General features: G+C 36.3%; 4 protein-coding genes across 13 annotated transcripts; 2 read left to right on the top strand and 2 right to left on the bottom strand.

The window, feature by feature from the left end:
* The first annotated feature begins 33,692 nt into the window (after positions 1 to 33,692).
* On the top strand, positions 33,693 to 47,066 carry LOC131160160 (uncharacterized). The gene is made up of 4 exons (XM_058115541.1): positions 33,693 to 33,869; positions 45,472 to 45,904; positions 46,197 to 46,403; positions 46,628 to 47,066. Exons 2-4 carry the CDS (start codon positions 45,647 to 45,649, stop codon positions 46,922 to 46,924), a joined length of 762 nt encoding a protein of 253 aa, XP_057971524.1. The 5' UTR covers positions 33,693 to 33,869; positions 45,472 to 45,646; the 3' UTR covers positions 46,925 to 47,066.
* Positions 47,067 to 75,489: 28,423 nt separating this feature from the next.
* On the bottom strand, positions 75,490 to 107,342 carry LOC131160157 (pentatricopeptide repeat-containing protein At4g20090). Of its 10 annotated transcripts, none has more exons than XM_058115530.1 (6): positions 105,007 to 107,315; positions 104,313 to 104,422; positions 85,436 to 85,657; positions 84,741 to 84,876; positions 76,744 to 77,521; positions 75,490 to 76,393 (listed from the first exon to the last, which is right to left on the bottom strand). In XM_058115530.1, the coding sequence occupies exon 1, from the start codon at positions 106,962 to 106,964 to the stop codon at positions 105,012 to 105,014; it is 1,953 nt and encodes a 650-aa protein (XP_057971513.1). In that variant the 5' UTR covers positions 106,965 to 107,315; the 3' UTR covers positions 75,490 to 76,393; positions 76,744 to 77,521; positions 84,741 to 84,876; positions 85,436 to 85,657; positions 104,313 to 104,422; positions 105,007 to 105,011. The 10 variants fall into 10 exon arrangements, with proteins under 10 accessions (XP_057971513.1, XP_057971521.1, XP_057971511.1 ...); XM_058115538.1 differs by lacking the exons at positions 104,313 to 104,422; positions 105,007 to 107,315 and adding exons at positions 90,076 to 90,151; positions 90,270 to 90,406; positions 90,509 to 91,096 and having other exon boundaries at positions 84,741 to 89,957; XM_058115528.1 differs by having other exon boundaries at positions 75,490 to 76,336; positions 84,741 to 85,657.
* Positions 75,688 to 77,637, top strand: LOC131160158 (cationic amino acid transporter 5-like). The gene has a single exon (XM_058115539.1). The coding sequence runs from the start codon at positions 75,688 to 75,690 to the stop codon at positions 77,464 to 77,466; it is 1,779 nt and encodes a 592-aa protein (XP_057971522.1). The 3' UTR covers positions 77,467 to 77,637.
* On the bottom strand, positions 91,251 to 101,158 carry LOC131160159 (uncharacterized). The gene is made up of 2 exons (XM_058115540.1): positions 93,783 to 101,158; positions 91,251 to 92,327 (listed from the first exon to the last, which is right to left on the bottom strand). The coding sequence occupies exon 2, from the start codon at positions 92,300 to 92,302 to the stop codon at positions 91,283 to 91,285; it is 1,020 nt and encodes a 339-aa protein (XP_057971523.1). The 5' UTR covers positions 92,303 to 92,327; positions 93,783 to 101,158; the 3' UTR covers positions 91,251 to 91,282.
* Positions 107,343 to 144,179: the final 36,837 nt, after the last annotated feature.

Below are 144,179 nucleotides of genomic sequence, written 5' to 3'. Positions count from 1 at the left end.
TAAACTTTGGAGGAAGGACTACATTAGGCACTAGGCAGTAATCTGAGGGTCTGGTGGTATTGGCGGTTCGAGTCCCCTTTATGGCCCTTAGCCGCTCTTCTAGCTTGTCACAACGGTATTCCGTCGCGGTCTTGCTTGTCCCTACACCCGCAATTGCTGATGAGGGCATCCCCATTCCTGTCACTATCGAGATAAAAGGTGGCGTGTCATGCGGCGGTTTCTCCGAGGTGAATAGGGGCGGACCAGAAGATTGCCCATGAATTGGCATAAAACCGGGTGGGTGGATAGGGTCATTTTCTTCTTCATGATCTTGATCTTGGACTGTCTTCCCTTTGTTCAGTAGTAGGTCCAATATCTTCTTCAGGTGATTGCTCAGCTCTTCCTGCCCTTGCTCGATCCCCAGAACATGACTTTCCAACTGTTCTACCATAGATTTGCTTTTTTGCGAGTGTTGTAAGGGTGTGTAGTAGTGGGCTCAATGTTGGGATTCTGGATTTAACTTTGCCCGATCGGAAGTCAAAGAGTGATTACCGGCCCCTTGGAGAAGAACATGTATGCATGTATGCATGGAATGCAACCTAACTAATCATTTGGCCAAGGTTCCGGAAAAAAAAAACCTCAATGATCTCAAGGATGATCCATTTTCCCCTGGGTAGGGTACTTTAAGAGATAAAGTTTGACTTTTAAGTGAATGAGGCTTTTTTCGAAACATTGGTCAAGTGATATGGATGTCTGACATGGAGGCAGGATGTACAAAACACAAGACATTTCATATATACAACTGACATGGATTACATCATGTGGAGAAGGATGTGGGCTTCTGTCCTGACCCTGAGGAAGGTATGTACATAGGTTCCTCTGAGGCTCTAACCTAGGCTAGGGATTATGGACGACCACGTGTGGTTAAGCCCTATCTTATAGACAAAAGGTTCCCAGATTGAAACTTTATCCTCCCTCATAGAGGTCTGGAAAAAGCTCGCACTGAGCGGAGTGGTTCGCGGGTCCCTATAGGCCATGCCACATGGGAACTGGCACTATTACACTCCTTTCTAATCCTAGCTAGGAAAGCCCGAGTGTAGAGCTGTGAGAGTGTGTGAGTTTAACCATTTCAACCTACACCCCCTACCCCACATCCATCCATTATTCAGAACACATGCTTAATAAAATAGCAAGGGAAATAAAACATCATGCTTATCCAAGGTACTACTAATCACATGCTTAGCAAAAACAAAGAAAACCAAACACATGCTTATTCACGAATCAAAGTAAGCAAGGCATTTACAATTATTTATGTATATGTAACCAAATTTGTACAAAAATGAAAGGGAGCAATTAAAGAGGCTTATTTAGATTTGAGATCGGGATAATTCTTAATTAATCATTGGCTCAACTCTCAATATCCCCAATGGAGTCGCCAAGCTGTCGCGACGTCCCGGACCCAACCCAGAGAATCAATCTCTGGTTAAAAAAGGGTTTGGCTTGCGAACTAGGAAAAATAAATGTGTATTTTGAAAATGTGAATTTTCGTGGAAAACGATATGTGGTGGAGTCCCCGCTAACCTTTTGAAGTGTGGTTAGAACACTTGATTGCTACCCCATTAGGGGTAGAATCGGTCTGTGTCACCAAAGTCGAGCTCTGGAGTATGGTTACGCAAGGAGAAGGTATTAGCACCCCCTACACGCCCGTTCTTACGAACGGTACCAGATTAATAAAGAGTTTTCCCGAAATAAATGTAATAAGCCTTTAAAGATAACTCCCTTTCAAAGTCAAAAAAATGAAAATACTATATAGGTATTCCCTCAGAACCGGGGCAATCCAATTCCCCAAAGAGCCAATGCTCTTGGTCGCAATCATCAGGAAGGAAAATTGAAAATAGGATACAAAAAACGCTCCCGGGGATTTTGAAATCTGTAGGTTTTTTTTTTTAAAGTATCAAATATATTATTTCGGGAGGTTTTTGAAATTTGTTCGGGATTGGAATGATTTTTTTCTTGTGCCTAAAAAGATATTTTTGTGATTTTTCCTAAGTGTGAAAATGATTTTTGTGATTTTTCCCGAACTTTCAAAATAACACAAATGAAATCAGTTGAAATCAAAATGTGAAAATATTTTTGGAATTTTTGAAAATTTCATGATTTTTGTGAATTTTATGGATACAACAATAATATACAAGCGAAATGGAGAAAATCGAGGTGAACCAGTTCGGGAATGGTGAGCCGGTCAAACGTTGACCAGTTTAGGGGAAAACCAGTTTAAGGTCTTGGTCGAGACCATTGATTTTTCGGGGTTTTCCAATATTCTTCCAAATACAACAGAGTTTTAGACAACAATCATGAAAGTCATAATTTTAAAGACATGACTTTAGAATGTATTTTTGAAAATTTTGAATGTAAGGAAACAGATCTAACCTTTGCCAAACATGTTGGAAACTTTCTTGGATTTTCTTCAAAAATTTTCAAATGTAAATAAGTTTTAAAGCATTAAAAATTTTTGAATTTTCTTTGACAATTTTTTTTTTGAATTTTTGTGTCTTTTATGAAATTTCTTTTTTTATTTTTTATGAGTTAAAAAGAAGCCATTTAAAATAAAATGAGAAATGAAATAGAATCAAATAAACCAGCAAAGGTCGGTTCGGGAAAGGGGGGCGGAGATGTAACATAGGAAGAGAAAGTTCATTGGTTTTAGCTATCGTCTTTTTCTCCTCCGGTTTGTGAATTTGCAGGGGTTAGTCTACAACGCCTTCCCGAGGGTTGTTCTTGAGCTTCGACTCGAGGCACTAGGGAGTACCTTCTTCAAATGGAGTGACCCAGCACCAGCAGGAAACGGGATCAGTCGACTGCTTGATCTTCTTTCGTTTTCCTCTGCTTCGGTCTTCTTTTCCTGTTGGTGAGTCTACTAGGGCCGTTCTACAGCGTCTTCCCGAGAGTTGTTCTTGAGTTCTGACTCGAGGCACTACGGAGTGCCTTCTTCAAATGGGGTGACTCAGCACCGATAGGAAACAGGATCAGTTGACCTCTTGATCTTTACTAAAAAAAAACTAGTTTCACAAACTTATAATAGAAAACTTCAATATTTTTAATCTTTTCCTTACCACCACCAAGAACTCTCCTCCCTTTGTGCTTGGAATGAGAGGGCTATTTATAGACTTAGCTTTGGGGCAAGAATAGGAAAGAAGACATAAGGGAGTGATGATGGGGGGAACGAAGTATGGGGGGAAGAATGATGAAGGGAAATTAGTATGGGAAGAATGATAAAAGGAGATAACATGACATGTGGTGAGTGATGATGGAGGGAACAAAGTATGGGATGAAGAATGATGAGAGGAATATAGTATGGGAAGAATGATAAAGGGAGGAAACATGACATGTGGTGAGTGATGATGGGGGGACAAAGTATGGGATGAAGAATAATGAAGGGAATATAGTATGGGAAGAATGATAAAGGGAGGAAACATGACATGTAGTGAGTGATGATGGGGGGACAAAGTATGGGATGAAGAATGATGAAGGGAAATTAGTATGGGAAGAATGATAAAGGGAGGAAACATGACATGTGGTGAGTGATGATGGGGGGACAAAGTATGGGATGAAGAATTATGAAGGGAATATAGTATGGGAAGAATGATAAAGGGAGGAAACATGACATGTGGTGAGTGATGATCGAGGGACAAAGTACGGGATGAAGAATGATGAAGGGAATATAGCATGGGAAGAATGATAAAGGAAGAAAACATGACATGTGGTGAATGATGATGGGGGGAACAAAGTATGCTTGCATTTGGCAAATTAAAATAAATAATAATAATAATAATAATCATAATAATAATAATAATAATAATAATAATAATAATAATAATATGAGGGTTCTAGAAGCTGTGCGGAGCCCATCGAAGATGTGTGAGGCCCACGCGCTATGTGGGGTCCACAAGCCGTTTGAGTGTTACAGGAACCCGAGCTAGCAAGGCACCGGATATGTGGATCTGAGTTAGCATACCAGAGGAGGTAACATGCACCGGATGTAGGAATCCGAACTAGAGTACCAGGAGAAGTGGGGCCCATAAACTGTGTGGGGCCCCAAAGCAATGTGGGGTCCATGAGTCATTTAAGGGTTATAGGAACCCGAGCCAGTAGGCACAAGCATGCCAAAGGAGGTAACGTGCGTCCGATGTAGGAATCCGAGCTAGCGTACCAGAGCGGGTAACGTGCACCTGACATAGGAACCCGAGCTAGCGTACCAAATGGGGTAACGTGCATCGGATGTAGGAATCCGAGTTAGCGTACCAGGGAGTAACGTGCATCGGATGTAGGAATCTGAGCTAGCGTACCAAATGGGGTAATGTGCATCGGATGTAGGAATCCGAGTTAGCGTACCATGAGATGTGAGGCCCACAAACCGTGTGGGGCCCAATGGATATATATGGGGCTCACAAGCAATGTGGGGGCCACGAGCCATTTAAGGGTTATAGGAACCCGAGCGAGCAGATACAAGCATGCCGAAGGAGGTAACGTGCATCGGATGTAGGAATCCGAACTAGCGTACCAGGGGGTAACGTGCATTGGATGTAGGAATCCGAGCTAGCGTACAAGATGGGGTAACGTGCATCAAATGTAAGAATCCGAGCTAGCGTACCAGGATATGTGGGGCCCACAACACATGTGGGGCCCAATGGAGATATGTGGGTCCCACAAGCAATGTGGGACCTACAAAAATGTGTGGGTCCACAAGTAGTATGGGACCTACAAGGATGTGTGGGGTCCACAAGCAGTGTGGGACCTACAAGAATGTGTGGGGTCCACAGCCAGTGTGGAACTTACAAAGATGTGTGGGGTCCACAACCAGTGTGGGACCTACAAAGATGTGTGGGGTCCAGAACCAGTGTGGGAAGGTTTTGACATGAGGTCTCCTTGGAAAGGCCTGGTTAAAATTGGGGTGTATATATATATATATATAATATACATATAATGCTAAATATATTTATAAAATATATATTATATGATATATATATATAATAATATAGAAAATAATAACATTAAAATATTCAATTAGGCTCGAAACTCAACTTAAGTACTATTACTGAGCTCAAACTCGATTTGTTAAAATATTCAAGTAGCTCAAACTTGGCTTAAACTTTAGTAGAATCGAGTCGATTCAAGTTAAGGGATGAGTCGAGTCTGAGTAACTCACAAGTAAGCTTGACTCACTTACACCCCCTACTATAATCTTGGGCCACTCTTCTTATTGTCATTTGTCATTGTGGATCAAATGCTTGAATATGCACAAGACAAACAAAGGCACTAAGGCTTGTTAGCCCCACTTTAAAAATTTGAGACATCCTTTTAAATTTTAAATGGTTTGTAACTTTTAATATCAATGAACAAACCCAAAAATAAAGCCCATATTTTAGGTTATTGCCTTTTCCTCTTATCCATCATTTCTCCTCTTTTGTGTAGATAGGGTTCATTACATTAAATTATTCCTAAAAGACTAAAGTAATAAAAATTTTGGTAGCCCTCAAAGTAATAAAAATCATAATAACAATTTTATCCTTCATTATATATTCATAAAGAAAAAATGAAATTCTGCATGTGTCCCCAAACTTGAAATTAAATGTCTAACCCTTTCAACTTCACTCATTGCCTATTCGATCTATAGTTCTCCCTATAAGTACACCCTTGTCTTCACATATATCACAAACACCATATGCCCCCATGGTCCATCCTAGTCGCTACTTCCATCTTTGCCTGGCATACTTGTATGAGACCCCTATACTAGATGAGGCATTGTTAGCCTCTGTGGCTCAATCCATTGCAACTTGGACCATCATCATGTGAAATCAAGCTTTGACTAAGAGTGCATCAGGAGAAGTGTCCATGAAGCATTTGCAAAGTTAGGGTAGTGCTTAGTGTAGCACTATGAGCATATGTCATGCAAGGGAGAGATATCGTAGAGGAAAGAGAGATATGTGAATAATAATATGAATAAAGTAATTTTGTGGTTGTTATTAACCAATAAAGGACGTTTCAATGTTCCGAGGAGTCATATTTGAGGAATAGAGCGTCTTATATTTAAAAAGTTGAGTTGGTTTTTGGTTATTTATATGTTGGATTGTTTGGAATATGAAGATTAGTGACAAGGTTAAGGTGAAGGTGAAGAAACTCATATGCAAATTTACTTTAAAAAATAGAAATAAAAAGATTGTATCTACTCTTTTTCCTTGATTTATTGATATTTATGCATACTTTGTTGTAATTTATGGCACAAATGTTTCACTTGAAGAGTTTTTTTTAGCAATTGATTATATTAGAAGATGACACCTATTTTTTTAGCCATTTATTTATGAAAAAAAAATTATCTAATTATATGATGGAGATTATGAACAATTTTTTAGATCATGTAATTAGCTTTCGTTGATTATAAAATTTGATACTTGCTAGAAAATCTATTATGGAAAGTATAAATGATTGTATGTCATTGAACTACTCCAAAAAGACAAAACTAAATTTTATTGTAATTTTCTAACAAATTTTATAATGACAAAAATATCCTTGCATTTATATTCACTTAACATTTAATTCCAACAATGTCCTAACTCCTAATAATGTTGAAGCATTTATTTAGTTATTTATTATTTGTTTGCCTATAATAAGATTCATTTTGTATTAGACTTCAATCACCATAACCTTGTGTCTTCCCAATTGCATTTTTTTTTGTCTATAATAACATTCATTTGGTATTAGATTTCAATTGTCATACTCCTCAATTTTCTTAATAGCACTTTTTTTTTTTCTTTTCCCAATATTGACATTCATTTGTAGTAGATTTCAATTGCCATACCCTTTTGTTTTCCCAATAGATTTTTTTTTCTGTATACTAACATTCATTTTGTATTAATTTCAATTGTCATACCCCTTCATGTTCCCAATAACATTTTTATTTACATATTATATTCATTTGTATTATATTTCAACTACAATACCCTTTCATCTTCCCAATAGCATCTTATTTATCTCATGTATAGTTAAGTTCTTAAGCTCGCTTGCATATGTCATTATCCTTTTGTTTTCTCATTGTCATGCTGCCTCCTTGGTTGAAATTTCAAATAAGACCAAACTCAATCCCCAAGTGTCACGGGTCGAGTATTTCACACTTTTGTGAAGGACAGTGTGGGACTAGTTAAAGCACTCTTACTTAAACTAGTCAGCTGAAAGTTTACCGTGGTTTACCAACAAAGTACTTTCATTGTCATTGAAATAAATGTAAGTGGGAGCAGTAAACAATTTATGAAAGCAATGACAAGTAAGTGGTAAACATTGGAGCAACATAATTCATTAAAATAACTCCTACGATAACAATGTGTGTTTAGCAAGAGAAGCAAGTAAGCTAAACATGTTTACAATGATTTGTGTGCTTTGCAGATTGATGAACCCTCACTTTCTCTAAAGAGCTTTCTATGCAAATCCTCCTTTGGCACTAAGGAAACATCAACTTATTTAAGGAGTCATACTCCCATTTTTAGCCTAGGACCAAACTATCTTTGAAAAATAAACCTACACTAGAAAAACTAAGCATTTTTTTAGAAAACCTTGTGAAAAACTTGAAAGCTTTTGAAGAACTTGAATGAATTTACTTAAATAATGAGAAACTTGGTTTTTTTTTTTTAATGGAAAAAACCACAAAACCTTCACAATATAAGTAAAATACTTGACCAACTACACTTTGATGACTATAGAGACTAAAAACCATGCAAAATCCTAAAAGAAAACATAGAAAATTTTCAAAAATGCATAAGATTTGGCAATTGACTGCTTTTAGAGAGCCACTCGACCGCCTAGTAGCCAACAACTATTTTTTCGAAGAGAAAAAGGCTAGTGACTACCTACGTGGGCTGGTCAACCACCACAAATTCAATTTCTTCCATAAATGTCATTTTTGACATTTTTTGCATGCTTCTTCTTATGAATTGGAAACACAAACATCCTAACAATTCTATAGCATGAATTACAACATAAAAAAATTTTGAAAACATGGTAGATCACATCAAAACAATGAAAATGCATCTAAGCACTATACATTCTAAATTCATGAAAACGAATGGCACTTGAAAGGAGGATCCCTTTCTTTTAAAATCACACCCTAAAAGCTTTTTGCACAATGAAAGAAAGAGATTTCCTTTGTTTTCTTTTCCAAAGTAAAACCCTTTTTTATATCCCTTTTTTCCTTAGAAAAATACAATCTTGCCCTCACTTGGATATGCCTTAAAGTCTTTGACAAGAGGTCCTTTTATAGACCTCCCATAGAATGGAGGGAATCCACTTTGAATTTGAATTTCAAAAATTTAAATTTAGAAATAACTACAAAAAATTACCATCTACAAACTACCATTGTCAGAAGTTGACAAGTGACATAAAATGGGCACGTGGGAACTCCAAAATCCTTAGCCAATTAGAGGAAAATAACTCAAATTTTTTGAATTTTAGTGGGATTGTTTGACCACATACGAAGGCCTAACCTATTATGGTTGGTGCTAAGCATTGTATTTAAAGGGAAGGCTGGTTTGTCTCCCAAAGTGGTCGGTTGACCAGCTTAAGTGTTAATCAACCTCTTTACTTTCTTTGCCTTAACTTTTCATACATTTAATTTGATATTTATTTTGTGGGATAAAAAATGACTATTGATAGGAAGAATAAGATTAGGGCCTCTTTATTTTTTATTTTTCTTATGTTGTATTTCTCTAGCTACGTCCCAAGCACTGGCCAAATTTAAATAATCCTAAATAAAACCTTGTATTCACCTCAATTCATTTTCATCCTTGCCTAGACGATGCTTGTAATGCATATAGTTTGGCGTTTTTTTTTTTTTTGTGAATAACTTGCCTTACCTCAAACTAATCTGCCTCATGCAAATCAAGGTTAGCTTAGGCAATGCTCATCATGCAATTTGCTTGGTGATTTTCATGTAAGCCTCTAGGAAAATGTTGAGATTTGGTAATCATGGCTATTTCCAAGAGCACTGCTTCATCAAGTGACACTTATAATTTGCTAATGAGTAAGTAAGCCTTTTTTTTTTTGTTTTTTTTTTTTCATCATTTCAGCTATGAAGAATGTATTACCCTTCCTAGGTCAAATAGTGGTTTGTCAAATTATTGTTAAGTGATACTTCTAGAATGTTGAACCTAGAACAGGTTTTGACATACTAAGAGTGGAGGATGGAAGATGATTAACCGATACCGGATTTAGGCTAGGCCAAGGAATGATCCTCGCTTGGCTCAAAGTTTTTACTAGTGAACTTGCCAACCTATAAATCGATCTTGAACTTATCTTTATTCACAAGATCATCTTGGCCTTCATTATAGACAAGGTTTAAGTCTTTAGCAAAACACGTGTTATGGTATTCATCATATTTGGCTAAATAAGAATCCTTCTCCTCCATATTGTAATCAATCATTAAGGAGTCCTCATGATATTGGCCAATGGTGGGTTTGATCTCTTCATATTCTTCTGTATAATCGGCTAATAAATCATTTGCATGATCTTCATAGCCAATAATCTTTGGGAAAATATTTTGTTGCCCCTATCCTACTAAATCTATCTGAAGTTATCATAAATTATACGACACTGTGGTTATTGTCGGGAAAATGGTGTTTCCCCCCTAGCGATCTCCTACAAAGAATATGTCAGTTGAATTTATCATTGTAGATATCCGTGTTTTAAAAGGTAAAAGGCGAGGCGTTTTACCCCTCGCGAGGCGAGGCGTAAACCTCAAGGCATTGAGGCGTAAGCATTTTGGGGTTGTATTTTTTAAAATAATTAATAAATTTAAAAAGTATATATAGTATAAAAATGAGAAAAATATTAGAATAATGGAGAAAAAAATAAAAATATAATTCTTAAGTATTAAAAATAAGCGATAAGTTTTCAAATAGAAGAGAAAAAGCCAAATTACAAATTTCTCTAGCCTGTTAGGGGTTGTTTGGGAGATGCTTGAAACTTCTCTAGCTTTGAACCCAACTTTCATGAGAAAATGGGAATAATTTTAATATTCATTTAGTCAACTCTTGGTTGATTGTAAAAATAATATGGTCAGACCGACAGAGACTTCGAGAGAGAGCAGAGGCTTCAAGCTTCGAGCAAAGGCTCCGTCGAGGCGTAAGAGAGAGCAGAGGTTTCGATTTTCGAGTAAAGGCTTCATCGAGAGAGAGCAGAGGCTTCGAGCTTCGAGCAAAGGCTTCATCAAGGCATAAGAGAGAGCAGAGGCTTCGTCGAGCTTCGTCTAGGCTTTGAAAGAAAGAGCAGAGGCTTTGCTGAGCTTCATCGAGCTTCGTTGAGTCTTTGAAAAGAGAGTAGAGACTTCGTCAAGGCTTCAAAAGAGAGTAGACGCCTCATTGAGCTTTGTCCAGGCTTTGAAAAGAGAGCGAAGACTTTGTTAGGCTTCGGTGACAGAGTAGAGGAGAAGAAGCATCGTAGGAGAGAGAGGGAGGGTAGGGTTTCAGTGTGTTTAGGTTATGGACTTTTGAATACCGAAAGGAGTACGACTTGCATATGAGGCATAAAAAAGCATGGTTTTTTGGTTGAGGTGTACGCTTTTTTGGATTTACGCCTTTACACATACGCCTTGAGGCATTTTTGTCCCAAAACGCAGCGCGTGTAAAGACTCGAAAATTTAAAAAGATTAAAATAATTAAAAAATATATAAATAAAATAACAGATAAATAAATAAAAGGAATGGCGTGAGAAAAAGAAAAAAAATTAAAATTAAAGAAATTAAATTAAATTAAGATGAATTAAATAATTAAATAATTAGTTATTAAATTAAATATTTTTACATTGGATTTAAAAAAAAAACCTAATTGAAATAAGAGAAATATATATATACGCTTATATATTAGGTTAATATAATATATAAATATATATATATATATATATATATATATATATATATATATATATATATATATATAAAGTAACTGAGACACAAGAAACTAAAAGAAGAAGAAAGAAGAAGAAGAAAAAAGAAGAAAGAAGAAACAGGAGAACAACAGAGCTGCACGCAACCCCCCCCCCCCCTTCAAATTTATATTTCCCTGCGTGTTCGTTTCCGTCTCTCTCCTTCTCTCAATTTCTCGACGAGTTTGTGACAGATCGGGAAACAGAAGGTGCTGTTGGAATTCTGGTTCTGCTGCCTACATTTCTACTGGAGCAGATTTTTCATGGGAATGACTTAGGCACTGCTCCTGGGGAAAGGTCATTTTTTCCTATTTTCTCAATTTCGCTATTAATATGTGGTTAAATCGACGATCGGATACTACCACAGGGTCCTAGTCGTCGTCATCGTCATTTTGGCGTAGGTAATTTTTCAATTGGGGTTTTCTAGGCCCTACTTCAAAGTGAGAGTGGGATCTGGGAATTTGGCTATATTTATGGGTATTATTATTTATTTAGGAATTATGGCCCTAGGAAATATTTAAATAATATTTTATTCAGGAATAATTTATTGGAATTAGGAATTTAATTTCAAGGTCCGGGTGAGCGCCGCAGGTATTTTTCGGAGTCCCTGTTGGCGAAGTTCAAGAAACCAAGTAAGGGGAAAAATATATATTAAATCAGAATTTTTATAAATTTAATAGAAAAATAAATTGTGTTATATGTTTCAGTATGGGTAAAATGCTAACCATTTAAATTATGTTTTTCTGAGTTTAAGGCTGTTTATTAGAAACGTATATGCGAAAATGAACTGATGAAAGTGGGAAATATTTTCAAGGTAATTGTATAAGAAATGAAAAGTATTTTTAGTATATAAACAGTAAATGTTGGTTGGATTATTTTACAGGCAGTGTATGAATTTTATTACTAAATTGTGTGGCATGAGTAAATAGAATGTTGTGTGCAAATATATGTTAAATGTATGAGATGCAGGCTAAGTAAGTAAAGCAATGAGAATAAAATATGATATGGACAATGTTGCCTGTGTATGTTAAATGCAACCATGTAAAGGTACGACAGCTGAAAGCGGAGTTAGCAGATTCTAACACATTTCTATGTGGACTAATTGATGACAGCTAAAAGGAACCGTGTTAGCAAATTCTAGCGCATTTCTATGTGGACTAACAAATGACGGCTAAAGAGCGGCTGTAGTACAAAGGAATGAAATGAAAAAGTTATGAAATGAAATGACAAGGAATGATAATACAATGAAATGAAATGTGAAATGTGAATGATACAAATGGGAAAGAGTCACTTAAAGTGAAACGAAATGTAAAGTTAAGTTATGAACATAAATGAATGTGCATGAATGTATAATGACAGAAAAGAATGATGTATTATGATATTAGAAGTATGTGTGTACGTAGAACATGTTATGATTGGACGAGGCGTACCTTTCGCCTGAGGGCTTGCTGAGTAAGACGAGTGCACTAGTAGCTACATATGTGGCAGTTGCCGCATAACATATTAGGGCAAAGGAAACCTACTTGTATGGGCGAGTAGAATTCCCTATCCTCAGGACCTTTGCCGGTAAACTATTGTTGAATGCGTGAGTACGAGATCAATTTAACACTTGAGGGCTTACTAAGTAAGGTGAGTGCCCTGGTATGCTTAAATTGTGACCTTTGGGTTGCCAAATGTATCAGAGTAGAGGGGTACTACTTGTATGGGCGGGTAATCACCCCTATCCTTAGGTAATCTCGTGGGTAAAATATCTCGCATGTGTTTGAATAGGATCAGAAAATGATTTCGGAAATTATGTTAAGAATTTGCAAATGTTAAATATTATGTTGATTATAAACTCATGTTGGCCACACACTGCTTTAATATATTGTTTCTTGCCTTACTGAGATGTGTCTCACCCGAATACGAATTTATCTTTTTCAGGATTTTCTCGAGATTGAGCTTTGAGAGCTCGAGGTTTTTATAGCATTGTTAGGAAATAGAAAAAGAAAATGGTATATTTCTATATTAATTTTGGGGAATGTAAATATTTATGTTTTATGCCTTTATGTTTTAAGGCTATTGAGTAAGGAATAATTGTGAAAATATTGAATTGTTTTGGAAGTTATGTAGATTTATGGAAATGCAGGTGATGGATGATTTATATGGATTATAGTTAGAATTAGTAAACTCTGGTGTTATGTTATATGGAGATTATGATTATGTTTTCCGCTGCGTATGTTATGGATTATCAGAGATTTTATCAGGTATAACGCGCCGGACCCAGATTTAAGGGTTCGGGGCGTTACACGCGCCTCAAAAATGCCTTTCAAAACACTAGTAGATATAGGCAATGGTTTGGCCATGCCTATAGGAGAACCATAGGTGAATGGTAATAAAGGCTTTCATAGGTGTTTCAATTATGAATCTTGAATTGACGAACATAACTCTTCGCATGCTTTTTTCGACTTTAGGCTTAGGTAACAATTTTGGTTGCCAATAAGTTTGGTGAATATTTAAAAATCAAGTAAATATAAATAACGAAACCATTGATTATCTAACTTACCCTTTTTTGGTTTTAGAGAATGGAGTTGCGAATTTATTTTTCTTTTGAAAATTGAAAATAAGGGAATACATTTTTTGAAAAGAGATTTACATTCGAGGGTGCTATTGTAAATAAGGAAGGTAATTTGTTGGCCCTAGAGTCGAGTCTAAAGGAGAGGAGGGGTAAATGAACTCTTTTGTGTATTTTTTACTTTTCTCTACAAAATATAAATCTTGGTAAGATGCAAGCAATTATATCACAATATAAATAATTTAAAACATGCACAAGATATAAATTAAAGCGTATAAGGAAGAAAAGGTCGACAAGCAATTTTAATGTGGTTTAACCCCTTGCCTATGGCCACGCCTTGAGACACACTGAAGGATTCTAGATCTATTATCATGAACTCCTTTATCGGCGGAGAAGCCTTTACACATGGGATCAAATCTCTTTCGCTCACCAAGAGCCTTTCCAAGGGAACCAATCCTTTAACGCTCACCCTGAGCCTTTCATGAGTAAGGTTCACCAAGAACCCTTGCAATTTGTCTCACCAAGAACCTTCACATGGGAGCCAATTCCTATTGCTCACAAAGAGCCCAAGCAAGGGAACCAATCCCTTTAACACTTGGTTCACAAAGAACCCTTACAAGGTGAAAAAGAACTACAAACAAAGCTCCTTGAATGAACGGATATTTGATACAACACAAAGGCATATCAAACCTTATGGATAGCTTACAAAGAGACACTAAAGGTGATCGAGAAGGAGGTAATTGCAGAAGTATCCAGTACAAATGCAGGAACATTCATAGTTCCGTTACTCACCACACAAGAGGTTCAGAGAGCAATGGATAAGAAGGCAAGATATGTCCACTATGGAATCATCCAGGTTGGGATTGATCCATTAGTAAGAAAAGGGCAAGATCTTCCCATCCTTGTTGTAGTAATGGACGGAAGCATCGGTAATTTTGGTAGGTCCTTGCTAGGAGGAGAAAGAACTAACTTACATTCAGGAGCAGCCTAGATAAAAGTAATACCAGATTTACATATTGATCTTCAAGATAGAAGTATGGAGAAAACTCTACAGATCAGATTTAACACGAGGGACTGGCAGAATAAGTTAAAATGTAGCCCAGATAGGAGGTGCATTAGACTTATTGGCAGACTATATTTAAACTTCTACAACACGGGGAAGTCAGCTCTCAGAAGGGGAGTTAGTAGATTCATTCAATTCTTCGAGACAAATCAGACCAACTCAGTCAGAGGATTGCAACTAGAAGTGGTAAATCTAAGAGCACTAAGTTGGCCACAGATATGCGTAACCCTAAGAACAGAAGAGAAATTAAAAAATCTATTGCCAGAGTCAGTACGACAGGAGGCAAATAGACTGATAATAACAAAACCTCTAAGTGATTACACTCCTAGCAGAGTGAGTGTATCCAGAGATAAAGAAATTAATTCGGAAGTAAGGTCAGAAGAATCAGGACCATCTAAATTAAGACCATCAAGAAGTAGGAGGATAGTTGGTCAGAGAACAATAAGAATTCCTATCTATGCAGATGAGGAAGAAGACCAATCCCATGTAGCATATATTGGAACATCCTTTTTAAGTGCCAAAATCAAACAATGGGCAACATTTATAAACATTTCTATCAATAGGATAGAATGTACAACCCTTATAGATACTGGATGTATTTGGTCATGTACACGAATCAAATTTCCAAAAGGGAATTGGGAATAAGAAAATCTTCAAGTTACAGTAGGCAATAGTGCTTTACTCCAGATTGGAGAAATAACAAAAAACGTTCAGATAACTCTAAATGGAAGGGTATTTGAGGAGCAAATACTTTACTTAATTCCAGAGTTTCCAGATGATTTTCTTCTAGGAAATTTAATCTTTAAGAGATACCAGTCGTTTACGGTATTTTCAGAAGGGATTATATTAGACAATCATTTTATTCCTACTTTATGTTCTATCAGAAGTGCAGGAGCTGAGTAATGATAGAAAAAGAAAAGAAAAAGGAAATTCAAGTTTATCAAGAGAAGCTTGATGAATGGAGAAATTTGATTGAAGGAGAAATATTGAGTGTGAGTAGATCAATAGAAGGTAATAGCCAGATTGAGGAAGTCAAGGCTATGCTTTCAGAAATTTGGTCAGATAATCCTCAAAGCTTTATGGCAGAAGGTCATGCCTGAGGATGATATTATTCTTAAATATCTAGGCATGATTATTCGTAGTAGAGGGATCGCTTATCCTAAGTTAACGATAGAAGAGTTTGAGAAGCAAATTCCAGAATTATTAAAATTAGGACTTATTCGACATAGCCAAAGTCAGCACAAGAGTGCTGCATGTATGGTTATGAATCATGCTAAAAAGGTTAGAGGCAAGCCCATGATGGTGATTGATTATAGGGAGTTAAACAAAGCCACAAAGGATGATGGTTATAATCTCCAAAATCAAGAATTCTTAAGGAACAGGATTTGAAGAGAGCAACCAACGGTATATTCTAAGTTTGATCTTAAGTCAGGATACTGGCAGATTAAGGTCAAAGAAGAAGCCATTGGTCTCACAGCCTTTACAACCCCAGTAGGATTGTATGAGTGGATAGTTATGCCATTCAGATTAAAGAACGCTCCAGGAATTTTCCAAAGAAGAATGGATAGAGTATTCAAAGGGATGTTACAGTTTGTGGCAATCTATATCGAAGGTGTCCTTGTCTTGAGCAGAAATTAAGAGGAACATTATAAACATCTTAAGCAGGTGGCTGAGGTGTTCATAAGAGAAGGAATGGTTCTTTCAAAAAGAAAGACCATATGGGCTAAATCCCAGATTGACTTCTTAGGATTAAAAATCCAAGGAAGTGGAGAGAAGCTCCAACCGCATATAGCAGAAAAGCTATTGCAATTTCCTGATGAACTTATAGATACGAACAGTGCCAGAGCTTTTTGGGAGTTCTAAATTATGCAAGAAGGTTTATCCAGAACCTTGTAGAAAAATCGTATCCCATACAAGAAAAGGTTTCTAGTAAGAAGCCATGGAAATGGGAGAAGGAGGACACTGAAGTAATCAGAACCCTCAAAAAAGAGATTCAGGGTCTTCTAAGATTGGAATACCTAGATGGGACTGAATCATAAATAATTTTAGAAATGGATGCATCCAATATAACATGAAGATGTGTTTTAAAAATCAGAAAGATTGATAACACATAATATCTCAGTACATATTGGAGGGGATGTTTTAGTAGTGCAGAACTAAATTATCCAGTACACGAGAAAGAACTTCTTGTTGTAGTCAAAGGCATTCTTTGCATTGAATTATTTCTAGGAAAGCATTTTATCGTCAGGACGGATAGTTCCTATGTTAAGAATTTCATGGGAATTAAATTGAGACGATTTACTCAAGCTAGATTAGTTAGTAGGAGGAATAAATTACAACATTATTATTTTTCAATAGAATACTTAAAGGGTAAAGAAAATATTATTGTAGACTATCTAACAAGATGTCTCAATGCTTGCAGACTCAATGCCCAGTAGTGGTAGGCAGTTTAGATGCATTCTCTGTCAAAAAATCCACAAACTAGCAAATTGTTCGGTTGTAAAGTTTGCTGAAGAAAAGAAGTATCTTCCTTTATCTTCTAGGAGGGAAGAAAGGAGAAGGGGAAGTGGCAGTAAGCCAATCCTAGTTCGTGATGCAGAATGCAGAACTGCAGGAAGTAGTAAATCAATTCACAAAGTTGCAGAAAGCAGCAAGGACGTGAAGAAAGATAAAAGTTATATTCAGCGTTTTATTTGCAGCCAGTATGAGCATTACAATACGCAATGTTCCAGGAACCCTAAAGTTAGAAAAACTAAAAGGGAGGAAGTCGTGGCAATCAAAGAAAAACTTGAATATAATTTAATTAGTGAAGATGAAGACTACTTAGAAACCACTAAGGTTAAAGAAGTGGATCTGTGTATTGAAGATTTTCTGGGAAGGACTCCAGAAATTTCAAACGATAAGAGAAGATCATTAGAAGGATTACTAAAGGAACATGTAACTCCAGCAAACGATGAATTCTTTATCAAATTTAAGTAGGTAGTTGAAATGATTAAGGAATTTGAGACAATTGTTTCAAATAACTATAGAGTAATTAATAGAGAAAATAATGCTGCTCTTATTCACCAACAAATTAAGGTAAAGGTAGAAATGAATATAACGCTAAAAAAATATAAGTTTACTACCAGAGCAAGAATAGGAATTTCGGAGTACCCGAAATTAAAGAAGTAGTGGATGAAAAGTGGATTGTGTATTCCAAAATTACACATTCCTAGAAACATCAACCATGAGAAGCTAATGATAGTACATAAAGCTCTTAAAATCAGAGAAGTCCAATTTTTTGGGTTTAGTAAAACAGGACAAGCCTTTAATTTTCTTCCAGCATTGGTAAAGCATACACTTAACTTCACTAATCCAGGAAGGTTATGGTGGACAGGGTACATAGAACCAATAGAATTAAAGACAGGGGAAAGTTCTGTTTTGGAACTTACTTTTAGAGGATTGGAAAAATAAACAGGTATTAGACTTCAATGAAGAGGAACCAGATTGGGAAGATTTCTTAAAGCACACAAAGTTTTATGAATTAGTTCAAAATTTGTGGGGAATTTATTTTCTTGAAGCGAGATCTACACTAGATTGTGTTATGTTTGGAGATTATGAAACCCTTATTGCAGTTGAAGGAAAGTATCTCTAACCTTCTAAAGAGGCCAATTTATCAGACTTTGTTATTAAAGCAAACAAAGTATTCAATCATATCAGAAATTGGGAGTGTCATCTTGCATCAACATAAGCCATGAAAAGTGTTCTCCAGTTAGTGTAAGCAGAGCTTGCTAGAAAATATGATGATATCATCGGAGCCTTAAAAGATCTTTGAAGATAGTTAGGATCTTTTCCAGATGTACAATCCAGATGATAATCCAGAATTTCATCATATCCCAGGCCAAACTAATCGGTAGGGTTATATCAGACACTTATCCAGCATTGTGTCATATCCCAAACTTCGTTGAAAGGATGATCCGACAAGTTATATCAGATTTATTAAAAGAGATTCCTGTTGTTTTATCTTTTTGCAAAATGAGTCAGCAAAATTTGATGTGTTATCCTTTTGCTTTTCTTTTTCAGTAAGAGATTCCTTGTGCTTATCCCTTAAAGTAGTCTATATAATGGGATCTCCGACCCATTGTTCGGGGAGGAAAAATAGAGAGTTAATAAAAGTTATCAGTTCCTTCATAAACATCTCTGTCTTTAAATATTTTCCTTTCTAAGTAAAACACTGTTGTATGGGTTGAAGTCCTATCTCACCTGAAAGAACTTGACGAAGAGGCGTAGAGGCACCACATATGTGATGACCTGCTTAATTTACACATTTTTTTTTTAAATATAGTAAATCAACATCACAAATCTCAGCAGATTATAATCAACCTGGACCCGTGGGTACCAGGAAAACATCAGAAACACATCACAGAAGCCTATGTAGCAGGAAACATAAATCATAAACACCTCATTATACCATACATCACAATACTAAAGTTACTACAATCACTGTATACAAATATACACAACACTCGTCCCAAAAAGAAGTCTTAGAGACATTTCCACAAAATACATCCGACCTTATCAAAATACTTATCCTTTTAGAAGGGCATATCTACCGTACTAGATCAGCGGGGCTTTACCCGCTCTTCTATCAAGGGCTCCTGAAAAGTTTATAAAATTCGGGGTGAGACACCTCTCAGTAAGGGAAACAAACTAATACTAGTGTGTGACAACATGGGTATTCCGTGTTATACATATACCAAACAGAACATATTCAGTAACTATTTTGTCAATCTGGGAAAACATATATATATATATATATTATCAAATCATGGCAGAACATACTGCATTTTCATAAACATATTTCATCTCATATAATAATAATAATAATAATACAAAAACATTCCTCGTAGGTTAGTTGGCTGATGTCATGTATTACCTCCACATGACTGGGTTGTGTGGCCCGAAGGCGGGACCTGACAATGGTTAGCCGACCACTGCCAAGTCAAAAGTACAGTCTGTAAGTCTGATGGGTCTGCCAGACCTGGTCCGTACACCAGGGGCGCTCACACACTTCTTAAAAACCACATTGACCATCCAATCTCACATCACTCCGTATAGCGGCGTTAACAACATTAACATGATCATGATGACCATGGACATATAGCAACGGTACCGTGCAAGTGCTAACCTAGACCAAGTCACCAGGTTCTGGTACCATATAACATATAATGAAACTGTGATACATGGATATTTCATATCATTATTTATCAAATCAATTATATCATTTTGTATATAGATGTATATTATGAAAATCATTGGCCCGTACGCCGGTATTTCACATTTTATCATAGCTCGGCCCGTACGCTGGCAAATCATACACATAGCTCACCCCATACACCGGTAAATCATATAAAAATCTCGGCCTATACGCCAGTTTTCTGTTATAAAAATCCTTATCATTTACACATTCCCAGAAACAGTATTTCATATTAATTTCCACTTATGCCACACTAAACAAGTTTTTCATATATTCAACATACCATCATTTTCAACAGTGTTTTCTCAAATATAAATTATATATATATATATATATATATAAACATATTTACTTTACTGAAATCAAATGCTACATATTCATACCTTTTCTTAAAATAACTAGCTTAGTTTATCCACTTACCTGATTCCTGAAAAGCCCCTAAGAAAATTTGTCCCGCACCCGCAAGGTTCCCAACTCAACCTGGAAACAACATTCCTTAAAACTAAAGTTCAGTATTTCTATGCGTATAACACTTTCTACAACTGTCAAAAATCCAAATATTGAGTAGAAAGCCTTACCCTGAATTTGGGATGGTTTCCATTTCAGCCCCACTGACGATCCGCTCCGGCAGACTTGCAGAGAACTTTCCCAGGAGCATCGTGGTGGCTTCAGATCGTCGATCTGGCTTGAAATTGAAGAGAGAAGGGGGAAGGACCGAAGGGTAGGAGAGAGAGAAGCTCTACACAAAAAATTTCGTTCGAAAATGAACTTTGGGCCTATTTAAACGGTGGCCTTCGTCGACGAGCCACGTCACCTCGTCGATGAGGTCAGCACAAAATTCATCGACGAACTCTCCCCTTCGTCGACGAAATTTAGAAACCCCAAAATCGTCCGCTCGGTATTTCCTCATCGACGAACTCCAACCCTCGACGACGAGCTCCTGTTATACTCTCGTCGACGAGAAGCTAAAAAATTCCTGGGATATATCCTTTCGAAAATGCTTGTTCGTCGACGAAGTTGACTGCCTCCTTCTGTTTTCGGTTTCCATTTCCCTTTCTTTTATATTTAAATACCATTATTTTTCGGGTCGTTACAACATAGGCTCCAGCATAACAGTGGTATTAGAAGATTACCTTCTACAGCTTCGTGGAGGTTCAGAGAAGAGAAGAAGGAAGAACATGTATTGATCTTTTATTTAGTTCCTCCTCCCCCTTTCTTAAACAATCTAATTAGTTGAGTTCTTTTAATTTAGTAGAAATTAAAAGCCTCGAGATAAATTGATATAGTTTGGGTTATAACACACGCCCATGCGAGCTAGTAAAAGTTCTACAACTCCAAGCTATCAGGTCAAACTAATTAACAAATCAAAAATTATTTTCGCTTAAAAAATTATGATCAAATGACTAAAATATGTTGATAATAAAGTTTTGATATTATTCTTGTAAGAAATTTGATATTGTATAAAATTGCTGGACTTTTATTTAATAATATAAAAAATTGACTGTCAAATTCCATTTAATTCACATCCCAATCTAGCTACAAATAAGAAAAATAATAAAATAATTTAATTTTAACTAAATTCAAAAATTAAAATACTACAATACTGCATATTAATAAAATCATATTTTTACTTAATGCAAATAATATACACAATGGATACACACTTTCTATATAATTCTATTATAAACCAAGAGCTTTGTCACTTAATGTATTGTTTGGTATCACTTTTATTTTCTAATTTTTTTTATTTTTTTCGACGTTGTATAGCGAAAAAATATGTTATGACCATACGATCTCTTATGTTACTCATTTATATTTTTTGTTGCTTTTTCATAAAAATTAAAAAAATTAAAATACTACAATACTGCATATTAATAAAATCATATTTTTACTTAATGCAAATAATATACACAATGGATACACACTTTCTATATAATTCTATTATAAACCAAGAGCTTTGTCACTTAATGTATTGTTTGGTATCACTTTTATTTTCTAATTTATTATTTTTTTGATGTTGTATAGAGAAAAAATATGTTATGACCATACGATCTCTTATGTTACTCATTTATATTTTTTGTTGCTTTTTCATAAAAATTAAAAAATCACATATATATATATATATATATAAAATTAAAAAATCCTTTTTGTGTGTTTCTACCCATGGCTCTCTAAGTTCCCTTTTCCCTTAAAGATTATTTGTCCAAAGGATTTCTATTTTCCACTTCTATGAGCTTGTAATACCTCCATGATATTATGAGGGAATACTTTACAGTGGATACCCGTAACCTGCTAAGTCACGGTGCTGGCGTAAGGCAAACCTTAAGTTTAACAAAACTGTAATGGGTTCCTCTGATGATCATGACATAGCACTTAGTATGCTCTGTGCTTGCCTCTTAGGAGGATCCTGCACATCAGAAAGGTTGTACGGTCCCCATTGACATCCTCTAGTAAAGCTTTGGTTGAAAGACCCGAGTTCTCCGTTTGAGTGGCCATAGGAAGGCCTGTGTTGGAGATGTGGTCTTAGATTGATTGCTTTCCTAAGGAAGGTCAAAGGGGCTCCCGACTCTCGTGTGGTATCAGAGCCATGTTCTTTCCTGGAGACTAGGAGAGTTAAGATCATAGAAGTGATTTTTAGAAGAACGAGGTACAAATAGTTTAAGGGGAAACTTGCAAACCATGGATACACCTTCTATTGACAATCGTCTTTCTTCTTCCATCTCACTTCCTCCATCCATTAAAAGAACTACTTCTTCCAAGATTACCAACCTAGTAGAATATTCTTATATTCCTGATTCTGCTCATATCCAAGAAATCTCCCTTCCTCTTGTAAATCCTTACAATATTTTCAGAAGAAAGAAATCCTTAGCCAACCAAGTCCATACTCTTCTTATATCTCATAACAGACCACAAGTCAAGGAGTTCATTCAGACTACAGCCCTTGATAAGTGTCTTATCCCATCCTCTTCCAGAGAACAGTATATTTATCTTGAGCTTGATCAAGATTTGATCAACCAATGGATTAGAGAAGGTTATACTCACCTTTACTTCGGTGCTGTTCTACTTCTCCTCACCTTGCATGGCAGAAAAGGACTTCCTGTCAGCAAGAATCACTCTTCTCAATACCACTTATACTTAGTATGAGCATGCTGCAATCGGAACTTCTCTCACTACACTTCAAGCTGGAAGTGTCTGCCTCACCTTTTTCCTGAATTTCAATATTCCTTTAAGGGATAAGAATCTGAAGAACTGCATAAAAGTTCAGCTTCAAATCACTGGTACTCCTTAGATATCATCTGCTTACATGGCTACTCTTCACCATCAACTTATGTACAGACTACAAGATCATGTTGTTGATCTTCCCCTTCCGGGACAGTCTGACAACACCATTCTAATCACTACTGAAAGAGAAGATGAAGTGCCAACCATTCTGCAGATTCCATGACAAATCTCCAGAGACGAATTGAAGCAGCTGATCCCTTTGGAGTGGATTACCAGCTATCAACTGCTCCACTAGCAGTCAATACCTATTCATCTTTCAGATCCAAAGTTCCAGAGACTACCAGATGAAACCGTGAAGATGGTGTTTGACCCAAAAAATGGTGCTTCTTCCAGCACTCCACCAGTCTTCCAGTCCTTGATGATAAAGCTTGTTACTTTTGAGGATGACATTCCCATTGACAGTATCAATCCAGATGGACCTCCCAATTATACTGACAAGGTTAATGGGCACTTTATCTGGGATGTCGACCCGATGATATGTGATCTAGATTGTGACTGCCACAAATCACACCCCAAAGAAACCAAACCATCCTGTAAACCTCTTACTCCTCAAAGAAAGCCTGATGATCCAAGCAGCCCATGGATAGGAATTTGATGTATAGATCCTAAACCAAAGCCTTTATGGATCTATGACAGAGCACTTGAAATTCTTTGTCAAGAAGGATTACTTCCTCCAGAAGAACCTAACCCAGTTCCTTACCAGAACCCAGTACCTACCCAAATCCAGACCCAACCTATTTCTTGTTTTATGGCTTCTCCATATGAAAAAAATTTTCCACCCTTGGAACCCAGAGCACATCCAGAATTAAACATTCATTCTAGAACTTTTGTTCAAAACACTGAAGTTCAACCAGATGGCTCCAGAAAGCCTCCCACTCAAGCAGAGCAAGTTCTAAACTGGCAAACTCTGAATGCCAGATCTCAGAATTCAACTTTATCTTCTATCGATCATAAAGTTGACAGACTTATTTCTCATGGCACTCAAATAAATCAAAGGCTTGATCATTTTGATTCTCAACTCAATGAGATGTACACTACCCTGAAAAGAAGGATTTCTAGTCTTGATACTGAGCTTAGACGATACATTGATGAAGGATATTTTGGACCTATGTTCAATCAAAAGGCGTTTGAAATTAACAGACTCAAAGATCAATTATCTCAAATGGAACGAGATCTCCATCATCCTCCTCTAGTATCCTATGTCCCTAAATCCTTTCCATATTCACCATCCTATTCCTCTTTCTCATCTCATTCACCACCGTCTCCCTCTTACATGCCAGACTATTCCAAACATTTCAAACCCATAGCTAAAATGCTTAGAATAAATTCTCTCATACCACCCTTCAAACCTTCCTCTTCGAGATCCTCAGCTCTGCCCAAAACAGAATCCTCCAATCCCACTTTTGTTGACCAAAAGTTCAAACAACCTTTTCCATCCCAGGATCAGCCACCATCAATGCTTGCTGACAATATTTCGACTATCCCTGAAGCATCCTCTAAAGAAAATGATACTGACGTTGTAATGACCTCAATTTCTTAATATGAAATGTAACATAGTAAATGGAAAAGTCGACCCGAACCTGTGGGTAACGAGGACACCTGTCAATCACAATGGAAACCTAAGCAGCAGCAAACATAAAATCTAAATCATCCATCCATAAGCATAATAGCAGAGTTTACTACAATATCATAATACTGTATTTTATATACATCCTCATAAACGTCAAAATGACTCTAGGATCAAACACAAAATAATTCTGATCCTAGTACAAAATCTCACCCTCTTAGCAGGGTAATACCACTGACTCCATGGCGGCTACGACCCGTTGGTCACTCAGGGTCTCCAAAAAAATATATTTAGTTCGGGGGTGAGACACATCTTAGTAAGGGAAAATAAACTAAATACAGTTGTGAAGCAACATGAACATTTAATGCAATTATAAATATACAGTACATTTCATATATCGGTAAACATTTATCATAACATACTAAATTCTCATATACTTTCATATTTATTAATAAATCATAATGTACATAAAACATTTGTTATAACTGATAATACTGAAAACATACCCAGGATGAATAGCAAGCTAATGTCATGTACCCCCCATGACAGGTTGTGCAGCCCGAAGGCGGGACCCAACAATGGCTGGCCGATCACTGCCGAGTCAAATATATCTGTAAGTATGATGGGCCCGCCACACCTTGGTCCGGACTTCCAAGTAGACGTCCACACTCTACTGAAAGCCACATCGACTATCCATCTCCCACCTCTTCGTGGAGTGGTTAGCACTAATCTAAACTACCGTACCGAGCTCCTGATCTGAACTAAACTAACATTCGGGTTATGATAACATATAGTACATGATTACATAGCATCTTTCATAATTACGGCCTTATGCCGAACATTTCATAATTACGGCCTCGTGCCGAACATATAACAATTACGGCCTCGTGCCGAACATATCATAATTACGGCCTCGCGCAGAACATATCATACATATTGTTCTGAAATTAAATCAATTACCATGCATTTCAAAATCATCATAATATATTGTACTCTTTCATAATTTCACAAAACATATTTCATTCGTATCATCTCGTATCATGATATTCTTCCATGGAAAATAATATTCATGCCACACATTTGCTGTATAAAACCATACATTATATTTTAAAAATCATAATTTCTGGCATCTCATACATATATATACGGTTCATCACATTAGCAGTATTTTTCTCAAACATACATTTATTCCATAATATTCAAATATCGTAAATACTTTCAGGAAATCAAGTTACTCATAAATAATAATAATTTGCGTGAAAAGTAACTGCTTTAGTTTATTCCCTTAATTGGCTACTGAGAAAGCCTTAAAATATCCTAGCCTAACACCTCGTAGGATTTCCTGATCAAGACCCTGAAAATGAAAACTCACAGTACTAAATTTCAATATTTCTACGTGTACATCATTTCCTATAACTACCGTAAGGTCAAATTTGGCTTAAAAAGCCTTACCTCAACTTAGGGATGATTTCCAACTTGCTTTCACCAATGATCCGCTCTAGCAGATTTGGAGAGAACTTCCCTAAGAGCGTCATGGTGACTTCGGATTGTCGATCTATCGTAAATCTGGCCCAAAATCATTGAGAGAGAGAGAGAGAGGACCGAAGGGGAGAGAGAGAAAATGAAAATGGCTTAACTGTGAAGTAAAATCCGGATTTTTCTATATTTATAGAACTAGATTCATCGACGAGCCACGTCATTCGTTGACGAATTCTCTTAAACCCTCATTAACGAATCCCCTATATTCTTCAACGAAACCCTAATGATTCCCCTTGGTTATTCCTTCCAAAGTGCAATGTCGTCAACTTCCTCCTTCTGTTACTGTTTCCATTTCCCTTCCTCTTTATTATTTAAATTCCATTTTTATTCGGATTGTCACAAATGTTTCCACTAAAGCATCATCAATAGCCTTGACCACATCAGATGACGAGATTACAGATCTCTCACATATGCTTATGGCAACACCAACTGACCCAGGATCATCTAGAACCCAGGAATTCAATGAATTGATTAAGACTACAACTCCCATTGTAGAAGAACCCATTGAAGTTGAATCAGCCCCGGTTGATTCAGTCCCAAAGCAATCTGTTCCCTAGAATGGTCCTTGGTTTTCATTTGAAGGTCTACCACTAAATAAATGAAGAGATAGAATTGGAGAATTTGGTGCTTGGATTGACCTCCAACTATCTAAACCAGGAAACAATCTTGAGATTGTTATATTTGAATTTGTTTCTAGATTCACTGGAACATTAAGAGATTGGTTTCAAAGTCTTGGTGAATATAGACAACTGACGTTCATTAGATCACAGTCTCCTTCACAAACCCTTGGTGTTCTTTATCATGAATTTATTGGAGACCCTGATACTCATGCTAATGAAGTCAGACAAAAATTCTTTGAAATGAGATGTTGTTCGTTAAAACGGAAAGACCTTGATTTTCATTATCAAAGAATGTCCAGACATTATTATCTTCTTGGCGGAATGAATGATGAGAACCTCAGACAGGTCTATATTAATTCTCTCATAGAAGACATTCAACCTGAACTACAAAGAAAGCTCTCTGCTCTTCAAAGATCTTTGAGAGACATTTCTCTTGGAGAAATTCACCAGATTGCTTTAGCCTCTTTTGAGAAACTATGCGACACTCATGAACTATTCTCAAAGATGATGAAATAGAACCACAAGTTCAATAAATAGTACAAGAAGTCGTATCTTCAAATCAAATGCAAAGAAAAGGATTGCATTTGTAGTGCTAAAAAGAAGAAACATTTTAAGGATTATGGTTCTGACAAACGACTCAGGAAAAATTCTAGGAAAAGAAAGAAATTCATATTTTTCAAGAAAAAGGATCAACGAGGCCATGATAAATCTCCTCGATGTTTCATTTGTAAAAGGAAATGACACTATGCCAAACAGTGCCCGATGAACAGAACAAAGTCTGCAAAACTCGCCCAATAGTTACAAGCAGAAAATCTTGATGCAAACGCTGAATCTATCCTATCAGAACAAGAAGAAATGACTGAAGAAACATTCCTTGTCCTTACTGATTCATAAATTTCTGATTCAGAAGATGATTCCCAGTCGGAGGAAATATTCAATATCCAACCTGTTCTATCATTTGAAAACTCTCAGATAAGTCCTCATATTCAGATCCAGCTTCTTCCTGAAAAGTATGGTAAACCCATACCTATTGTTGCATTCATTGATACGGGATCCCATAAGACCATGGTAAATCCAAAAGTCCTACTATCAGATTATTGGTCTTCCCATACTCAATTCTTCAGAGCTACGAATAACCAGATTTTCACTACCACCTTGATTTCCAAAAGAAAGATTGGGATTAAACTTCTTCCTAATTGCATCATTTGGACTCATGTCATTGGAAGTCCACTTCCTCAAAAAGATGTTTTATTAGGATGGGATGTCTACTGTCTTTCAAAATCCTTAAGGATCCTTCCCACATGAATTCGGTGCAAAAGAGAATTCAAAGCCTTTACCCCGATCAACAAGATTTATTCTCTTTCCCATTCCTCTTCTGATTTCCAACCCATACAAAAACAGTTGTTGAAACTTTGTGCTGAAAGTCATGATCAGTTCATCCATAATCATCCCCTCTAGAAAAACCCAGATTTCTTCATTCACATTCCCTTCAAACTCAATGAAGATATAAGTCCAACCAAAGCCACCCATCCGGGTATGACTCCATCAAATCTTAAGCTTGCCAGGGAAGAATGTCATTCATTATTACAGCAAGGTTTAATTGAACCAACCAATTCCTCTTGGGCATGCCAAACATTTTACGTTGAAAAAAGATCAGAGAAGATCAGGGGAAAGAAAAGATTCGTTATGATTACAAGCCATTAAATGTGTTCATTAAGGATGATAAGTTCCCTATCCCTAAAGCCAGAACTCAGTTCATCCGTCTTGCTAAAGCCATGATATTTTCTAAGTTTGATCTAAAAGGAGCATTTTGGCAACTTGGAATTCATCTGGATGACAGGTTCAAGACAACTTTCTGTATTCCAAATGAACAGTTCCAATGGACTGTTTTATCCTTCGGATTAAAGATTGCGCCGTCACTATTTCAAAAGGCGATGACTAAGATTTTCAATCCTATTCTGCACAGTACTTTGATCTATATTGATGATATTCTATTATTTTCTAAGAATCTTGCAGATTATCATCACCTTCTTGAACATTTCCACTAGCTGGCATCACAGTACGGGATAATGCTATCAAAAAAGAAAAGCATGATTGGACAACACTAAATTGATTTTCTGGGAATGAAAATATCCCATGGAACCATTTGCCCAGGTCCTCATCTTGCTGAGCAATTATTACAATTTCCTGACGATAATCTTTCTGTCAAAGAAATACAATAATTTCTTGGCATCATTAATTACACAGAGACTTTATCCCGCATGCAATTCAATTCACCAGTTCACTGTCACAATTGTTGAAAAAGAAACCACCCCCATGGGGCCCTGATCAGACACAAGCTGTCAGACACCTCAAAAAAGCTGCAAAGGATCCACCGCCTTTGACTATTCCATCCATCGGAAATCTTATCCTCCAGTCAGATGCTAGTGACCATTATTGGGATGCTTTATTGCTTGAAGATAAGGACAACAAAAGATCCTACTGTGGACACGCAAGTGGAGAATTCAAAGAATCCCAGAAGCATTATCACACTGTGTTCAAAGAAATTATTGCAGTGAAAAATGGAATTCAGAAATTTGACTTCTATGTCAGATCAAAGCACTTCATAATCGAGATGGACAACTCATCTTTCCCAAAGATGCTTGAATTCTGAAACAAGATTCTTCCTGATCCACAAATTCTCAGACTAAAAGATTGGTTTTCTAGATATGACTTCTCTGTGAAGCATATAAAAGGCGACCACAATGTTCTTGCCGACATGTTATCTCGCCCTCGAAAAACTTCCTTCCTCATATCCAGACACCGAGCCATTCCACTTATCCTCATGGCCTCATCATCCTCTTCACCCCCGGATATCATTTATCTTGGTGCCTCTACCCAGATACATTTCCCTCCGGAAATGCTTCTTGAGACCAATGATCCATCCAAAATCAAATCCTATGCAAAGACCTTTTATGGCTACTATGCTAGCTTGATAGACCATCACCTAACCTTCCCATCATACCCTTTCTTCAATCCTTACATCATCAAGCCATCATCCTTTAATACTCATGTATTATGGCCTATATGGTATGTCTCTATTTTGCAAGTACATGTTGTATTCCTCCCACTTCAAGAGACGTATACCCATCTTGATGATCCAGCCAATTAGAAATCCCTGTTTTGGACTTTCCTCCAACTGCTTGATCCACTGTTCACTTGGAGAAAAAAATTGACTACCCTCATGGCTAATCACAATCTTTGGAAGATGGACCCAGTTGAAGCAGCCTCAGTACACAATATCTTCATTATACATAGACCATATTTCTACAATTCAAACAGAAACCTCTTATGGTCCCAGAATCAAGTCTACGAATGTGATACGCTGTACAACTTCCCTAGTACATGGCCGAGCTACAAGTCTTCACTATTAAAACACCTCTGTGAAATGAACGATCTCCAGTTCTGTTCTGAACTCGTCCAAGTTGTTCTAGATGAGATTCCAGCTCCTAAGCCACCTGACAAGGACCACCCTGATCATGATCCTATGGACACTGATGAAGATTATCCGTGGGATTCGCCAACTTATTACCATCCAATCTATGGAGAGATCACGGATGAGGATTACATCAACCTCAACCTCTCACCGTCTCATCGCATCTAGCCCCACATATTGTTTACTTTATATATTATTGTCACCAAAGTCCACAATAGTGGGCCACTTATGTTTGCGTATGTATTAAGTTTGTGTATAAGTCAAAAGTTATTGACATGATTAAAGGTGGTGGGTCACTCCCACACAAATGCAGCTGCCCATGTGCCATCACCTTTGTTGTGTCAGTTGTTAGGTTGTCTTTGTTAGTAGTCAGTCGTTGCCATAAAAGTCTTCACCTACTTTAGCTTTATGTCTCCGTCTACTTTATGTCCCTCTCAATGTTTGCTTTGCGTGTAAGCTTTGAAGGTCTCAGACCTCTATATAAGAGACTGCCTTCCCGTTTGTAAGCCAGGGCAGAATTAGAAATAAAAAATCCTTTTTGTGTGTTTCTACCCATGGCTCTTTAAGTTCCCTTTTCCCCTAAAGACTATTTGTTCAAAGGGCTTCTATCTTCTACTTCTATGAGCTTGTAATACCTCCATGATATTATGAGGGAATTCTTTACAGTGGATACCTGTAACCTGCCGAGTCACAGTGCTGGCGCAAGGCAAACCTCAAGTTTAACGAAACTGTAATAGGTTCCTCTGATGATCATGACATGGCGTCTAATATGCTCTATGCTTGCCTCTTAGGAGGATCTTGCACATCAGAGAAGTTGTACGGTCCCCATTGACATCCTCTGGTAAAGCATTGGTTGAAAGACCTGAGTTTTCCATTTGAGTGGCCATGGGAAGGCCTGTGTTGGAGATGTGGTCATAATAGACTTTTTATGAATTAAACCATTCATTCTATATAATTTCTTTTAATTAAATGTAAATAAAACTACCATGTGAATTTAAAAATATAATTAAAATAAAAAATTCATGTAAAAATTTGAAAAAGTAACAATTATTCGTACCTATAATCATTTTTACTATTTTCATATGTTGTGAACAAGATAACATTGTTTTTGCAACTCTAAAAGGTAAATTAAAAAAAAAAAAAAAAGGACAGTCTGGTGCACAACGCTCCCGCGTATGCAGGTCTGTGAAAGGGACATATTACAATGGATCTACAGTACGCAAGCGTACTTTATCTTTTTATAAGGGACTGTTTTCACGTCTCGAATTTGTGACCTCCAGGTCACATAGCGACAACCTTAATAATTAAATAATTTCTATGTTTGTTATTTTAAGATTATATTCTTTTGCATTTTCATTATTTCGATTAATTTTTAATTTTTATCTAACATGAATTGATTGGGTTATTATTCCACAGCACCTTATTATATAAATTGAATTGCCATAATATAGAATTATTATTATTTTTTTAAAAATGGTATAATTTACGCAAAAAATAGTTTAAACATAACATTTATTTTAATTACTCAATACATTTATTTTTGTATAAAACAAAAATATAATAAATAATTTAAATATATTTTAGGAATGAGTACCTTTCAAGTGGAAAGGTGGGAAGAACAAAAGTGGAAACCAAACTCAGTAGTACGAAAATGCTTCCCTTACCCCCAGGTTGTGGTTTAGGTGATAGTACGAGTTGCGGGAGTGCCTCTCATGAGATTAAGTGTTCAAACCCTCTTGGGTTAGTTTCTATCCCTGGATTTCTGAAATTTATCTCCCTTTGGAGTTGTAGGGTTCGCTTCAAGGGACGCGGGATTAGTCACGTAGACTCTAAAACGAACACGTAAAAATCCGGTGCATAATCCAAAAAAAAAAAAAATGCTCCCCTTTGGCAAGGTGCAGGCTGCCATCACGTGCTGCGCATGTGCCACTCCCCTTCCACCCACCACTCCCCCACCAAAAATTTAAAGTAAAACCAGACACCATTCCCAATACTTATAAAACAAAACAGGCACCGGGCCATGGTTTTCTCTTGGCCTTCTTTCTCAGCTATCTTTTCTTACGCACCCCTACACAGTCTACATTTTCACTTTTGCCTCAAAACATGCCAGTTTCTCCGCATTATCATCCCTGTACCATGGTGCATTAATTAAACAAAGTAATGCTTTTCTCCCTCCCTATATTACTCATTTCTAAGTAATGTTTTGCTCACAATTACTCACATATATTTGCTTATCGTATATTATATTTTATATTCGGATCATTAATTTCTACTGTTAATAAAGAGAATGATAGTTTTCGATTAGCTTTTTATTAAAATCATTCAACATCTAACTTATGTTTTAATTTCAAATTACAAAACATGAATACATAAATAATTAAAAAAATAATTTAATTTATAAAATTAATAATCTATTCATAACTTCTCTATTTTTTCTTACAAAAATAATAAAATTTTTCTATAATTTTGTAAAATTAGTAACTTTGGAGGGCTATGGACACATCAGATGATGTGTCCACAACCAGTTTGTAGAACATGATGCAGAAATGGATGAAATTATATAAAAATGTCATAATTTATAATTGAGAAAATTACTTGCACAAAAATTTAAATTATTTTATCAAATATAAAATAAGATAAGAATGCACATTTTATATTAAAATTCAAGAGTAATGATTACTTACCTATTTCATATTATTATTGAATAAAATTTTTACTTTCTCATTTATCTAAAAGTAAATATTTAACTAATCAAATATAATATAGAATTTTTTTTTAAAGTGCTAATATGTAACATTGTATTTTACATTTTGAAAAAATGATTTGACTTATGCTTTGTTTCTAATACTTTTAATAAGAAAAAAAAAAATACTTGTGCAACACTTCATATAACTTGAATGTTTTGTAGGGATCGGACTGCAGGTTTTTCGAGAACAATTTAATTCAAATTTTGGTCAAAGAAAAAAGTCCTAAATTTCTAAATTATTTCAAAATTTCAGAACTAAATACAAAATTAAATTACTATACTTATTGATTAGACTTGTGAATTCAAGAATTTAGTGTCACCCTAATATTCATTTTTTAAGACCTAATATCTATTTTTTGTACCAATCTTATATTTCAGAAGTTGAGGTTTGAATTTTATATTTATATTTATTTATTTCTATGGGAATTTAAATAAAATTATATTAAGTTTTAATTAATTATAAATTTAAATGTAAAATTTCAAATTCATGATCTCAAATAAATCTCATTATTTTTGGGATTTTAATAATTTATTGTATCTCAAAGCGGCGGGCATGGATGAGATGATTTTAAACAGTAAGCGAGGAAACTAGCCGGATAAACTAAAATAGAAGGACTGAAATGCAAATTCGGTACAAATATTTAGTAAGACTTGCGAGGGACAGAAGATTAAAAAATGGTTTCTCTCTCTCGAAGTTATTATATTAAGGCGACTTTCGTTGCAAATCCAATGTGCGGGCAGCAGCTGAAGCTAACCACAACAAACGGCGATTTAGCCGGAGCAACTGAGGTTCCCGTCGATTTCTGCTCCTGGGCATGCCTTAAATCCCTTTTTCGTCAATGGGTACTTGTTTTTTCCCCCCCTCCTAAAATCCTGTGATTTGAGCAAAATTCAGCGAGAATGTGATAACATAGTCTCTATTTCTCATCATATTTTGTTTGATAGATTTTGTATCAGCTACAGATTACCTTGTGGGTTGCTATTTCCTTTTCATATGAACATTATATTTCTCATTCACTTTTTTTAAAAAGAAACTACACGCAAGTCCTGCTAAACCAGAAAAGGTGCATGGATGGGTCTAAATTGGTTAGGAAGCTGCTGCTTGTTGAATAATTGATCAGATTTTTACAGTTGATTGCTGATTTGAGCATCTGTAAAGTAAAAAAAAATGATACTTTTTACTTCTTTATTGAAGTAGGTTAGGCATTTCATGAGTATTTTCACTGTCGATTGATTTTGTTTTTGTGTTTGTTTGTTTTTTTTTTTCCTTATGAAATTCAGTGATTTGAGCTAAATTAAGCGAGAATGTGATAACATATCCTCAATTTCCCACCATATTTTTGTTTGATAGATTTTGTGTATGCTACAGATTAGTTTGTGGGTTACTATTTTCTTTTCAAATGATCATTATATTTCTCATTCGTTTTTTAAAAAAAAAAAAAAATTATATGCGCAATTCCTGCTAAACCAAAGAAGGTGAATGGATGGGTCTAAGTTGGTTAGGAAGCTGCTACTTGTTGAATAATTGATCAAACTTTTATAGTTGATTGCTGTTTTGAGCATCTGTAAAGTTTTTTTTAAAAAAAAGTGATACTTTTGCTTTTTTATTGAAGTAGATTTGGCATTTCATGAGTATTTTCATTGTTGATTGATTTTGTTTTTGTGTTTGTTTGTTTTTTTTTTTGAAATATTTTTTATTTTTGTTTTTTGTTGAAATAGTATTGATTATGTTTTATTCAGTTCTTCTTATTTTTATTTTAATTATGTTCTTTTATTTTATTTTTATTTAGTTGTACTTTTAATTTTCTGTGGTTCCCTGCGTGAAGAATGTTTATGATGTAATGTGGGTACTTCCATTCCCAAAACTCAGGTTTACTGTACATGTTAGATTAGTAGTGTTCTTGAATTTCTTTGATAGTCTTTGTAGCAAATATATCTAATAGAAATAAGCATCTCGTGGAGCCATTAGTTCTGCAAATGTAAGCGAGGGCATACTCAATACACTATTACCAACCTCAGTTCAAAGACAAATGGAGCAAAATTTTTAAGCATAAGCAGGTGAATAAGTCAATATAAAAATGGGCTTCGTTTTTGTAATTTGTCACCTGTATGTTAAGACCGAAGGAGCTTATGGGTGGACTTCATACACATGGGTGAATACCAACTTGACCCAAAAGGTTAAGCCTATTGGGTCGTGGGTCCAACCATGTATATAAGCACCCATCATCCACTCTAATTTTCTAACGTGGGACAAACTACAAGTGGAATTCTCAACAATCTCCCCCTCACTTGTGAGTTCCAACTACTCCCCCTTGAATGAAAACCGTTTCCCTTATGGAAGCAAGCTCAATTCCCTAACAGTTGCTCAAGTAGGCCTTACCACTGGCGCCTTACGTGCCTCAGATTGTATTCCACGTGCCTCCGAACCAATCTTACCTCTCACATCTTGACCCTATTTGGATCCATCCCCAGCCTAGATGATCTTTATTGGTTTCGGCCACACACTTGATCCTCCAACTATTAGCACGTCAGGAGAATTAGCTTCCCGTCTCGACTTTTACAAAGTCGCTCACCTAGAGTTACGAACCGTTGGTTCTGATACCATTTGTTAGGACCTTGTGAGCAACCAGAAAAATTGAGACACCAAAAATTTACGTGGTTTGGCCAAAATTGACTTACGTCAACGGAGCACACCACAATTCACTTAAACCGTTGGGAAAGAAAATACAATCTCTCAAGCCTCTCTTCTCTCTTCCTCACACTCTCTTCCTCCTCTCTATTTTTCTCTGTACATACTATCTCTCAACAGCTCCTTTATTTATAGGTAGCTGGTAATCAATCACAATAAATTACAATAAATCAAATTTGAGGAATTACATTCATCTAAATTAAATGGTCGCAGATTACAGCTTGCAGACGTGTCTCTAGCTTGCAGCTCACACGTCTCCAGCTCTGCTCACGCGTCTCCTGGTTCCAGCACAACAATCTCCCACTTGAAAACGGAGACGCCTCCTCAACCACAGTATATGAATAAATGATGTACTCAAAATATGTCTTTAGGCATGAAGACGAACTGAAGTTGAACACAACTTCAGCTTCTCTGTAGTCACCACCTTAGTTAACATATCTGTCGGATTTCTGCTACCTTGGATATTTTCAAGTATCAACATGCTGTCCTCTATGAGAGATCTAACGAAGGGATAATGCAATCCAATATGTTTAGTTTTGGGATGAAATGCGTAGTTCTTTGCCAGATGTATCGCACTCTGACTGTCATTGTACAAAACATTCCTCTCCTGCTTTAATCCAAGCTTCGTTAACAAACTCTGAGGTCAAATCATCTCTTTACTGACTTCTATCATTGCTATATACTCAGCTTCTGTAGTAGATAGAACAACAATTTTTTGTATCTATGACATTCAACTAACAGTTGTTGTGCCAACAGTGAATATATACCCGATGGTGCTTCTGTGATATTCAATTTCACTTGCAAAATTAGCATCTACAAACCCTTGGATTTTCAAATCACTTTTGCTGAAACATAGGCACTTATCAATAGTGCCACGTAGATATCTCAAAATCCACTTCACTATTTTCCAGTATGTCTTCCCTGGATTTGACATATACCTGCTGACAGCTCCCACTGCTTGGCCAATATCTAGTCTGGTACCAACCATAGCATACAAGAGACTTCCAACGGCCGAGGCGTATGGTACCTTAGCCATGAAGTCTTTTTCTTCATCTATCTGGGGAGACTGCTAATGGTGTATTTACAATTTTGACGCTGCTCATGTTAAACTTTTGTAAAACACGGATGATGTACTTTGACTAAGATAACCGCAACGTTTCTTGTTGCTTATCTCTAGAGATCCGCATCTCAAGAATTTGCTTTGCAGGACCCAAGTCTTTCATATCAAATTCCTCTGACAATTGCTCTTTCAATTTTCTGATTGCTTCTATATTTGATCTTGCGACTAGCATATCATTAACATATAACAGTAGGATAATATAGCTAGTATAATACCCTTCTGAAGTAGCAACAGTGGTCGGCATTGCACTTTTGAAAATTGTTCCTTTGTATACAGCTGTCAGATTTCTTGTGCCACTGCCTAGGAGCTTGTTTGAGATCATACAAACTCTTCTTCAATTTGCATACAAGATTCTCTTTGCCTTTAACTGAGAAACCTTCTGGCTATTGCATATAAATTTCCTCATCAAGATCATCGTGAAGAAATGCCGTCTTCACGTCCAATTGCTCAAGATGTAAGCCCTCTGAGACAACAATACTGAAGACAAATCTGATGGTTGTCAGCTTCACAATCGGTGCAAAAATATCAGTGTAGTCAATTTCTTCTTTTTGTTTGAAACTTTTGACTACTAATTGGGATTTATACCTCTTTGATCCATCATGCTCTTCTTTGATCCTGTACGCCCATTTGTTGTGAAGAACCTTCTTACCATTGGGCAACTTAGTTATTTCCCATGTTTTGTTGGAGTTAAGGGACTTCATCTCGTCTTTCATTGCAAGCTCCTACCTGCTCGAATCTCCTGCCTGACATGTTTTAACATAGCATTCAGGTTCTCCTCCATCTATAAGAAGTAAATGATTCACATACCTCCTATTTGGTACATGCTGTTGAGAAGATCTCCTAAGCTCTAGTGCTGGAGTAGGAGGTGGTGGTGCAACAATCTGCTCCATAGGTTCCTCTACTTGAGGATTTTCAGTATTTTGTTGAGGATTCTCAGTGTTCCGCTGACGTATCCTTACACCTAGAACATCATCCACATCTACAAAGGTTGTTTTAGACTCTGTAGATTCTGTTGTGTGTCTATCTTTGTACATCACCTTTTTATCAAAAATTACATCTCTGCTTCTGATCACCTTTTTGTTTTCATCATCCCAAATGCGATACCCATATTCATCTCCACCATAACCGATGAAGGTGCATTTTCGGGATTTTGGATTTAGCTTATTCTTGACATGATCATTGATATGTACATATGCAATACAACTAAAAACTCTCAAATGTGAAAGTCTTACCTCTTTATTGCTCCGTACTTCTTTTGGTAGACTATAGTCTAATGGTATTGATGGACTCCTGTTAATCAAATAAGCTGTTGTGTTGACTACTTCTGCCCAAAACATCTTTGGCAAGCCTGACTGCATACGCATGCTTCTGGCTTTTTCTGTCAACGTTTTGTTCATCTGCTTGGCTACACCGTTGTGTTGAGGCGTACCTGACACAGTTTCTTCCATTCTGATACCATGCTTATAACAGAATTTCTTGAACTCGGTGTCAACATACTCACCACCGTTATCTGTTCTTCGCTTCTTGATTTTCAAACCAGTTTCATTTTCTATCATTGCTTTCCAAATTTTAAAAGCATAAAAAATGTCAGATTTATATTTTAGGAAGTAAACCCATACCTTCCGTGAATGATCGTCAATAAATGTTACGAAGTAATGCTTCCCACCTGTGGATGAAATGGTTGTTGGTCCCCATACATATGAATGAACTAGCTCAAGTCTCTCCTTCTTTGGGGTACTAATGTTCGTTTGGAAACTGACCCTCTTCTGTTTCCCAAATATGCAATCCTTACATGTGTCAATCTTCACCGACTGTAAATCACTCAACTTACCCTTTGAGTGCATCATCCTGAGTCTCTTTTCACTCATGTGTCTGAGTCGTTGATGTCATATGTTACTATCATCATTTCCTGTAGCAACTACAATAGACATGCATGCATTAGGAGTTACATAAAGAGCCCCACTTTTCTTACCTCGTGTAATCGTCAGTGCACCCTTCGAAATCTTCCATTCATCACCAATGAAAGTTGTGTTATGTCCTTCATTTGCCAATTGACCAACTGAGATCAAGTTCTTCCTCAGGTCTGGAATATATCTGACATCTCCCAGCTTCCACACTGACCCATTCATATTGATCTTCACTGTCCCCTTGCCGGCAATGTCGCAAGGTTGATCATTGCCAAGATATACTTTACCGAAATTACCTGATGTATACTCCTCTAGGCAATCTCTGCTGCAAGTGGCATGGAATGAAGTTTCAGAGTCTTAACACCCAAGACTCTTTTTTACTCTCCAAAGAGCAGATCAACATATCATCATTTTCTGAAGCAACATTTGATTCTGTCTTTGACTTTGTCTCATATTCTTTCTTTAGACTTTTGCACTAGTTCTTGTATTCCACGTGCCTCCGAACTAATCCTACCTCTCATATCTTGACCCTATTCGGATCCATCCCCAGTCTAGATGATCCTTATTGGCCTCGGCCCCACACTTGGTCTTCTAACTGTTAGCACGTTAGGAGAATTAGCTTCCCGTCTCGACTTTTACGATGTCGCTCACCCAGAGTTATGAACTGTCGGCTCTGATACCACTTGTTAGGACCCTGTGAGCAATCAGAAAAATTGAGACACCAGAAATTTACATGGTTCGGTCAAGATCGACCTACGTCCACGGAGCACACCACAATTCACTTAAACCGCCGGTAAAGAAAATACAATCTCTCAGGCCTCTCTTCTCTCTTCCTCACACTCTCTTCCTCCTCTCTGTTTTTCTCTGTACATACTATCTCTCAATAGCTCCTCTATTTATAGATAACTGGTAATCAATCATAATAAATTACAATAAATTAAATTTGAGGAATTACATTCGTCTAAATTAAATGGCCGCGGATTACAGCTTGCAGATGCGTCTCCAGCTTGTAGCTCACGCATCTCCTGGCTCCAGCACAATACTGTACCTATTGAAAGTGCAGATGATCTGTTTCTTCGCTCCTCCAACAGTAAAGAAAATATTGTTGTTAGAATTTGATGTTTTGTTATTATTATTTTTTAAAATACGTTTGTTTCCTTGCTACATTTTGTTGAAATATTTTCTAAAATATATGCTATGTGGGCTTGTCTCACATTGGAAAAAGTGAAAAAGAAAAAGTCATTAATAAATGATAAGGTAAAATATTCTCTTAAAATTGGTTAAGAGATAGTGTTAGTGTGTACCCTACGACGGAGCTTTGCACCATCCGCACATGCACGCGTGCGTCGCTTGGGCTGTAGGGCGCTAGTGGCACATTTAGATGACGCACAAGTACTTAGCACTTTTTATAAGATTATGTGGTGCGACCAAGGAGACACAAAGGGCGACTAGGTCGAACTATTCCAGAGTACTAAATAATAGCAGGTTCACAGAATGGTTCGACTAGGACGCGACCAAGAAATCTTGGAAGTGCGACCCGGTCGACTGTGCTATAAGTTGTACACAGAAATCTTCTAGAATGTGTCGACCAGGGCGCGACTAGGAAATTATGGAGGTGCGACCAGGTCAACGCATGTAACGCTTTGAACAAGTGTAACTATTCAGACCTTTGTAACTTTTGGGAAAAGGCATAATTCTATCTATTTAAAGACAGAATTAATTCCACGAAATATATAGAAATTTCATTGTTCTCTCATTCTCTTTCTCACATAAAATTTCCACAACTTGTATCTTCTTCAAATCTGGGTTTTGTTTTCTGTAAAAATAGAATACCAGAAATTTATTTCAGATTCTTCTAAGGGTGTTTGTGATCAGTTTTTGTTTGTGTATAATGCAAATTGATATCAAAATAATATTCTGGGCTTCATTGTATCCTGGAATTGTTTTTGCTGACTCAATACACACCGATCTAGTGGGGGTAAATAACGTTTTAAGGAAAATGACATTATAATGTGCCTTGAAGCATTTTCTATTCTACAGCTAATTTCTCCATCTTATTTCTACACATTTTGGGGAAAATAATGCTGTTATCTATTCTTTGTTATTTCACAACTTCTTATGCCAATGAAAAATGGGTTTATTTAGAACTATTAAGTAGTGTAATTATTTTTTTGTTTGGAGTCTTTGGATGGACTACTAGTAGAGAATCTAAGATTACCTACTTGCAGAGAATTGTATTTTCTCTTCTTCTACCCTTATATGTTTTGAGGCTGCTTGCATTTTCATCCATTTTTGTAACATTTTTGTTGGTTTAATAATTTAATAACTTTAACGGCATGGGAGTAGATCCTAGCATATTTATGCTATTTTTGGCAAACTCCTTACAAAGATATGCCTTTTCAACTGGCTATGCTACTAAGTTTTATTTGAAGCTTTTGACTGGAAATTTTCCTTATTCTGTGAATTCATTCCAGTTCACCATCAAAAAACAAAAAATAATTCATTCTAGTAAACTTCTTCATAGTCCTCTAAGACTCACTTGTTCAGACCAACTGTACAATTTTGGGGATTTGCTACTTAAAAGTCCTTGCATTGACTGAAAAATTTATTAATGAAGAGCCTTTTGCAGTGGTAGGGAGATGGGAATTGTATACAAAGGTTATGCCTTACTAAAAGCAATTGTAGTGTCTAAAAGAGATACTGTTCCTATGGTTCACTGGACTGCCATCCCTCATTTTTGTAGGTGTCAAAGCTGCCTGAGAATTAACCTTAAGAGTATGCGAGTACTTAAAAATTTGAAACTTTCAAATACTCCATCTGTGTGTGTTACTATTCATATTTTTTATTTTTCTTTGGGGGACGCCGGGGGGTGGGGGGGGGGGGCAGGGGTAGAGAAGGCCTTAGGGTTTGTTTAGTTGCAAAAAGCAATTTTCATTTTTTTAGTCATAGTTTTTAAAATAATTAAAAAATACTTCTTTGTTTTGTGAATTCATTCTGGTACACCACCAAAAAAAAAAAAAAACAGGTTTGGCCCATTATTTATTTATTTTTCAAGGTTTGCAAAATGCCACTTTATTTTCTAGGTTTACAAAATTTATATTGAAAAATTGGGAAATATCATTTTGTTGTTTTCTAAGTAGTTTTTTTTTTTTATAATATATAAATGTTGAAAACAAGGTAGCATTTTGTAATTTTTGGAAAGATGAAAATGGAAGATAATAAGGTAGAAGCTAAGGGTCTCTTTAGTTGTGGAACACAGTTTTTTATTTTCCGTTTTCTAGTTTTCCGAAGTATTACAGAAAAGTCAGCTTATTTTTCATTTTTGAAAAATAAAAACGTTTTTCACCACTGCCCCTTGATTTTCTACCTTTTTCTTATTACAAATCCTGGAAACTGAAAAATAAGTTAGTATTTATTATAATTCTTTGGAAAACTAAACTAGAAAATGAAAATTATTTTCTACAACTAAAATGCAATGTAAGGTTGTGTCCTATAAACCCATCGTGGTCTGCCCCTTCCTTGGACCCCACATACCCGAGAGTTTCGTACACCAGGCTGCCTTTTTTTTTTTTTTTTTTCCTACTTAGTTACAAACCCTAAATGTTGGGAATCTACAAAGCGACTATTTTATTTAGATGAATTGAGAAAAAGAGGGGAAACATTTTTCAACCTGATTATCTAGTAGCCAAACATTTGGAATCTAGCTGGACATCTTGAAACTGTGGTTTAACACCATTTTGTGATCATTAGATCCTACAACTCTAGAAGAAACTAGCAGGGTAAGATTTGGTTAAAGATATCCTGAATTGAAATTTGATTATCATGGTGCATTCCTTTCTTTAAGTATATGCTGCTCAGTTTGACTATAATGAATAGGCTAATAGAGATTGTTAAAAAGTTATAGAGTTGGAATGTATCTTTGGAGGAATGTGGAACCAGTTGATAAGAAAATGAGATTAGGAAAACACTGCTCCCTGGCATTTAATACTACTTGAAATTAGGAATAGCTTCCCAAGAGGGGGAGTAAATTGGCTTTTAAAACTTTCTTTTAACTTCTTTTAAGAATCCTTAACTTCTTTAAACACTTAACCAATTCTTTAACTTATTTGTGTAATTTCACCAATCACACAACAACTTAATTAAACAACCAATCAATTAAACGCAATCTTCAAACCAAACAATCAATTTATTTTCCAAGTATAAGTCAAACAACAAACAACCAAACCAAGATATAAAGTATTCAGCACTTTGGTAATATAACAATTTAAGATGGCTGTTTGTTTATATTTGCCAAATTTGAACCAAACCCTGTTATGAATGAAAATTTATGCTTGCTAATGTAAAGCCCTGTATAGATAAATCAAATCACTCTTTCCAAATATTTAGAACTCAAATAAGCTCTTGGTAAATTTATCTTTGGGATGTTAACCAAGTAACGTACTCCCGTAAGGTTTCCGCAACATATGGTATCACCAACGTACTCCCTTTCGGTTTCCGCAACCCAAATCAAAATTAAACCTTAAGTTTGTTTGATTTTCCAAATATATGTAGTTTATATGATTCCCAAATTTTAAACCATCAACGCAATTTAAATATGCTGAAAATAAAGATTAAGGGAAAGAGAGAATGAGACGGAGATTTTTACGAGGTTCGGCTTATACCCAACCTACGTCCTCGCCTTTGGCAAACCACCAAAGGATTCACTAGTTCAGTTCCGTTGACGGGTGGAATAATACCGATTACAACACTCCTTGATTAAGGTTAGAGCCCGCCTTCTCCAAACGATATTCTCTCGTTTGGTCACTCCTTACATAGGCTAGCGCCCGCCTCTCTAAGCAATATTTCCTTGCTTAGCCAACGTCTAAATAACTCTTGGAACGTCAAAGAACAATAAGAAACAAGATATAATCTGCATACAAGTATACTCTCTCAAAGAGCAAGTTAGTACAATTTCAGCACTATGTGCTTTGAATGTAAAATACCAATATGAAATACAATGAAGCTCAAGTGTAGAATTCACCAATATCTTTCTTAGATAAGAATTAATAGTAGGAATCCAAAGGAGGAAGGATTGGCACTTCAGAATTCTCAGCAAAAGAATTTTTCAATGAGTGAGCAAGAGAGCTTTTGAAGAACAAGAATACTTTCAGCTTTACAAGCAGATTTTTCAATTCTTGGATGTGTTTTGATTTGCAAAACCATATATTTATAGGCTTTCAAACTTGTTTCCATGTTGCAAAAATTTCCTTTAAGTGTTTCCCAATATTATAGAAAGTTTGGAGCTCAAACGGCTATATTTTAAAATATTAGAATTTGAAAAATTTTCCCGTTGAACAGAGTTCAGTTGACTGAAGTCATAAGTTCAGTCGACTGAACTCAATGCTGCAACTTTCTGCCTATTCAGAAAATACTTCAGTCAACTGAACTTATTCTTCAGTCGACTGAAGTCACTTGTTCAGTCATCTGAAGTCCCTCCCGTGAACAGTGTTCAGCTGACTGACAGCAGTGACCCCGCTTCAGTATTTTAGCCATAACTTTTTATGTATAACTCCAAATTAGGTGTTCTTGGTGTCAAAAGAAAGCTAAGAGAAAATCCTAAAACTTTCATGTTCATCACTTTTTAAAATAATGAATGTTTGATAGTGAAAAATACACCTGAATATGACTGTATAAAAACTGACAGCAAACAGAAAAACCCTTTTTGGTGCTTTTTATTCCAAAAATGATTCTAACCCTTTTAAAATAATTTTTGACTTTATAAAATTATTTTACATATATTTTAAAAGGTAGTTAGGTCCAAGAAGTTAACCTAAGAGTTTCAAAATATTGCAAACGATATTTTAAACATTTAAAGTACTTACATGAAAACTTCTAAAACTTTTCTCATTCTAAGTCTTCATGTTTTGTTTCTTCAAGCTTCCATCTTTTCTTCAAACTTTCATATTCTTTGAGCTTTATCACTTTGCCTTTCTTTGGATCTTTTAGTATTCCTTGGCTTTCAACAACTCATTCATGTCTTCATATTCTTCAGGATTTAATATATCATCTTTAAATCCATGCTTAGACTCTTTTAAGCTTCATTTGATCGTCTTGAACACTTTGACCTTTGGTTTCTCATATATAAGCCCTGAAATATCATTACTCACACAAATACATTAAATTTCACTTGTTTGTTAGCATCAAAACAAGATAACAAGATTTTAAACCTTGTAAGGCCAACACTACTAGTATCACTGATACTAAGCATACTTCCTCTTCCGGTTTATGAGATTGGGCATTTATCTGGAATTCTTGGTTTTATAAAGAAGTCCTTCTGCCACTTCTAGAGTTAATTTCTGAATTAATGCAAAGACAGGCCATCCAAATTAAAAAATTTGAGTCCCCACACTTCTGTTCTCTTTCTGAATTTCAGAGGTTGATCCTCCTCTTTTTCAGCGGTTTATGAGATTGGGCATTTATCTGGAATTCTTGGTTTTATAAAGAAGTCCTTCTGCCACTTCTGGAGTTAATTTCTGAATTAATGCAAAGACAGGCCATCCAAAATTAAAAAATTTGAGTCCCCACACTCCTGTTCTCTTTCTGAATTTCAAAGGTTGATCCTCCTCTTTTTCTGTGGTTTTATTTTTCATTGCTTTTTAGAACTATTGATTCTAGTTCACACCACATGTTCTTTATTGATTCAATTTGAACTTCCTTGTTCATACACTTGATTGTTGAAATAAATTGCAGGGCACTGGTGATCCATTGAAGGAGTTGGTCAATTTATAGCATCATCACTGTGGAATGCTCTTACCTGGGTGTTTTTTTTTTTTTAATACTGAATTGATATATTATTCACCCCAGTAAATTTCTGGGATTTGTTCAATTTCAAAACTCTGCATCGCAATTGCTGCGTGTTGGTACAATGTCGATGTTGTCAAAGCTACGTTGCATCACCGTTGATGTCACGGGTACACTCATAGCCTACAAAGGAGAGCTTGGTGATTACTATTGCATGGCAGCCAAATCTGTGGGATTACCATGCCCCGATTACAAACGTGTCCACCAGGGTTTTAAACTTGCATACACTGAGATGGCAAAAAAGTACCCCTGTTTTGGGCATGCAGCAAAAATGCCCAACATTATTTGGTGGAAAACGTGTGTCAGAGATTCCTTTGTGAGGGTAAGATCTGTGACTTCTCCATTAGATCTTTTAGCATGATTTGTTGCCAATAGTTGCATGTTATGCTGTGGCTTGGAATGTCTTTGAAAAAGCAGAAAGAAATTTTTAGTTCCCCACTTGGTTTTCTGAATGCTAACAGTTGCAACCCTCTGTGATATCATGCAGTTGTGCAGTGCTTGCAATGGTCTAGCTAAATCATTTTTTTTTTTCTAAGAAAAACAAATTTAAAGGATTCTCGGCCTGGTTCTTTAGCTTCAATTTTGTTTGTTATAAAGTCTTGTTTTTCTGACAGGCAGGATATGAGTATGATGAAGAGACATTGGAGAAGATTTTCAGGCGTATATATGCAACCTTTGGTTCTTCTGCACCTTATACTATCTTCCCGGATTCCCAGCGGTTCTTGAGATGGGTACGTGAACAGGGTGTTATGGTTGGGCTTGTCAGTAATGCAGAGTATCGGTATCAGGATGTAATCCTTCCGGCCATGGGTCTAAACAAGGTAGGCGCATTAGTGGAAAACATAAAGAAATCAAGTGATAAATTTCCACTAGATTTCATTCTATTCTTAATGGTTTTTGTTAATTCTGGTATAATTTAATCACAGACATAGTTTCTCAATGTTGAATCTTAAGCAGTGGAATTATGTAGTTGCTGTGTTTACATGCCAATGCATTTGAACTTGTTAAACACTGAAAGTTCTACCGGTTTCATGTATGGCTTCAGGGATCTGAGTGGGACTTTGGTGTGTTCTCTGGCCTAGAAGGAGTGGAGAAACCAAATCCAAGGATCTATGAGATTGCCCTCGAAAAGGCTGGGAATATTGCACCGGGAGAAGCTCTGCACATTGGGGACAGCATGCGCAAGGACTATTTGCCGGCTAAGAGTGTAGGAATGCATGCATTGCTGCTTGATAGATTCAAGACAGCGGATGCTGAAGACTGGAGGAAATCCGGTGCACCTGTGCTTCCTGATTTGGTATCTGCGCAAGAATGGCTTACTTCAGTGAAGTTAACCTGTTAAGAGGCTTCCATGTTTGTTAAACATGGTCAGAAAAATTTTCCTCTGATCAATGGAAATCTGATGAGGGAGAGTTCTTTGTATTTTGATGGGGAAAATGAATACTGGGATAGTTGAGAGTATAATGAATTCTTTTTGTTTTGTTTTTCTGTTTGTCCGTTTTTGTTTTGTGTTGTGTTTTCTTTTACCAGGCCAAAATCTTAAAATGCAAAATGCATCCCATTTGCAAAACTGGATCCTCCCCAGCTACCAACCATGGCTCCCACTCGAGGGGTCTGGTTGCAATTGATATCTACAATGATAGCAATACTCATATATTGTTGTCAAATAAAAATTTTTTTAATAAAAAAATAATTACTTAAGTGATATAGTGAAGCACACATGTTTCCAAGTTGCAAATGGTAGCCCAGGTGTGTTTATGACACACACACACAGATGGGCATGAGTAGAATTTTAACTTGCGATTTATAATTCCCCCATAATCTTTTTTTTTTTTTTTTGGTTTTTTGTTTTTAATAAAAGGGGACGACACCTCCTTTCTTTATTAAAAAATTTCTCACTTATAACGGAGGAGTATTGTGGTTCCAGCAAAGCAAGCTATAAATAGCTAAAAATGAAACGTAATGAAAATGAAATAAAAACAAAACGACGTATTAGACTCTTAAATTAGGAAGACCAATTTTGTCAAGTCCTATCATACTTCTAACTAGACAAGATAAAGAAACAAACTTCAGATATTGGTGAGCAATGATGAAATTAATCATGGAAAGAGCCTCAAGAAGCTCTTCTCAAAAATCCTACAAATACCATACCATGCATCTTCGAGAACGGACCCAATTATCTGTTTATGGTAAAAGACTTGTTATACTTTGCGAAGGAGAAAAAAAGAAGTAGAAGTTATAATCAAAGAGGTTTGACCTTGAATTTAATCGGCAGCTATTTTTGGTTTACAAGAGTTGGTACACTTTTTTATATCGAGACAAATTTATTTTGTTTCCTAACTTGGATCACAATCTTCGTTCGAGTTTATTTTTTACTAAAGCAATGAGTTTTCTAACAATATAAATATAAAAAATTACAGTGAGATTTTAATGCGTTGAAGACAATCGTGGTTATTGAATCAATTATTTAAATTTGATTGGATAGCTGTGCATTAATTTCTTCAAATAAAGTCATAAAAGTTACTGAATTTGTTCAATATTATAAAAATGCAATGAATGTTAGGAAAATAAGATGGAATCCTTCGCCTATGTTCCAGCCAGCACCCACTGATGCATGACTTAGTACCTCCTTTACATCTAGGAATAACTAAAATCCACAAACTTTAGTGACTTGAATGAACCCTAACCAAACTTCTTGTTCGGAAGAACCCTATCTAGGGTTCGAAAGAACCTTAGATGCGCGAAACACCTTCCCTAACCTTCGTCTTCTGTTTTCTTGCAATATTCATACATAGAAACGAAACCCTCAGTCTATAGAGGAGGAATATGACATGTCTAGTTCGAAAATTAGGAGCCACACATTGCACATTGTCATTTCAATGTGCTAATGTGGTGATACAACTGCTGTAAGAACATTGTGGACTAATGCTAATCGTAGCAGAAGATTCTTTGGATGTAGACATTATGGGGTAATATAAATTTCATTGAGTAATTTTAGTGTTGTATACTGCTAGCCTTTGTTTCTCCTTTTGTTAAATGTGTATTTATTTTGATATTTGTTTTGCTGGTGTGTAGATTAGGTGAGTATTTTAGCTAGTACAATGTGGCTTTGGAAGGAAGAGCAAAGGAGGTCACTTTTGACTTAGCTCCAAAAAGTTAAGAGGCTTGAGAAGAAATTGGTAATGGAGAAATTCAAAGTGAAGATCTTGAGCGTGGTGAAGGTGGTTTTTGTGTTTGTATCATATGTAATGTTTGGTGGTAGAGGATGGTTTGCATTTGTCGGTAACTACTGCCTCCTAATTAGAGTGAACTTGTGCATTGCTATTGCCTCCCAACTAGAGTAGGTCATCTTCTATTCATAGGACACAATAGGATAGGATAATTGACCTATATGCTAATGAGGACACCAACCAGAATAGGAATGCAAATAGAGGAGTGATGAACAAACATTTCAATTGCATTAAAAATAAAATACAAAATTGTTTAAAGTTGTTCCCCATAACCAAATACCAAACACTTTTTTTTTTTCACTAAAAAGGGCGGCACCTCCATTTATTTATTAATAAACCCTCACTTTTAGCAGAGGAATACCATGGTTACAAGATAAGTAAAAGGGAGATTACAGGAAAATAAAATAAAATCCTCCCAAAAACAACACCAGCAACCTACCAAACCAAAACAACAAAACTAAACAAAGCTAACAAAGAAGATAGAGATACAAAAACAACCATAACCAAATCAAAATTCACTAAACAAAAACTCGAGGGTTGAACTAACAATGAACGGAAGTGAGACCCCACCTATCCATTCGAAAAATACCTTTTAGATAACGTGGTAGAAGATATTGTTTTTCGTAAATTACATTGTTTCTCATTTCTCATTCTTTAGTAAGAAAATCAGCCGCACTATTGCCTTCCTTATATTGATATGTCACCATGACGTTCACTCCTTCTAATTCCACCACGAGTTTCTCCCAAAAATCCCAAAAATATCACAAAGTACATCTGCCTTTCCGAAGTCAATCAACTACAATTTGCGAGTTAATTTCAATAATCACATTAAAATAGTACAATCATTTGCACAAACGAATTCTTTCCCTGATTGCTTTTAATTCCGCACTATTATTCGTATAATTATCAAAATATCTTGAAAAAACCACTTTTGCCAAATACCTTATTCACCCTATTACACCATTCCATTACCCCATAAGATTTTTTTGTCTTTGGAATCAGAGTAATGAAAGTAGCATTGATTTGCTTCAATATGGGGTAAGCCATTTACTGGACATTGTTCTATGGGTGTGGCTTCCGGTTGTAAGGACTATTTGAAATGTCCTTTTGCAGTGCATCCATGATGCCCACTCTCTAATTACAACTATATGCACTTGTGACACTTATTCTTTGAGCATCATTCTTGTATATTTTAATATCAAACCCCTTAGCGATAGCATAATTATCAAGAACCATCACAAAATCTATTTTATTGATGAAGCATAGGTCAACCTCAAACTTTATGTTTTCACCTTGTGTCTTAGTGCTAAAAATAGGAATTTTTTTCTCTCTTTCTAGTGGACTATCACTTTCAAAATCTCCATCAAAATTACTAGACAAAATCTCATGGTCAAAGGATTTGCAAAAGTCACTATAATAACCTTTTGATTCATCCTATCCACTACCACTAGCCTTGCTTGCCCCCACATTCTTTTGTTTCTCTTCTGTAAAAAACCCAAAAATAGGGATATAAAAAAAATTAGTGAATTGATTTCCAAAAAATAAAATAAAATAAAATAAAATAAAAAATAAATAATTAATTAAATTTTTAATTAATTAACTAATTAATTAATCGGATTTAAAAGAAAAAGAAAAAAAAATTAATTAAAATTTATTTTTATTTTTTTAATAAAATATATTATTATTAATATTAATTAAATATATATTTATTATTATTATTATTATTATTACATCCTGAAGCTGGAAGCTTCAGGATTACTTTTTTTTCTTCTTCTTCTTTACTTTACTTTTCTTTTCTTTTTGTTGCAACGCAGCTCCCTCTGCAATATCTCTCTCTCTCCTCACGTTTTCTCTCCCTCTCTCATCGATTTCGTGATGGATTTTCGTCCGATCGAAAATCCGAAGATACCACTGGACTCCATTCGCCGCTACCGTCATTTCTATCAGAGCGGATTGGTGGTAGGAGCGGCGGCGTAAGCGTATTCCCTAGGGTAAGCCATTTCCCCCTTCTTTCTTTAATTTCTTACAAAATATAAGCCCAATTGACGAACGGACACCACCACGAGAATCTAGGGATGATTCTCTACAAGTCTAGTGGGACAGAATTTTCGTGGGGGTGTCGGGCTAAAACCTCAAATTTGGGGTGCGGCGATTATTAAGGGGCTTATTTTTAATTAATTAGTATTAATTTAGAAATGCTAAAATATTAAGCTTCTAGGACTGAAGTAGGATTTCTAGAATTTAGGGCCCGGGTGAGCGCCGCGGGTCTAATTTTGGGACCCGCAGGCAAAACTTGGAAAATTAAGTGGGGATATTAAATAATAGTTTAAATATTAATTTGAGGTATATGGAGCCTAGGGAAGACTAGATGATATTATTTTAGAGAAATAAATTAATTAATCTGGGAAAAATGTAAATTGCAGGAATTAAATTTCGGGCGCCAAGGGCGTGAAATTTTGGGTCCTAAGGAATTTCTCAGTAGTCAGGTAAGGGAATAAACTAAAGCAGTAATTTTCCATACAAATTATTATTGATTATGAGTAAATTTATTTTCAGAAAAGCATATGTTATATTGTGTATTACGAATGAAATGCACGATTGGGAAAATACTGCTATGATGATTAAAATGTATATGTATGTATGAGATGCAAGTAATTCACGATTTTAGAATATGAAGTATGACTTTTCACAGCATATGTGTGGCATGAATATTATTTTGTGTGAAATGTATTATGATGTGAAAGATTTTACGAACAAAGCATGATTTCAGGTATTATGAAAATATGAGTTATGTTTTGATGGTTTTGACGATTATGTGATAAATGATGTATTTTCAGTATATATATACCTGAAACAATTTTGGCGGGAGGCCATATATTTATGTTATCGGCACGAGGCCGTAGTTATGTTTTTGGCGCGAGGCCATATATTTATGTTATCGGCACGAGGCCGTATTTATGTTATTGGCGCGAGACCATGTATTTATATTATCAGCACGAGGCCGTATTTATGTTATTGGAACGAGGCCGTATTTATGTTATTGGCGCGAGGCCACGTATTTATGTTTTCGGCACGAGGCCGTAATTACTATATTTTCGGCACGAGGCCGTAATGATGTTATATATATGATCATGTATTATATGTTTTTACAATCAGGATGTTAGTTTAGTTCAGACCAGGAGCTCGGTACCGTAGCTATGAGTTAATTTTGGCACGAGGCCTTATTAGTGCTACCGTCCCATGAGGGGATGGGAGATGGATAGTCGATGTCGCTTTCAGTAGAGTGTGGACGTCCACCTGGCAGTCCGGACCAGGGTGTGGCGGGCCCATCGTACTTACAGACATATTTGATTCGGCAGTGGTCGGTCAACCATTGTCAGGTCCCGCCTTCGGGCTGCACAATCCGTCATGGGGGGTAATACATGATACCAGCTAACTATTCATCCTGTGTTTGTTTTCAGTACTACAGTTATAATAAATGATTTTATGTATGATATGAATTATTAACAGATGTGAAAACATATGTTTACCCAGTACGATATGATGATGTTTATGGAATTATGAAATGTACTATATACGTATAAATGCATTAAATATTCATGTTGCCACACAGCTGTATTTAGTTTATTTTTCCTTACTGAGAAGTGTCTCACCCCCGAACATTAACTGATTTTCAGGAAATCCAGTGAGACCGGCGGGTTAGAGCCGCCGTTAAGTGATTGGAGCTTCCCTACTAGAAGGGTAAGCATTGAACTAGGATCGGGAGTTTTTGTTATTTAATCTTAGTGTTATTTTGACTTTTGGAGGTTGTATATCATAACAGTATTTTGATGTTATAAAAAGCTCTGGTATTATGTTTTATGATTGGATGTTTGAGATTTTATGTTTACTGCTGTTAGGTTTTCCGCTGTGTTTGACAGGTGTCCCCGCTACCCACGGGTTCGGGTTGACCATTTTTATTTATTATATAACATTTTATGTTAAGAAATTGAGGGACGTTACATTAGGTCTTTTACATATTGGTTTATCTTCTCTTTCACTTACCTTACTTCCTCATAATCTAGAACCAATTAAACATCCTAAAGACTATCCCTTTCAAAGCCACTTTCTTCCCTTGACAAATGATCCCACTTTCCTTTTAACCCTTGGTTGGGTGCATTTATTTCCATTGTGTCTTTGATTCTCTCAATTCACATTCTTATTAGGTAAAGTAGAATGTGATCATCAACAATAGTGGCAATGTCTACCTCATGCTTTACATACAATTCTATAGTTTGGTATGCAACCAAAAAATCAAGTATTTTTAATATTCTATCATCACTCTACAGTAGTTAATCTTAACTTTTTTTGGGTGTAAATAGTATACTTTAGCTATAGTTTTATGACCCAATTCCTTGACCATATATATCAACTCAAATGCACTGCGCTTATTGGGATCCCCATCACGCAACTTTACTCTACGCCCAATGTATTCTAATTTTTTCTTCTTTCCTTAAAATAACCAACATGATGAATAGGAAGTTGTACTAGTGCACCCACACTGTACTAAACAAAATTTCTAACTAGTTCGTGGATATGCGACATACAACTTGATACCAAACAAAAGCAATGAAAACATTTTATAAAAGCATAGGACAAGACTTATAGCCTACGGCCTCATTTGGTTACAGGAATGCATCAAAATGGAGATAAAGGAATGAGTATGGATAAATACTAGAAAAACAATAACTACGCTTGACATAAAAAGAATGAGGTCCAATTAGAATGAGAGTAATTGTGTTCGGTATCAATGTTTGAAAAAAAAAAAAACAAATCTTGAAGATTCTCCCTTAAACCAAAAATCCTTTGGTAGACTTTTAGGCACCAGTAGAATAATTGGGGGTTGTTGGGATGATGAACAATGGCTTTGGATTCTTCTAGTCATCCTCGCCATTTTTGCTTTGGGTCTACAATAAACTACAATACTAGTAAAGAGAAAAGAAAACAAAGTGAAGGAAAAGAGCAAAAGAAGGAGTAGGTGATCAAACTGCCTAGCTCTAGTTGAGGGGAGAGATAAGATACTAATGATGCTCAACTTATTTCCAGTTTCATCCAGAGTTCAGCCAGCTGCAAATGGTTGAACAAATCTAGAGATGTTGTACTATACACTTTATTTTCTATTATTTCCTTGGATTTTGATCATCTTAAGTAACTTTATTAATCACTGCGTGCATGATCATGCTTTTTGTTCATTTTCTGCCAAGGGCTCAAATATTTTTGTTAAAATATTCTAACAACTACATCATTATCCACCATAATTACTTATTTCTTAGGAAAAAAATATAGTGGTTTGCATATAAATAAGACTGGAGCATTAAATCCATAATTAATTATTTCTGCACATTTGCAGGAAGAAGATTTCTTAGGAATGCAAACACAAAAGGATAGCTCATGTTTAATGTACACCTTGGCAACTTTCATGGAAACTTCATTAACATTGTTAATCCTAATAGGATGATAAATGTGATTGTGAAAAATTATTGAGTATAAGTCCTTAATTGCATTAGTATCAAGTATAGGAACCGAAATGAATTTTTCTCAATATTTTAGGGAACAACTTATGATTTTGGTAAATAAAATTAGTAAGTATAAGTTCTTAATTATGCTAACAAAAATTATGGGGACCCAAATGGATTTCAGTTAATAATACCAATTCTAACTTATAGTTTGACTCTTAAATATAAATATTCTATTAATATTTTTAAAATAAATTTATTTTTTACATTTAAAATGAACTATATCTTGTGCATTAATTGTATGGAATCTCTAGCTACTAGTGTAATTATGAATGTCAACTATTTCAAAATCTGTGGAGCATACAAATCACCTATAGCTAATCTAACAATTATAATTTATTATAGAAAAGAAAATTATTATATGGCAATTATTTTAATATCTATTAAAATATTTGTGCTTAGAGAAATGCTCAGCAACACCTTCATAGGTTTAAGCCTCTGTACTAAGAGAATAGAGAATGGAAGACCCTTGTGCGCTACTTTTGTCTGCTTGTTGCATGAAATGTAGAGACTCGAAAAATAATAACAATTAAATAATAGAGAGAAAGGAAAAATCAAAAGCAACAAAGTAAGGTTCATCGACGAACGCCCTGATTTCATCAGTTGATTTATATCGATGATCAGGAAACACCACGAGATTCTTAACAAGATTCGCTACAACATAGGAGAAATAAAATTTCAATTTGGGGTTCTGGGGCACCAACCCAAAACTGAGGTCAGGGTGTTATTTGGGTGTTTATAGTTGGTTTATTTAATTATTGAGGGTATAAGTTTAGATGTGAATGTAATTCTGGAGTTGAATTGAGAAATTAGGATTTTGTAAAATACAGGGTTTGGTGCGTATACCGCAGGCAGGCTAAGGACCCTAGTGTGTGTTTTCTCAGGAACTCAGGTAAAATGATAAATAGTTTTTAGTTTAGAAAATGTGGGTATGATAATTATTCTAGATATTCAGTTGATTGACAGTGAGATATATGTGTATAATTTCAGGGTTTGGAATTATGAACGTTGTGGGCGTGAGTTAGGGATCGATAGACGAGTTCAGTTAGTTAGGTAAGGGAAATATGTTATGCCAACTAAATTAGAGATTTTTACCAGTAAATTAGATAGTATATGAATAGAAATTTTTAGGGAAAAATTATATAGTTTTACAGGTTACAGTACATGGGTTTATTTATTTAATAGTGTGGCATGAGTAAATATAAGTTCAGTTCAGAATTTACATAGTTTCTAAAGTATCATGATTTGCAGTATATATATACATATACAGAAAGATGATTTATGGAATTTATAGGATGATGATTTACAACATATATAATAGAAAGATGTTTTTACAACATTTGTAGTATATCATGATATACAGATTACAGAACCATAACATTCAGATATTTCAGTTTATTCAAATAATTTCAATTTATTCAAATCAGCTTTTACAATGTTATGGTTATTATAGTTGAACATAATCATGGTAAAATATTAAGATAAATATAAATTAGTATTATACAGTATCAGACGCTGATGAATTAGCTCAGATTTCAGAGTATGGTACCGTAGCTATTCAAATCAGAGTGCAACCACATATATCCAAATAGTGTGTGGATTTTATGAGTAGTTAATCGTGCCTTGGGAGAGATTGCAGGCTCCCAGTAGTTTGGGTTGAGACGGTTGGTCTGACAAAAGAGGTTTCAGTTGACTTATCTTGGTAGGCCAACTAGTGTTAAGTCCCACCTACGGGCCTCACAACCCTGTCATAAGGGGTTAAATCATGACATATAGCCATCTAGGGAAGTTTTCATGGTTATATACATATATACAGATTTACAAAGTAACAGCTGATACATTTATAGTTATTAAAAGTATGATTAAATAGAAAAATCAGATATTGCAATTGTATTTTAAGCTACATAAGTGTGAGTAATACTATATATTATTTTACATGTTATCTCCGTTTTAGTTGTTTAAGAGTATATTATTCATGAAAACTCAGCTGCCACATATTGGTAATAGCATATTTCGTCTTACTAAGACTTGTCTCATCCTAGTAATTTTAATATTTCAGGTGATCCAGTTAGACGAGCAGATCAGACTCGGCAATAAAGGCGACCTTTGTACTGCCCTATCTGCAAGGTAAGTGTTTCAGGGAGATGTATTTCTGAGTGGTTTAGGAGGTCAGGGGGATGTTTCTGGAGTGATGTGCATGTATATTTAGGGGATAATACTAAAATTCTGGTATTGTAATTATGGTTTTATGATTTTATGTTTTCCACCGCATAGGTATGTTATAATAGATTTTATCAGGGGTATTAAAGTAATATGATTTTACAGTATAAAAAAAAATGGCATAAATCTTCAGGTCATTATAGTTTGGTATCAAAGTCTAGGTTGTTAGGTTCTGTAGACTTTAGTGTACAACAGAAAACAATACCAGAATATAGGAATAAAATTCCAGTAAGTTAATGTTGGAGAGTTAGGGCGAGAATTTAGGGTTCTGTTCAGCAGTCTAGTGGTAGGGACTATGAGGTGGTTTTTGTGATTTTCCTGGGGTGACGATTTCAGAAAAACTATAGTAAACTATCGTCGGTTTCTATTTCCATATGGTGGGACTAGGCCTTAAATTAGTAATAGGTGGCATGAGAATATTTTAGTTATATTAATGTAAGAATAGTATTATGAGGTTCAAATTCTCAAAATAATTTGGTAATATTGCAGGATGGACCCTAGAAACAGTAGAGCTCATGCTAGTGGCGATGATAGTGCAAGGCCTTCTAGCATGGGTGGCCGGGATTCAGATGCTATATTGCGTAGCATTGCTCAGCAGGTTATGGCTGAGATTGCACGGAGCTCCAGGGAACAAGGAGGCCGTCTTCAGCCCAGGGGTGTATGATAGAGAAGTTTACGAAGATGAATCCTCCAGTGTTTTTAGGAGGAGCTGATCCTGTAGTTGCTGAGAACTGGATGCAGGAGATCGAGAAAGTACTGACGGTGCTTCACTGCACCTGCTAGCTTTGGTGTATTCCCAAGAGGGGGGTGAATTCGCTATTTAAAAATTATCGCCTAAGTCAATCGGTTTAACAGCAGTGTTACTCAACCTAGGGTCTGTCTATGCAATTATAAACCCAATCATTCACAATAGTAAAATATAAACATTCATGTGCTGGAACTTAAAATGTGGAAATTAAAAGCATGCACAAGAAATGTTATCGAGGTTCGGCCAACTGTGCCTACGTCCCTGCCTCTAGCTCGCAAGCCCGAGGATTCCACTAAAGCTCACTTAACGGGTAGAGTATCACCTAATACAACCAGGTCAATTAGCACAGGGCTGACTTCAACCCTTACAAATTCTCTTTGTGGGGTGGAGAATGCCCTAACAATCCTTACAGGTTGGATTACCGCCCCCTCAGGTCACGTATGAAATACAACAGTATTTTTCACAATCAACTGGTACAATGATTATGCTTTCATGTAAAGCAGATATATATCTAATACGCGCAATCACATACACATCAACAATATAGGTAATGTAATGTAGTGACCCAAAGAATAATAGCATTTTAAATATTAAAGGGAGAGAAAATAGAAACAGAAACAGAAGGAGGCCGTAGACTTCGTCGACGACATTACATTTTGGAGAAAATATTAAATTATAATAATTTCAACAAAATTGCTCAGCTTCGTCGACGAACACAGGGTCTCGTCGACGAGGGTCTTCAGAATTTCGTCGACGAACACAGGGTTTCGTCGATGAGAAAATACCGAGAGGCAGTTCGGGCTGCTCTGAATTTCGTAGACGAACACAGGGTCTCGTCGACGAACTTGGCCCTATAAATAGTGGAAACCCGAGATTTTATCACAATTCTCTCACCGCTCTCTCTCTTCTACGACTCCCTCTCCCTTCTCTCTTCATTTTCGGCCTCACCAGTCACCGGATCGACGATCTGAAGCTACCACGACACTCCTAGCGGAGTTTTCTATGCATCTACCGGAGCAGATCGTCGGGAAATCAGAGTTGGAAATCATCCTAAATTCAGGGTAAGGCCTTTTAGTCTCCTTCTGGCCTTGTGATAGTTATAGGAAATGATATAGGCAGAAAAATACTGATATTTAGTTCTGGCAAATATTGGTTTCAGGGTGTTTTGTAGGAGGCCTTGCGGGTATTAGGCTTGTATTCCCTAGGGGCTTTCCACTAGTCAGGTAAGGGAAATATGCTATGCTAGGAAAGTTCTAAATATTATGCAGTTTATTTATTTACGAAAATTATGTATTTTAGTATGGTGTGACTTATGATTATGTATATGGTACGGGGATATGTTATGAATTTAGTTTCATGATTTTACGAATTTCAACATTATGATTATACGCATTTCAGTACCATGATTATATGAATTTTAATACCATGATTTTACGATATTTCAGTACCATGATCTTATGAATTTCAGTACCATGATAACACACGAATTCCGGTATTACGAATATGCAGTTCCATGTTATGATTATTCAGATTTCAGTACGTTATGCAGTATCATGGTTATTTCAGTACTTCAGAATCATGATAAATCAGATAGACATGTATATAGAAATATATTATACGATATCAGACCCTGTTGGACTTTCAGCTATAGAGCACGGTACTGTTGCTATAGATACTATGTTACTATATGAGTGCAACCACCTATTCAGATATACGTGGTACGGTCGACCACCTACGCCCTTGAAGAGGTTAAGCTCCCCATCCAGATATGGGTTGAGGTGGGCAGGTCAACTGACGGAGTTCAGTGATTTATTCCTAATTGGCCGGCCAAGGTAAATCCAGCCTACGGGCCGTACAACCTCGTCATGAGGGGCATGTCATGACACAGATAGCCACAGGTAACAGTTTCAGTTATTATTACTTACGTATTGATTTAAAGAAACAAGGATCCAACTATATACACTAGAAGTATTTTGAATTATAACCATAATACTGATATGTTAAGCAATAGGGAAAAGGGGTGGTGTGTTTTATTATTTGTACTGTACTTTTGTACTCAGTTATTCATGTTTATATGAAACAGATTTCATGATATGTAGTAGCTCATTTGTCACACACTAGTAATAGCATATTTTCTCTTACTGAGCATTGGCTCATCCCAGTGTTGATATATTTTTCAGGTGATCCAGGTAGGCGAGCAGATCAGGCTCGCAAATAGAAGGGCTTTAGTAGTGCCCTGACAGAGTGTGAGTATCATTTTTGGGAGCATTTTTGTATTACCCTAACTGGTTGAGGGCAATTTTTGGAGATACAGTTATGTTGTATATTTTGCAAAACATTTCAGAACTCTGGTATTGTATGTAATGGTTCAGGTTTTTTTTATATGATAATGCTTCTCGCTGCTTAGGATAATGTTTTGGTATCAGAGTATGATAATTATTACAGTGGAAAAAAAAATCAATTAATTAAGCAGGTCGTTACATGTAAGCTCAGTGATGTGAATATATGTGCAAATAACATTCAACAAGATATGATCACAATAATGTTCAAGAGTGTTCTAAACAAGCTGTATCCTTGAAACATGTTTATATCAAATCTTAATGTTCAATCAGAGTATCAAAGATGCTAGTCAAATATTCACACAAACTCAAAAGATTCCCTTTAATGAAATATGCGCATGAGTAGTTTGAAAAATATTTTAGCATGTAGAAAATATTTTGCACAACAAAATCAAAGCTATGTGACACTTGCAATAACAATGCAAATATCCTAAGCTTGCTAGTTTATCCCAACACAAGATTTATAATATTGAAGTTTGTGGGATAAGCCTATGCCAAACTCCCCAAAAATAATATCACAATCACACAAGCAAATGAGAGTTTTTAGCAAGACTTAACAATCACAATCACACAAAATATGTTCTCACAATCTCAAAATGTATCAAGGGAATAAATATTTGAGAGTATTTTGGGCAAAATGAGATTTTAAGATAGAGATGATTTTTGCTAATTATTTTGGCTAATCTCACATAATCTTCACAAATGAACCTATATTTATAGGCAAGGGTAAAATTATAACCGTTTGGGACATGTTGGGAATTCTTATAAAAGTTCCAAAATGTTTAAATGAAATTAACCCAAAATAACCCGTATTTACCACAGTTAAATAATTTTAACCCGACGCGATTCGATGGCTGAACCGTGATTCGGTCGCTTGAACAGACACAATAATTAAAGGTCTTTAAATTAGTTCGATCACCCAAGTTTTAGTTCGGTGGCCCGAAACAAAGTCAAAAACATTTCTTTGTTAATTCATGCGCCCGACCATAGGTTCGGTAGGCCAAACTCGTGTGTTCGGTCACCTGGGGCTCAATTTGAACTAAACAGCTCGGTAGCCCGAGTTAAAAACCAATCCTTCCTGATTTTAAGGGGCTATAGCAACCAAATTGACTTAGCTCAACTCCCTTATCTTACTCATATTTGCATCTTTGCTAGGATTAGTTGTGTCTTTTCTTCTCAACCCATCTACTCACTACTCCTCTCTTAACATGCCCAAAATCTTGTGGTGCATTTGAATTTAAACCAAAATGATTTAAATTTCAATTTTTTATTTGTTGCTCTTATACTTTGTTTTTGTGAGCAAAGAACGAAGAGAGAAAAACATGAAAGGGCAGCACAGCAGAGCTCGTCAACGAATTCCCTGTGTTCGTCGACAATTGGATAGCAACGAGTCGTCGACGAAGGTTCTTAAATCATCGACAAGAAAATACCAAAAGCAGGAAAATTTCAGAGATCTGGACTCGTTGATGAAAGCTTGTTCTTGTTGATGAATTGTCTTCTATGGATTGTCGACGAAGTCTTGTACTTGTCGACGAATGGCGCCAGTGCTGCGAGCAGTTTTTCTGAATTTTGAATTTTTGAACATTGGGTGGTTGGCTAAACAGAGGGAAGCCTCTGAGGAACTTCTATATATGTTATTATGGGCATATATTGAAGAGTGAGTGATCATTTTGAGAAGTGTATTGTGTACATTATGATTTCCATAGTAAAATTTGTGTGTCATTACTTCCGTGGATGTAGGCTTTGCCGAACCACATAAATCTTTGTGTTGTTGGTTGTGTGTTATTTATTTGTTGTGATTTTTTCCACTGTGCATCTTCATTATTCGATCCATATCACAACAAAATTTGAAAAACCTATCTACCAAATCTCGAAGGACAATATGTTGAAACCAAAAAATACCTACCATTCAAGGCGAGCAGTTTGGCATCATTTAAATTTAAATTTGAAGAACCCCACCTATAAAACCTTGAAGAAGAAGGTGCTGAAACAAAAAAAATCCCTACTGTTCAAGCCAAGCAATTTGATGTTATTAAAATTTGAAAATCCCCACATGCCAAATCTTGAAGAAAAGGTGCAAAAACCTTCACAGGACAAATGATTTGGCATCGGTGTTTGTAGCCTTCTTTAGAGGAACTTTGAGAGCATCGGTGTAAGAAATCTCCGACGAGAGCCTTAAAAAACCACCAGCTTGTTGAAATTAGAGGTGTGGAGTCGTCGGCAGCAGCACCTCCCCTCTCGCAGCATATATTGAAATTGGAGACCTCCAGTAAATGGAGACCAACAACCCTCCATCTACCTTGCCTACCATGGCTGACATTAAGCCACCATGTTTGAATTTCTTGCTAACCACTCCACCTCCCCATGGCTATATATATAGTGCTGTGTATGTTGTTGTGAGGTGTAAGCTGTGTGAAGTGAGTTGTGTTGTGCGCAGAGAGTGTGTGCAAAGCTGAGAGTTGCAGCAAGAGAGAGAGAAAGAGAGAGACAGAGAGAGTTGAGCAGTGAGGCTCCTTGTAATATTTCTCCTAGTATAGTGCAGTGGTGTGTGCTCCGTGGACGTAGGTCGATTCGATCGAATCACGTAATTTTTCTGTGTTCCAGTGTGGATGTGTTTGATTTTTCTTCGTGTGTGATTGTTGTTCTAGGATTTATCCCCAATAATTGGTATTAGAGCTTGGTTGGAGTAGAATCGTCAGATTGGAGAAAAATTACCGAATTTTGAGCCTCTGTCCAATAGCTCAAAATTTAATTTTGAGTCCACCATCGCACTCCTCTTGTCGAGACGAAGCAAACGGTGTCAACCAGAGCTCTAAACAACTTCAGACAACGCTGCATGCGCCTACACGTGCCGCCAACGTCCAGGGATGTCTCCACGTGCTACCACGCGTCTTCATGCGCCGGCAGATCACTCCACGCGCGGCCACACGCTGGCGAACGACTGGGGAGTCAGTGGGAGGTTGAATACGAGCGACGTCAGCGCCATGTCACCCTTCCACGTCAGCACATGTCAGGCGAGACCCACGCCCAATTAGCACTCTACATCAGCGTCTAATTAGCGCCACATGGCACCGAGTTACTGTCCCACGTCAGCGCCGTGTCACTCCACGTCAGTGGCCGAGTCAACTACCATGTCAGCCCGAGCCCACACCACCTTAGCACCTGGGCCCCACAAGGGGTCCCACATTTATCCACTAGGAGGTGGGCCCCACAGTGCCCAGTTAGTAGTGGGCCCCCACGTGCCACATCAGCAAATGAAGTCACTAATACCATCAGGGAATATTCCATCAGTGAGAGGAATATTCTGTTAAAGTTGACTAGAGTTGACCAGGTTTGACCGGATTTTTCGAAACCATTTCAGGTTCGTGTTTCAAACGAATTAAGCCATTTGTAGGGTTTTCGGCCGTTTCGGATCCAACCATGCTATTCGTTTGAGCTAATTCCATCTCCAGATCAGTGAATTGAGATGTCAAACGAAAAGAGCTCTCATATCGAAATGTTTGACGACACGAACTTTGGTTTCTGGAAAATACAGATCAAGGACTATTTGTTTGGTAAGGAGTTGCACTTACCACTGAAGGAGAAGCCAGAATCCATGAAGGAGAGCGAGTGGGAGTTGCTTGACCAAAAAGCTTTCGGAGCTATCAGGATGACGTTGGCAAAATCTGTTGCCTTCAACATCAAGCACTTGACAACCACCAAGTCCCTTATGGATGCACTATCTAATATGTATGAGCAGCCATGAGCCGCGAATAAGGTACATCTAATGAAAAGATTGTTTACCATGAGCATGTCTATAGGTGAAAGCTTCAGCAGACACGTGAATAATTTCAACGAGCTGTCGAATCAACTCGCCTCGATTGGAATTACATTTGACAGTGAGATCCGTGCCCTACTGATTCTCAGTTAGCTACCTGAGAGTTGGAAAGGTATTGTCATTGCGATCAGTAGCTTTGCAGGAAAATTGAAGCTAAAGTATGATGAGGTTATCAACATGATTTTGACGGAGGAGATTAGAATGTAGTCGAACAATGCCTCCACTTCAAGTTCAGCCTTGAATGTGGAAAGCCGAGGAAAGGGAAGCGGGCATGGACGATCTAAAAATTGCGGTAGATCCAGGACCAGGCGGTCTATATCCAGAAATCCCAGAGGTTCCCAGGGCACAAAGAATGTTGAGTGCTGGAACTGTGGAAAGACTGGGCATTTCAAAAACTAGTACAAAGGTTCGAGAAAGGAATCTGAGGCGAAGTCAAAAGCAAATCTCGCCTTTTCCTCAGGAGAAAAATATGTGTTGATATGCTTTATGGAGAGCAAGGATGAGTCTTGGGTTTTAGACTCCGGGGCCTCATTTCATGCCACTTGCTGTAGAGATTGCCTAGAGGATTACACACCAGGTAATTTTGGTAAGGTGTACCTTGACAACGATCAACCTTGAGACATAATTGGCAAGGGAGTTGTAAAAATTAATATAAACGGGTCAGTATGGAAACTGAAGGATGTCAGACATATTCCATACTTAAGAAAGAATTTGATCTCAGTTGGTCAGTTTGCAGATGAGGGATACACAATGACATTCAATGGTGATGAATGGAAGGTTTCAAAGGGTATACTAACGATTGCCAGAGGTAAGAAAAGCGGAACACTTTATCTAACCTCCAATGCCTCCATGTTTATTTCAGTTGCTGCAGGAAACGACGACAACAACATCTGGCACCAATGACTCGGTCACATAAGCGAGAAAGGATTCAGAGTGATGCACTCAAAGGGAAAATTGAGTGGTCTACAGTCAGTGCAGATTGACATGTGTGAGGATTGCATATTTGGAAAACAGAAAAGGGTCAGTTTTCAGACAAACACTTGTGCCCCAAAGAAGGAGAGATTAGAACTAGTCTACTCAGATGTGTGGGACCGACGCCCGTCTCATTCATAGGCGGAAGGAATTACTTCGTCACGTTCATTGACAATCACTCTCGGAAGGTATGGGTTTATTTTTTGAAGTATAAGTCGGAAGTCTTTGATGCTTTCAGGGTATGGAAAGCTATGGTTGAAAACGAAACTGGTTTGAGAATCAAGAAACTGAGAACAGACAACGGTGGTGAGTATGAAGACACTAGGTTTAAGAAATTATGCTACGAGCACGATGTTAGGATGGAAAGAACTATTCCAGCTACGCCTTAGCACAATGGCACAGCAGAGCGGATGAACCGAACGTTGACTGAAAGAGCCAGGAGCATGCGTATACAGTCAGGCTTACCATTGCAGTTCTGGGCAGAAGCAGTCGGCACAGCAGCGTACTTATTTAACAGGGGTTTATCAGTACCTTGGACCGCCATATAATAAAAGAGGTATGGAGCGGAAAAGAGGTGAGACTTTCACATTTAAAATTTTTTGGTTGTATTGCATATGTACACATCAGTGATTATGTTAGGAACAAGCTCGATCCTAAGTCCCGAAAATGCACCTTTGTTGGTTACGGTGAAGATGAATATGGGTATCACTTTTGGGATGATGAAAGCAAGAAGTTGATCAGAAGCAGAGACGTGATTTTCAATGAAAGGGTGATGTACAAATACAGGCACACAATAGAATCCATCGAACCAGTTTAGATGAAGTCAACCTATATAGATAGGGATGATATCCCATAATGTGTTGGGACATAACAGCAGAATGCCGAGAATCCTTAGGCGGAGGAACCGGTGGAGCAGATCGTCGCACCACTTGTAACGCCCCAACCTGGGTCTGTCAGGGAGCACTGCATCTCTCCTTCTCCACCTGGACCAGACAACAGGGGGCAGGCCTTATCAGACTAATGACTGGCCCTACAAACCAACACGTGTCCTTTTCAGTGTGTTTTGTCCTCACTCACACACTTCCTGAGAAAACTTCCCAAGTGGTCACCCATCCCAAGATTGCTCCAAGTCAAGCACGCTTAACTATGGAGTTCTTATGGGAAAGCTTCTGATAAGAAATGTGCACCTTGTTTATATGGGTAGTAACATCTAATCTTTTCAAGTCTTTCATCCATGGGGTATCACATTCTCCCCCACTTATAGAACGCATCGTCCTCATTGCGAACCCACATTTCCAAACTCAGGCGATGTGAATCTCATCACACTTCCGATTGGGTGTTGGCTCTGATACCATTTGTAACGCCCCAACCTGAGTCTGTCAAGGAACACTGTGTCTCTCCTCCTCCACCTAGACCAGACAACAGGGGGCGGGTCTTATCAGACTAATGACTGGCCCCACAAACCAACATGTATCCTTTTCAGTGTGTTTTGTCCTCACTCACACACTTCCTAAGAAAACTTCCCAGGTGGTCACCCATCCCAAGATTGCTCTAAGTCAAGCACGCTTAACTATGAAGTTCTTATGGGAAAGCTCCCGAAAAGAAAGGTGCACCTTGTTGATATGAGTAGTAATATCTAATCTTTTTAAGTCTTTCATCCATGGGGTATCACACCACCGCCTCCTACTCCAACTCTGGAGCTTAGGAGATCTACTCGGCCTTATGTACCAAATAGAAGGTATATAGATTATTTACTTCTTACAGATGGAGGAGAACCCGAATGCTATGATGAAGCATGTCAGGTGGCAGATACGAGCAAGTGGGAGCTTGCGAAGAAGGACGAGATGAAGTCCCTTACCTCCAACAGAACATGAGAACTAACTGAGTTGCCCAAAGGTAAGAAGACCCTTCACAACAAGTGGGTGTATAGAATCAAAGAGGAGCATGACGGCTCTAGGAGGTACAATGTTCGGTTGGTAGTTAAAGGCTTTGATCAAAAGGAAGGAATTGACTACACCGACATCTTTGCACTAGTTGTGAAGCTGACAACCATCAGATTAGTCTTGAGCATTGTTGCCTTAGATTGCCTACATCTTGAGCAGTTAGATGTGAAGACGGCGTTTCTTTACGGTGATCTTGATGAAGAAATTTACATGCATCAACCAGAAGGAATCTCAGAGAAAGGTAAATAAAATATAGTGTGCAGGTTGAAGAAGAGCTTGTACGGTCTCAAACAAGCTCCCAGACAATGGTACCAAAAATTTGACGGCTTTATGCACAGGAATGATTTTATAAAGTGTAATGCTGACCACTGTTGCTACTTCAAAAGGTATCAGTATAGCTATTTAACAACCTGCTTATTTTCCACAATTTTTTTAAAACATAATAATAATAAAATCAATATCTCATATTCCAACTCAGCAAATCATAATTCACTTGGACCCAATATATCAAACCACAATACGGAAACCTAAGCAGTAGAAAACAAACAATCATACACATCTCAATACCATATATCACAATATACCAGAGTTACTACAATCACTGTATCTCAGTATATACATCCCAAAAATCATATCTAGGGACATTCCCCCCCCCCCCCAAAAATCTAATTGTCCCTACAAAACTTACCCTTCACAGAGGGTAGGTAAACAACTCTAGCTCAGCGGGGCTTTTCCCGCTTTCCTATTTGGGGCTTTTGAAAAGTTTATAAAATTTAGGGGTGAGACACTTCTCAATAAGGAAAATAAACTAATACTAGTTTGTGGCAACATGAGTAAATTGTGTTATACATATCCCATACAGAACATATCCAATAACTGTTTTGTCAAATCTAGGAAAAACACATACATATCAAATCATGGCAGAACATATAGCATTTTCATAAGTATATTTCATCTCATATAATAATAATAACATAAAAACAGTTCTGGTAGGTTAGCTGGCTGTTGTCATGTATTACCCCCACATGACTGGATTGTGTGGCCCGAAGGTGGGACCTGACAATGGTTGGCCGACCACTGCTAAGTCAAACATACAGTCTGGTAAGTCCGATGGGTCTGCCTGACCTAGTCCATACACCAGGGGCGATCACACACACTTCTTAATAACCACATTGACCATCCAATCTCACACCACTCCGTACAACGGCGTTAACACAAATATCATGATCACGCGGACCATGGACACATAGCAACGGTACCGTGCAAGTGTTAGCCTAGACCAAGCCAACCAGGTTCTGATATCATATAACATATATTAAAATCGTGACACATAGATATCTCATATCATTTATTTTCACATTAATCATATCATTTTGCATATATACGTGTATCATGAAAATCATCGGCCCGTACGCCAGTATTACACATTTTATCATAGCTCGGCTCGTACGCCGGAAAATCATAGCACAACCCGTACGCTGGAAAATCACGTTATAGCACGGCCCATAAGCCAGAAAATCACATCATAGCACGGCCCGTACACCGGCAAATCACATCATAAAAATCTCAGCCCATACGCCGGCAGATCACATCATAAAAATCTCAGCCTGTACGCCGGTTTTCCTAACATAAAAATCCGTATCGTAATCACAATTCCAGAAAACAGTATCTCATAACATTTAATACTTATGCCATACTGAACAGATTTTCCACATATTTAACATACCATCATTTTAACCGTATTTCCCAAATATAAATCATATATATATATATATATATAAACATACTTTCTTTCCAGAAATCAAGTGCTATAAATATACATACATTTTTCATAAGATACTAGTTTACTTTATTCCCTTACCTGACTACTGAGAAAGCCCCCAAAATAATCTAATCTAACACCTATAGGATTTCCTGACCGATGCCCTGAAAATGAAAACTCCCAGTATTAAATTTCAGTATTTTCATGTGTACATCATTTCCTATAACTATCGCAAGATCAAATTTGGCTTAAAAAGCCTTACCTTAACTCAAGGATGATTTCCTACTTGCTTTTACCAACGATCCGCTCCGGCAGATTTGGAGAGAACTTCCCCAGGAGCATCGTGGTGGCTTCAAACTGTCGATCCAGCGTAAATTTAGCCCAAAATCGAAGAGAGAGAGAGAGAGAGAGAGAGAGAGAGAGAGAGAGAGAGAGGGAAAACTTAGCTTCTTTAGGAAGTCAAAATCTGGATTTTCATATTTATAGAACGGGGGAATTCGTCGACGAGCCACGTCATTCGTCCACGAATTCTTCAATAATCTCGTCAACGAAATTCAGTCTTCGTCGATGAAATTTAGTCAGCTCAAATCCCCTCTCGGTATTTCTTCGTCGATGAGTCCCCTGTATTCGTCAATGAATTCTCTTATACCTTCGTCGACGAGTCCCCTGTATTCATCGACAAATTCTCTTATATCTTCGTCGACGAGTCCCCTGTATTCGTCGACGAGGAGCTAAGAATTCCTCGGGATTTTTTTCCCTTTCCAAAATGCAATGTCGTCGACGAAGTTGACTTCCTCCTTCTGTTTCCAGTTTCCATTCCCCTTTCTTTTATTATTTAAATACCATTTTTATTCGGGTCGTTACAAGCTATATCATTCTGTTGTTATATATTGATGACATGCTGATCACAGGACTACATATAGAATAGATCAGGAAATTGAAGCAGCAATTGTCAATGAAGTTTGACATGAAAGACTTAGGCTTAGCAAAGCAGATACTTGGGATGCGAATCTCCAGAGATAAGCGATAGGGAACATTGCAGTTATCTCAATCGGAATACATTAGTCATGTTTTATAAAGGTTTAAGATAAGCAGCACCAAAATAGTAAATACAACTTTGGCAAGACACTTTCCCCTCTCCAAGGATCAGGTTCCCCAGACAGATGAAGAGAAGGACTTTATAGCTAAGGTACCTTACGCCTCAGCCATTGGAAGTCTCATGTACGCCATGGTTTGTACCAGACCGGACATTGGCCAAGCAGTGGGAGCAGTCAGTAGATTCATGTCTAATCCAGGGAAGACTCACTGGGAAGCAGTGAAGTGGATCTTCAGGTATCTTAGAGGCACTGTTGATAAGTGCTTATGTTTCAGAAAAGGAGACTTGAAAGTCAAAGGGTATGTAGATGCCGATTTTGCTGGTGAAGTTAATCACCGTAGGAGCACCATCGGATACGTGTTCACTGTTGGCACAACAACTGTTAGTTAGATGTCGTAGATACAAAAGATTGTTACCTTATCCACTACAGAAGCTAAGTATGTAGCAGTGACAAAAGTCAGAAAAGAGATGATTTGGTTTCAGGATTTGTTGACAGAGCTTGGGTTAAAGCAGGAGAGGAATATTTTGTACAACGACAGTCAAAGTGCGATACATCTGACAAATAACTCTACATTTCATTCCAAAACCAAACAAATTGAATTGCGTTATCACTTCATCAGATCTCTATTAGAGGATGGAGTACTGGCACTGGAAAAGATTCAAGGTAGCAGAAATCCAGCTGACATGTTGACGAAGGTGGTGACTACAGAGAAGTTGAAGTTGTACTCAACTTCAGTTAGTCTTCAAGATTGAAGATAAATATGAGCACATTATTTGCCTATACACTGGTTGAGATGCTGTCTCCGTCTCCAAGTGGGAGATTGTTGAAATTAGAGGTGTGGAGTCGTCGGTAGCAACACCTCCCCTCCCGCAACATATATTGAAATTGGAGACTTGCAGTAAATGGAGACCAACAACCCTCCATCTACCTTGCCTACCATGGCTGACATTAAGCCACCATGTTTGAATTTCTTGCTAACCACTCCACCTTCCCATGGCTATATATATGGTGTTGTGTATGTTGTTATGAGGTGTAAGTTGTGTGAAGTGAGTTGTGTTGTGCGCAGAGAGTGTGTGCAAAGTTGAGAGTTGCAGTAAGAGAGGGAGAGAAAGAGAGAGACAAAGAGAGTTGAGCAATGAGGCTCCTTGTAATATTTCTCCTAGTATAGTGCAGTGGTGTGTGCTCCGTGGACGTAAGTCGATTCGACCGAACCACGTAATTTTTCGGTGTTTCAATGTGGATGTGTTTGATTTTTCTTCATGTGTGATTGTTGTTTTAGGATTTATCCCCAACAGGGTCGGCTCAACATTTAGGCAACTGAGGTGCTTGCTTGGGGCCCCAAATTTTTTTTTTAATATAATAATATTAATATTATTTATGAAATTCTGTTTGATGAAATTAAATTTAAATAAAAAAAAATTGAATAAAATATTAAGAACTCCTAATTAAATCATTGTGTTTGGTGAAATTAATTTTAAATAAAAATAAAAATTAAACAAAATATTAAGGATCCCTAATTAAATTATTCGCCTAGGGCCCATATTATGAAGAGTCGCTGATTCCCAACATAGCTCTCCCACCCGCATTATTGCTTTCTCCAAATATTTGCGAAACCATAATCAGCACATCTCCATCCTTGCTTACCAACAACTGGCTTCAAACTCCCATATTTGTTAGAAGCAATCTTCTTCAAAGCATGGAAGAAAGCTCTTCATTTCTCCAAGCACAAAAAATGGTCCCTTCCATTCGACATGAGCTTCAGGCTAATTACACCCTGATTGACCTGAAAGTATTTCCTCCAAGATCCTTATTGAGCCCTAAACCAAAATCAGATAAGCCCAACTTCCCTAAAATTCACTGAAATTCGTCTACTTTCAAGATATATATACCATGAAAAATTTCCTGAAAATTCAGATGCTAAGGGACAAATTATCTAGATGTTCAATGTTAATCACCTTTTCATCAACCTTAAAAGTTTGGTGAACCCCCATAAAGATAATTTAATTCACAACCTGACAACCCCCTGATCCAATACTGCAAGTCTCTGATCCAGAGTGATTGAATGTCATCGGAGCTCCTACTCAATGCCCTTGTCTACTGCTGTGCTAGCATATCATCACTTCATCTCCTTGCACGTGGCTTTTTTTTCAAGATTCAGTTTTCTCTTCTAGTTTCAAGCCCTGCAGCTACGCAACAATTGGCAAACAACAATGGGGTCGTCAAAGGCTTGCAACCACCAACCTGTTGTCAAATGCTATTTTTTTCTTCTTCTTAAGTTCTTATTTTTAGTGATAAGTGTTAGAGGTGAGCATAATTCGATTTTAATAGAATTAATCAACCAAGTTTGGATTCGATTAATTTGTAGTTCGGTTTGATTCGATTTCAGAATGGAGTAAATTTGGGTATCTGGTTTTTCAGCTCGTTTGTGGGGAAAATATAGAATGGAGTAAATTTGGGTATCTGGTTTTTCGGCTCGTTTGTGGGGAAAATATAATTCACTTAACCGAATTATCCAAATTTTTAATTAACTAATAATTAAATATTAATTATTCAATTATATGATCTATGATTCCAATTTCAGGCTACGCCGCTGGGGTTCCATTCCCATTCGGCCATTCCCAATTTCCCATTTCCCACTTCTCTTCTCCCTTTTCCCTTTTCCCTTTTCACTCTTCCGTCTTCCCTTCCCAAGTTCGCAGTTCGGCACTTAGGCGAGTTTGCATCACAAATTCGCACGCAGCGGCGCAGTGCTGTAGCAGCGCACCAGCAGACGGCAGTGCCTTCCCACTTTGCAGTTCGCACGAAGTCGGTGACCACGAGTTCGCACTTCCAGAGTTCCAGTTCCAGATCCAGTCATGGAGCTCAATGCCGTGAGAGCTAAGATTCTCAAATACAAGTACAGGGAAGCTGTTGCTGCTGCCGCCGCTGCTTATAATAATCTCAATAATACTTCACCTTCTTCTTCTCATCATCATCTTCCTCGCGTTGCTTTGCTTGCTCCTGGGACAGTTTCATAATTCGTTTTTATTTTATTCGTTTAAATTTGGTTAATTGAATTAACTAATTCGGTTTAGGCGATCATTTCGTTTGGTTCGGTTATGAGTTGGGATTTTATTCGGTTAATGGGCCGAACCGATAAATTGCACACCCTTTCTTATAAGCACTTTTTTTCTAAGTGCTTCCAAACGGAGGCTAAGACTTAGGGGTGAAGGTTAACAAAGATTGCGTTTACATGGGTGGCACGCAGTTTAGGCGAATTTGGTTAAGTCGAATATGATTCGGTTTAGGCGAATTTATCTATTTAACTAAAAATTTGGTTAAGTCGAATATGATTCGGTTTAGGCGATCATTTCGTTTGGTTTGGTTATGAGTTGGGATTTTATTCGGTTAATTAGCCGAACCAATAAATTGCACACCCCTTCTTATGAGCACTTTTTTTCTAAGTGCTTCCAAACGGAGGCAAAGACTTAGGGGTGAAGGTTAATAAAGATTGCGTTTACATGGGTGGCATGCAGTTTATGGAGAGATTGTTTGACGTGTGTGAATGCATCATTGTTTGAATCCGCATAGTGGGGTTCTATGACTTATACCGGATAAGCCACATCCAGCTTGACAGACATATTTGGTGACTATCTTTGTCGAGCGATTGAGGCCAAAGACATACATTTCACCTACTCCATCGTAAGGTGAAGATCTCATTACAGGACGTCGCTATTTTGTTTGATCCATCAATTGACGAAAGACCCATCACTACGAGAGGACAGGCAATGCTGCTAACCGCCACGCATCAATCGGTGATAAGGCTCGCCCAGAGCAAAAAAAAGGTCGAATGGTATGGCGTCTTTTGTTTAATAAATATTATATTATTCAACATTTTATTTTGTGTGATGCATTAATTTGAAAAATATAGTTTCCTTCCGTTAAATAATTTCAAATAAATTAAAATTGGCAAAAACTCCAAGTCGTCGCCAACACGCAATATGAAAATGACTGTGAGCCACCTACTCTCCCCATTTTGTCTGCATCTGCAAAGGCCATGTTAATTTCTTCTACATGGTGGGCCTCTACACGCTATGGAAAATGGAAAAAGGACAAGCCCAGCAATAGAAGAGCAGAATTTCATGAAGGGCCAATTCAAGACTCCCATCCAAAATTATTTTTGTTAATTTTTCTACGTGGGCCCAGTTGTTCTCTGCCGAGTCCGACAAAACAGATGTGACCCCCCGCCTACCATTACAAGAAAAAACAGCCTCCCAACTTTTGCACGAATCCCCCATTATCAAATCAAGTTGAGTAGAGCTGTATGTTAATTAAGTGAATTATTAGATGAAAAATAATTATAATTCATAATCGATTCGTTTAAGTGACGGAATGGTGACGATTCGAATCAGTTAATTCATAATGAATGACGGATAATTCGTTATTTTCAAATATAATTTTATTATTATATTAATAATTTATTGTGTATCTAGATGAAGATGACGACATGAGTGAAAGATAAATTCAGTTGCCAGATTCACATGATTTGAAAATAGTTGTTTGAAGAAACTTACATGGTTTGAGTGTTTATTTTGATTTGAATTGAGATTAATTTCTTATATTTTAATGCCACTTACATGAATCGGGAATTGTTAATTAGTAGAAACAATTGATATAGTTATTAGAAAAGTTGATACAATCGCAAGTTATCGTACACAACTTCAATTATTGTGATTGGCTAAGACATTTTTTTTTTTTTTCTATTTCTTGTAATGAGCTGCAAAAATAGAGAAATAGAAAATCAAATCAAATGCAACCATTATCACTGACCAAACAATGAAATAAATAATTGGATCATCCACTAAAAATTCGAAGCCCCAAAACTTCTACAAGACATCAAACTGAAAAGAAATCATTTCATGCATCCTCCAAAATAATCGGTTACATATCCAACGAGTTTTGTCCAATCAGCTTTTGCCTCTCTCGTCCACCATGCAAAATTCGCTGGATGATCCGGCAAATTTTGTTCACGCATTTCCATTCAACTATTATTTAATATTTTAATATAAAAAAATCAAAAAAGGAAAGACCAAAAATACATCGAGGGCCATGAAGATTAAAAAATTCAAGAATCCTTTTTTGCAGGATTCCTGTGCAAAATCTAAAATTATTTTTATTAATTTTCTCACGTGGGCCCACTTGTTATCTGCTAAGTCCAACAAAACGATGTGACCCCCGCCAAAAATCAGCCTCCCAACTTTTCTATGAATCCCCCCCTTATCAAATCAAGTTGCCTAGTAGCGGATTGGGTGGATAATTGGATTAGGTAAATTATCGGATAAAAAAAATTATAATTCATATTCGACTCGTTTAAGTGACGAATTAGTGACAATTTAAGTTCGATAATTCAAAATAGATGGCGAATAATATGTTATTCTCAAATATATATATTTTTTATTTTATTAATAATTTATTTTGTGTCATAATAATTAAAATTATATATGATAACTTGCGATTAATTTGTGTATTAATTTTTCTAATAATTATGTTAATTGTTTCTACTAATTAACTATTCCTGATTCATGTAAGTAAAGCTCTAAGCAATAAAATATAAAAATTTACTCTCAATTCAAATCAAAATACACACTCAAATCATGCCAATCTCTCTAAAGTCTAAACATCATTACTATTCCTAATCCATATAAGTTTCTTTAAACTGCTATTTTCAAATCATGTGTTGAATTTATGCCTTACTCTTTTCGTCATTTTGACCTATTGGCTAAGACAATTTTTTTTTTTCATTTCTTGTAATGTACTGCACAAATAGAGAAATGGAAAATCAAATGCAAACCACTATTACTAACCAAACAATGGAACAAATAATTGGATCATCTGAAGTCCCAAAACTTCTGCAAGACATCAAACTGAAAAGAATTCTTTTTATGCATCTTCCATAATAATCAATCACATATCCATTTCCCCACACGCATGCACCCCTCCCATAAATGTCCCCATCCATTATTATGATGACCCATTTTCATATAATGGTATGAGATAGTTTTTTATTTGCATTTTTTGGTTGTTCTAAAAATAACCCTTTGCTTTTATAAATTTGAGTTTAAAATAAAAATTTCAATCAATGAATAAATAAGTGAATTAATATTTATTAAAATTTTACGATTCCCAACATGCATGCACCCCTCCAAATTCCATTAATGCAGCACATGCATAGATTGCAAAAATCTAGAATGCACAATGGACCATAAATATTATTGTTAATTACTCTTTTTTTTTTTTTCTAAAGAGCAAGGAAAAGTCGTATCCCCAACAAATTTAATTCTGCATCCCAGAGCAATAAGAAGTCAGTTATTCACGCAGTGGAGCTAACAACATTACAGTACTATTCTTGACTACCCATCAGCTAGCTGTACTCAAATTCATCAATGGCTGCAATGGGAGACCTGCCGGATGAGATCCAAACCCAACAAAGAGGCTATTGGAGATGGAGCAAACAAGATTTCTTACCAGAAGAATCCTTCCAAGACTGGGGCACTTATCGATCAGCGTTGTCACAAACATGTTTCCGATTCAAGGACCGTCTTGTGAGCCGATCTGATGATGCCAATGAGCTTAACGAACTCCGGAAACAAAGTGAGAACAACATGAAGCGCTGCCTCAGTTGGTGGGATCTCATCTGGTTTGGATTTGGCTCGGTTATAGGGGCTGGTATATTTGTGCTCACTGGTCAAGAAGCACATGAACATGCTGGACCTGCCATCGTCTTGTCCTACGTTGCATCAGGCATTTCCGCAATGCTCTCAGTTTTCTGCTACACAGAATTTGCAGTAGAAATCCCAGTAGCTGGTGGATCATTTGCTTACCTGAGAGTAGAATTGGGAGACTTTGCAGCATTCATAGCAGCAGGAAACATACTTCTTGAAAGCATCGTTGGGAGCGCAGCAGTCGCCAGAGCTTGGACTTCTTACTTCACAACTCTCTTGGACCGACACCCCAACTCATTACGATTCCACACAAATCTCAGAGATGGGTTCAATCTCTTGGACCCAATTGCCGTAGTAGTTCTAGCAATTGCTGCAACACTTGCAATGATGAGCACAAGGAAAACTTCATATTTTAATTGGATTGCATCTGCAGTCAATACAGTGGTAATTTTGTTTGTGATAATTGCAGGATTTGATCATGCCAACACTTCCAATATAACTCCATTTTTGCCTTATGGTGCTAAAGGGGTATTCCAAGCAGCTGCTATTGTTTACTTTGCCTATGGGGGATTTGATAATATTGCAACCATGGCTGAAGAAACAAGAAACCCATCAAGAGATATACCACTAGGATTGCTCGGATCCATGTCGATCATCACAGTGATATACTGCTTGATGGCACTTTCACTGAGTATGATGCAGAAATATACAGAAATAGATCCAAATGCAGCCTATTCTGTTGCATTTCAGAGTATAGGAATGAAATGGGGAAAGTACCTTGTAGCACTTGGCGCCCTTAAGGGGATGACCACTGTCCTTCTGGTAGGAGCACTTGGGCAAGCCCGATATATTACTCACATAGCACGAGCTCACATGATCCCGCCGTGGTTTGCGCTCGTGCATCCCAAAACAGGAACCCCTATAAATGCTACACTCTTCATAACCATTTTGAGTGCATGCATTGCTTTCTTTTCAAGCTTGGATGTCTTAGCAAGCTTGTTATCGATTAGCACACTCTTCATTTTCATGATGATGGCAGTCGCACTTCTTGTGAGGAGATACTATGCAAGGGGAATCACTCCTCGAATTAACCTCTTGAAGCTAATAATTTTCTTGCTGATCATCATTGCCTCCTCCATGGGGACTTCAGCATTCTGGGGATTGAACCCCAATGGTTGGGTTGGTTATGCCATCACCATTCCCCTCTGGGCCTTGGGAACCATGGGGATATCAGTCCTTTTGCCGCAGCAGAGGACACCAAAGGTTTGGGGGGTTCCACTTGTCCCCTGGTTTCCATCCTTATCAATTGCAACAAATCTCTTTCTCATGGGATCCTTGGGTTCTGAGGCTTTTATCAGGTTCGGTTTCTGCACCATGATAATGCTGGTCTACTACATCTTTTTTGGTCTCCATGCAACCTATGATATGGCACATCAGCAACTCAAGACGGAAAACCAGATGGCCATTGTGGAAGACAAGAAGGAAAATGCAGGGCCCTAAAAAATAGCACGAACACCTTCCACTCTTCATTTCAGCCCTCCTTAAGAGTGCCTTCCTGCAACCATTTCATATAGTATTACTCCAAGTCTCAAGTTTCTGAAATTTGCAATCTGAATTAATTATTCTACCAGGAACAGCAACAATATTAAGGAAATGTTCTGCTCATAACAACAATGGCATTGCACAACCAAGTTGATCTTAGAATCTTATCATCGAATGAGAATGCGAATAGACCAAATATTAAACCACACAAAACATTGGATTTTAGCATACATGGTCCAGCCTTCGAATCCTGAAATGATAATCATAAGGGATTTTTTATTTATATTTCTGGCTAATATGCGTGAAAGTTTTCTTAGCTGAAAAATATGGGTAATGAAATAGCATGTGACGTACATACCAAACACCAGCCATTGAAAAGCTCGATGCAACACGAAAAAAATAAACAGGGCCCTAATAGATTGAGGATTAAAGAACATGTATCCAAATTTCTGTTCTTTTAAAAAAAAAAAAAATGAAAATCATTAGTTGTGTTGTGCATATTTTGTATTCAAAAATGATTATGGATAATTAAATTTGAATATTTTTTTTTCACTAAAAAAGAATGTATTTGGAGAATTTAGGAATAAATGACTTTTTTTCTTCTAATTTTTGAATGGCCAGCATTCAAAGTTGATGGTGGCGGTGGTGGTATTCACTGGTGGCAGTCAGTAGGGGTGGGTTGTTGGTGGCAGTGGGCGGTGGTTGTCTTCAGTCATTAGCAGCAGAGGCTGGGGTTGAGCGGTGATGGTGGGTGGATATTGTAAGGAATGGTGTATTCCTAAAAGGTGGGGGTTTTAAAAGATTCCTAGATCAAGTGTGTCCTATTTTTAGAACCACAGCCAGTATTACACAAACCTAGGGTCTTTCTAAACAATCTCAAATACCACATATATTTAAGCATGCAAATATTTAAAGCAAATATAACAATCACAATGAATTAAATATTAACATGTACATGTTGTAAATAGAGAAGGGAGAAAGAGGGCAAACACAATATTTTTACGAGGTTCGGCTGTACTCGCTTACGTCCTCGCCTCAAGCCAACCCGCTTGAGGATTCCACTACCCTGCTCACTTAACCCGGTGGAACAGAAAGCCGTTTACAGCTCCTTATAGGGTGGAGTCCCCCTAGCTCCCTTAACCTGACGGAGTCGAACCATTACAATCGCTCCTTACAGGATAGAACACTTCCTCCTCAGGCGATACCCCACGCCTGAAGCATGGTTCACTATCCGAACTGCAGGGATACAAATGATATGAAAACAATTTGTGTACAATAGAAAATGCTTCTTCAATAAGCAGAGATGTACAATATAAAATCCAATATGCACTCTCAAATGATATGTAAGATGAAACTCAATAGAGTTAAAGAGTTTCTCTTAAAATATTTTTTTCAAGTAAAGACTGAGAGTTTGGAAATTGTTTTTCCTCCAAGATTGACCTTTGGTAAAATCAAAATACAAGAGGCATTTCAAACAAAAATATATAAATGAATATATTGCTCAAAGCACTCTTGATTTACTCAATGATTTTCTCCACAAACAATTTTCAATGATGAAGCGTATATAGGAGAGTTTGATCTTTGAGATTAACACAAAATAGAATAAATGACTTTCAAGCTAGATATATGAACTTGAATATAAGTTCAAGCCTTTTCCAAGATTCCCTTACAAATTTCTCCAAAATATTTTTCAAAACAAAGTGTATAGGAGAAATTTGATCTTTGAAATCTCAAGAACAAGCAGCTTCTCAAGCAAGTATATATAAATTATATATGCTCAAAGCTTACTTGTTATAACCCTAAGATTTTCTCCTAAAATATTTTTCAAAAGAGAGATGGAGAAATATGAATATGCTCTCAAAAATATTTTTGCAATGAAGTGTGAGAGTAAGTGATCTTTGAGTTTAAGATATCTGTATTAAAAAAAGAATGCTCAAAGATTTCAAATGAATGATTTCTCCACAAAAAAGTTTTTCAAAAGAAAGTGTGGGAGAAACTAGAATTTATGCTCTTCAAAAATATTTTTGCAAATGAAGAGTAGAAGAAAGCTTTGATTTTGAAAATAAATGCCCAATAAATGAAAGAATATAAATCAATGAAATCAAAAACCAATTTAAGAGCTTTGGGCTGGTATTTGTAGAGATTTTAAAATTCTAACCATCAACTAGCCATTGGGGGATTAAAATAATAATACTCTTAAATTTTTTGACTGTTTTTGGCTTCAAAAATTGACAAACCCGAGAGGTCTGGTCGATTGGCAATGGCTCCGATCGACTGGTCTTCGGCGATTTTCAAATCCTCGAGAAACAGCATGCCAGCACGAAGATTCGGTCGACTGGGAATTGAAGGCTCTGGTCGATTGGGGTTCAGAAGGCAAAATATAGGCCGGTCGGCTGGGGCTTACAAAACTAGCCAAAGTGAATAACTAGCCAACTAGGGTTCATATGCATTAAATGGGCCGGTCAGCCGGGGCTTTACAAGATTGGCCTAAATGAATGGCCAGTCGATTGGGCTGCATAATAATGCATGAAAGGTCCGAACGACTGGGGTCTTTATAGAGTTTGAATTTTGGCACTGATATATTTTCGAAAACATCTTAAAACCTTTATATGAGTTTAGCAATTTTATGTAAAAGGTTTTTCATGAAAACGTTAGTCCCCTAAGATCAGTCTATGGTCGACTATTGAGCTTAACATCATATCATGCAAGACATGCAATATTACAAATGAAGCACTAAATGCATTACAAATAAAAACAATGTCTTCACTTCTTTTGCTCTTCACTTTTCCATGGAATACGTCAAATTGTATAGGCTTTTAAGTCCCTCCTGACTTCCATTTCTCCTTTACGCTATGTATACTGAATTGTAAACTTGCTCAAGCACTAAATACACACATAAATTACTTGTGTTCCGTCATTATCAAAATAAGGATCAGACTCAAAAAGTCAACAATCTCCCATTTTTTGATGATGACAAACACACACGAGCAAAATGGGTTCAGCCTAAGAAGGCCCCTCCTTACAATATGCATAATTTAAAAAATAAACTTAAGCATATCAAGAAGGAAGACATATTTTAAGTGTCATGCATTTAGTTTTAGCATTAAGGCACATACATGTAGCATTAAGGCTCAGACACTTATCCTATTTAAACTTTAAAAAACACCGGGAGTATAAAAGAATTTGCAACATTTTGCTTAAACATTCCTCCCCCTTTTGGCATCAGCAAAAGTGCTACGCTAAGCGTAAAATGATTTGAGCATAAAGAAAATCTTAGCTTTAAAAGAAGACTCCCCCTTTTTGATATAAAAGTTGGGCATAACAAGCGGTCTTATTGCTGATTTTGAAGGACTTTGGCAATTTGCACACCAACAACAGTAAGACTGGCTATTTGAGATTGAAATCACATGTTGAACATGGTCAGACCAAAAATATCCACGAACCATTGCCGTTCAAATATAACATAAGACCTGTAAAAGATTAGAGCTCAAAACATACAGCTTATGATGGCTAAATGTCGGTTTAAGCATGACTTTAGTCTAACTAGTTGGTATGTATTTCAACTATGCAATGCCCTTTTTTAAAAAATCATATGTACAATAAAGGCCAAAAAAAAAAAATTTGAGTTTCATGACAACAATATGAATATTACAACATTTCAAATTTCACATGTCATGAAAGCTTTTAAGCAAGAGATAAGATTTTTACATTAAAAACATTTCTTGCCACAAAACAAATTTCATTTTATAAAAAAAATATTTTCCCCTTTGATATTATCAAAATGTACTGGGGCTTATGCTTACTGAAAAATAAACTTTAACACAAAGAGCAAGCAAGCTTCATTTTTCTGGAGAGCATTTAAGAACATTTCAAATTATAATGACCATAAAAATCAACCACATAGATCCCAAAGATATCAGAGAATTTAAAACAAAGATCATATGGCTATGAGCAATTGATTTTTATTTAAAATTCACTGCGAGCAAACAAGTCATTATGCTTTGAACCGCATATGCCATAGCAAGCTATAAGTCTAATCTAAAAGTAGAGTGAGCATAAGGAATAGAATTTTATTAAATCTCCCCTTTTAGATTTGAATACCATCTTAAATGAAATAAACTGCTTATACTAACCAAAGATTAATTTCATTAAGCATGCCAAGTAGTATAAGCAATCATTTATGAATCTTTTGAACAACTATACTGGATATAGACTAATTCATTTCTGACATGCAACCAGTATAATCATCCTATGGAACACAAATGCATCAAAAAATAGATATTAAGGCATGATATAATGCTCATAAACATGAGAACATATCTATTTATAGAGTTTTAAGAACAGGATATGATGTTTAGGGTTACCAAAAGAGCCTCAATATTCAAGCGAAACATGATGCATACGAGTCCTTTATGCTCTTTCTCTAAGAATGGAGCTCAATTCCCCTATATATGTTCTTATGCATGCATTTTCAGATAGGGATGAAGATCAAATATTCATTTAATAAACATTCATTCTTTACAGGGCCTAGTTTGAAACTTTGATCCTAATCTTGGCTTTGATCATCATCTCCTAATTTCACATGATAATGATCAGACGGTGGGTATTTCCTCTCGCAGGCAGTTGGGTCAAAGACCATAATATAAAACACCAAGTTCCCTTCATGCCTAAACACAAGAAATCGTCCACGTGCAAGTCATGGTCTCTGGCAAACTTCGGCCAACCATCTTCCAGACGTGGGCTGTTCATCTTTACTAGCCAGTGTTTCCCAGTGTTGCTGCTTCTCAAGACAGCTTTCTTGCAATGTTCAGTGTGAGTGTCATCCAATAAGTACTTAATCATGAAAGATGATCGAATTGACAGTTCTGAATGGCCCAAGGAAATTCACGCTATAATCAAGATCAAGAGATAATTGTCATCCATCAAGGAGATTTAATCATTTAATACATTATGGATAGTGTGCTGCATTTCTATTCTTATAAAGGCCTATAAACATGAACACGGTAGGATCATGGGAGCATTTTATTTAGAGAGCTATGAAGTTACACAGAGAAATGCTCCCCCTCAGTTATGCTCATTACTCATCACCATCATATGCCTTTTTCATCTTTTAATTTCTTAGCCAAGTGCCTTAGATTTTCAATGATTTAAACTTGACTTTGAAAGCTTAGGCTTAGAGGACCAAAAAGTCTCAAACAATATTTCTTTAGGTGAATTAAGCCTATTTTGCTTCTTTTCTTATGAGTCACAACACGCGAGAGGCTCAAGTTTGAATGGCTTTGAATTTTAACTACTCTCGCATAGGTTTCAGCCATTTAACTTATTCTAAGGAGGTGAAGCTTTAAATGATTTGATTTTAAAGACGAGAGCTTATGAGAGGAATTTGGATTAATACTCTTTTAAAAGATAAACACTATCAAGTTCAAAAGAGTATTCAGAATTGATTGCGAGAGGACAATATTAAAATATTTTCATGCTAGCGAATATGTCCTAACATCTTAGGCAAAGAGCATTTAGGAGTATATGAACTTTCTTGAACACAGCTCTTTGGTCATTTTGATTTTCCACAACTGGAAGGTATCCTTTAAATATAATCACAAAGCAAAGCAAGGATACGACCCAATGAATAGATGAATCTTTACCGAATGTGATCGTGGTTGGTAAAAATTTCCTTGGGAAAGAGGAAGCTTTTGAATGAATCAAAATTAGAGAGTTTTTGCATTTTAAGCACAGAAAGGATAATTTAATTTGACTACGTGAGAAGCTTGAATCCTTTAGAGAATGCCCCCTAATTTGATTAAAACATGATGTCTTAAAACAAGCACTTAATAGATTGGGAATTTATGATAATCAATGCTTATGACCAAAGTGATGACTAAATATTGACCAAGGATTTTATATTCAAAAATAAGTTTAGGATTAAAAGATATATTTGATTTCCTAAAACTCAATTCTGTATGATGGACAAAATATGCTTAACATAGGATTTTCATATTTATGCATGAGTTAATCATTTTAGAAGTATTTATCAATTAAGGAAACCTTTGTCCATTTGGAAGTAGACTTTTACTCAAGCATGCTTCTAAGATATCATAAATAATGATTTGTGTTATTTATTTCAGAAATACAAGGTTCTAGATATTTTAGCCAGTTAAGCTTTTTGCCTTTACTTTGAATAAACTTGAGGAATGATATGAATTATGTGGAGACTGACGTCCCATTTAAGCAGTGATTATCTCATTCCTTTTTAGTTCAAAGGTAGCATGCTATAACCAATATTTCCATGTTTTAACCAATCAGGATATATATGCATTAAGTGATTAGATTGGATACTCCACTTGTGATTTCATATTAGCTTGACTCTCTAAGATTCTTAGTATAACCATAGTGTATAGTGAATACATGTATTAAGATTTGACATTTTAGGCACAGGCCACTTCCTAAGCCTTTAGTCATCACCACCCCTTATAACTGAACCTGAGATCTAAGGAAGAATTAAATAATTATGTAATTCCTATTGAAATCCATTCTTCCTTTGGTTCAAAGAGATTTGCCTTCTTGATTACCCATATTATTCTTCTATCCTTGCCTCGGGCACCTCTAAGTGGACAAGTAAACCGAACGTGCCCTTTCTTTCCACAAAATAAGTGAGTTTTATATGCATGTGAAAGATTATGCTTATTTGTTCTATTTCTACTTGATGAGGCATAAAAATGACCCTGGGATTTATGAGGTGATCTTGAATCCTTTTTGAAAAGATTTTTCTTTCTAACTCCTAAGGATTTATCATGATTTTTCTTTTCATATTTAGCTTTGAGTGTCATTCTAGAATGAATATCTACTTTTCCCTCCAAGAAGATAATTTTCAATATCTTCTTAATCTTTTTCTTCTCTGGAGTAGCGTGATAATCTTTTAATTCTCCTAATTATTTTGCCAACCTTTTACTTTCATTTTTCAAGAACTTTTTCTTCTTAGATATATTAACTAGAAACTTATGCATTTTAAATAAAGCATTTTCTAGTTCAACGTTAGAAGGCATGTTTTCATCATAACATTTATCACATCATTCAATACAAGATTTATTACAAAAATTATCACATGAATTAGTACATGAATTATTAACAGAAAAATCACAAGAGGGATTAGATGATTCATCACATGATATCACTTAAAAATCGACACGGAAATCATCAAATGCATCAATAACTAAGGTAGATTTGGAAGCATATACCTCTTCATCGATTAAAGCTATTTGCCCATGATTTACCGCTTCTTGATCATTTGGGCTTGAATCCCCCAGAGCAGCGTTCTCCTTTTCTTTGGCCTTTCCATATCTCCTGTCCAACTCTTCCCATATATCCTTTGCACTAAAACAAACCATGATCTCTTGAAAGATATTAGACTCTAGAGCACAATATAACATATTAATGGCATTTGAACTTGCATGCATTAAACTAATATCATTTTCATTCAAAGGCATACGAATTCCTTTAACAATTACTTGTCAGACCCTCCAGTCCATTGATTTTATAAATATGCTCATTTTCTATTTCCACAAGGTGTAATCAACACCACAAAATATTGAAGGCCTAATATATGATTGTCCCTCACAAAATGAGGATACACCAACAAAAGCGATTGCGATCTTTAACAAAGGCGTTTATGCTTTGTGCAACGAGGCTCTGATACCAATTGTGAGGAATGGTGTATTCACAAGAGGGGGGTGAATTAGGTATTTTAAAAGATTCCTAGGTCAAGTGTGTCCTATTTTACAGCTAGTATTACACAAATCTAGGGTCTTTCTAAGCAATCGCAAATACCACAAATATTTAAGCACGCAAATATTTAAAGCAAATATAACAATCACAACGAATTAAATATCAACATATAAGTGCTGTAACTAGAGAAGGGAGAAAGAGCGCATACACAATATTCTTATGAGGTTCGGCTGTACCCGCCCACCTCCTTGCCTCAAGTCAACCCGCTGGAGGATTCCACTACCCTGCTCACTTAACCGAGTGGAACAAAAAGCCGTTTACAGCTCCTTACAGGATGGAGTCCCCCTAGCTCCTTTAACTGTGCGAAGCCAAACCGTTACAACCACTCCTTATAGGATGGAGCACTTCCTCCTCAAGCGATACCCCACGTCTGGAACACAGTACCGAACCGTAGGGATACAAATGATATGAAAATAATTTATGTGTACAATAGAAAATGCTTCTTCAATAAGCAGAGATGTATAATATATAATCCAATATGCACTATCAAATGATATGTAAGATGAAACTCAATAGAGTTAGAGTTTTTCTCTCAAAATAATTTTTCAAGACTGAGAGTTTGGAAATTGTTTTTCCTTCAAGATTAACCTTTGGTAAAATCAAAATACAAGAGGCTTTCTAAACAAAAATATATAAATGAATATATTGCTCAAAGCACTCTTGATTTACTCAAAGATTTTCTCCACAAATTTTCAATGATGAAGTGTATAGGAGAGTTAGATCTTTGAGATTAACACAAAATAAAATAAAAGACTTTCAAGCTAGATATATGAACTTGAATATAAGCTCAAGCCTTTTCCAAGAAACCTTACAAATTTCTCCAAAAGATTTTTCAAAACATAGTGTATAGGAGAAATTTGAACTTTGAAATCTAAAAAAAAACAAGCTTCTGAAGCAAGTATATATAAATTATATATGCTCAAAGCTTACTTGTTATAACCTCAAGATTTTCTCATAAAAGATTTTTCAAAAGAGAGATGTAGGAGAAATATGAATATGCTCTCAAAAATATTTTTGCAATAAAGAGTGTGAGTAAGTGATCTTTGAGTTTAAGATGTGTGTATAAAAAAAAGAACGCTCAAAGATTTCAAATGAATGATTTCTCTACAAAAGAGTTTTTCAAAAGAAGGTGTGAGAGAAACTAGAATATATACTCTTCAAAAATATTTTTGCAAATGAAGAGTAGAAGAGAGCTTTGATATTGAAAATAAATGCCCAATAAATGAAAGAATATAAATCAATGAAATCAACAACCAATTTAAGAGCTTTCGGCTAATATTCATAGAGATTTTTAAATTCTAACCGTTAACTAGCCATTAGGGGATTAAAATAATATTATTTTTGAATTTTTTGACAGTTTTTGGCTTCAAAAATTGGCCAACCCGAGAGGTCCGACCAACTAGTCTCGGGCGATTTTAAAATCCTTGAGAAACAGTATGCTAGCACCAAGATCCGATCGACTGTGATTCAGAAGCCAAAATATAGACCGGTCGGCTGGGGCTTACAAAACTGGCTAGAGTGAATAACCGGTTGACTAGGATTCATATGCATTAAATGGGCCAGTCGGCCGGGGCTTTACAAGATTGGCCTAAATGAATGGCCAATCAACTAGGCATAATAATGCATGAAAGGTACGGTCAACTAGGGTCCTTATGGAGTTTGAATTTTGGCCTTGATATATTTTCAAAAACATCTTAAAACCTTTGTATGAGTTTAGTAATTTTATGTAAAAGGTTTTTCGTGAAAACGTTAGTCCCATAAGGTCAGTCTATGGTCGGCTATTGAGCTTAGCATCATATCATGCAATATTACAAATGAAGCACTAAATGCATTACAAATAAAAACTATGTCTTCACTTCTTTTGTTCTTCACTTTTCCATGGAATATGCCAAACTGTATAGGCTTTTAAGTTACTCCTGGCTTCTATTTTTCCTTTACCTTATGTGTGCTAAATTGTAAATTTGCTCAAGCACTAAACACACACATAAGTTACTTTTGTTTTGTCATTATCAAAATAGGGATCGAACTCAAAAAGTCAACCGATATGGTGGACAGTTATTGGTGGCTGTGGCTGGTGGTGACTGGTGAGTGATAATAGTAGTGAGGGTGAGGGGTGGGAGATGGCAGGCCAGTGGGTGGTGGTGAGTATTAGTGGCTGCAGCAGTGGCGTACAATGGGTGGTGGTCAGCAAGAGTGCATGGAGGGGGTTGACAGTGGTGGGCAGTAGTGGAACAATGCAATGAGAACGGATAGTGAGTATTGGATTGTACCTAAATTTATAGAAAACACCATTTCATAAAATCCTAGAAAACAAGTATTTTTAGGGATATAATCCTAAAATCAGTTTTGTAAAAAATGACAAACAACTAATAAAACATTTTTTAAAATATATTTCATGTATCCTTTGGATAGAAAAGACATTTAAAAGCTTAACCAAGCAGATCCTAAACTTTAGGAATTTTGTATTGCAGCCTTTCAATTCATTGCAAAGAAACTAATATTTCATAACTTCAGTATCTTTGGAAAGACTGTTTAGCTGGCGAGGAGAGCACATCCAGAAAATCATGTTGACCATAGTCAATGCTACAAAATAACCAATCATATCATCAATCATAGCATCCAGGTCCAAGTAGATCATAGAACCATCAAAAGATATCCATCCTCAGTTGTCTAAAAAACTACTAAGAGCCTCAAACAAGTAAACATTGTATGCATAAAAAATAAGTTACAATTAAAATTAAAATAGAAGGTACACTACCAGTGCTATTGTGATAGAAAAAATTAAAATCTCAAAAGCAGAAGTTAAAAGTTAGGAACCAGGGAAGTAGTGGGTGCTCCTTATGTTAGAAAAAAAAGAAGCTGATTGAAGAGATTATTTAATCTGGATCAAAGAGAATACACAGAGTGTAATTAGAAGGATTGGCATTAAAAGAGAGCTGGACTAGATTGTGGAGAGGATGAGAGATCTTGGAGGCTGGAACCTAGGGCTCTATATCTCAAGGCATCAAAAAAGCAAAATTCATTCACAAATTGATAAATGCTCATATGTGTAGTTGTTGGAATCATGGTTCGAAATCGCGGTCGCGGGTAACGTCGCGAAACGGTCGCGGGTGTCGCGGGTCGCGGGAGACGCGGGTGTTACGTAACGGGAAGCGGGCGTAACGGTCGTGAATTTTTTTCACGCATGCACAACCATGCGAAAATTAAAAAATAAGCATGAAATCCATTAATACATGATTTTTAATGAATTTTGAAGGCTTTCATTCAACCTACAAATGCTTTTTAATAGGCATTATGATTTTTATATTAATTTTAGTGCGCTGTTTACAAAAAAAAGCATATTTTTTTATAGTTTACATTACTTTAATGAGTAAAAAGATGTAGAAATGTAAGAATCAATTAATTTAAGTCATAAAGTTACTAAAAATGAATCAATACTCAATAGACTTAATACTCAATATACACATTACACATACATGAATTTAAAAAGTGATTAATATCAAATATCAATAAATAATTGAAAATACATGAATACAATATTACAAATTTATAATATAACACATGTCACCACCAAAAAGAATGACGTGGAGGGTCTTCATAATTTGCATCTGTATCTTGAGATTGGGATGGGAAATTATCTCCCCATCCTTGTGGAAATACATAGTTGAATGAACCCAAGTTTGCATCATTTTGTTGTTGCTCTTGAAAATGTACTGGTGATGAAAATTCTCCTGAATAATGTCTATAAGTTGGGGCAGGGGCTGGCTCTGGGTAGTGTGTAGAAGAAGACTCACTAGATCCTGAGATTCCTAATCCACTGGGATAAAAATGTGAGTCACGAGATGCATAATGTGGATATGCTGGATGAGATCCAAATGATTGTGATGATGAACCATCTAAACCAAAGTCGCCAAAACTACGAACCACACCATATGAATCTTCAGTAGAATCGCTAGGGTCACCACGAGCACTCCTCCTTCTCCTGGGTTGTGAAGATTGGTTCCCTGGAGGAATACCCAAGTCATAATTTTCAGGTATGTCATGTAATCCATAAGGATCAGAAGGATATATATCCCTTCCAAATGATGTCCCTGTATCATATCCATAATTATATTCTACACCGCCGCCTCCACCACCACCACTGCCACCCCCCCCAACCCCAGCTCCAGCACCACTATTACCATCATCATCACTTGGTGGGCTCAAACCAAGATTGTCATCACTTTGTGTACGTTCAGGGCTTGAACCTGAATCATCATGCGCGTTTATTGGTGGTTGATCACCTCCTTCTGTAGTACCACCAACCTCTTCATTTAACCAATTTGAATTGTCCTGACCATCGAGTAGTGGTGTCTCTCTCTCCTCTAACCATTGACTTAAAGGATCATCTTCTTCGAAAATGTAGTCCAAATTGATAGGATTGAAACCCTCTTCAATTTCTCGTTGGCTTCTTCTCATTGTACGTCTTAACTTTAACCTCATGTTGTAATGTACGAAAACAAGTTTTTGTAGTCTCATATACTTTAATCTATTTCTTGTTTTCGTATGGATGAGGCTAAAGGTGCTCCAATTACGCTCACAGTTCGAAGCTGATGTGGTCTGGCTAAGAACTCTAATTGCTATTCTTTGGAGCTCAGGAGCACACAAGCCATAATGAATCCACCATTCAGCTGCATGAATAATTAAAAAGAGTTTTATGTTAGTATAGCGTATTTCAAAAGTCAAATTTGAACACAAAGAGAGAAAATAGAGTAATTTTCCATTATTTAGCTATATAGCCATATTTACCAGGATTTGTTTGTTTCACTGCCCTTTGAGCCAACGGGGTTCCAAAAGTCTCCTGCCTATCTCGATATAGCAACAACTAAAAAATGATGATTGTGAAATATAATTAATTAATTAGATGTATTAATAATTATTCTTGAAAGTATTACAGAATACTAGAACAATTCATTATTCAATTTAATGGAACAAATACTTACTTGATTAATAGCCCGAATTTGAGTATCTATATCGGGTACCAACTTGGTTATCACTTTTTTAACTCCATCCATGACTTCTCTAGCAACTTCAGGAGAGGGTGGGGCACCATAAAGAAATTGTGGGTTCAAAAAATACCCTACAATTAAATTTAGAAACATATTAATCAATAGTTTTCTAATGCAACTATGCATAATTTAAAAGTTAAAATAATAAGAAATTGTATTTGATTTACACTTACCAGCAGCGTGCAAATCTTGGTGCAACTGAAAACTCCACCGGTTGTCAATAATTTTCCAATAGTCTTTGTAAAACCGGCAATCTTTTTGAATGGCCAACTTCGCCCTATCAATTGCCTCGTATATGAAGCCCATGGTTGGTTTTTCATCACCATCAACCAATTTAAGAACTTTCACCAAGGGTTCTTGCACTTTAATTATATCAGAGGCCTTTTGCCAAAACTCTTTGCCTAAGATAATTTTCTTTGAATCATATGCTGGGCCTGATTTTGCCATTCCAAACCTTGAGTTTTTCCAAGCATCAGATGTAAACATTTCCCTTAGTGCTTGTTTATGCCTGACAATAGTCTCCAAAGCAATGAAATTTGTGGCAAATCGAGTGATGGCAGGGCGAAGTAACTCTCTATTATTTGTGAATTTCTTCATGAAATTCACTGTCCATGTGTGGTTGTAAATAAATGAGGTTATTGTTCTTGCATCTTCTAAGACCTTCTTCACGTTACTTTTCTTACCAATATCTTCAAGAATAAGGTCTATGCAATGAGCTGCACATGCTGTCCAATAGAGATTGGGCCTCTTCTGCATTAATAATTTTCCTCCTGCCTTCATTGCAGCTTCATTATCAGTTACTACTTGGACAACATTCTCCTCTCCAATTTCTTCAACCACCTCATCCATTAATCTGAAATGAAATTATATATTCAATAATTACTACTATTTAATTAAAAACATGCAAGTCCATAATACTATTTGTATATACAATTAAAATTAGAAAATTACCTGAAATAATATTCAGCTGTTCTGCTTGGCACATCAGAGGCATCAACTGATTTATGAAACACGGTGCCTCTATCACAATAAACTAAAAAGTTTATAATGTGTTTTCTAGTTGGTCCTGACCAACCATCACACATAAGTGTTACACCTCTTTCCTTCCAAATTCCAGCAAAAGAAGCTATATAATTTTTCATTTCTTGATACTCTTGCTCCAAATAAATTTCAGATATCTCATAGGGTGATGGACCCTTCACCCCCTTTCCAACCTCTGCAGCAATATCAAGCATAGGCTGCATAAATGGAGAGTCAGCTACATTCGCTGGAATCCGATTATAAATTAGGAATTTTCCAACCGCTTTTCCTAATTTACTTCTTAAACCTTTCAGTAACTTTGTGTTGAGTTTTGGTTGTTTCGCACTCTTGCTTCTTTCTAAAATAGGATCCATTGCCTTTAGTCTAGCTTCAGGGGCATCAGGATTGATCCATTGTCGTCCACTACCTCCAACTTCTCGACCACTATAAGATCGAGCTCCTGCTCTATTGAAACCACTGGTAGCACCACTGCCAGAGCCACCTCCCTCTTCATAAATATTACCCCTTCCAGTTGTTCTTGCTCGAAATCTTTGTCTATCTTCCCATTGTTGTTGTGATCGCATGCTTTCTTGTCGAGCAAATCTCATACTTTCTTCTTCCAAGTCTTCTTCATCGCTCAAATTCTCAAAATCTCCTCTAATTTGGGCTTCTGCTTCTTCTTGCCTTTTTTGTTTATCTCTTTTCTTCTCAGCATACTGTTGTAGATGTTTCATCATTTGTTCTCTTACTTGTGTGGTCACATTTGAGCATCCAGCTACTTGACCCTTTTTATGTGCCAAGTGTTGTTTCAAGCGTGTAATGCCCCCTTTGATTATCTTCCCACATAATTTACACATAATAACATGTTTATTACCGTCTACCGCAGTACCAAAATGCCATCCAATATCTTCACTAGGTAAGTTTTCATTTCCTCTATCACGTGACATATTGATAGACTTAATTTGATGATCTCTACACAAAATATAAAGAAAATACAAAGTTACAACTTACAACCTTCCTACAATGACAGGAATAATATAATTAGTAATTTAGTAAATATTAAATAATAAGTACTAAATAGTCCTAATTTTAAATACTTATTACGTAAAAATAAGTATAATATTTGATTAAAAATAATAAGTAATGTTTATTATTTTTATATTTAAATAAACAAAATTATAAAATATTAGATATTTTATTACAAAAAAAATATATTCCTTTATCTTTAAAAAGATATTTTCATTATTTTTTATAGCTTGATTTTATTTTCATTTATAACTATAAGAAATTAACAAGTGAAAAAGATTTTTACTCTATTTTCATATACATCATAGCATCACAAATAGAGATCCATACATTACAAATTGACTATTTAATTTTTTAAACATTTTCTCAGTATATGGATTAAAATTAAAATTTTCTACAAATTCTAGTAGTAATTAGTAAAAATCAAATTTATTAATGTATTAACTATTAGATTAATTTTTTTTTATTAAGTTATTAATTTTTACTTTATTTGATAACTAAAAACAAAAAATAGATGTAAACATTTATTTTACCTAATTTTAAATTTAAGGTCAAAATAATGTTTTAAAACTTAAAAAATATTAATAAATAGGGTCAACCTACTCAAGAAATGGCAAGTAGATACACATGTAACATAAAATGGGTGACAGATGTTATTTAATTTTTTTTTCTTTTATAATATGAATATTATTTAATATTTTTTCAATAGATGGGAGTGAATATGATATCTTCTTTATCAAAATGACCACTTTATCCAGCTGACATAAATAGTATGTTAGCCAATTGGTGCCATGAATTAATTTTATTTCTATAAGTTTGGCAAATCCTAAGACTAAATATTATAATAATTGTGCAGAGTATTCCTTGGAATTCTTTAAGAATGGTGAAAAATAGAGCTCAATTAAGCCTAGATAATATAAAATGCCATCACATGGATGTCTTGTGTACATACATTATTTTAATGCTTTGTTTAGATGGTGAATGCAGTAGTGGATTATTGATATTCAAATATTATTATAAAAAAGGCTTCAATTATTATTGGTAAATATTAATTATTTACTAACCTTAAAAAATATTAATTATATAATATTAATAATTGCTTGCTATGTCATGGAATTAATTTTCATAATTATCTTTTAAAAAATATAATACAATTAAAATATTTATAAATTAAGAAAATTTTATTTTACATAATTATTAATGATTTCTAATTTTTTACTCTATTAAATTACTTTTTTTTTAATTCAATTTAACAAACCTATTTTACAACAAAATATAATTTTAAAAAATAAACAGAATGAAAGGAATGAAAAGGGCTGTGGCCTGTGGTGCAACAAAATATAATTTAAAAAACAAAAAAAACATAATGAAAAGTGCTGTGGGTGTTAGAGTGTCTCATACGCTGAGGCCTGTAGTCGAGTCAGACCGAGAGAGAGGAGGGATTCGAGGGAACTCAGAGGAGCCTCGAACAGTCGAAGGAGCGAAGCAAAAGCAGCGAGCCAGAGATGACTCCAAGCTCCGAGTCTCCGAAGCTGAAATCGAGAGGCTGGCTGGTGCGACTGCGATGACTGGCGGAGCTGCTGCAGACCTTTTTCCGTCGCCGGTGACTCGCCAAGTTGCTGGAACTGGAAGCCTGGAACTGCAAGTCTGCAATTCTGAGTAGATCTGCTCGGTAGCCTCGAAGCCTTCTTATTGCCGAAGGCCAACAAATTTTCAAGGTCAGTTTGTAACTTTCCTTTTTAGCCTTTGAATGGCAGATGGGTGTGGGGACTGGGGAGAGGGGGAAAGCAGCGTTGCTGCCTGCTGCCCGTCAGCGAATATGCTACCTGTCGGCCATGTAACGGTCCGTAACGGACGTTACGACATGTAACGTTGGAGTATCAGCCGTTACGTGCCGTTACGCCTCCGTAACGGCCGTTACGGCCGTGAATTTTTTCCGAACCGCGATATCGGCCCGTATCGGTTTCGGGCCCTCTGATTTCCGTTACGTATCGGCCGTTACGCTACGTAACGGCCGTTATTTAAAACCATGGTTGGAATTGTACAATTCGCAATTAGATTCATATATTCGTATCAATTCCACAAGTCAATTTGAACCTTACTAGAGAATCTAAAACAACTGAATCGTTGCCAAATCTATTGATTCACCTTGTGAGTCTAACAAATCAATATGAATCCATCTCACACAATTCTAGACATATCATAAACCCCCAAAACAAATTTTCTTCTCTTTTATTGCTTTTATTTTTACACAATTACCTTCCACTCCTTGTCCAAATCAGTTTTGTGCTAAAAAAGAGAATTCATTGAACCATTGGAGGTTAATGGGAAGCTTCTTAGTTCTCACAGAAGAAGAATGAATTAAGATGGGGGATCAAAGCCTACCATAATAATCTCTTCAAAGAGGGCACCTCTATTGCACCCACATTGGACAGGCTGAACAGTGGAGGTTATGTTGTTGAAGTGTGCCTTCTCTCCAATTTTTGTTGTTTGTTTCTTGAGGCCTTTAGAGAGTCCATAGAGACTAATTATAGAGAAACCTAAGTTTGGGAAAGGCCTTGGATTTGGATTTATATGGATTTGGGAAAAATTCAATACAATTTCATAGAGATTAATTATATAGAAACTTAAGTTAGGGAACGGCCTTGGATTTGGATTTATGTGGATATGGAAAAAATTCAATACAATTTCATAGAGATTAATTATATAGAAACTTAAGTGGGAAAGGCCTTGGATTTGGATTTGCGTGGATTTGGACAAAATTCAATACAATTTTGTATTGAATTTTGTCTAAATCCAGATCCAAGGCTTAAAATCCATGCTCCCAAATGCAGCGTGGGGGTTTTTGTGAAACCCTAGAAGCCTTCCTGTCTTGACACGTGTCCATGTATATTTTTTGTAGGGTGGCAGCTCCAGATATCTTAATGGAAATAAAGCCCCAAGTCCTTATGGTTTCTCCTTAGCATTTTTCAGCACAACGGAGGAAAGTAGGGGAAGATGTGATGAAATTGCTGCAGGAAGTTAGGAACTTTACTCCGGGTGAGTGGTTTCAAGTCTAAACTTGTACAATTTTGATTCTCAAGAAGAGTGGAGCTGTTGCTAAGGATTATCCCCCAATTAGCCTTGTGGGAAGTATCAACAAAAACAACATCCTGGCTTAGGTTTTGGCAAACAGAATCAAGAAGAAAAGTAGAAAATTGAAATGATGATAGGAAGGTAATGGTGAGAATCAAAATGCAGTCATTGAGGGTAGACAGATATTAGATACAGCTCTTCTTGCTAATGAGGTGGTTTACACTAGAATTAAAAATATGGAATCCTATTTTTTTTTTTTTTTAACTTTACATTGAGAAAGCTTATGATCATATTAATTGAGGTCTTTTGTGTATGTTTTGGGAAGGAGGGGGTTTGGGTGGAGAGGAGAACTTCAATTTGCTGGTAGGGTTGTAAGAAAATTACCATAGTAAGAAAATTACCAAAAAACTGAGACCCAGACTGAAACTGAACCAATATGAATTACGGTTAACCATTAAGTTTTTTAGCTTTTTTTTTTTTAAGATCACTTTTCATTTTTTATTTCATTTCAGCAATCAACTACATAACAAGCTTTCAGCTATCAACTACATAATACATTGCTCCTTTATCCAAGCTTGGCAATAATTGCATGTGGAAAGAGTTAAGACCCCAAGTGTACACAAGTAGAATTGAACAAGGACAAAGGTTAGAAATAAGAGTTTCATAAAATTAGTTTGATCAGGAAATCAACCTAGAGGCTATATATCTATCACCAAGATTACTGGGAAAAGAAGAGAGACTAGCACATGGTTTTAATTGACCTAGAGAAAGCCTGTGATAGGAATCTAATGAAGACCCAATGGGGTATTTAGTAGGTATATAGATGTCACTAAAGATTCGTGTGATGAGGTAATGAGAAGTGTTAGGGCCCGCTTGGGGGTCGGGAGGGGGGGATTTGGCAGAGAGTTTACAGAATTTCCCATCACAATAAGCACATATCAAGCGTCTATCTTAATCCTTGTCTTGCTGCTTCAATTATGAATGAACTTACAAGGCATACCTAAAATGAGGTTTGATGGTAGATGTTGTCTTCATTGATGAAACTTGAAGTGAGGTAAGTTCTAAGTTAGAATTATGAGGAGAAACTTTAGAATATGGAGGTTTCAAGACTGGCTAAATACTTGAAATGCAATTTTGGTCATTATAGGAGGGATGACACAAAATATTAAACTTGATGGTCAAGAACTTCCTAATATCAGCAGATTTCAGTCCGTTGAATTTATTATAGTGGGTAAAATTGAAAAAAAAAGTTAATAAATAGAATTAAAGCATATTAAGTAAGAAGAAAAGTGTTCGGATGTGTTTTGTGCTATCATAAAATACATTTAAAACTTTTTTTTTTAAAGTGTTATAGGATGGTTATAAGACCAGTCATGCTACATCAATCAAAATGTCGAGCAACTAATAACAACATCCAAAAAAATAAAGGTTATAGACATGAGAATGCTATGATGGATTAGTATAATTCTTCAATTGACAATACTAGATGGATTAGTGTACCTCATCGGCCTTGTTTGGGACTTGGAAAACATTAGATAAAGGAAAAGAAATTTTGAAGGAATACACTTTTTCATGTTTGGTTATCAAGAAAAATGAGAAAGAAAATAAAACATATAACAAATTTAATAAACAAAATTTGATTTCACATATCACTAGCATTTGATTTTCTCAATTTTTAATCATATTAGAATAAATTTTTCTTTTTAATAGTGTCTAATAAGAAGAGAAAATATAAAGGAAAGTGAGCTTTCTTTTATTTTCCTTTCCTTCCTTGTCAAACAAAATCCTTAGATCTAAATGGACCCTACAAAGTAGGAAACAAAAAGAACATATATCCCGAGCTAAAGGAAGGGAAGTTAAAATGGTTTGGGCATGTTCAACATAGACCAAGTAATGCTTATTAAGGGGCCATTTGGTTCACGCCATTAAAAATATTCCCATAGGAATGACATTCCCAGGGTTCTCGTTCTTGGGAATGGGATGTCTGTCTCATGAAAATATTTTTGTTTAATTCGCATTGTAAGATTTCCAGGAGTGTACAGTAGGATCCATGTCAATATTTGGTTCCACATTGGATGACCACTCTACCCTTGACATATATATAATCAATACATAAACAACAACAACAACAACAACAACAAAACCAAGCCTTAAGTCCCACTAGGTGGGGTTGGCTGAAAACCGACAACAGGAACAGAAAACTAATAACAGAAACAAGCGCATTTTTATAATCTATTTTTTCACTGTGGAGAAACAGAAATAGAAAACAGAAAACAGAAAACAACAACGATACCAAATAGGCCCTTTACTTTCACCAGTCACCACATGAACACGTTCACAAGTATCAAATACTTGGAGGCAGTAAGCAAGAAAGTATAAACACTATAGTTATGCAATAAGTAGCAAAGCAATAAGGAATTCATCTAATTACACCTCCAACGCGTGTTTTGCAAGGGATAGGCCACAAACATTTATAATAGCTAGTGAGTTATACAACAATTGAAGAACACTCACCCTTTCCAAAAGAGTTTTTTATGCAAATCTAACTCTTGCCTACAGAAACATCACTGTGACTGAGGAGTTTTACTCCACCCTTTTCTCTAAAGCATTAGTCCACTACTATTTACGTGATGGTTACCCACCTAATGAGCAGAATACAAGTGGTCATGGGCAAGCACAAGAACTTGAAAAAACTTAGCTTATGACATCCGATTAAACCCCTTTTGTAGGTATCTCTTCGCACTAGAGAGGGGGGGGGGGGGAGAGAGAGCTAAGAGGGAGAATCTGCGCATGGCTTTAGAGTCATTAACATGAAAAGGAGGACTTGAGGGTTTCTCCTCGGTTTCTTGTGGATGAAAATACTGGACCCAACCATCACGTAACAATATTGCTAGCAGATTTTTGAGATCCTGATATTGTTACACTCCTAAAGTGGTGGGAACAAAAAATTACAGCTGTAGCGGTTACTACAGGCCACTACCAACATTCACTATGGTCATTAAAGCATAGTTGTGGTTGCTATAGGATTTTTATGATAATAAATAATTTTTTCTATCATTTTCCCTTTCGCAGATCAATCTTGATCAGCTATGTGAACATGAAGGTGAGAAGATGAGGATTGACAATGACACATAATCATAGTTGTTGAATCAAGTTCGAATTGTGAGTCAAAATTCCAATTTCAGGAATCAAGAATCGGATAGAATCATAAGATTCAATATAAATTTCCAAAATCAATTATAAATGACATGCATATATTGATATATGAAAAAGAAGTGAAATAGTAAAATACATTTAAGTTTTGACACTTAGAAAAAAGTCAAATTTCATACATATGCTTTCCCTAGACAAATGAAAAGTAAGAAAATGAGTCAAAAAATATCAAAAAAAAAAAAAAGAACTTCATGTTGTTTAAGGGAAGGAATCAAGAAAAAAATAAAAAATGAACTTCTAGTATTTATCATCAATTAAAAAGAAAACAAATTTCATGCATATTCTTTCTTGAATTAAGATGAAAAAAATAATTAACCTAAAAATTGATAATAATTCATCAATTGTTGATGGTTATCTTAGTCATTTAGCATTATTAGTGTGTTAGTGTTATGTTAATAAGCGAGAGATAATAAGAGTATTATGGTCATTGGTATGTACTTCAACATATATTATAAATAGAGGGAGAGACCTATCACTATGACTAGGTCTTCCATTTTACCCAATTATTCAACATGGTATCAAGGTTGGTTACTAGGAGGTCTTGAGTTCTAGTCTTGTTGCTTGTGTTTATTGTGTGGTGTTTAAACAATTAGTAAAACAAAACAAAACCAAGCCTCAGTCCCACTAAGTGGGGTCGGCTATATGAACCCTTTTCCGCCAATTTATGCGATCATGGACCATTTCTTTTGATAGATTCAAAGACATTAAATCCTTACTCACTATCTCCTCCCAAGTTATTTTAGGTCTACCCCTACCCCTTCTACTGCCCCCCACAGTAACTAAGTCACTCTTCCTCACAAGTGCACTATAAGGCCTACGTTGCAAGTGTCCATACCATCTGAGTCGTCCTTCCCTTATCTTATCTTCTATAGGAGCTACACCTAACTTACCACGAATATGTTCATTCCTTAATTTATCTTTTAATGTTATACCACTCATCCATCTAAGCATCCTCATCTTGGCAACTTTTACTTTTTGGATATTATGTTTCTTCGTCGCCCAACATTCTAATCCATATAGCATAGCTGGTCTTATAGATGTCCTATAAAACGTCCCTTTCAATTTTAAGGGTATTCTACGATCACATAGAACACTTGAAGAACTTCTCCATTTTACCCAACCTGCTTTAACTCTATGCATTACATCATCTTCAATTTCTCCTTCAGCTTGCATAATAGATCCAAGGTATCGAAATCTACAAGTACTATTTATTTCTTCATCATCAAGTTTAACTTTGTCTCCAATATTCCTCCTATCATTACTAAAATTACATTTCATATATTCTGTTTTATTTCTACTTATCTTAAAGCCTCTGGATTCCAAAGCTTCTCTCCATAATTCTAACTCAGCCTCTACTCCATCCCTAGTTTCGTCAATTAATACAATATCATCTGCAAACAACATACACCATGGAACCTCCTTTTGAATACTCTTAGTCAATTGGTCCATCACTAAAGCAAAAAGATAAGGACTCAAAGCAGATCCTTGATGTACACCTATGGTAATTGGAAATTCTCTAGTTTCTCCATCTATAGTCTTTACACTAGTCATTACTCCATCGTACATATCCTTAATGTTTAAACAATTAGTGTATTCCCTATAATAGGTGCTATCTATCATGTGTTTCTCTCCATGTGCTGCCAGGCTGCACTTTAGGGGGAATGTTAAAGCTTGATACACATTGTTGGCCCACAACCCAACAGCTTAAGCTTTTAGGTAAAATGTTAATAACATGGTATCAAAGCATATGCTAAAGTCATTTGTAACAAGCTAGGAGCATATGATATACAAGCTCTAACTTGAGGGGAAGTGTTGATGATTATCTTAGTCATTTAGCATTATTAGTACGTTAGTGTTATGCTAATAAGTGAAAGTCAGTAAGGGTATTATGGTCATTAGGCCAGGTATTATGGTCAATATCTTAGTGTTCCATTTTATCCAATTATTCAACAACTACTAGAAAAACCAACTTTTGAATCTTAACAATGCAAAGAAAGATGAGAACCACCTTTGCTGATGCTGCCCCTTCCTCATTATGGTAGAGACGTAGACCACTATACTTCTCCATGAGAGAAGAATGTGTTTATGAAGGCAACATAAGACCTAAAGTTCTATTTCTCCTCTTTTTTTAGCACAAAACTTATGCAAACAAGGAAAGGAAGGTAATTCTGTAAAAATAAAAACAATAAAAAAGATGAAATGTTGTTTTGGAGGTTTTTAACTAGTCGGGGTATGTAAAGATACGACAGGTCTAAAATTGAGCAAATTGATGGATTCGGATTAGTTTGTTAGATTCATGAAGTGAATCAGTTGATTTGGCAACAATTCAATCATTAGATTTTCTAGTCAGATTTCGAATCAATTTTGTGTGGAATTGATATGAATCATATGAATCAAATCACAAATCATAATATTCTAACAACTATGCATGTAATTATTTATTTTTTTGCTACATTTACAAGAGGTGCATTAGTTAACAATTTGATACAACGAATATTGTGTTGAAAAAAAAATATTTACTTTGATAATATTAGCACTGATATTCCTATTCTATGTTATTAAACTTCAATCTTCTTTTCCTTTCTAATTTTTGTCTTGTTCAAGTGTTTTATTTTGAAATTATTTTATGATTATAATACTATAATTCTAAAGTAAAGGTTATACAATATAGTTTCTTGGGCTAAGTTTTGTAGTTCTTATTACTTTTACTGATAAAATAGTACAACTTGTTTAATTTACTTTATGCTTTATGTGCCTAATAGATTGAGGTAGCATATCTGATGTAGGACAAGAAGTAAGACCTTGGGAAGATCCTTATTGGAGAATAATTAAGAAGAATTGGGCCAAGGGATTTTTGGATTTAATTAGTAATCTATTATGTGTTTAGTTTAATTAGTATAGTGTATGTGTATTTGGGGGCTTGTTTGTAATATTTTTATGTATTCTTGGGATATGTTTGTAATGTAATGTACTTTTAAGGGTATATGTGTAATTTCATACGAAGAGGCTTTCTTACAAAGTGTGTGAAAGCCGTGTTGTAGGCAGTTGTTAATAAATTTGAATTGGTTTGAATGTGCAATTTCCCCTTGTACCTCCTATCTTCTCCCTAGCCTCTCCCTTCTTCCCTTCTCCTCCCTTCTATCTCTCGTGGCTGCAGATCCCTGATGCTGCCCCTGCATCATCTGGTATCAGAGCCCAAATTAGATCTACATTCTTCCATTTCAAGACCCCCATATTTCCCTTTCACTGTTCTTCCTCCCCCTCTTTTTCTCTTCTTCTTTCTCTCTGTTCTATAACGTCTCTCTCCCTCCCTTCTCTGCTTCTGAATCTCTGATCTGATTCTCATCTCTGTTCTGTCCTGCTGCTGCTGCTTCTTCTTCTTCCCCTTCTTCTCTTTGTTTCTCACCCTCAATTCTGTCTCTCTCCTTCTCTTTGTTACTCTAAATTCCAATCCCAAATTTCATCCCCTTTAACCATCTTCTTTGCCCTGAAATTTCAGGAAAAAAAAAAATAGTTCTTTATAAAATTCCAGTAGTGTCCCCATTCTCCAAAAACATATTGCCAGGTAGAACTTTCAGACACCTCCAGTACCATCAGAAACAGAACCCCCCAAAACCTCTACCCCTAAAATTTTTTCGCTATCTGACCACCAGAGGGCCCCCACATGCTGGCCAAACATCTCCAGCTGTCAGCCCCTCAAAATCCCTGGCTTCCTGCTCCTTTCTCATCCACCGCCAACATCAGTGCAATCCCCATCCCTTGATCTCCCTTTGCCCCAAGTTTCATCACTGGAGGGCCCTCACAGGCATGCGGCGTGCGTGCACCGGCGGTGAACATGCACCACATGCCAGCGACTGCGAGTGGGAATCTGCCAGACTGTTCTCCTACTTCCAAATTCATGAGATATTGCTCCAGCCACAATATTGTGGGTTTTCTCCATGATGTTTTGATCTGCAGCGTGATATTTTGCATGTGAACTTGATGTTTTACCAGCAAGTGTTATAATTTGATACAAAAAGCGAAAAACTGTCGCTGCCAGCATCAAAAATCAGGTTTTATTGCTGCAATTTGTGAGTTTTCAAAGTGAATTCATTTCATTTCAGCATGAAACTCAATATCTAAGGTGAATTGAAGATAGTTCTAGAAAATTGGGAGTCAAAATTTATGGTTTTGCATGATTAGATTATTGTGGGCTATTGTGTTAAGGGATTTTGGTGAGATATAGTTGCAGTATATATGAAGAAATTCTGCAATATGATGACAGCTTAATGGAAAAATGAATGGTTTTTTTTTTTTGCATACTTTGAGCATAATATGAAGCCATTCCATACCTTTCTTAAGTTTGGGGAAAAGTATGCAAATTCATTTTTGATGGAAGATGTCCTATGAATGTGATTTCTAGAAACGGAGTCACCTGTATGCAACTTCATCTGGAAACCCATCCAAAGCCCTATGACATATCTTGGATTGATAACACTACATGTTCGTGAAATATGTTTTGCTCCTGTCCAAATGAGTGAATATTTTGCTAATGTTTGGTGCTATAGCAGACCGATGAATATTGGCCATGCACTCCTTGTTTCTCCTTGGTTAGATGGAATGAGAAATAGAAGAACATAATAGAAATAAGACAGAAGAGAAATCGGCCATAGAACAGGGCGAGAAACAAAAGGAAGGAGAAGGAAGAAGACAAAGGTAGACAGCTGCAGAAGAGAAAGAGGGGAACCAGGAAGCAGTTCTGAATTTCGAATAATAACTGTCTAATACAACACATAAGCAAAGTTTTTATATATCCAACATCACAATCACAACAGCTACTTACAAAATAAACCCAGAATACTTCAAAAACACAATAACCCTAAATTAACTAAACTTTTAAAATAATCAGAGCAACAATATAAGCATCTAAAACTCCCCATCAGTATTCTCCGTCACTTTAGTTAGCTTGTTCATCCTTGCTTTTGCGCTTGGGTGACTCCCCTTAGAGTCCAGTACTAATATGCTTAGTTTTCCTATCAATAAAAAAAGACGATGGCTATGATCAAGGAGGTGATGAAGATTTTATTAGAGAACAATGTATTTGATGGCTATTACCTAGAGCAATAATGTATTTTATGGCTAGGTTATTGACCAGATTCATGTTCAAATAGCTGTAGACGGATATATACTCATTATACGTATATCTCCACTAAGAATTTCTGCAAGTGACACATGGTGTTTGAAATACATTTGAACATTTGAATAGTTATCTGAGAATATAAAAAAACGATGCACTATTGTAGGAAAGCTTGCACCAACCTTTGTTTCTTGCAATGAAAGACAGTTCCTCAGAATCAAAGAAAAGCTCACATTCAACTTAAGCTACTTCAACAAGGTAGAGTGACTAAGCCACTGCCTTTTCCAAAGGGTGAAGTGTCCGCTTAGTTTATTGATTCCCAACACTTAATCATGTTTTACCCCATCAACTAAGTCATTAATATGTATCAAATTACTGAAAATTTTATAGGGGAGTGGAGGACATATGATTTCAAGTAACAAAAAATTATGAATACCATACACTTATGCAAGACACAAAAGAACCAAATAAAATACAACGTAATATGCATGTGTGTTTGCATGCAATTATGCATTAATTTATGTTACCTCTCATTGAAAATATTGTCAGTCTCCTCTTTCAATACCTCATTCCAGAGAGTTCTTTCCATTATCCAAAATCTCCAGATAGATTGCCACACACCTAGAGTGTGAGAGGGCTGCATGACATGAAATGAAGTAATAAGAAAAATTATGCTCAAAATTCAACGGCATAGAATAACTCAACTCAGCTCAACCCAGTCCCTGTCTCAATCATACGGGGCTCACAAAATATTATGTGAAGTTCTCTGTGTCCAGCCAAGGTTTAATGCTGGCTGCCAAAACACATACCTCTTCACCTAGGAATGGCCAGGAATGCAAATGCCAAAGTGCAGTCAACAACATTGCATTTACTGAAAAGTTAATTAAATAACCCAATGTGATTTTTTTTGGTAGGAAGTTAGATATATAACCAAAAAACCAATTAAGAAAGACATGATATGGAACTAAATTTTAGCAGACAATGTGAATTAATAAGAAATAGAGGTTTGATCTCTTAACATACGTGAACTCGTGATCATATTGAATGTCTGAAACCCAAAAATGCCAATGCAATTAGAAGAATTCTACAGAAGCGTAAAGTTTGATTTGAGACATATCAATGGCTTATAAATGACTTCCTAGTACAATCAATGCTACTAGGTTTATATGATACAACAACTAATGAAATTAATCAAAATTGAACACAATAACAAAGTTTCACCTAAATCAGCAAAATAAGTCACTCCAGCACTTGTCAATGACTGCTCTAGTCTTCTTAGGCTTGCAAAGCTTCTGAACAACCCTTTCCCAAGTGGAGGGTTTTGGTGGCAGAAACTTCTGCAGCATCACTTGTAAAATTCTGGAAGCACCAATAAATCTATCACGCTTATGTAGCCGCAGTACAAGCTCGTCTAGAAACTCTTGCCCATCTTGAGGTGGGATTAGCTTCTCTCTCAAAGTTCTCAAAAAAATGTTGCATGTGACTATGTCAGGATCACATCCTCGATCAAGCATACTGTTTAGAAGTTCAACAGCATGGGAGATGTTATTTTGCTCACATAAGCCATTGAATAATATGTTATATGTGAGCAAATCTGGTTGAGACTCAGACTCCTGGCAAAGCATCTCATTGAAAAGTTTTAGACCCTGCTCTATAAAACCAGCATTGCAGAAGCCTTGAATCATTGAGGTGTAAGCGACAGCATCAGGTTTACATCCTCTACCCAACATGTGCTTCCACACCATCATAGCCTCCCTCAGCCTTCCATCCTTGCATAGGCCATGGATGAGTATGCTATAACAAACCTCATTTTGAATACAATTACTACTTGCCATTTCTTTCCACAAGAGAATAGCTTTTTGAGCTTCACCTGCCTTGAAGAAACCTTTCACCAAGGAGCTATAAGTGAAAGCATTGGGTGAGCAACCCTTATTCATCATCTCAATGAGAACTTCTTTTGCTCCCTCTGGTTTCCCTTCTCGGCAGAGACCATCTATAAGAGCACTGTAAACAACAGTATTGGGCTTGCAACCCTTTTCTGTCATTTCCTTCCACAGTCTCATCGCCTCCTCGGATTTTCCTTCCTTGAACAATCCACTAATAAGAGCCGAATAAATATACTCATTTGCACAATGCCCTCTCTCTTCCATAGACATTAATACATGGGTCCCATCAACTGCTCTTCCTTGCTTAACAAGCCCATTGATTATTGTTCCATAAGTGACATCATTAGGCATACATTTATTCAACACCATCTGATCCAAAAGACTAACTGCCTTGTCCAACTTACCCTTAAGACACAAACCATGGATAAGAATGTTATATGTCACTTCATTTGGAACACAACCTTTGAGAAACATATTGTCTACAAGCTTGGCCGCACGAGTGATATCTCCCTTCCTGCAAAGCTCGTTGATCAACACATTAAATGTTACAGGGTTGGGGAAACACCCCTCTATCTGCATCTCGTCCAAAAGTGAAACTGCTTCGTCAATTCTATCACCTTTGCACAACCCATCCATAAGTGTGCTGTAGGTGAATACATCAGGGATGCATTTCCGAAGTGGCATTTCTCTAAACACTTCAACTGCTTTATCAACAAATCTCAGTCTACATGCAGCTTTTATAATTAAGTTATAAGTGAGAACGTTTGGCATAATATTATTATTAGCACCAACAACAATTGAATAGAACTCCAGAGCACGAGAAAAAAGGCCTTCTTGGATAATTATATTGAGAACTGAATTCAAAGATCGAACAGTTCTCCTACAGTGAAACTCATCCACCATTCTATGGAACAAGTCCACCGCCTTCTCCGGTAAATGCGCCCTTCCATAGGCTTTGAACAACACAATGAAATTCTTTTCACCGAGAACTCTTTGTTCCCGTTTCATTCGATCTAAAACCTTCTCCACCGTCCTGAAGTCACCCAAATCAGCATAATTTTCAATGAGTGAATAAAAGGTTGAATCACCTTGCTTATAAGAACCCATTTTCGGACCTGATTTGAAGATTTCTTCAGAGAGAGGGGGTTCAATTTCACCATCGTTTTCGTGTTGGGTCGCAGAAGCACTACTCGACGAAATGCTAAGAATCGAAAAAAAACGAAGAGAAGAAGAAGCAGAGAGCTTACAAAGCTTCGAATTCAGCCATTTTCGGACGTAGCAACAAATGGGCATTCCGTAAACACTCGGAATCTGAAGAACACTAGCGAATTGTGTCGGGATATTTGAGCATTTTGGTTCGGACTCAGGAGAGTCTCTATGGGGTTTCTATGCTTCCTGTACCGCGCCTGAAGAGTTTCTGGTGTGAGAGAATGATCAGAGGGAGGTGGGCGAAGATGGAGGAGAATCGTTGACGTTCTCTCGCAAGTGCCGACTGTTGCCCCCCAGGCCCACACCAACAATGGTAGAGCGTAGAGGTAATGCCTAAGGCAGCCCTGAAGTCGCTTCAAACTCCAAGAACCTTCACAATGCTCAAGTTGGAGGAGTGGTGGAAGAACTCTCTCTCTCTCTCTCCCCTTTTTTGCCCTTTTGTTTTTTCGAAGTAAAATAGTTAGTCCACTAAAACATGATCCCTATATTAAATATTGTGTTTGTGAGCGTAGATCTTAAAATTTTAAATTTAGAAGTTAGACCACTAAAACATATTTTGATTTCTATATTAAATATTGTCTTTGTAAGCATGAATTTTAAATTTTAAATTTGAATTTGATTGGATTTGAACAAATTTCAATTAGTTTTATATAGTATATTATTCAAATCCAATACAAATCTAAATCTAAGACTTCTCCAAACATATGTTAGTTTAATATAAAACGTTGCATTTGGAACATCGATTTTACCTTAGATTTAGATTAGGTAGATTTTAGCCAAAGTTAATATAATTTTTTATTACATTTTTTCAAGTTAATACAAATTTAAATCCAAAATCTCTCCCAAACATTTGGATATAAAAAAAAAAAATTTATAGTCACTTAAACTTGATTTGATCACTATATTTCAATTTCTGCAAATAAAATCATGAAAGTTACTGGATTCTTTCAATGTCATAAAAAATGCAACTAATATTAGGTAGGGGAGACGAAATGTCCCACTAACGTCCCAGCCAGCACCCCAATCGTCCAGTTAGCACCCACCTAATACATGACTGAGCATCTCTGTTAGAATTGGTGTATTCCCAAGAGGGGAGATAAATTGGAATTTTCAAACTTTTCTCCTAGATAAAACTAGATGTTAGCAGAATATTACAACTTAGGGTCTTTCTAAGCAATCTCTAATGCCCTAATAAATATAATATATGAAAATTCAAATTATGTGCATCATTCACACCAAAACATATATGTGCGGTAAATATAAAGTGCAAAAATATAAATAAGCACATGATATGTTATCGGGGTTTGGCCAACTATGCCTACGTCCCCGCCTCTAACTCGCAAGCCGGGGAATTTCACTAAAGGCTCACTTAAGGGTGGAGCAGCACCGATTACAACCAGGTTAATTATCACAGTGCTGACCTCAACCTTAACCAGGTCAATTAAGGGGCTGACCTCAACCAACACGCCTTAACAGGATGACGCACCTAGCTTTCTTAACTGGGTCTAAGCCAATCCGAGACTATTTCAAAGGGCTAGTCTCCCTCTTCAGACTCGTGCCTGTAAATACAACATATTTGAAATACAATACAATGATACAATAATTATGCTTTCAAGTAAAGCAGATGTGTACCCATATACACTTAGTCACATACACCACAATATGATTTTGTTGCAGCCAAAAATTGAACGACCTTCACGATGCCTGATCACGACCACCTGAAAATAGATAAATAAGTAAGGCTTGGAGGACCCGGGGTGTACTCCGGGGGATCGCTCCGATGCCTAAGTCAGGGATTGGCTTGAGAGGTTTTTTTATGCAACAGTAAAGTAGAGTTTAGAATGAGATCTTCGAGATGTCTACCATTGACGACGGTGATTTTGTTACTATTTGTTTTGATTATGGTGTGGATTGTTCAGCTGATTGGGCTCCAGGTGCTCAATAGAATGTCACTAAGGAGCTTGATTTTTCTGTTTGAGGTTTTGCCAATTGTAGTTGCTACAATTATGCAATTTCAGTGTGCATTGCAATTTCAACTCAAATTTCCAATTGTAATTTCAAATTCACTATTTAGAGCGCTGTTTAGTGCACATGAATGTGTAAGAGTCATAATTGTTGACCCCATGGTACATTCGGCTAACCCATTGAAATTTTAAAGTTTGGCTTTGTTTATTTGACTAGCAGTGTAGCTGTCATGACCCCACTATGCATTTAGTGCATAGGTCACTGTTCAATCAATTAAATATTTTGAACATCCTATTAATTATTATTAGTCATTAAGGCGAAGATCTTCAAGCATTGAAACTATGACATATATTTATTTTATTTTATTTTTAAAATTATTATTGTATGATGGAGAAAAAATCATACATTGAGAATAGGCACGTTGGCTACATAAATCTTGTGCATAGAAACATCAATTGTAGTCGGATTCGTATTAGATCTGGAATTTCCCAATATCGCAAGCTGGGTCCCGGTTATTCGTCCGTCAATTTTATTACTTGGCTTTTTCAATGCGAGTAAAGCGTCATTGATGTGCTTGAACGTAATAAACCCGTACCCTTTACTTTTCTCGGTGACCTTGCCAAGGATCGCGATGGCTTCTTCAAGGTCACCATAGGTGGAGAAGAGATTGTGGAGGTTCTTGATGGTAGTGTCCCATCCAATTCCGTGAATAAAGAGTTTGCACTAGGTAGGATCCCAATTGGCGATGGATCAGACGGCATCGAGTACGTCTAGGTGTCGGACGGTGGTATTTCGGACGATCTTAATTGAGCCAATGCATCGACCTTCAATTATCTGATGTAGTCATGATCAAGGATTGAAAGAGAAAACCTCTCAAGAAGTTCCCACAGACGGCGCCAACTGTTGCATAAAAAACCTCTCAAGCCAATCCCTGACTTAGGCATCGGAGCGATCCCCCGGAGTACACCCCGGGTCCTCCAAGCCTTACTTATTTATCTATTTTCAGGTGGTCGTGATCAGGCATCGTGAAGGTCGTTCAATTTTTGGCTGCAACAGATTTAATATGCAAGCTCAGTGTGGTATAATATTTCAACTCTCAAATGTATTTTCTATCAATGTAATGAGTGTGTGAGAGTATCAACAAGCAATCTTTGTATCACAAGATATTCAATCAACAGATTCACACAAAGATGTCAAGCAAGTTTCAAATGTATTAGTCTGAAGGATATATCAATCACGTAAATAGTAGATGACGTATATGCTCGGTTTGCAAAAGATGTATAGTCTTTGTATTCAGCAAATGATATGCAAATAGATATTGCAACAAAGATCTATATTACAAACACAAATATCTTCTCAAAGATATATCACTATAAATCACACAAGATATTTGAGTATGTTTTGAAAATGTTTTTACAACACAAAGACAAATACAAGCTTCCTAAGATATTGCAACACAAATGTAATACTCAGAAGCTTAAGCAAGTCTTCTTAGGATAGGCTTATGAACAAAGCCCCCTAAGAATACTCCGGTTTAGCTCTCGTTAAAATCGAATCAATCAAATACAAATGGGAGAGCAAACCTATGAAGATAAACACTCAATCAGCTTATAGAGAGTATGAGCAATAGGAGAAGGTAAGTATGAGTGATTTTAGTATGAAAATGAATAGTAGAAGGTTTTTGGTTGAGAGAGAATTTATTGATTAAACAAGCTAATCTCTATGTAATTTTCCCAAATGAAGGGGTATTTATAGACACCCCAAGGATTTTTACCATTAGAGACAAGGCTGGTATTATTAGAAAAGTTTAATGATGTATTAGCCATTTTAATCCTATTTTAAAAATATTAACCATGGTAAAAAATTCACAGCAACCTAAGAGACCCAGGTGACCAAAACCATTTCGGTCGACTGAAGTTCATATGGGTCGGTCAACCAGGCATATTTTGAACTGGGGACTTGGTCGACCGAATGTATATGTCCGAGGCGATTTTTCCATTTTACCGAGGTTCGGTCGACCAGGCTGATTTGAACTGGGTGATTCAGTTGACCAGACCGTTGGGATTTCTCCCGAGAACCCTCAGTCGACCAGACAGTTGGAATACAATTTGAGCTCGGTCGATTAGGAAGTCAAAATGTTGACTTCAGGAGGTTTCGGTCGACCGGGGGTCAGTCGACCGGGACAAGGTCAATTTGTTGACCCAGACCGAGTTCGGTCAATGGGGGCAGAATGAATTGCATGGGCTAGTCGACCGAAAGTGCACAAAGTGTGCATTTCGGTCCTATTTTGATTTACAAACACCCTATTCAAGTGCCTATCACAAATAAATGCAATGGTTAGTGTTTTAGGGTCTCTTTAGGTCCAATTTGAAGATATCGAAAGAATTCGGTGTCGGTCGACCAAAAGGTAATCCCTAAGGTCTTTTTTATCTTGAGCTTACGTATTTGACCATGCATATAAGGTGTGTGATTATTACATACAAAAAGCCCTAATTACTATTGTAGACCCTTTACATGAATGAAATATGTTACAACATAAGAAATTGGGTCTTCAATAGAAGTTTGGTCTTCAAACTTTACTTTCTCCATGTGCATTATGATCTGTCAATTTAAGTTCCTACACAAAGTCTCAAACACTCATTAGATACAATAAGTATTTGTCATAATCAAAACCGGGCGTGACCTATAAGGTCAACAATCTCAAGTTCTCAACCCTAACCTAATTCCTCTTTTCTTTGCTCGTTAAAGAAAAACCATTCGACATATTCACATTGTCTATAGTTGTTGACCTAAGAAACTTATTACTCCTACTTCCAAAATTCCATCTTTGAGCTCTTTCTTCCTTTTTGACAGTTTTGTAATATGTGACTCATATGTTGAGTGGAATGCATGTACAAAGAGAAACACATGGTAGAAAACATTAAAGCTGACATGCAGAAGGAAACCGTCAACAATTTCCCTAAAATCGTAGATGGTTTTGCCAAGTGCAAAGAAACAATCGACTATTTTTGGTTCTGTTACATCGATTGCTTGGTCTTGGCTTCAAACTGTTGACGGTTTTAGACCATTGATGGTATATCTGAAACTGTTGATGGTTTGGTTCGGTTACTCGGTGCTAGTTTTCAAATGTTAAATTAGGAAGTTGGATAGGTTGGGTTTCAGAAGGAAAACCTCTGAGAGGGTTATATATCATGTTGTATAATGTAACTCATTGTCTTTGGATACAAGATAGTAAAAATTCACTATCATTTGCTCCCGTGGATGTAGGCATTATCGAACCACATAATTTTTCGTGTCATTGTTTTATTGCTTTCATTATAATTTGCGTGATTGTGTTTTCTGTATATTTTATTGTTAAGTGCTGCATTGTGAGATTGTTTGTTTCCGCTGCGCATTGATTTGCACAAAAATTATATTAGAAGCATTGCTGTAATGTGTTGAATTAGGTGTAATCCCAAGAGAGGGGGTGAATTGGGTATTTTAAAAATTCTTTGAATCTTTTTACCACTTACTCCCTACTTGTATATTTAGTAACGAGTTCTTATTTCCCAATTAATAGTGTGCAATGTTATTCAACCTATACATGCAATATGAGCAGTTGAAATGTAGTGCTAAAAGTAAAGAGTAAAGGGAAGAGAGAAGACAAACGCAATTTCTACGAGGTTTGGCCAACTCGGCCTACGTCCTCGCCTTGAACAACCACTCAAGGATTTCACTAAAATCACTGCTCCTTAAATTGGGATGGAGCTTCCCTTACAATCCGCTGCTTACAAGAGGTACAACTTCCTCCTCACTCGCTGCTTACAAGAGATACAATTCTCTCCTCAAACACCAGTTCATACACCGAACTGTGTATACAATAAAATTTTTAAAAACACTCAAAAATGCTTCCAAACAAAAGCTTGTGAGTGCAATTCAAATTCCTAATACATTAACAAATGATATAATCTGAAGCTCAGACTGTATGAAATGATATAATCGTTTATGTATGATATGCTTTAACACACAAATCCCTTTTTATCAATTCTCCTAAAAATGTTTGTATAAAACAATGCTTTGGAGATCTTAGGTTAGATTTTTGAATATAAAAATAACTTTGCAGATTGCAAAGATGTTACACCCCCTTTGTAAAAATTATTTCACGAAATATGTTAATCTCAATAATATTTCAATCTCAATGTGATCTAGGTAATATTTGACTTGATGTATATGTATATGTATATGTATCTCTAAGATGATGATACCAAGGATCAACACTCTTACTATATGATTTTCTGAAAATATCCTTCAATATATATATAAATAGTTACAAACATAAATGATCTTCAAATAAGTAGGTTTGTTATGTTGACAATATCAACTCTTTGAATGAAATCTCACTTGAATCAAAAGTGTTTAATCAATACCAAAAGCTCTTCTCAAGTGGTAATATTCTTAATGAAATGATTTGCTATATGCACACACAAGATTAACTTCTTAACAAGAATTCAAAAATAGATTTTGCAATGATATACTCTATGAAAAATGGATATCAACAAGTAGATCAGCTTATATAAGAAAAACTTTATCCAACTAACTCTTATCAAACCTCAACACTAGAATGAAAGAACCAGATGAGTAGCTAAGTTCCACTTAAATATTCTGAGTAGATTTTCCCAAAGATGATGTGTAGAAGCTAAAGCGTAGGCAAACATACAGCAATCAGCTCAAGAATCTCAGTTTTTTTTTCAACAAGATGTGTTCTTCACTTTACGTTGATCTTCTTGTGTTTTGCATACCTACTAGGGTTTAGATAATCAGTATTTATAGTGTCTCAGCCTTAAAATTGATCTCAACCGTTGGATCATGAGATAGCTTGCGTGTTTGCTCAATAAAAATCATATTTTTAAGTTTTCCAGAAAGTTCAGACGATCGAGGCCAAGGGCCCAGACAACCGAAGTCATTGTTAACCCTTGAAAAAATAGCCTGGACACAGGGTCAGACGACCGAGGTCAAGGTTCAGATGACCAAAGTGTCAAGTTCAGACGTCCGAGGTCAAGGTTTAGTCATCTGAAGTGCTTCTGCCAGATTCTGTTTGTCACCCATAAATCTTCAGACGTCTGAACTTATTCTTCAGACGTCTGAGGAAATTCTTCAACCAATCGAACTTGAAGTTCAGTCAACCGAAGTCCCCAAATTCTGCATATTTCTTTTCTAAGTTAAAATTCTTCTTTGCTCTTCTTTTTAGGACTTTGATAAAACATATTTTCCATGATTTTAAAAGTATTTCTAAGTCCATGAAAGTCCCGTAATGATATACATGAAATGCATGATTCCTAAAGTCTTTCTATGTTATGTTGAGCCTCAAATTAAATCATACGAAAATGTAAATACATGAGATCTAAGCACCCATTCCCAAGATGTGCTTGAACTTTCCCGCTTGCATCTTGATTCTCGTACTCTTTGAGTTCCATGGATCTTGCCAAGATATATATGATTTACTTTAAGGCTTCCATGATTCGTTATCATTCTGTGCATGCTTAATATAAGTCATGTTCACAAACTCAATGCACATATCAAATACCAAGTGATTTGTCATTATCAAAACCAGATTGGACTCGTAGAGTCAACATTCTCCCCCTTTTTGATGATGACAAATGCACTAGCAAAAATATATATAATGGGTTATGCCAAACAAGGCTCCCCCTCAATTAATGCATCAAATATTCAATGAATGACAATATGCTCATGATGTTTCAACAGTTTTTGTTAGTGTACTTCTCCCTCTTTTGCACAATTAGTTTTGCCAATAGTTTTTGCTCCTGATATTTCTCCCCAACACCAAGTTTTAATTTTTGCTTATTTTTCTCGATTTCTCTTTGTGCTTCTTCTCCTGATTTCTATTATTTTTGCTCCCAATTTTCTCCCCCTTTTGATATCAACAAAAATGTGTAAAATAATAAAACATGAGTAGACGTACCCTTATGTTCTTCTCCCCTTAGAAATCTTAAGATTTTAAACGTGTTCAATCATTAGTTTAAAAAAAATCCTTTTCATGCTTTTTGACATCAACTATCCCCCTTACTAACGTATAAATTTCAAAGATTACATGAGGATACCAAATGTTGATTAAATGTTATGTCAAATTATTGATACCAATTGTGGATTAATGCAATACCGAAAATTTGATTAATATGATACCAAGTGATTGCATCGTAAGTGACGCTGCTCCCCCTGAATTATATCATCTAACATAATTCTAGGCAACCTCTCGACTATGCATGAGACCTAATTCACGCCTAATTTGGATAAACCTATCCTCCTCAAGTGGTTTCGTGAATATATTTGCCCATTGTTCATTCGTGCATACAAACTCAAGTGTCACATCCCCTTTTTATACATGGTCACGAAAAAAGTGATGTCGTATTTCTATGTGCTTAGTTCATGAATGTAATATGGGAGTCTTTGAAATATTTATCACACTCGTATTGTTGCAATTTAATAGGGATTATTTCATAACTTAATCTAAAATCCTTCAGTTGTTGCTTCATGTATAGCGTTTGAGTACAACAACTGCTTGCTGCTATGTATTCAGCCTCAGCTGTGGAAAGAGCAACTGAATTTTGTTTCTTGGAAAACCAAGAGACTAAGGAATGTCCTAAGAAATGACAAGTACCACTAGTGCTCTTCCTATCTACTTTGCTACTTGCGAAATCAGCATCTGAATAACTAATAATCTCAAACGATGTGTACTTAGGATACCATAATCCAATTTCCACGGTTCCTAACTTAATTGAAATACAACAAGTAAATATTCTGGGTCTTCAATTTCTTTCAAGTCCATGTGCACCATATGAAGCTTCCAATTGATCTTGCACACAAACTTATCAACCATTAAATACCAAACTATTTGTCATAATCAAAGTAGGATATGACATATAAGGTCAACAGTTCAAAATGACCATGGTCAACCAAATCTTATGAGTGGCCAACCAGCCTTTTGTCACGGTCGACTGAACCCACGAAGGGTTCCGTGTCGCCCTTGGTCCGGTCAACCAACCCATGCCTAGGTCGACCGAACCTCTTGGGTCAAACCATTTGTAAGTGCTAAACCGACTTAAAATTTTAATTGAATAATTTAAGAAATGACCAGCGTGTCCCTAATGGTCTTATTTTTGCCCAACTTTATATATACCCCCTTGATAAACATAATTAGCAAGAGATTAGCTTAAGAAATTCTCTCAAATTTTTTATGCTCTTAGTCTTTCATTTTTAAGCTAAAAATTTTCATACTCTCTATTTTTCTTTGAAAAATTCTTTTAAGAGAGAGATTAAATTTTTATCATAGTAATTTCATTTGCAAAAATCATTGCACTTGAGAATCGTTGAAAGAATTATTTATTTTGGGCATTTCATTTATACAAAAGCATTTACTCTCAATCAAACCTTTAATTTTGAAAATCATTCTTGAGAGTTGGCTTAAAGTTTCTCCCATATATTCTTCTTGATAATATTTTTTTGGGAGAAAGTTCTTATAGGCTTGTGAATCTTTTGCACATTCATTGTAAGATTCAAAAGCTCATTTGTTTTCATTTGCAAAAATCTTTTGAGCATAAGCCCTTGCATCCCCTAAGCTTTATTTGAAAAACTAATTTTGGGAAAATTCTTGGAATATTGAAAAGAGTACCTTGAGTATATCTTTATTTTAATATGTTTACTTGGAAGGTCTCTTACTCTTTGTTAGTGTAAAAATTATTTTTCACACTCCGTTTTCATTGAGAAATATTTTTGAGTAAAAAATACATATACTCACATTGAGCTTTAATTTCATATCATCTGTGAGTGCATTTGTGCTTCAAAATGTACATCATCTACTTGCAGTAGAAGCATCCTATTTGTACAAAATATTTTATATCTGTTGTATTCTCGACGTGTGGTCTGAAGAAGGAGACTTGCCCTGCAAAAAGTCCTGAATTGCTCAGACCCGATTAGAAGAACACCAGATTGGTTCAAACCCGGTTAGGAAAACTAGGTGCACCACACTGTAAGGTGTATTGGTTGGCCTCAATCCTGTAATTCGAGCTAGGGGTATACCTCACCCTATTGACTTTGGTGCAATCCCAAGAGGGGGGTGTATTGGGGATCTAAAAATTCTTCTTAGATTTATCTAAGTTAGCAGCAGTAATACACAACCTAGGGCCAGTTTAAATATGTATGAAGTGGCAGAGATGATAAATCAATCTATTTTCAGCACATGCAACACAGCTCCAGTATCTCTTAATCAAATACAATTACGTGTCAACCAAATATGCAGTATATTCAGCAAAGAGATTGGATCAAGCAAGAAGCAGAATATAAAGTAAGTAAAGTAAAGGTAACACCGAATATGTTATCGGGGTTTGGCAAACATGCCTATGTCCACGCCTCAACTCACAAGACCAAGGATTACACTACGTCTCACTTAACGGGTGGAGCGGCATCAGTTAGACCCAGGTCAAATTACTAGGGCTGACCTCAACCTTTACACACTCTACTTATAGGGCAAAGAATTCCCACTTCAGGCCACACCTGGATTACAATCAAATAAACTTTTTTGTACAAGTAAACGCGCTTCTAACACAAGCAGATTTGTAGAACAATATGATCCAAATATGTGCACTCATAGATGATATGGATTTAATGCTCAAGTGAGATCCAATATGTGAACTCTCTAAAATGTCCGAGTGAATGTATATGAGAGAGTACAACCTTTAATACAAGATGTCATATTCAACAAACAAACAATTAAAGGAAGTTTAAACCAATGCAAATCAAATATCTTAAAGATGTTCTAAATGTAAAGCACAACAGATATTATGGATTTGGACTTGTAAAACAATATCAAAAATTATTTCCAAGCTTTCAAATCTTGCAATTTGAATGGCAAGACTAGCAAGCCAAAAACAAGATCTTCCCAATCAAATATTTATATATGAAATATTGTGGGAAAGATCAAATAAGCAAGAACTCTCAAAAATAGATTTTCAAAACGTATAGGTATGCGAGAGTATTTGCCAATAAAATGATTTGAGGATGCACTAAACTCTCTATTTCAAAAAGGATGTTTTCAAGTGAGTATCAAAGAGAGTATTGAAAGTTTGTGCTTGAAATATAAAGAAAATAGCAGAATAAGTATATAAAATTTGAGAGGAAAATTGCTAATCACTTTTTGCTAATTACTTGCTAATCACTCCAAATGAATGGGTATATATATCCTCAAAAATATTACCGTTAGGAACATAGGAGGAATTTTGGAAAACGTTTCATTGCAATTTAACCCATTTTACCCCTAATTACTGCAATTAAAATTAAGGCAACCCGAGAGATTCGGTCACTCGGTCCATAGGGCCGGTCGCCTAAATAGACACAGATAGGAAAGTTAGGTGTTGAACATCGGGTACCCGGGGAAAGGTTTCGGTGGCTGAGCCAAGGCAATTTTCCAAATTGCTCGAGGTTCGATCACCCGGTTCATAGTTCGGTCTTCCAAACTACTCACTTCGGTCACCTGGGGTATATTTGAACTAAGTATTCGGGCGCCCGGGGAAGATGAAAAGTGGCACCCCTTAGGTTCAGTTAACCGCGAATAATGTGTTCATTTTGGGTCGATCGCCCAATCCTAAGTCAACGTTTTGACTCTTTAACTATTCGATCGATCGAGGCATTTTCTATGCACAGGTTCGATCGCCCGAAGTCCTTTTAAGCTTAAAGAAATAGGTCCTTTAAGTTCACCCCTGATAGCATAGTCATAACTTGTGAGTTTTAGGGGATTTATGCAATTGATGTGTAGGGACCTAAGGGTTGATCTATGGTCTCTTGAGCATTTAGTCCTATCATGCATGTAATGTAGTTGTTATAGACCATTATATATTATAGACAAAGTAAAATTAAATGCAAATTACAACAACATAGAGGTTTTCATTCTTTTGCTTTTCCAGATGTGATATGAAATATGATCTTCAAGGTCTGTATGGTTTCCCTGAGTTCCTACCATCATTGCATGCTAAGAATAAACCTATTCAAGAAGCTTAGTGCACTGGTGAGAAACATTGGTTTTGTCATAATCAAAACGGGATCAGACTCATAGAGTCAACATTCTCCCGCTTTTTGATGATGACAAAATCAATTTGCAAAAGTGGGCAAAGCCAAACAGACTTCCCCTACGTATATGCATAGAATTTAAATTTGAAGTATAGGCATAAGACATATGATGAAGACCAACATACACAAATTACGCATTCAATTCTTATTTGTCAATAAAGCTTAATTCAATGCTGATATGTATTTAGCTTTCCCAATCTTGCATTAGACACTTCTCTATTTTTTGAAATCAGCAAGAAGGGGCTAAGAAAGGAAAGTAAACACAAAAGGAATTTAGATATAAGATTTAATTTTGAGAATTTTTGAAATTTCAGCAGCAAGCAGTTTGAAAATAGAGCGATTCCCAAAACTAAATCAAAGACCTGATGAATTATAAACATGGCTCATTATCAATACATGCAAGATATTCAATATAGGCCATCCAACATTCATGATCAATTTGAAGCCAACATTTTAGTATATAAATTAGGAGCATGAATGTAAGTGCTAGAATTGATAAGGGATTTCAAAGCTGTAGTATGTGGCTCTCCCTGAGTTTATGTACTCTATCTATTTTTACAATTTTTTAGCACAAGACATAAATAGTTTGAAGCTTATAAAAAATTATCAAGAGAGAAAAATAAATCATCATTTAAGATCAATTCTTGTAGAATGGATGATAACCTTGAGGAGAGAGAATTTTAAAATCAGAAGCTCCCCCGTTCAATTTGAGAACCAGACTTGGTTTCAAATAAGAATTCATGAGGCAAACAATCAACAACATTTTGAAATAAAGACCTACAAGATGTTCATAATTCACCAGAACAATCCATACTGAATATAGTCATGAAGCCTATAATTGATGTTCTAGGAGCACAAACAAACTTTTGGATACAAAAGTAAAATAGTGAAGCATGTAAGTCCATAGTGTTCAATTTTTCCAAAAACAAATATAAGGATTTTAGAAAAATTTGGGTAGCATTCCATTTAAAATATAGCTTTTCCCTATAGAAACCTGCTTTCAAAACATGGTTATATCATATAACCCTTAAAGATTTTGCATCATACAGATTCCCTTTAAGTCAAATGCTTTAAAGTACCTAACTAGTAATGAATTTAAAAACATACACAAGCTAAGATATTGCTTGATAATTCGAGCAAAGTGTATAATCATGCAAGAAATTCAAAATCAAATCAAGTTCTACATGCGCATGCATCAACTTTTAGCACATGATTTGATTGTTTTGGGAAATATCTGACAAAATTTTGGTAGCATGTCGTCCGTAAACAGGAAATTTCCCATAAAACTTGCATCAAGTATATTCAAGCAAGCAATATATTATTCAGTTTGAGCATGCAAGAGCCTATAATTTTCTACCAGCAAGCAATACACATCCACTGCATCAGCCATGTAGGAGGCATCAACAAACAGATAGAATATTCATAAAGATTTAAAAGTGGATGCCATAATGAGATAGATCAAAACAACCACCATGAAAAGAAAGTAGTCATCATCTGTATGTGAGTGTGGTGGGTGAAAATATAGTGCAAAAGTAAAAGAAAAGCAATATCATTATTACAAACCCAACGAGTATAAAAGCAAAAATAAAAAAGAGAGAAGTAGCTGATACTCTGTGTCTCCTCTAGATCTCACCATCTGCAGGTCCTTCTTCATCATCACTCACATCCATGTGCTCCTTGCCCTCATCATTCTCATTCAGATCCCTTAGGCGTTCATCAAGAATGTGAATATTTGCCTTTATAACCAATTCAAATTCTGTAAACTGAGTGTGAAGCTCAGTGTGCCTCGCATAGGATGTGGTAGCTAACTCCCTTATCTCACTCTGCATAGAGGCCTTACATTTATTAAAGGAAGTAGTAAGACCAGTAATGGTAGCCATGATTTCTGTGTTTGAGGGCATGTGAATCCTAAGGAGCTTCTGGTAGACCTCCTAATCTTTTTGGAATATTTCACAACCACATGTTGCCCGTCAATTCATATCCCATCAATTCCAAGGTCGTAGAGGAGAACAGATATGAGCTCTTCATCTTTTTCAGCATAGCATAAGGAGTTCTAGTGACTCTCTCTCTTACGAAGATCCTATTTAAGATACCCCCATATGACAAGATGATTCTTTTCCTAACAGTTTTGACGAACATCCATTTCAGAATTAATTTGAGCAAACCTAGCTTCTTTCTTGTGAAAAGGCACCACATCATGAAGCAGTCTAGGTAGGATACGTGATCTCTGGATCCAGACTTTGGCAAGATGTTGTATGTAATCAAGTGGTGAACAACTTTTGCCTCAAATTTTAATGATCTATAGCTGGGGTTATAGTTCAGATCAACCACACGATTTGTCATTACAAGATTAACAAATCTCTCCACTAAAAATTCCTGCTCATTTATCCAAGTGGATACAACATCTGGGCAGTCAAACTCTCCTCTCTAAATATCAAAAGTCTTCGCTAGATATTCATCATCAAATTGGATATCAGTCTCAGAAACCCTAGAAGAGTATCCCTGATCATCCTGTCCTAAATTAGCATAAAACAATCTTATAGGAATGGGATACATCCCTTTAGCTCGATAGCTAATAAAATCATGCTAACTTTGATATTTAAACATTTTCAAGACATTATTAAAATGATTTTGCATAAACTCAATATCAAGGATCTTGCCCAGGATTGGCTCCTTAAGTCTAAATGTCCTTTCGTATTTTATCCTTTGATCCATTGAAATGAACCATTCATTGAGAGCGGTATCGGATTCAATGCATCTTGGATCCCTAGACATGGTAGCATGATGATTTTTGAGAGAAATAAGGGTGATAGAAGGACTAGGGAGCATTGGGAAGAGAGGATCCCTTAGGTTGCTATGAAAGAAATAGGAAAATTGAAGCAGTTTTTGTGCTTGTTCTATTTATAGACCATGGATTCAGTAGTCCGGTTCTGTGTTTAGTTGACCGATCCACATTAAATTTGACGGATACAAAGTCTATTCGGTTGGCAAAATCTAAGGTCGGTTGGCTAAATTTTCATATTCTCATCATCGGTCGCCCAAAGATAATATATCAAATTGAGTTTGGGTGACCGAACTAATGTGACATTTCATACTCCATGCTTCAGTTGCCCGAGGTTCAGCTCTGGTCTGCCGAACCACAAGTTCGGTAGCCCGAACCTCTTTTCAACGAGAATTGCTAGGCACCAGAGGTGGTTTACTCTGGTCAATATACATGTTCGGTTGACCAATGGATTCAAGCTTAAATGAGTTCTGCCGACCGAACCCAGTCAACCCACCCTTTTGACCTTTACTTAGAAAAAGATAAGCCAAATGATTTTATTGCTTTGCTTATGGATCATTTATTCCCTTACTGATTACCTCAAATCATGATTACGAAGGATGTCCTTTTAAACAAGCACTTTATACGTTAGGAATTTGTTATAGCAATGCTTATGACTTGAGAGATGACCAGATATTTGATCAGGGCTTTAAAAGGAATTAGTTTAGGTATGAATGATACATAACAAGACATATTTCCTAAAGCTCACCCAGTCTTCTGCCAATATTCTCACATTTTATTCAATCACGCATGATATATGTCTATTAAGGTCAGATTGGGTATATGTCCTAAGAACTAAGGATAAGTAAAGTTATTATGTAATTTCTATTGGAGTTCGTTCTTCCTTTGGTCTTAAGGAGTTCCCCTTTTTGACAACTCATACCATTTTTCTATTTTTGTGTCTTGATGGGTTAGGACTAGGTGGTTCTTTCACTCTCAGATCTGTTTGGGTTTCACACCTTTCTTCTTAAAAGGGCAATCAAATTTTATGTGCCCCTTTCTTTTGCACAAGATGCAGGTGGTGTGAGTATATGAACTAGAGGAGGTATAAGCATAATGTATGGATTCTCTTACAAAATACCCCATGTATATGTTCTTTCTTTTCTTATTTTCAATTCCATTATAACCTATACCTTCTTTATCTAAGGTCATATTTTGTGAACCTAACAACTTATTAAAGTTGTCTTTACCTCTAGTAAAAGTGTAGATGATCTTAGCCTGGTCTTCTATTTTCTTTTCTAAACCTAACATTTTCAAATCTTTTAGACCTTTACAAATAGCTTGTAATTTTACAAATTCTTTAATGATGTTGTTTGCTCTATTTCCAAGATCTGAAATATGAAGATCCTTTTCATTTTCAATTAAAGGTTTGGATCTCACATCATTAAGCTTTGTTTGAAGCATTGCATTCTTGTTATCCAATTTCATGATTTTCAAATCCTTTTCTTTATTAACAAGAATTTGTGATTGCTCTTTGAGAGATACTTCATGTTTGTTTTTCAAAAGCATATATTGTTTGTTAATTCTAGCAAGAGACTTATGAGTTCTAATATATTCAATTTGCAGTTCCTCATAAGTAGGCATGCTTTCACTACCAGAACTATCACATGATTCAGTATCAAATGTATCACAAGAAATATCGCGTGAATCATTACATGGATTATTCAATGAAGCAAACGGGGACGAATTTACCTCCTCGTCGGTTAAAGCTATAAAGCACCGATTTTCTCCTTATGATCTTTTGAGATTGAATCACATGGAGTGATAGCCTTTTCTTCTTTAGTCACTCCGTACTTCTTTTCGAGATCTTCCTAAATTTCTTTAGCATTCTGACATGCCATGACTTCATGAAAAATATTAGTATCTAAAGCATAAAATAGAATATTCATGGCATCAAAATTAATTTTCAATAATTTCATATCATTCTCATTCAGCTCAAATTCTGATTTGGGAATTTCAACATTATAAACAGTTTTCATAGGCACAATATTCCCTTGAGCAATAACTCTCCAAGTCTTCCAATTCAATGATTTTATAAAAAATAGTTATTTTAAGTTTCCAATCGGTAAAATTTTCACCAGAGAACCTTGGAGGGCTTGCAAAGAATTTTCCCTCACAAAATGGGAATGCACCAACGTGAGCCATTGCGACCTTTTACAAAAATGTTTAAGTCAATGCAATGAGGCTCTGATACCAATTGTTGACTTTGGTGCAATCCCAAGAGGGGGGGTGAATCGGAGATTTAAAAATTCTTCCTAGGTTTATCTAAGCCAACATTAGTAATGCACAACCTAGGGTCAATCTAAATATGTATTAAGTGGCAGAGATGGTAAATCAATCTATTTTCAGCACATGCAACACAGTTTTAGTATCTCACAATCAAATACAATTATGTGTCAACCAAATATGCAATATATTCAGCAAAGAGATTGAATCAAGCAAGAAGCAGAATATAACGTAAGTAAAGTAAAGGTAACACCGAATATGTTATCGGGATTCGGCAAACGTGCCTACGTCCCCGCCTCAGTTCACAAGCCTGAGGATTACACTACGGCTCACTTAACAGGTGGAGCGGAACCGGTTACAACAGAGTCAAATTACTATGGCTGACCTCAACCTTTACACACTCTCCTTATAGGGCAGAGAATTCCCACTTTAGGCCACGCCTGGATTACAATCAAATAAACTTTTTTCGTACACGTAAAGGTGCTTCTAACACATGCAGATTTGTACAACAATATGATCCAAATATGTGCACTCATAGATGATATGGATTTAATGCTCAAGTGAGATCCAATATGTGAACTCTCTAAAATGTGTGAGTGAATGTATATGAGAGAGTACAACCTTTGATACAAGATGTTATATTCAATGAACAAATAATCAAAGGAAGTTTAAGCCAACGCAAATCAAATATCTCAAAGATGTTCTAAATGTAAAGCATAATAGATATTATGGATTTGGACTTGTAAAACAATATCAAAAATTATATCCAGGCTTTCAAGTCTTGAAATTTGGATGCCAAAACTACCAAGCCAAAAACAAGATCTTCCCAATCAAATATTTATATATGAAATATTGTGGGAAAGATCAAATAAGCAAGAACTCTCAAAAATAGATTTTCAAAACGTATAGGTATGTGAGAGTATTTGCCAACAAAATGATTTCAGGATGCACTAAACTCTTTATTTCAAAAAGGATGTTTTCAAGTGAGTATCAAAGAGAGTATTGAAAATTTGTGCTTGAAATGTAAAGTAAATAGCAGAATAAGTATATAAAATTTGAGAGGAAAATTGCAAATCACTTTTTGCTAATTACTTGATAATCACTCCAAATGAAAGGGTATATATAGATATCCACAAAAATATTACCGTTGGGGACATATGAGGAATTTTAGAAAAAGTTTAATTGCAATTTAACCCATTTTACCCCTAATTACTGTAGTTAAAATTAAGGCAACCCGAGAGATTCGGTCGCCCATCCATAGTGCCGGTTGCCCAAACAGACATAGATAGGAAAGTTAGGTTTTGAACATCGGGTGCCCGAGGAAAGGTTCGGGTGGCTGAGCTAAAGCAATTTTTCAAATCGCTCGAGGTTCGGTCACCCGATTCATAGTTTGGTTTGCTGAACTACTCACTTCAGTCGCTCGTGGTATATTTGAACTGAGTATTCGGGCGCCCAAGGAAAGGTGAAAAGTGACACCCCTTAGGTTCGGTCAACCATGAACAATGTGTTCATTTTGGGCCGGTCGCCCGAGCCTAAGTCAACCTTTTGACTCTTTAACTATTCGGTCGACCGAGGCATTTTCAACGCATTGGTCTGGTCACCCGAAGTCCTTTCAAGCTTAAAGAAATAGGTCCTTTAAGTTCACCCCTGATAGCATAGTCATAACTTGTGAGTTTTAAGGGATTTGTGCAATTGAAGTGTAGGGACCTAAGGGTCGATCTATGGTCTCTTGAGCATTTAGTTCTATCATGCATGTAATGCAGTTATTACAGACCATAATATATTACAGACCAAGTAAAATTAAATGAAAATTACAACAGTAGAGTGGCATTAATCCTTTTGCTTTTCCAGATGCCATATATGAAATATGATCTTCAAGGTCCGTATGGCTTCCCTGAGTTACTACCATCAGTGCATGCTAAGAATAAACCTGTTCAAGAAGATCAGTGCGCTGGTGGGAAACATTGGTTTTGTCATAATCAAAACGGGATCAGACTCATAGAGTCAACACGCCCTTTGGAGAAGAGGTTGTAATCGGTGTCGCTCCACCCATTAAGCGAGCATTTAGGGAATCCTTGAGCTGCGGCTTAAGGCAAGGACGTAAGCAACTTTGGCCGAACGCCGATAATATATTTGGTGGATGCTTTTATTTTTCGCACTTTATTTCTTGCACATGTATGTTATTATTTATTACTCTGATTTTTTTACATACATGCCTTGAATAAATGTGAAATACCGAGACTACTATATTTGTTTCACATACATGCTCAGTTATATGTTTGTGGTATTTCTGATTGATTAGAAGGACCCTAGGTTGTGCAATGCTGTCTGTGATTTGGATTTGACTTAGGAGAAATTTTTAAATACCCAATTCACCCCCCCTCCTCTTGGGAATACACCAATTCCAACAAAACCCTAAAGTCTTCCAAGAATGGTTGATTGGGATGGATTCCTATTTTGATTGGTGTAGGATGACTGACCCTCATCAGGTTAAGCTTGCAAAAATGAAGTTAGTAGGGCAAGCTAAACTCCATTGGATGAATGTAGAGAGGTAGGAAGCAAGGTTAGATCATACACCCATTAAGCATTGGGATCTAATGAAAGATAGGTTAAGGGAGAAGTATGTACCCCTTAGTTATAGAGAGCACCTTATAGATTAGATTTACAGACTGCATCAGGTAGCATGACTGTTTCTAATTACATGAGTCAATTTGATGAGTTTTCTATAAGATGTGGTGTATGTGAGACTATTAATCAGTAGATTTCTCAATTCCACCTAGGATTAAAGCATGAACTGAGGGGAAAAGTGTTCCCCCATCACATTGAGTCCCTTGAACAAGCCTATAATTTAGCTTATGACTTTGAGCAAATGACTAAAGGGCCTATGGGAAAAAGGTTTGATACCTATTCAAATAAGTCATACTCTCGAAAGATACAAAGTTATGACAAGTACCAACTAGCGCAAACAAGTCAAGTTATCTCTTGAGGGAGCAATTCCACAGTCTAACAATCTATGGACAAAGGAAAAGCACCCATGGTTGGATCCTCTCACTAGAGTTCTGACAGTGCAGTGTACATCAGGTGCCATATACAAGGACCCTTTTCCAAACAATGTCCCACTAAGAACTTGGCGCTTAATAGGGAACAGGAGAGTCAAGATACTCAGGTAGTGAATGTGGTTGTTACTAAAGAGATTGAAACACCCCTTTCTCAGTAGGAAACATCATTGGAAGTGTCATCCCTACCTTTTGAGTTTAAGGATGTCTTCTCTGAGCCACCTAGTGAGTCATCTCCTATGAGAGACAATCAACATGTCATTGACCTTGTTCCTTATTCATGTCTACCTCATTTATCACATCATAAAGTGAACCCGATAGAACATGAGGAGTTGAAACAAGTGAATGAATTAAAGAAACATGACTTTACTTAGAAGAGTTTAGGTCCACTTGCCTGCCCTACTTTCCCTAATCCCAAGAAAGATAACACTTTGAACACATGCATCGATAATAGAGCAACCAACAAGATTGTCATTGAGAATAGGTTTCTCAAAACCATTGTTTCAAATAGAGATATACAACTTATAGGTTACTTCTTGAAAGCCTTGAGTACCATGTTAGGCACTAAACTTAAATGTCCTAGTACTTATCACCCACAAACCAATTGGAAAGTTGAAGTAGTAAATAGGACCACATGCCTTAACCCATTTCAGGTTATCACAGAATATAGTCCTAGGAAGTTTGTAGATCTTATTCCACTACCACTTAAGTCTAGAGTGAGTGAGCCGACTGATGCTTTTGCAAAGCATATACACAATCTACACTCTGAAATAATAATGAAGGTTAATTTTAATTTTGAGCATTATAAATCTTGTGCTGATATACATTGCATGTTGAAAGAATTTTCAAAGGGTCATATGGTTATGATCCGTAATCATCCTGAGCAGATTTCAATACAAAAGATGACGAAGTTACATGCTAATAAGATGGATCATTTCAAAATTTTAAATAAAGCTAGTTCTAATGCTTACATGCTTAATGTTCCTGTTGATTTTAGCATAAGCAATGTTTTAAATATTGAGAATCTAGCCCCATTTCTTGTAGCATCTTCTTTTGCAGAACTTTCAAGTTCTAACCCTGTAGGTAAACCGACTCCATTTCCCACTCCTCTTGACCTTGAAAATCTGATATTGCCCTTGTCTTTACCCATACCCATACCCAAGAACCTTGGTGTAATCATGGATGAGAAGGAAAAGCTCACACAAGCAAATCCGAAAGAAGCTGGAATCTTAGGGAATTCCTCCTTCATCTTAACCCAGAATGTTACTCCCAATACTTCACCTCTAATTCTTTGGAGAAGAATTCTTTTAGGCTCGGGAGAGATGATGGGGATCAGCATGCGTTACCACTATCATTTTCAGATGTTACCACACGTGGACGACCTCCAAAAGTCCATATTTCCTTCGCCGACATGCTAACACATGGACAACCTCTGAATGCCCTTTTGTTCATTGCTACGCAGGAACTCATGGTGTATCTAGAAGATGTTCCAATGTGAGAAAGACCCCAGCAGCGATGCCGAAACAAAACCGAGATCAATACCCCTTGTGGGCCCCACATGGTTCCATATTGGTCCCCACACGGCAAGGCCCCCCCTTTGACTTACTTTTTATTATTGCAAGATAACTTAGTTGGCAAGTGTGCTTATTAAGTGTGTCTAGAAAATGAGAGTTTTTATTATGTTTGAAAATTGTGAGTGTGTTAAGAGTTGTGTGCCTCCTATACCTACATAGGAATTAATTAATTGTGTGCATTTATTTTGTTCCCCCCATGCTAGCTTAACTACTTATGTTTATGTCTTCCCCTTCCCCATGTGAAGTCTCTATATATTTCCATTGTAATTGTTGTAACAGAATTAAGCTAGAGAATATATTGTTATCGAGTTAAAGACTTTGTCTTTGTAAGCTTCTTAAGCTTGTTCCGATCCTTGTGATTGAGTAGCAAGAGGCTATGTTCGTTCTCGCTCGAGATCAGCTGGTGAGAGACCACTAAATATCCAGCAATTCCATTAATATCCCATTTTCACAACCTCCCTTCATCACCCACATGACCATCACCAAGTTACACCCCAAGGCCAACAATCCATCATTTCATTTGCTACATACATATCCATATATCAAAGTGTGCATGAAGAATTTCAGATGAGTTCTAACTTGTGAAGAATATCGTCAAGACATCCTTCATAGTTATTGGTAATTTCATAAATCATTTGGACCATTACAATTATACAGCAGTTCCATTGCAACTCAAAGCTTGGTTAAGGAATTCTAAGGTGTGTTCTGATTTGTGGTAAATCAAACCGAGTTATCCAACTATTTTCTTTAGTAAGATTGTTCATTATTTAACCCTTGACTTGCTTGAGAACCCTTGTTTGAAGCCTCATAAGCTTTCGGTGAGGAATTTCCTTGAATCCTTGCATTTTTATTCAAAACCGTAGCAGGTTCATAGACTACGCTGATGGTCAGACGACTCACCCTGATGGTCAATCGACTAACCTGCTACTAACTCTCGGTATTTTGTCTAAAATCTTAGAGAGTCGACTGAGGCCCTTACATCAGTCGACTGGCCCAACTCTACCACTCCAAAAATCTATTCTTAAATTCTTCAAGCGACCGACCCTTAAGTCCAATTGATTGTAGCCACCTAGAATCTAAACTTTCAATATTATTTCCCATTGTTTGAGTCCTTGCTTAACCTTGTGGAAACCCATGCTTGAAATATGAACTTGCATGTTTAAATATTGCATTTGGGCCATCATATTTCATTATTGATACTTGCTAGATTTTAAATCAATTCAGGGAATGTTGTGCTAATCATAGGACTTTTATTCTTGAAATATTGAAGTAGCATCTTTCCACATTTTAACTTAATACCTTTGTGAAAGAACACTTGGGACTTATTTCTGAACTGCATGATACACCTTTTCAAAATCCTGGAATATGTGAAATATAGCATGGTTTATTGTGTTTATATTGATTAATTGAATTCTTAATTTAAAGTGTCTTGAGTATGTATGCTTGCTTGTGAGTTTTGAAAACCGTAGGACATAGGTCGACCATCCCCATCTTACTTCATCTTGGGGGTGTTACCATCCCATCCTGCATCACCATGTCTGGTTCTTATGTAAATACTCCATCTCCTCCACCATAGTACCCATCCATATACTTTTCTCTTAGTTGTGCACTGCCTCTTAAAAAGTAGTAGGATCCCCGCTACTAGTAATGAGTGCATAAGAAACCAAATCATCAAATCTATATTTAGGGGTGGCCTGATAGTGCGTCTGGGCCTATCTATAACTATACTATGATGCTGCTAATCTTCTGAGCAAGGAGTCTCTACATTCTGAACATTGTCATCTCTACCATGAGTCTCTAGCTTCACCTGCACCACATGCTCAGTGCTGCTACAATTTTCTAGCACCTATTTCTCTTCTTTTTGAGTACGTTGAAACATGACTTTCTCATTAAAAACCACATCTCTATTGATCACCACCTTGTTTCACTTTAGATCTTAGAGCTTGAACCCTTTCACCCTTTTTTGATACCCCAAAAAGATATATTGTTTAGACTTCCCATCAAGCTTCGATCTCTCTTCACTAGAAACATGCACGTAGGCTGGACATCCAAACACTCTCAAACCAGAGTAGTCTCTCACACTTCTTGTCCACACCTCCTCTGCTACTTTCCCATCTAGTGCTGTCCTGGTGACCTATTAATCAAGAAACATGTCATATTCGCTGCCTTTTTGCAGAACTTCTTTGCAAGCCATGCATTCAACATGTGACACTGAGCTCCTTCAGCTATTGTTCTTTTTATCCTTTCCTCTACATTGTTTTGTTGTAGTGTCTTGCATACTGTGAAGTGTCTCTTAATACCATGCTGCTCACACAACTCCGTGGACTTTGAATCTATCTACTCAATATTGTTGTAGGACTTGAGGCAATTTATCTTCCTCTTCGTTTGGTTTTCCACTTTAGCTTTCCACAACTTGAACCTAGAAAATGTTTCTGACTTGTGTCGCATGAAGTACACTCATACCTTTCATGAGTAATCATCAATAAGACTCACGAATTAAATATGTCCTCCTTGTGATACTACCCTTACTGGCCCCCAAACATCGGTATAAACATAATCAAGAATTCCCTTCGTATTGTGTGTGGTTGTCTTAAAATGCATCCAATTCTGTCTCCTAAGAACACAATACCTGCAGAAATTTAGCTTGCATTTTTTACACTCTTCAATAGATTTCTCTTATGAAGCTCCATTATCCTATGCTCACCCATATGACCTAATTGCATATGCCACAAGACTGTACTATCTTACTCAGACTCTGTAGCTGCAGCTCCACCTACAATTGTGTTACTTAACAGTGTATAAATATTTCCTGCTAATTTTCACCCTTTCATTATTATTAAGACACCTTTACTCACCTTTATTACTCCACTTGAAGACTTGTAATTAAACCCATTACAATCTAAAGTGCCCAATGAAATTAGATTCTTCTTTAAATCTGGTATATGCTTAATATCACACAACGTTCTGACAACCCCATCAAACATTTTAATTCTGATACTTCCTATTCCAACAATTTTGCATGATGCATCATTACCCATCAGAAAATAATTAGAATTTACTAACATGTAGGTGTCAAACCAATATTTATTAGGTGCCATGTGATAAGAGCATGTTAAATCCATAATCCAAGAATCCGTGAGACGATTTGAACCAGATGAAACCAAAAGCATATCCCCGTTACCGCTCTCTAAGTCTCCATTTTTCACTACATTCTCAGGTTTTGTTGAACCCTCTTTATTCTCTGCATTCCCCTAATTTTTCTTTGGACAATCTTGTTTTATGTGCCCTTTTTCCCCACTTAAAAAATTGTATGTTCTTTTTTGGAATTGGTGTGATCCCAAGAGGGGGGTGAATTGGGTTTTAAAACATTTTGGCGAAATTAAGAATTTTATCAATTCACCGCAAATCATATCCCATCCAATATACATGCGTGTATGTAAAATAATAAAACGATAAATGAAAACATACATATGTACAGTATATCTTATTTAAATCAAATGTGTGTATGCAAATAATTATGACATCAAATAAACATTCAGACATATGCTGAAATTAAAGTATAGGAATTTAAATAATATAAAGAGAGAGTGACACACATATTTGTTATCAAAGTTCAGTCAAACTAGCCTATGTCCCCGCCTTGGGTATAGTTCCCAAGGATTCCACTAAATCTGCTCCCTTAAACGGATGGAGCAGAAGTCGTTTACATCCTCTCCTTACGGGGCAAGGAAAACCTTAGTTCAATTTATGGGCTGAACCAAACCGGTCTCAATTACGGGGCTGAGACTTCCCAGTTCAATTTTCGGACTGAATTGAACTGGTCTCACTTACGGGGCTGAGACTCCCTAGTTCAATTACGAGCTGAACCCAACCGATACATGAAAAATATTTTTGTACATATTAAAATGCTTCTAAATACAAGCAGAGATGTACAACGTTTAAGCTCATAAAATATGCACTCTCTAAATATATGAAATAATGCTCAGTAGAGTAAAGGTGTTTTCAAAATAATTTTGCAATCTTTGAGTATGATATATAAATGAAATTTTTTCACAAATGAAAAGTATATGATCTTTGATTTAAAATAGAGTATGCAATAAAATACTTCAAAGATCTTAAAGCCTACAAAAAGTTTCCCCGAAAATATTTATGAGGAAAATAATATGGAGAAACCAAGATTTACTCCCAATAAGGATTTTAAAACAATGAAAGAATTTATGAGTGTAAAATGCATTTCATAAAATAAATGCCCAATCAAAAATGAATACTCTCTTTCAAATGATTTTCCAAAGAGTAATAAAGAGAGTTTGGAGAGTATAAAAATTTTCCCCATAAAATATTTTGAAATAGAAATTGAAATGGGGGGAACTTTGATTAAAAAAATATTTGAGGGAATTTTAAAGTTAATTAAAGTTGCTAATTAAACAAATGAAAGGGGTATTTATAGTTTTTATGAAAAATATGACCATTGGGACATTAAGGGTATTATTAAATTTGTTTAATTAAAATTTTACCCTAATTGCTGCAGTTAAACCTAGGCAACCCAAGAAATTCGGTCGCCCAATCCTTAGGGTCGGTCGCCCGAACAAACATAGACGGAAAAAGGTGTTTTTCAGGTTTGGATGCCCGAGGATAGATTTGGGTGGCTAAACCAAAGCGATTTTCAAAACGCACAAGGTTCGGTCACCCGATTCTAAGTTCGGTCTGCCGAACTTTAGAGTTTGGTCGCCTGAGGTATTTTTTAACTTAAAGTTCAAGCGCCCAGGAAAGGTGAAAAAGTCAGTACTATATGTTCAGTAGACCGAGGACACTTAGTTCATTTTGGTTCGATTGCCCAACCCAAGTCAATCCTTTTTGACTTTTCAACCATTTGGTCGACCAATGCATTTTCAATGCACAAGGTTTGGTCGCCCAAAACCCTTTCAAACTTAAGCCTAAGTCCTATTTTTTAGTAAAAGTTACGTGCAGGGACCTAGGGTTTGTCTATAGCTGAGGCATTTTCATTTGGCCTAAAAACCTGGTGTCGGTCGACTGAAGGTTGACTGAAGTCAGCCCTAAGGTCTATCTACGGTTCTGTCTGAGCATTCAAAACATATCATGTAGGATGCATGCATTTATTTCAAACCAAAATATAAAAACCTCAATGCATATACAAATAAAATCAAAATTTCTTCTTCTTGATCTTCTTTGCTCTTTAATCTTCATGGAAAACCCCTGACCATATGAGCTTTATGTGTCTTTGGCTTCCATTCTTAGTCCCCTTATGTGTGTGTTGAATTATAACTTGTTCAATCACTAGATACACACATAAAATACTTGCGGTTTGTCATTATTAAAACTTGGGATCAGACTCAAAAAGCCAACATTTTTCCTCTTCCTAGAATTGGACTAAGATTTATTGTTACTTGGTCCACTCCGAAACTTGCTTCTCCAACGTTTTTGGTTACCCCTCACCATAAGCCTTTCACCTTGTAGATTCTCATTGTTGGCTTTCTCTTTGATGAAATCCTAAAAGAGCACTTGCGATCCCCTCCAATTCGAGAGTTTCCTTTCCCCATATCAGAGTTGTAACCAAATTTTCATACGTAGGAGAAGCAGGTAGGGAGTTCAGCAACATTAACTTCTTGTCTTCATCTTCGAACTTCACTTCAACTCATTTCAAATCACTGATGATCTAATTGAATATGTTGATGTGCTGGTTCATATCCGAACTCCATGATATCTTAAGATCATACAGTTTTTTCTTAAGATAATGATTGTTCATCAATGACTTGGACATATACTGACTTTCTAGTTTCAGCCAAACTGCCGACGGTGATTCCTTATCCTTGACATGATACATCGCATCATCAGCCAAACAAAGCCTGATGGTTGCCACAACCTTCACTTCCAATTCCTTCCAACCAATGTCGTCTATGCCTTCCGGTTGCATTCTGTATAACCCTTTCACCATACCCTATTGCACTAACAAATCCTTAACCCTCCTTCACCATAATCCAAATTTTTTGGATCCATCGAACTTGACCATGTCGAACTTTGCAAAAGAAATCCTAGTCATTGTAACCTATGACTCTGATACTAATTGTTGTGCAATAAAATGTGGAAAACGATCGTGCAGTGCAGTAATCATGATAAATAATATGAAACACACAGAGATAATGAAAGCAATATACAACACAAGGATTTAACGTGGTTCGGTAGAATGCCTACATCCACAGGAGCAAATGGCGGCTAAAATTCACCATCAATCAAAAATCAGGGTTACAACATTGTATTTATACTAACCCCTAGACATACTGAGGTATTAGAGAATCCCTCAAATACCTTTGTATCAATCCGTAAAGGATTTGCCTCCGTATCCCCAACCTATTGATCTTCTTAGTTTAAATTTCAAAAACAGTGCGAACAAAACCGACAATGGTTTCATCAAACCGACGATGGGTTTCTTAATAGGCTCCCCAAGCACGTTGAAAATTCATCTGATAGTTGCTCCACCGACTGGAACGCTTAGAGGAGCTCTTGTGTCAATCACTTCCATTCCTCTTAGTAGACCATATGTAGCACTCATAGCCACAACTCTAACTTGACTATTTCCTAATAATTGCTAGACCTCACAAGTCACATGAATTAGTTAACCGATAGTATCTTGACCCTTAACGACATGCAAATCATCGATGATTTTGTTCCTAATTTGGTTTTTGTATGAAACTGTCGATTTAACAATCGACGTACTATGCAACCCGTGGATGGTTTTTCTTTAGACCAACTTCCTTATTTTCTTCAGCCTGCTTTCTCTGTACATGTGTTCCACTCGATATGAGGTGCATACTAAACCAAATTTAATGGTGTTTATGAATTATTGAGTGGGAACCAAGGGAAGGTCCCTTTACCACTCTACCTCGTATATTAGTTGGGTCTTTAGATATCATTGGTTACAACACACACACACACACACACATACCCACATAATTTTTTTTTAAATTTATGCAAACTATATAGTTGAGCCATAATAAGAAGCTATAATCACTTTACAACTAACTTCTTGAGGGTTTTTTTTTTAATGTGTGTAAAAGGCTAGCTTCCTAGCAGTTGATAGTGATAAAATGTGTAATTTCATTCCAATATTTTATTTATGTGAGCATGATTCACTAAATTTAACATATGTAGATTGGCATCTTACATCTCAATGGGGATAACTATCCAAATGTATTGACATTTATGTTGCATTTTTATAGCTCTATAGAGTTACCATTAACCTTTTTTTTCCTAAATGGGGTTAAGTTCACCTAATTACAATCAATTAATTGGTCTCTAACTAATCTAGGGTCCAAGGAATCAATATTCTATAGTCTACATACTAGAGCCAAGTTCAAGAGTATGATTTTGTGAGGGGTAGGTACTAGAACCCCTACACACCCGTCCTTTCGAATGGTCGTGATAAATTTGGAATGTTCAAACATTAATCAAGTAAGGACTTAGACTATTCATTTTTAATTAGGTTACCTTCCTTTAAGTATAGTTCCACCCTATGACCATCAAGTATCCCGTTAGAATCATAAGGCTACCCTCACCTCGAGAGTATTGGAAGAATGTTATTATGCCACTTCCGAGTTTCCTCGTCAGATTTATTGATTAGGTTGTTTTTATCTTTCATTCAATTTAATTTCGCAATTCAAAAGAGAACCTCAAAGCCATAACAAAGAGTCACTCAAGCATATTAATCATCAAAACACATCTCAAAGTTCAAGCATCTCATATGGTACATGAAATAATGAATCAAGAGGACATGAAAAAAAATAATCAAATAGGGCACACATACCCAAAAAGACTAAATCATGCATCAAATGTCATTTAATAGGAGCCAAATGACAATAATGAGGACCCTAATGCATTCAAAGCAGAAAGAACCTAACACATCTTTGTGTATAAAAGAAAAACCCCATTTAATTCTTTTATAATTTTCTTTTTTGTTTTTTTTAACATTGTGCAAATTAAATCTTTGATGGAACACTCCTAAAATTAAAGCAAAAGGCTAGAAAATAACCAAAAACGTTTTTAGGATTTTATTTACCTTTTTTTTTTAATATATTTTTTGGATTTTTCACTAATTAATGAAAATTAAAAACAAGTCAAAATTCTATAAATAAATCATGTGATTTTTGGTGTAATCCCAAGAAGGAGGAGGGGGTGAATTGGATATTTTAAAATTTAGGTCACTTTTTGCCCTATTTTTAGAACACAATAGTATTTGTCAACCCTAGGGTTTTTCAGTCAATCTCAATTTCCATAAATATCTAAGCATGCAAATATCTAACACGTGTACAATAACCACAACAAATTAAATATGAGCATACAAGTGCGAAAAAATAAATAGTGTAGGGAAAGAGAAGGCAAACACAAGATTTTTATGAGGTTCGGCTATCCCTGCCTACGTCCTCGCCTCAAGACAACCCGCTTGAAGATTTCACAATTACACTCCTTAACAAGGCGAAACCACCTTTTAAACAATCCTTCAATAGGGTGGAGACCCCCGTTACACCACTCCTTCTAGGTGGAGCTACCTCTCCAGGTGATACCCCATGCGTGGCACGGTTCACTACCCGAACCATAAGGACACAAAAAGAATAAAAGATTTGTGCACAAGTAAATGCTTCTTAAAAACTAAGTTGTACAATGATAAACTATATGCACTCTCACAAGATAAGATTTGAGCTCAATAGAGTTAGGGTTTCTCTCTCAAAAAAATATTTTTGAAAAAAGAGAGTAGATGATAATAAATGATCTTTGATGTAAGATATAAATGCACAATAAATGCTTCTTCAAAGATTCAAAAGCAATAAATGTTTTTCTCCACAAATGATTTTCAAAACCTAAAGTATAGGAGAACCTAGGATTTCTCTTAAAAATGATTTTTCAAATGAAGAGAGTAGATAAGGGAAATTTGCACTTTGATTTGAGAAAAAGAGAGTATAAAATGCCCAACAATGTAAGAGTGTAAAACAATATTAGTAAAAGTTATTTTAAGTGCTTTGGGCAAGGTATTTATAGAGAAATTCAAAATGTGACCATTTTATGGCTGCTGGGAATAAAGTAATAATATAATTTGAATTTTCATGACCGTTTTCAGCCTAAAATAAGCTCAACCTAAGAGTTCCAGTCGGCTGGCCCAAGGCGATTTTTCTTTTTCGTGCAGTTTGGTTGACTAGCCCATTGATCCAATTAGTCGGATCTTCATTGCGTAAAGTTCAGTCGACTTGGCCTCTACAATAACTAGGTTCTAGCCAGGTGTTTTGTTTGTTCGACTGGGCTTCGGAGGCCGGTCGACTGAGCGCTTTACAAACTTGAGTTTTAGCCCTCTTTTGATCTCAAAAACATTTCAAACCTTTTTGCATGAGTTTACATTTTAAGAAAAAGGTTTTCCATGACAAGATTGATTCCCTAAGGTCATTTTATGGTCCTTATTGTGCTTCAAAAATAGATCATGTAAGGAATGCATTTACAATTTGAAACTAAGTGCATTACAACCGAAATAATAAATTTCTTCACTCATTTACACTTCAATTTTTCATGCACTAAGTTAGGTGATTTGAGCTTTAAATGTATTATGACTTCCATTTTACATTTACCCTATTTGGGTGCAAAAATGTAAACCTACTCAAGTACTAAACGCACAAATAAGATACTTGTGATTTATCATTATTAAAATGGGATCAGACTTAAAAAGTCAACAATCTCCCCCTTTTTGATGATGATAAACACACGAGTAAAATGAGGTCAGCCTGAAAAGGCTCCCCCTTACAATATACATAATTTTTAAAATTGACAGTGTAATTTAAGCATATGTGGAAAGAAGACATTGAAATATCAAGTTGAGAAGTTTTGAATTTCAACTCAATGTGCATTTAGTTTTGGCACTATAGCTCAGATACCAATTGTGAATAACAAAAGGTCAGGAGGATACAAGTTATATGATAAAGAATTTTGCTCAGATCTTTCTCCCCCAAATTTTCTCTCCCAATTTTGCTAAGATATTTCTCCCCCTTTTGTCATCAACAAAAGGATTAAACTAAGTACAAGGAAATTTAAGCATTTTAAATATTCCTTAGCTTTTTAAAAATTTGCAATTTTACACGCAAAATAGTATAAGTGGCCATTTAAAATCAAATTGACATGTCAAACATAGTAAGGCAAGAAAAAGTCCATAAACCTTTATAACTCTAATAATACATAAGACTTGTAAAGATATCTAGAATTCAAAAAGAGTCTTATGGAATCATAGTTGCAGTCAACTAGTTAGCATGTATTTCTAAATTTGATCATTGAATACAACATGCAATACTCTAGTCAATTACCAGCATGCATACACAAATTCTGCATCAGCCATGCAGATGGTGTTCCATTTAAATTGGCATGCACATTTCCTAAATAATTGTCGGCATGCAAATCACAAAGTTCTGCATCAGCCATGCAGATGACATTCCATTCAGGTAGCATGCAATCCAGTATATCTAATCAATTCAATATAGTCTAAAATAGTTCATGATACCAGATTAAGAAATAATCACCATCCATCCATTTAAATTTAAATATTTAGTACAATATGGATGGTAAGCTGTTGTGTTGTTCTCACAAAAACATATAAGCACAAAACAAGATAATATGTTGAGAGTATTTAATTTTTCAGAACCATGAAATTACAAAAAGAGTTGCTTCCCCTTAGTTATGCACTCTACTCATCACCATGGGTTAAGCCTAATTCCTCAAATGATTACTCAAGTAATTCTAGGCAACTTCCCTAGTGTGCAATAAGCCTAATTCACGTCTAATTTAGATAAATCTATCCTCTTGAAGTGGTTTCGTGAATATATCGACCCATTGTTCATCAGTGCTCACAAATTCAAGTACCACATCCCCTTTTTGCACATGATCAAGAATGAAATGGTGTCTAATCTCAATATGCTTAGTTTGTGAGTGTGAAATGGGGTTCTTAGATATGTTTATTGCACTAGTGTTATAACATTTTATTGGAACAATGTCATAGTGCAATTTTTAGTCCATAAGTTGTTATTTCATATAGAGAGTTTGAGCATAACAACTTCCAGTCGCTATATATTCAATCATGGTTGTGGAAAATTCAACTGAGTTCTATTTCTTGGAAAACGAAGAAACCAAAGATTGTCCTAAGAAATGACACGTACCACTCGTGCTCTTCCAATCAACTTTACTATCAGCAAAGTCTGCATCAGAATAGTTGACAATCTCAAATGAGGTACACTTAGGGTACTATAAGCCTAAATCAATGGTCCCGATGAGGTATCTAAGTATCCTCTTAATTGCTAGTAGGTGGGACTCTTTTGGTGCTGCTTGGAATCTTGCACACATACATACACTAAACATGATATCTAGTCTACTGGCAGTCAAGTATAACATGCTACCAATCATGCCTCTATAAAGCTTAACATCTACTGGTATACCTTGCTCATCTTTATCTAATTTGGTGGAAGTACTCATAGGTGTTCCTAGAATTTTGAAATCTTCCATATTATATTTCTTGAGCAAGTCCTTTATGTATTTTGATTGGTTGATAAAAGTTCCATGTTTAGCCTACTTAATTTGAAGCCCTCGGAAGAAAGTAAGTTCACCCATCATGCTCATTTCGAATTCATCTTGCTTGCATTTGGAAAACTCATCACACATCTCTTCATTAGTTGCTCCAAAGATGATATCATCAACGTATATTTGAACTAGGAGCATATTTTCATTTTCAGTCTTTATGAAGAGAGTTGTGTCAATCTTTCCTTTAATGAACTCATTATCTAGGAGAAAACCACTTAGCATTTCATACCAAGCTCTAGGAGCTTGCTTTAGTCCATATAAGGCTTTATAAAATTTAAACACATGATTAGGTCGTTTGTGGTTTTCAAATCCAGAAGGTTGCTCAACATATAACTCCTCATTTATGTAACCACTCCAAAATGCACTTTTAACGTCCATTTGATATAACTTGAAGTCCTTAAAAGATGCCTAGGCTAATAACATACAAATGGCTTCCATTCTACCTATAGGAGCATATGTTTCCTCAAAGCCTATTCCTTCCTCCTGGTTGCAACCTTTGGCTACTAATTTGGCTTTGTTGCTAATTACAATCCCATTTTCGTCTTTCTTGTTCCTATAGACCCATTTGGTTCCACTGATAGTATGATCATCTGGTCAGGGAACCAAGGTCCATACTTTGTTCCTCTCAAACTAGTTTAGCTCTTTCTGTATAGACATCACCCAAGATTCATCCTCTATGGCCTCATTCACATTCTTAGGCTCTTCTTGAGACAAGAATGCCATGTGGCTACACGTGTTTCTTAGAGATGAACAAGTGGCTACTCCACGTGAAGGTTCACCAATAATTTGATCTTTGAGGTGATTCTTCACAAATTTCCATTCCTTAGGCAGCTCATGAACCTCACTCTCTATCTTGTTATCCTCAATAGATGTTTCTTTAATTTTAGTGCTCTTTTCATCATTATTTTCAATGGAAAATTTTTCTAACCTCTTTTTTGTCTCTAGATCATCTTCATCATTTTTCTTGGAGAAGGGATTGGACTTATCAAATACTACATGGATGGATTCTACAATAGTTAAAGTTCTCTTGTTGAATACTCTATAGGCTTTACTGTCTAAGGCATGATGTAGAAATATTCCTTCATCAAATTTTGCATCAAACTTTCCTAGGTTATCTTTATCTCTTAGAAGAGAACACTTACAGCCAAAGATGTGAAAGTAGGAAATATTTGGCCTATGACCATTCCACAATTCATAAGGGTTTTCTTTTTAAAGTGGGCTTGATTAATACTCTATTCATGACATAGCAAGTAGTGCTTACCACTTCAGCCCAGAGCCATTCCACAATTCGTAAGGGTTTTTTTTAGAGTGGGCCTGATTAATACTCTATTCATGACATAGCAAGCAGTGCTTACCACTTCAGCCCGGAAATATTTGGGAAGATTGTGTTCATTTAGCATTATTCTACCCATTTCCTGTAAGGATCTATTCTTTCTCTTAACTACACCATTTTGTTGTGGAGTCCTAAGTGCTGAAAAGTTATGGGATAATGCCATGTGAACCAAAAAAGTTTTCCATATCTTTATTTTTAAACTCTCTCCCTCTATCACTCCGGATATGTGTAATTGTATACCCCTTTTCATTTTTAATTTTCCTACATAATTTGGTAAGTCTTTCACATGCTTCATCCTTAGATGCTAAAAATAAAACCCATGTGAATCTAGAGTAATCGTCAACAATAAAAAATGCATAAGATTAACCTCCTAGACTCTGGTCTTGAATTGGTCCAAATAAATCTAGGTAAGCATGTAAAGTGGCCTACTAGTGGAGATAATTTTCTACATCTTAAAATTAGACTTAGTTTGCTTGCCTAGTTGACATGCATCATAGATTTTATCTCTTACAAATTGTGTCTTAGGTAAGTGTTTAACTAATTCTCCTTTTACCAATTTTGAAAGTAAATTCATGCTAGCATGTCCTAATCTCTTATGCCAAAGCCAACTAGCCTCATTAATTGTAGAAAAACATTTTACATCTTAAGAGGCTAAGTTGTCAAAACTAGTTATATAAACATTATCATTACGATTTGTAGTAAACAATAGTGTGTGCTCAAATAGAGTTTCAATAATGCATTTATCATGTTCAAAAGAAACCCTATACTCATTATCACATAAATAACTAATACTTAATAAATTATGCTTTAAACCATTCACAAGCAAAACATTATCAATAATGAGAGAGGGTTCCTTACCAACCTTACCAACTCCAATGATCTTTCCTTAAGCATTGTCTCCAAAGGTGACATACCCTCTTTCCTTTTGTGTGATGGAAGCAAATTTGGCTTTGTGCCTCGAGCATCCGCTGTCCATATACCATTTGTCCTTAGTGGAGGACATCTTGAAGAATACCTGCAAGAAAGATTTAAGTAACTACTTTTGGTACTCAAATTTTCTTGGGTCCTTTGGGGTTAGTACCTAATTCTCTCTTTACTTTCTAGACCATCTTGGTTTTAGTGTCCTTGTTTTTGAAAGGGCAATCAAATTTAATATGGTCCTTTTTCTTACATTTAAATCACGTGGTATGTGTATATAAATCTTTAAAGGGAATGTCATGTTTTGATTCCCTTATGAAATAGCCCATGTAAAGATGTTTCTATTTCATATTTTCTTTTCCATTAAAATCAAGTCCTTCCTTATCTAAAGACTTTCTTTGAGCACCAATGAGTTTTTCAAAATTGCTTTGGCCCTCTATAAATTTGTAAATAATTTTGGAGTCATCTTCTAGTTTTCTTTCCAAACTTTCAATTATCAACTCCTTTTCTTTCAATAAAGTATGAGACTCCTTTTGATTTTCTAAAAATTTTGATAATTCTTTATTTTTATTTTTCAAAGTAGTGTTCTTCTTAGTAATTTTCTTAAGCACTTTAATAATACTAAGATATTCCTTTTGCAATTCATTATAAGTAGGCATGTTGTTATCTACAGAATCATCACTAGAATAATATGAAGATAAAGAACATGATGATTGTACCTCATGGTCGCTATGTGCCATTAGGCACAAATTTGCAACTTCATTATCGCTAGTGTCGCTGTATGAACTGACGGTGCTTTGTTTGCCCCTAGAGGTGGCCTTCATTTCCTTCTTTTTCTTTTTGGAGTCCTTCTTTAGCAATGGACACTCTACCTTGATGTGGCCTACTTCATTGCAATTGTAGCACGTCGGAGTATTCTATTTCTGTTTTCTCTTGCTCGACTCTCCTTTTTCTGATCTTGAGCCATAGTATTTTCTATCAGATCTCCTGTTCTTTTTGAAGAACTTACTGAACTTCTTGGTCAGCAAGACCATGTCCTCGTCAGATTCCTAATCACTTTCCTTACTGGAGCTTCTCGCAAAGGCCTTGAGAGCTGTAATTTTCTTTGTTATGCTATGCTCATTTATCCTCTTATTGATCGCCATTTCGTACATGATAAGGGATCCAATGAGCTCATCCAGTGTCATTGCTTTCAAATCTCTCTCCTCGGCTATGGTTGTAGCTTTTGGCTCCTAGATTGGAGGCAATCCTATGAGTATTTTCCTAATCATCTCATACATAGGGTAAGTCTTACAAAAAGCATTTAAAGAATTTGTTATGTGTGTGAATCTAGTGTACATGGATTGTATGGATTCACTAGCAGTCATTCTATAGGCCTCATATTCACTAGTAAGCATATCTATGTGACTATCTTTCACATCCTTAGTACCCTCATATGTTATCTCTAGTTTATCACAAGTCTCCTTAGATGTTTTACATTCCATGATTCTATTTAGCTCGTTTGCATCTAAAGCATAGTATAACGCATTCATGGCACTAGCATTTACTTGAACTAATTTCATATCATCATCAGTAAAATCATCCTCGTCTTTACGAACACTTTTTCCTTCTAGGCGGAGCTACCTCTTTAGGCGATACCCTACGCCTAGCACGGTTCACTACCCGAACTGCAGG

Source organism: Malania oleifera, chromosome 7, assembly GCF_029873635.1.
Source record: "Malania oleifera isolate guangnan ecotype guangnan chromosome 7, ASM2987363v1, whole genome shotgun sequence".
Lineage (NCBI taxonomy): Eukaryota > Viridiplantae > Streptophyta > Magnoliopsida > Santalales > Ximeniaceae > Malania > Malania oleifera.
Note: the sequence above shows the minus strand (reverse complement) of the source record. Positions and strands in the feature narration are given on the sequence as shown.

What these genes read in the sequence shown, in the direction of transcription:
- LOC131160160 (XM_058115541.1), top strand. Translation starts at nt 45,647, where the DNA reads ATGTCGATGTTGTCAAAGCTACGTTGCATCACCGTTGATGTCACGGGT. An exon ending in TCAGAGATTCCTTTGTGAGG is followed by an intron (nt 45,905 to 46,196) that starts GTAAGATCTGTG and finishes TTTTTCTGACAG; the next exon opens with GCAGGATATGAGTATGATGA. An exon ending in CGGCCATGGGTCTAAACAAG is followed by an intron (nt 46,404 to 46,627) that starts GTAGGCGCATTA and finishes GTATGGCTTCAG; the next exon opens with GGATCTGAGTGGGACTTTGG.
- LOC131160158 (XM_058115539.1), top strand. Translation starts at nt 75,688, where the DNA reads ATGGCTGCAATGGGAGACCTGCCGGATGAGATCCAAACCCAACAAAGA.
- LOC131160159 (XM_058115540.1), bottom strand. Translation starts at nt 92,302, where the DNA reads ATGTCACGTGATAGAGGAAATGAAAACTTACCTAGTGAAGATATTGGA.
- LOC131160157 (XM_058115531.1), bottom strand. Translation starts at nt 106,964, where the DNA reads ATGCCCATTTGTTGCTACGTCCGAAAATGGCTGAATTCGAAGCTTTGT.